We start from the raw sequence: 144,179 nt of genomic DNA, 5'->3' as shown, positions 1-144,179 counted from the left end.
ACACTATGGATTAAAGGCACATCAAAGCAAGGAGTGCAACACAACTCTGTCAGTTTCAGATAGGGAAAGTTCACTTTACTCATATGGCTCACCCCAGAGCTGCAAAATGCTTTTGTTTGAGTCTTCCTGCTGTACTTGGGACAGTCAGAAGGCATGTCCATAAAAGGATTTATCATGGTGAGTAACAAGGATCGAGACAGCAAATGTTAGCCATCATGTTAGCCTTTTTGGGAGCTTGACATGAACAGCTGTGGACTGTGCCTGTCCACATCAGGTCAGCCTGCAGGGGCCATTTCAGCACTGTGCTTGGGATCACATCTGAGTATCATCTGTTTTCTCTAGCGTAAGTAATGCAACACCCCAGCTCTTTTAACAATTATTCCAGTACTGGTTTCCTTACTTATCTCATTCCTGAAATACAAAGTTTGCCAGCCAGCTCTGAAACTAGAAACTTGTTTCTTCTGCACAGAAATTACACCAGGAACTAAAGGAACCAGGAACACTAAAGAACCTTTGTTACAACATTTAAATTAACAAAACCTGAAACTACAGGAAGACCTTCTCTAGAATCTGTTGGTATAACCAGTTCTACAAAGTGCTTTCACATGGACAAGGACTTCAGCATGAAAATGAAAACCCCCCTCTTTCTCCTCTCACAGCCTGGCTTCACTCTAAGCCACTGTCTCACCAAACAATGCAACACAATAATAAGCAGCAACAATTTCCCACATCTCTAGAAAGATGTGCTGCTCCTTGCAGTAGAAACATTGCCACAATCTATATTTGAACACATTTGAAATGCTTCACATAGTTAAAGTGTACCAGGATGAAAATATCGAGTCTGAGTCAGGATCAAAGGCTAATTCTTTGAGGTAAGTGGTACCACCCTCACAGGTTCTCTATATAACTGTTTCACAGTAATATATTGTTTGCTGGGAAAAAAAAATTCACTGGCCACCCTTGTGGTTTTCCAGTACAGCATTTAGGGTTTGTTTACATGAGCCTGTAGCTTCCCACCCAAACTTTTCAAATCACAGGTGGAAAAAGAACCTTTTTAAAGCCAGAGCTCAGAGATGCTACAGAGGCTGGCATGGCAAGGCTAGTGCCCCTACCTGGAACTCTAGCAGGAAAAGAGTTTGGAGAGCCTGCTCCAGCTCCTCCTTCCTCATCATCCTCCTCAAACTCCAAGTGTTCCTCTTCTCCAGGTGCTAAAATCTTCCTGTAAAACACAAGAAAGAAGAAATGAGACCAACACTCACTCATCACCCGGCTGTCAATTCACAAGCCAGCACATGAGCATGGACAATACTCTTTAATGTCATTTTATACTTCTTAACTTCTACCTCTACCTACAGACTTTGACAGAGATTGCAGGAGCTCAGACCAATAGAAAGCACAGAGCCTAAAGCCAGGAGATGACACTGGAAATTACAGAGAGATGTAGGGATGCACCAAGTACTGATTTCATCAAAAGTATGGTCTTGATTTTTAGTGGTACCTAGACAAACAGAGTTTGAAAGTTCTTTTATTAACCCATTTACACAAAGCAGTCTGGCAAGCAGATGGCTCTAGAAATGTTTCAGGTACACACCAGGCCCAGACTGTACTCCCTTTCAAGTACATATCTTTACATGAAGTGATGTGCAAGAAGTTCTCTCTTACCTGAGTGGGACAGGCTGAACATCAAAGGGGAACTCCTTATTGTAAGTGAGGATATTCTTTAAGACTGCAGAGAAGAGAAAAAATAAAAATCCATCTCATAAACCAGCATTAATTCTACTATTTTGCGCAGCTATGTCCATTCTGACAGCATCTTCACACACAAATAATAATAATAATAAAATTCTTAAAATAATAAGATCATACAAAAAACACCCCTCTTCTCAGATGTTTTAAACACCAGCACAACTATGACCAAAGTTATATCACTATAACATTCAGACAGGTGAACTGCAACTGCAGTACAAGATTACTACTAACACACCCACACAGACAGATAAGATAAATTTGGCAATAACCAAAATCTTAATGAGAAAAAGCTACAGCCCCTGGGGTGAGGGTAGCAATCTTTGGCGGCTATTGAGAGCAGGGTGGTGGCATTACTGGCACCAGCTCCAAACAGACTGAGATCACCTGAGCTGACACATGTGGGTGCACATTCAGGCAGCCACCATGGGAGACCAAGTGTGCTGCTAGCACAAAGGTTTGGTGAGATTTTCTACTTCTTCAGTCATGTGTTTTGGGGTTTTGTTTGGTGGTGGCGATGCCTTTGTTTGTGTTTTCTTTTTATCTGCCCTCATATATCTGGGCAGATTGCTAAAATTCAGGAGAGATAAAGTACAACATCTGGGCACCAAGCCCCAGAGACATCACCTATACTTTCAGAATTTCATGCAGAATGGCTTTGCTGTTTATATTGGAAATTTGCTCGCATTTTATTAATCCAAACTTTAGCTGCCATTTCCAAACATAACTACCAGTGAAAGAGAAACTTCCAAAGATATGTGAAAGAAATAAGCATTTCAACATGGCTAAAGGGCCTAAAAATTCACAAGAGGAAACCTGCAGGGAGAGGCACTCTCCCACCAGACAATGAATATCCCAGACTGGTAGGGGGAGCAGAGAGAAAAACCCCTGACACCCCTCAGAGAGCTTCACTTCACCATAAGCACTCTCAGAGCAGAGGAATTCTCCCCTTAAGACTTCTGAATGAAAACAAAACTCTTTTTAAACAACATTGAGATTACACAAATACCAAGAGGTAGCTAAATACCAGTTATGCTTAAATTCCATTGCCAGGCCCCTCTGAGCACACTACAACTCAGCCAGTGCAGGAGAGCTTCCCTGTCTGCCTTCACATTTCCATCATCCAGCCTGGGCTCCTGCATTAGCTTACTAGACACCATCTGAATGCTCTAAGAATAAATTATTCCTCTGGGAAACTATAAAGAAACCAAAAAGTCTTTCCAGTCTTTACTCACACTGATTTTTTTCTGATTTTTGTGCTACAACATGAGAGGTTAACCAGTGCCTGATCCCAGCCAGTCACAATACATAAATACAGAGAAAGATTTAAAGTGCATTCAGTCAGAGCTTTGATGAGAGACAAAACTGACACCATGTCTCTCTCTCCAAAGACTTCTGCTCTGAGTAACCAGTAATGCAGATCTCAACATGAATCTGAAGAATCACAGCCAATTCCTACCAGAAAAGCAGCTGATCAACAGCAGACAGTCATCTCCCAGTGCTGCTGAGGTTCAGGAAAAGAAGGCAATTTTTATTACTCTCAGAATTCCCCAGCTCTCAGAGATATACCTCATATCAGAAAGTGAAACTACCCCAGGAGGAAAACCTTAGTGAAGTGAGATCTCTTACAGATCATAGGCACATTAAACAGAAGAGACAGGCGTCACAGTAGCTCTCCTCCCACTTTCCAAAGGTTCACAAGTGCTAGACTCCTTTCTTCTACTAATCAGGTCCCCTTACAAGCAAAAAAGCCCTCCTCCTAATTCATTTCAGGCATCACTAGAGGGCCCAAAGAGCTCTACTGACACGAGCCCAGGCAAGAGGCAAACAGTTCTACAGCACCTAAAATCCTGCAGCTGCTGCCTGAGGCTGAGCACCCCTGTCCTGCCAGGAACAAATGTGGTGCTGAATATTCAGCATAGAAGCAGAGCCTCTTGCCTTTTGCTGCACAAAGCTGTGGCTCAAGTTTTTAAACAGCTTTCAATTCTTGTCTCACCACCAATGGCAAATAATTTTGCAAAGTAGTAACACAGCAATTTACGTGCTCCTTTAAAGATCAACAGGATAAGCAACAGGTCCACTGCACTCAGCCTGGTGAAATACTTATTCAAAGCCACAGAGAAAAAGCTAAGCAATAAAACTTGGAGGAAAAGGAAAATCCTCTTTGCATCTGCCAAAAGTATGAGCTTCAGTTGATTCAAATAAAAATACCAGATCACAGGAAAAAAAATTAGGTTACTATGAACAGGAATCTCCCTTGTAATGCTGTGTGAGACATCCAAGCTTTAAAAGGCTGGTTTGAACTTTTTTGGATCTCTGTTTCATTTTCAAAAACACAATTACCTCTGGGAAAAAAAAGCCCTTCCCCTCTGTAATGTTGCTGCTTGAGAATATGATTCCCAGAAAATTCTCCACAAGTGCAACTAATGGATTGCAACATCATGGCCTCCATCTGTGCTGCATTGCCAACAGAAATCTTTTTAAAATAGTGTTCTACAGGCTCTTGCACAGAAGTTGCCTTTTCTTTCATGACTTTGGACAGTCTCACTTTGATTTGCATAGAATCACAGAATCTCCCGAGTTGGAACGGACCCTCAAGGATCATCACAGTCCAGCTCATGGCTCTGCACAGAACACCCCAGGGATCACACCATGAGCCTGAAAGCATTGTCCCTTCTTGAACTCTGTCAGGTGGGTGCTGTGACCACTTCCCTGGGAATCCTCTTCCAGTGCCCAACCACCCTCTGGGTATAGCACCTTTTTCCTGATCTCCAACCTAAACCTCCCCTGACAACTTCAGGCATTCCCTCAGGTCCTGTCTCTGTCATCACAGAGCACAGATCAGTGCCTGCCCCTCATAAGGAAGTTTTAACAGCAGTCTCCTCCAGCCTGAACAGATGAAGTGACCTCAACCACTTCTCATAAGGTTAGCCCTCGAGGCCCTTCACCATCCTCACAGTCTGATTTTATCAGTAGTTGGCTCTTTCTTGAAAATTTTCAAAAGAAATTATCAACCTAAGCTAGAAAATCAGGACACATTAACTTGGTAAAGACTACTGTCCATTTAGGTTTTCTGTGACAGTGATTTTTTCTGATAGCCATACTTTTTTTTCTTTTAAATAAACAACATAAAATAATTCAGACACCATGCTCCCCAGTACAACCCAGTACCCACTTGTCTTATAATTATCACTCAGGCACAAGGGATGTCCCAGCCCATCCATTTGTACTGCGCATTCTAACACTGGTATAAGCTTCCACAAAGAAATCTATTTGAAATCCAGTGTGTTAACAATGACTTCACACAGTGCAGCCTCAAAAGAGCTATTTGTATGTATGGAACCACCTGTAGCATTATTCCAGCACAAACTATTCAGTGACAAATTCTATAAACAAACAGAAGTAGCCAACTGCTTCACTTTCCAATCTGCATGAAATGCAAGCTCAAATAGAAAAAGTCAGAACTCAACAGCACAAGATTAAGGGAAAAGAAAAAAGGAAATCTAAGGGTCCTGGTTGTTATAACAACACCAAAATCATTCTGACAGCTTCAGGCACAAAAGTAATTAAAACAAGCCAAATTGTGTGAATAGCTGTTTTTGCTCCACCCTAATGGAATGGCTTGACCTAACAAAGGAATCACTTATTTACATTGCCAGCCCAGATTTTTTTAGCTTTTTCTGGTGGGATGCAAAAGAAAAGTGACAACATGCAAACCAAAACACTTCACAGTGCATTTTATGAAATGGTTGGTATTGGCCTGATTAAGATTTATTCTATTCAAGACACACTTAAAAACCACAAAAACAAAGGCACAATTCAGAAAGAAAGAGGCCAGAACCATCCAAGACAGCAGCATTAGGAACATCAGTGTTCAATTGTTGTTGTAGAAGCACCTGTTCTCCTCCAAGGAAAATAACTCAGTGTATTTGAAAACTGATGGCCACACACTCTTTCTCAGTTTTAATATAGTTGCTTGTTGTATGAGGTATGGGCTGAGTGCACTTCACACTGCTGAGCAGTTTTTTTGACAGCAAAAAACCAATTCTGTGATGGAGGGCAAGATAAGCAACAGGACTGTTGCACCATAATTGAAATTTTGGACAAGATTCCTGTCTCTCTTCCATCACTCAGTCATTCACAGGGCATTTGCACAATGAAGTCTAAAATCCACAGTCATTCAATGATTACAATATTTTAAATACTTTGTAAACAGCGCGCAGCAAAATCTACAGAAAAATCCAAGTCAGAATTCAGAAGCCAGACGTGCAATATGTAGAGTGAGGAAGACCAAATATTCCAACACACAGTTAAATCCTTTCCTGAGTTATGGTCTCCACCCATAAGACCCAGCAGTTTTGTAACACACCTTCACTTTGCACTTTCAAGGAACAGTTTAAAAGCATTTGGACTCTATGTTGTGGTAGAGATATTAGGAAGCTTAGCTCAATGCTCCACCTCTTAACAAGCTCCCCTGTAGGATCCTGTGCAGAGAAGCTCAGCCTACTCATGAAGGGGAAACACTTGCCTGCCTATCATATTTATCTCCAACATGCTGCTTAATCTAACAATTGTGTCATAACCAAAATAAAACCAACTTCAATCAGCATGAAAGAAGCTCTTCCACATTTCCTGTTCCCTGAGAATTGCAGAAACATTAACATTCAGGATAATATTGCTTAGATGTGGCAGCTCTAATCATAAGGATGCTTTGAGGAAAAAGCAGCCACTGTTACAGGAAAGAAAATTAAGCAGATAAATAGATACTTCCTATATGAAAAAGCTATTTCTGGATTGACATACCAAGACCTGACCCAGATTCAGCTGGAAAAAAACATCACACAAAACTCTTCAAAGACTGACTCACATCCTCATTTTGACTCTCACCTTCGCTGGTCTGGTAGCATTACAGTGGGAGGTAATAGGTGATTGGCTACCATAAGCACAAGTGAAATACTTTCAGAAGAAAAAAATAAATTTCATGCTGCAAGAAGGAAGACCACAAAGTGGTGAAATACAGTTCAAATAAGAAATGCGCAGGTAAATTATACAATGTACTACTGATAGCTTAAAATACTATTTTGTGCAAAAATTAGCAGCGCCCAAATTGCTTATTTGAAAATGAAGATGAATCTATTACCTGAAACATTTGGGTTACTGTACTTTCAAATTACTCACATTACATTCCTTAATACACATCAGATTTTCTCTGTGTGGTAACAGACACTTGGAATAAGCACCTAAACCCAGCATCACTGTTGAACTGCAGTGTGGTTAGTCAGTATTCCTGCTGCTGTCATGTTTTCCCCTGTCATGATAAATGGCATTCAAAATACAAAGATACCACTTACTTGGTTCCAACTTCTTCAGATCCTCAAGCTTAAACTCATCCTGTGACTGGGTGGACTAGGACAGTACAAAGAAAGAGTCAGATCTTCATATGCACCTTCCTCATCTCAGAATAAGCATGCAAGGTGCTTTCTTTGCTCAAGCACACCAAATTACTACAAAGCTACATCCCCCCAAAAAATCCCCCCAAAAAAAGGCAGGCTCACAGGTGAGGCAGAGACTACATTACTTCTCACTTATTAAGAACAAACTTGTCCAATATTCCAAGCTCTAATGAAATATAAATATTTTTAAACTAACTAGTTGTAAATTCTTCCTTACTGCACACAGGAACATTCATATTCCAAGACACGTGTCCAACATTGTGACACTGGCAGAAATAACAGTTCACAGGACGAACTTGACAAAACTCAGCTAAGAACTCACTGAAAATAGAAGACGAATTCCAATCTTTCTTTTCTCCAGCTCTCATGATGGTTTCCTCCTCTGTCTGTGGCACACACATGTACAGTTCTCAGTAAACCTATCTGACTTATTAATTCAACAGAGAAGTTCCTAACTTTTTATTCTGAGGTAGCTCACCAACAGTTTGGTAAGATTAGTTTATTCTGAGACAAGTGGCAGAGCTGGCATAAAAAGAAGTGGAAATAAGAGGACTGACACTGGACATTCTCTTCTGATTGGATGGTCAGGTCTTACCTATTATGTCATTGCACCCTTGGCATCCCTTAAGATTGCCCATTGCTTTCAACATTTAAGGTCCAATTAGATTTTTTTTCTTGATTTTGTCCAAGAGTGAATAGGGACCTCCTGCAAGACGATGTATAGTATCCTTATCTGTGTAAGGATACTAAAGCAGCTACACCCTTAGTGTTAGGAGAGTGGGAAAAGGTAAGCACACTCACTGCTTTAACCTCTGCTAAGAAACCATAACCTCCCCAAGTGAAGTGGGCAAGAAGTTCTTGTACCCTTTCAAAAGGTTATAAAATCCTTGACTTACTGCTGGGGAATCAACAGCAAGTAAGGCTGTTCTTGCATAACATCACCTCTCCAGCCTGGCAGGTTATGACATGGCTGCAGCTTCTGCTGCTGCTCCCAGATGTGACCTGACCCACAAAGCTGTTCCATAGTGGAACATGCAGGCCCTCCTCAAAGTCACAGTGACTCCAAGCAAATGAAACATTCTTCAAACACCCCAGGTTAGATCAAAATAGAACGACAGGTAGAGGTAACCAAACAATTCTTCAAATTCTACACAGCCTCAAGACTAGTCAGCCCCCATCTCATGAGTCCAGCACACTGTATCCCAGCCTTTCAGACAATTGCAGGCAGCACCTTGTCCAGCAAAATGAAGTACTTGGCAGTGCTGCTGGGAGTAACTTGATGCAAAATTTGCCTGTCATCACTCTTTCTTGGCAAAGAGGTAATCCACTAACCCAGACTGATTTATCCCTTCCCCATCCATGGTCTTTTGGAAATTTCTCTCACTTGTTTTTGTTTTGGGGATAAGCATGTGCTGAGAAAAAATGATATCCATGCCCATGACACCTACTTTCAATCCAGAAAAAAAGCCCAAAGAGTAGTTTACAAATTATTGTTTTCCCACATTTTCCTAGAGCACTGCCAGTTTTCATGACAGATAAAAAGTAATTTTTATTCTACACACACATTCTTCTTTCTGGTCTATTATGATTTGTGAAGCAGCTGAATAAGTCTAAGGGTCATTCTGGTGATTTTTTTAACCTTACACACATGTTAGGAAGAGAAACTAAACAGTTGAGAAGTATGAAAATGAGGCAGAGAACCAAAGACACAAAATGTGGAGTTAAATTCCTGTACAAGCACCAACACATAAGTACTTGCAGCCTTTCTTAAGGCAGTCACCTGGGCCATTGACAACAGCCTGGAAATTCCAAGTGTTCACTCCATTTTCAGAAGTTTGGGTATTTCTGAAGACAGTAAACAAGTTTTAAAAAGCTCTACAGCTTTTATTTGCTCCTAAAGTATGAAGTCAGGAAAAAGAGCTATACCTGTAAAGCTGCACTCCTCAGTTCCAAGCATGTTGCAATTTTAGCTATGGTTTTCTGAAATGGAAAAAAAAAAATTTAGTACTAAAACTGTATTTGTCCAGATTGACACTTTTTAAGAATGTAAAAACAGTTGCCTTTTTTTTGCAAAGGTTTCAGGTCTATTGTTCAGTACCAGACCATTGAGCATCAGAAGCTTTTTTTATAGACAAGCAGGATTTACTGAAAGCACAATAGATGAAAGACATCTGCCACTTAACTCCCCTCCCACAGCCCAACAACACAGATGGGGGCTCACTCTGCCGAAACTGTAATAATGCTTACCACATCACAAACTGTTTATAAACTCAACTGCTCTCAGGTGATAGGAGACTGAAAATAAAAAAAAATCCAAGCCAAGCAGCCTATTACCTCCTGAGAACCTCAGTGGCTTGTGCTGATTTGCCCTTTTAGGAGCCAAGCCTACAGCTCCCAACCTCAGCAGACCAAGTCCACCCACATCAGACATTAGAGCTGCCCAGTATCTCAGCCCTAAAAAAAACACAGCCCACTCCTGTGGGTTTTGGTGGGAGACAAAGCCTAAAGGTGGATTATCTTTCTAACTCTCTATTTTTGTGATTTTAAGAGATTTAAACTGTGAGTGAATCATGGAATATATGTCTGAATTCAAACTTGTCAGCAATCTAAAATATCTGTGAGCAGAACTGTGAAGTAATTTCTCATTTTCATTTAAAACTGCAGAAGAGAGGGAAGGGCTTCAGAATAGCTCATTGCAAGGAGTCTTGCTTTGAAGACAGTTTTAAGCTTTTATGTCTCACAAAGTAAGATGCTCCAACAAGTCACATTTGTTTCTGTTACTACCAGTGGAAATGAGGAGTTAAGACTTCCGTTAGTGACATGAAGAGGACACAATTGTATTTTTCCTGACCATCACAAGTTTGTTCATTGACTAAAACCTTTTTGTGAAGAAAAACTCAGACAATGTGCAGTAATAAGTGCCAGATATAAACTCAAAATACTCTGTGAAATATTTATAGGGCAAGAAAACCAGCAACAATGAAGCTATAAAGAAAAGAGGTTTACTTTCAAATTAAATTTCCCCCCAGAAGGAAGATTAAAGTTGAAATACACACTTGTAACTCATTCTCTCCTTTTAAATCAGGCAGTATAAAAACAGCTTCTCCACAAGATGGATGCAAGGTGAGGAAAAGATTTCCAAGAGCACAATTCTAGCATCAAAGAACTTCAAGAGTATGGGCACCTGGCAATCTATGCAGTGACAGTCAAATCCAAAAGGAGGGTTATATTTTTTGGACTCCAAGAGGTTGGTAACAGCAGATAAAAACTACGCTTGTTTTCAAAGGTGCCTCCCCCATCACCTGTTCTGGCTCTCCTGCAAAGTGGTGTCACAAATCCTTCTCAACCTGCTCCTAGGCCCCCAGTAATTTCAACTAAGTGACTGCAGTTTCAGTTCACCTTAGGCTACACTGAAAGTTGAAAGAGTTCAGGAGCTGAATCGTAAGTAAGTCACACATCAATACCTCAAGTGCAGAGCCAACAGCTGGAGCGTGCAAAAGCCTCAGATATCTGATTTTCATCTGCCACCACAGACTCATCAAAGTTTTTGAAGCCATTTCTCCCCAGCTGGCATCTCCCCTTAACACTGTTACAACATGGCACTAGGCCAGACTTCATATCTTCGTAATTTTTTATTACTGTCCATTGTATGGCAGTCTTTCAAAAACTTTAGTTCTTCTGAGCACCTTCCCAAAAAGCAGTGAGTGATGCCTATTAACACAGGACACATTGTTCAGTCAACAAATTTCCTCCTCCCCAAAATAAATTCTGCTAATACAACAGAGAGCCATGACTGGATCTCCAGCAAAGCTTGAAAAAATACAGGTATTTGGAAATAGCACAGAGAGTCCTGAGTTTACTTTGAGACTTTCAGACCAACACTGCATATGTGGGCGTTGTGGATTTGTTTACATGTACTGCCAGGCTGGGTGGGAGGACACAAAGTAGTACTGCAGAAGCAGATTCTCAGTCCCTAGAATGAGAACACACTACAGCCATCTAATCAGCTGCAGTATAACAAAAGGAATTACTTTTTCTATTTGTGAACATCTGGAAAACTATTTCTGCAAAGGCAGATTCCTAAAGAGGAAGGTGTGAAAAAATGTGTAAAAGAAAGGAGTCCACAGGTTCCCAAGGGAAGGGAGGGGAATCTCTGAGGTTTGACTACAGCTCCAGCATTTGCTAAAGTCCAGCTGTTCCAATGGTTAGGGTGTTGACTGCTGAGCAAAGAACATGCCCATTCTGTGTGAGATCAAAATTCCTCTTCTTGCACAACAGAAAGAGGGCTATAAATTTGCAGGGTACCAGCACACAGACTCTATGCCCCACCACAGAACCAGAACATGTAAACAGATTTTTACCTGGCTCTGCCCCTCCTGGTCTCTCTTTAAGCCCACACCATAAAAGAGGTGTCAAAAGCACTGCTCAACCCCTGTCTCCTGTGTCAATTCACCAATAATTCAACAACTCCACTACTCCCTATCCTGCAGATTCATAACTGTGTGTTCTGAAAACCGCCCAAACTAGGAACCCCCTCACAGAACAAAGAGCAATACAAAATGTGTGTCCTCCGGCTCCTAGGAGCTGAAGGGCAAAAATGGCTCTAGAAACAGATTAAAGTAAGAGAGTTTGGGAGTCTTAAAATAGTAAAGAATAGGTTTTATATGGAATCTATTGAAATACGGCAAGCTCCCAGCAGGCATTATTCATAACTATTTTTTAAGGGACCACACCCAACCCAAAAGTTAAAAATGCAGCTAAATACTGCTATCATTTTCAGCTGCAACTATCCCTGCTGCAAAGGCTCCTCTTTGCAGCAGGGAAAACATTCTGCATCTCATTAGAAAGACTGAAGCCATAATTAACTTAGCTAGTTTAAAATAGTTTAGATTCTGTTTTACATAAACTTGTGATTAGAATGGGGAAAAGTAAGTTGATCTCATAGTCAAGGTTTCTTCAGAGGAATTGCATGAGTAAGGACTGTGCTAACTGTAATGCAGGCAAAGACGTTTGCACAAAGAGCCAGAGCAGAGCTTGGCTTTAACCAGAGTTTAGGCTGTTAGAAAACCAGCAGTTTAATGAATCATACTGAGACTGTTCAACAGTGCTCATATTTCAGCAAGTTATCATGCTTCAAAAGCAAGATTTTCTGATGAAAACTCTGATGAAAACTCAGCCTAGCACAAAAACAGTTACACAAGAAGCAACAACTGTAGTTGGAAGAGGGCTTTAAGGGTCACATTTATTGCACAGAGAACTGGGTGAGAGTAACTGTAGCTGGAGGCAAACTGAAAGACACAGCCAAACCTAACTGGAATAATTCCCATCACAAAACACAGTAGTTGCTCATGAATGAAGATGGGATTTTTAAAGAATGGAGGTAAAACAGTGAACAGCAGTATTCAAAATGTTAAGACTGAGGTAAATTCACCAGGAGCTGTAACTCTTCATATTCCACACATGCTGCCTCTCAGTGACAAAACTGTTGCACAGCCTCTTTGTAGCTGTTGAAGGGAGACTAAACACAATGATTTGCTGTTTACAGGATCTGCAGAGAAATTCTTCAATAAAATTCACAATCACTAATTAAGAGTTCAGCACTGTCAATTACTCAAGACAGAGAACGAAAAATACAGAATTATGTCCAGTAATAGTTGTAAGATGACAACCCATCACAATTTGAAAATACAGAAGTGAACAACAAACTCTGGGGTATGCTCTATCAAGGCAAGTAGCATATAGTGTTTCAAAACTGATTCTTTAGGAGCAAAAATGGGAGATATGACTATTTAAAAGCCCAAATTCTTATCATAAACAATACATGCATTAGAAGATAAATGATAACTGGCTCACAGTATGACCAGGAAAGAAACTGGTGGTATCTGTCAAGTGTTCTAAGATTAACAGATTGTACGATTACATTAGCAAGTAACACACCATCAATTTTCATGTGGCCATATCTGCACTGTAACACCTGTGATTCATGAAATAAACCCAAATGTGGTAAAAGTTCATACAGACAGACAGGGATGAGGATTTGAACATAGTCTTGGTCCTTTCCTTGCAGCTGTAAAGAATGTAGCATCCCCTTGCTACAGAGGAATCACTGCTGAAATCCACCTTCACCACAGGGTAGGTCAAGTATGAAACGACAGCCTCACAATTCTCAGCAGTACGTAGGGTCCTTTGGAAAACAGCTGACTGAAAATCTACAAAAAAACTGCAATGAGGGTAGATCAAGCAAGTGGAAATCATAATCACCTTCATGGCCTTTCAATCTACAAAATTCTGCACGTAGCCTTGGCCAGTGACATCAGATGAGCAAACCCAGAAGGCTACAGACTTACAGATTCTTCCACAGATAAACAAAAACAAAACAAAACAAACAAAACAAACAAACAAACAAAAAGTGGCCCTTGTGCAACATCCAAAGCCGCAGAAAGTCAAGATATTAGGGAAAGAGATTTAGAGGTTTTGGGAACCAGGAGGAAAGAGCATGCTGGTGGGTGAACTGTCAGGAGAATAGTTGAGCAAAAGTTATTGATTTGTAGCTGATTTTTAGAAGGACAGGGGAAAAGAAGATACATTTCTGTTTAATAAAACCACTTACAAACCCAGTATGCACCAAGCCCTCCAGCTACATGCCATATGAATGATAATAGTGGTGATAGTAATTAGTCATACTGACTAATGATATACTGGATGAGCTCCTGCAGAAATAGGGAACACAAGCACAGCAAGGAGCTTTTACATCAGAGATTCTGCTGTGCAGAGTTTTAAGTGCTTTTTTTAAGCACTAGCAAAATTCTACCTTTTTTTTTTTTTTTTGGTGACTAGCATTCCTCATGGTAGAGGAGATAAAGTGCTCTTTCAACAAAATGTTGGGGAATTGGTTTATGCATGTGGCTAATGAAACAGGCACTGCTATTTGATAAACAGACTCAAAGATTCAGTGCATCAGCAACATAATGATTGGCAAAAACCAGCAAGTGATAAAAATGCCATCCTCTTTTAGAAATTATTTCAGCTTTAGAAACGGCTATCACTCTGCTAGGACCACCACCCATTACTTTTTTCTTTTCAGAAGACTGTTGCCTTAAGACATGACAGCACCTGTGCATGAAACATCTGAGGTCAGTTATCTCCACTTTCTGAGCCCCCCAGGCCTTCCCTCATGGCTGACCTCATTCACTTCCACAATCTGGTCCAAGATCCTTTTCATAAGACTCAGGGAACATCTGGAGGCAAACCCTGTGTGGTTCTGGTTCCCATACTCACTGGAGATGATGTCTCCAGAAGTGAGATTAACAGCTTTGCCTTCATGAAGTAACTACATTTTCAAAAGTCTCCACAGAGAAGAAACACACAGTAAAGATTACTCTAGCTGAGAATGATGGAGAAAGCTACCAGCAAGGGAGGGAGAGCAGAAGCATTCAAGGAATAAACAGCTGTCCAACATTAACAAGGCTCTCATGGCTGCTTACAAATCAGGAAAAGTGGACCAAATTCTTCTCCAAAATTATGGCTCCGTTTAATGCAATCATGAGCTTTATCATCTTTGCAGAAGGTAAGCAGAACATGGAAGACCAGGTCTTTGCTTTTCATATTGGTACACATAGAGGAAACAGCTACAAATCTCTTTCAGAGTCTATGTAAAGGTGCATTTCTTTGAGTTTCTTTATACACATCAAGTTCATCTCAAATTTCTGTAGCCAGCACCTGTTTTCAGGACTTACATTCCTAAGCACAGCTCCCATTGCTCTTGCATCCTATTACCACTGGGGAGACTCTGAGCTAGCAAATGTCAATTTTCAGGTAACAGCATTGCTAAAACAAGTGATTTTATGACATGAAAATCTGGAAATACATGTCTCTAGTTTTTTATTCCTAAGAAAAACATGCCTTTATAGAAGACAAGGAAATTTAGTAGGGGCTCATATCTCTAAAGATTTTATTTTGCAGTAAATGCTTGAGTGCATGAGTCCACTTAAATCCCATTACAGAACTGAAGTAGTATGTTGCTGAGACAAGAATCAGCCTTTTCAACTGAGGGGAGAGAGGAAGGAGTAAAGTAATTTCAATATTTTGAAAGATTATAAACAAATAACATTCTAAGAGGCTGCTAGGGAGTATTCTGCCAGGACCCTTCCCTGTCAGGTGTTACATGTTAAGCTTTCATCCCCCTAACACCCCTCACTGTCTGTAGTTCAAGATGTTTTGTATTCAGAACTCATGACATAAATTGTGCTAATGTTGAATAAGCAAGTTATCAAACATAAATCAAAAAAAAAAAAGAAACACAGGCCAGAGAAACAGGCCAGCATGCCTGACATTCAAAAGCACAGCAGAGCATCCCTCACATCTAACAACAGCAACCATTTTAGCCACTCTGGGCTCTGTTGCTGTTTGTGTACATTGAGGAAGGAACAAAGGTCTCATAAGGCTCTGACCTGCAAGATAAAAAAACATAACACACATCAACATCTATGAGTCAAACTTCTTGTCTGAGCAAACAGCAGTACTCACCTTTTGATCTTCTGTGAATTCCGAGCTGTTGTGCTGAGACTGTGCCTCTTTCTGGAGGTGCCTGGCTAATCTGGATGGGGGAAAAGAAAATTGTAAAGGGGGAACACAACACAAACACACACACCCCAGCTCCAGAAAATGTGTCAGCCAAAAGGTTCACAGACTGCTGCTCCAAAGAGGTTCGGGTTGGTTTTGCTGTTGTGTTTTTCCTTTGTTTTTGTCTTTTGAAACAAAGATTTCTATAGCCATGGTAGTTCATACTTAAGAAAAAACTCCAGAAGGTGGACAAAGTATGCAACTACATTAGGCAGGAAAGACTAATGCATCATGAAAGAACAGGTAAGAGGGTCATTATAGCCAACAGCCCCTTTTACAAGCACTGACTTTTTTCCTCTCACAATCCCTTTCTTTTATAATAACAAACCACAGCCCCTGTGAAGACTCACTGTGGTGCAATCCCACATGCATTTCCCGGGAGAGGCTGAGGCAAGGGAGATGCCAGGGGGCTCAGGTGAGGGCACCCAGGCACATGCTGTCCCAGTACTGGAAGGCACAGGGCGGCTTGGCGCAGGCTGCCAGGGTGGATCCACTCACATTTGTGCCTGTCAGCATCACAGGCGGAGCACAAACCTCACGCCTTGTCATCAGCAAGGCAGGAATACCAAGGGGTTTGGAAAGTAACAGTAAGCAAACAGCTCGAGAGAGCGAAAAGAAGCTGGAGGAAAGCTATGGGAAGAGTACAATTTCTGTCCCAGGAGGAAGAAGAACATTAAACAGGCAAATCCTTTGGGCACTTGTTGCCATTCCCTGTAAATAATGTTTTTTACAAGCAGAGGGAGAGGGAGGACAGGGGTGGAGGGGAAACCCAGGGACATCACAATAGGCTTCTTCCTGGAACCTCACCATTTTGCACTGTGAAAGGGAGTCTGCTTCTCTCTACCACTGCTGTGGGTATTGGCACAGCTTTAGGAGGCGCTTATAAAATATATACACCAAGATACATCCAGCAAAAGAGATTGTTGTCAAAGCCACAGGAACAAAAATCAGAATTCAATTTCTTTACTTTTCCTCAAAATCAGCTCTCAAAAATGCCCATATTGATTGAGGCCACTGTAGCTTTTAACTCTCCAGGAAAAACACAACCAAATAGGATGAGGTAACTGCACAACTTGGTAGAATTGTCCCACTTCAAAAATGGGAGAAAGACTGGGGCTGAGAAAAGACAAAAAGCATAAACATACTTGAACACAAAAGTACACTCCTTGCCTACTGCCCTGCCCTATGATACACAGGACACAGAGAAAGAGCATTATAATGATTTAAGAAAACAGATTACCATAGCAGCAATATGCCACCCACAACAGGCAGCATCACAGCATTAACATTTCTGCAAGCATCACTAACACAACCTTCTTTCCATTTGTCACTAATACAAAAAATATCCACCCTAAGCCAAATAAATGCATCTGGCATTCCCCTTGAAGCTCGTTCAAAGTTAGATGAGACCAAGTTCCATTATGGGGATATTTAACAGGGAAGCCACTGCTGACAGCTCAAAGGACTCCTGCATGAATTTCCAAATGATTGAGGGCCAGTCTTTGTACCAAGTTTCTTGTACTTCTAGGGGCAACCTGAAGACCTGAACAGATAGAGACAGGAGGCACATAATTGTGCTTTTACATCAGCAGCCAGCAGGACTCATATTTTTCTCAAATCCAAGCTTTCTCAGCATCAGCAAGCTCTGTGTAAGCAGCTTCTCTCCAGGATGCTTGTGTGGATCAGCACAGAATGTGCTGATGTTCACAGCACCTGGACAAGAGCAGCACCACACCTGTTCATCCCGTCTCAGGGTGCCTTTGAGAAGGCAACACCATAAACGCATCCTGTAATGTCTCTCCACAACTACAGCTCAGTATCTTTTCCTGTGCTGCTTGTTTGCAACTTCTATCCTACAGCTTGATATTGTTATTATTTATTTACCTGCTATAGATACAGGATAAAGAAAATATACACACAGAAAAGGTTTTGCTCCTCCCTAGGAAATATCTCCCTGTAATCCCTTGATCTTCTCTCTCCTTTCTACTCACTCCTCAGACCACAGAGCTCATCTACTGACAAGTATTTAGTAAAAACTCACTGATAAGAGCAGCTTCCACCCAAGAGGAGCTTCCTTACAATGACACCACACTGCTCCCAGGTCAGAACAGAGCCAGGGTGTGGAGATCACCTCAGCTCTTGTCCAACACAAGCAACAGAGTGAGGAAGGCAACACTCCTATTCTCAAACTGGACTGCCGGCAAATGTCTAGTGACCTCACTTCTCAATGGACAGAGCTCAGAAGGAGAGCCCAAAGACTTTTCATTCCAAAGAAACATCATTATATGAAACTAACTGCTCAGACTGCTTAGACGGTTTAAAGAATTAGGATCGTACTGGACTCCTTGTAGACATCCACATAAGGGCAGTTAGTAAAAATATTTTACTTCTTGATGATTCTTTTTTTCTGCTGAGATACAGATCTGGAAGAGAACTTCTTTTCATCTCTCTGCCAAGGTTTGTAGAGTAACAGCCTGCCCTACTCTAAAAGCCATCAGCAAACTGCATATCACTAAACTTGCAGTGACAAGTAACACTTCATCCTTCCTGGTGAGTGAATGAAATTATGAGATTACAGCCTCTCCTGACCACCCGGTAAGTGGCCAGCAGACCAGTTTCTCTGAATGACAACTGAACTGGCAGCCGGCATCATTAGAACCCAACCTGACCCGCCCTGAAAGGTGCTAAAAGATCCCGCAGGGAGCATCTCTTCAGCTGACTTTCTCTTGGCAAACAAGTGTGAACCCTCTTGTCAACTTCCAGAAAATTCACCATAAGAAGCCTGGCCTGAAATACTGCAGCCACAAAGAAATAACTTTCATTGTCATGGCAAATGGAGTAGTAGGGAAGAACATCTGACTAAAGGTACCAGGTGTGTTTCCAAGGAGTCCATCATCAGTGCCCTGCAGCTGATACTCCTCTGCTGCCAAAGGATTCATGGATGGTGCGGTCACACCCTGTGCCAGCCAACTTGACTGGGGCTGCCAGGTTCCCCTCTCCCACCCTGGTACCCTCAGGGACAAAACACACAAGTATGTGCTGGACACCTTTTCATTCTGATGGGTTGTGTGGGGTTTTTTGGTTAAGGCTGATATTTAGGCAGCCCACTTGCCAGATTGCTCCACTGCCACAAGCATGGTGCCAGGGCAACAGGGCGATGGGATGGGGCATCCTGGTCCAATCGTGCATCGGGGGCTCCACCAACCAACCATTCCGGCAACCCACGCTCTCAAAATCACAACCTTGTTTGGGGTGAAAGGGACATTAAAGATCACCTTGTTCCATCCACTGCCATGGGCAGGGACACACCTTCCACCAAACCAGGTTGCTCCAAGCTCCACGGCGGCCGCTGCCACCCTCCCAAGAGAGCAGGACGGCCGGCTCCCGCCTCGCACCCCGGCCGGGCACCCCACCAAGGGACTCCTCGGCCCCTGGCCCTGCATTTTGGGGAAGGGCCGGAGCAGCCAGCGGGGCCCCATGGGCGAGGGGGCCGCGGCCGGGGCCCCGCGGGGCCCCCCTGCCGTGCCCTGCCCCGCCCCAGCCGGGGCCGCTCCCTCACCCCGGCGCCTCGTCCGGAACTCTGGGGCCATGCCGGGCCCGCACTCACATCTGGTATTCGTCGATCGCCTCCACGAGCTGCCCCCAGGAGTCGAAATCGGTACCCTTCCTGAAGCTGGCGTCCCAGCGCTGCAGGAGGCTGCGGGCCGCCTCCGACATAGCCCCAGCGCTAGGGCACCATGCTCACCCCGCGCCGGGGCATCCACCGCGCCAGACAGCCGCTCGGCACGGCACGGCACGGCACCGCCCGGCACGGCCCCGGGACACCCAAGCGCGGCGGCGGCGGCGGCGGCGGCGGCGGCGCCTACCGCCCGCCCGCCCGCACCGCCCAGCCAGGGAGGCGGTGCTGGCCGCACCCGCCCGCGCCATCGCTACCGAGGCGAGAGCGCCACTTCCGCCCCGGTACCTGTCATGGCGCCGATCACGTGCGCATGGGCGGGGCCCGGGCGGGGTCGCTCTGCTCCTCCCTCCGTTCCCGGCCGTGCCGCCACCGCAGGCCCGCCTCCAGGTAAGTCCCGGGACCCCCCCTGCAGCACCGCGGGCGGCTCTCGCCCCTCGGGAGGGCAGATGCTGTTGCTGGTGTGCCCGCTCCTGCCGGTGTTGATGACGTTCAGGGGTCCTTCCCGCGGGAGGACTGTGGGCCCCGGCCGTGCAGGCGGCCGCTGTCCCGAGGGGACGCCCTACAGCCGCGGGGCTGTTGTTGGCGGCGGCCCGGGGACTCCGGTGGGGAGGAGGGCGAGCGGCGGGGTCGATGCTATCGGCAGCGATGGGGCGGTGCCATCGCGTGACCCACCGCCGTGAGCGGTTGGGCCGGGCCGGGCCGGGCCGCGGTCCCGCGGCCTCGAGATCCTCTCAGGGACCGTTCCGGGCTGGGCCGCGACACCGCGGGGACAGCAGCGCTGCGCAGGTGGGTGGTCACGGCGCGACAGCCGCTGGCCTGACGGACAAGCCCCGAGAGGTGCCGGCGCGATGAACGAACCCCCTGCTCGGTGTGGGGGATCTGGGCAGTGCCGGGGAATCAGTGCTGGCAGATTTTTTTGGGTCTCTTTTGGTTTTGTTTGGTTTTTTCTCAGCAAAGCTGCAGAACGTTTTTACAGGGATGAACTGAAGGGATTCCAAAAGGACCACGGGATGATGGAGACCCTGGGGGGGCCTCTGGTCCAGCGGCCTACTCAGAGCAGAGACAGCTCCGAGGTCACATCAGGGGCTCGGGGCTTTGTCCCGTGAGGTCTGGAAAACCTTTGAAATTGAGAGTACACCACTTGCTTCTCAGTTTTCCTGTCTCATAGTGACCTTTTATCCAGTAGGGCCCTCCCATGTTCAGGATGTGTCCAGTATGTTTCATTACCCCGCACTGCTGTTGTAAAACTCACTGTGATGCTTGTGTTATATTTGTCTGCTGAAATTGAAGCAAAAGAAGAGAGAGACTCGGGTTTGTCTCTGCCCTCCCAACCTTCCAGGTCTGATACACCTGTGTAAATAGATCTATGTTTTCAGTCAGGGTTTGTGGTTAAATAGATTCACGTTTTCAATCAGGGTTTATGGTTGCAGGTTCATGTATACCAAAGGCTCCCAAATACAAGCTATTCACAGATGGACCAGATACAGTATAGTGCTCTCAGTGAATTGAGATTTAGCCTGGAAAGGAGGAAGGAGGCTCTGGGGTGACCTTATCACTCCCTACAACTCCCTGAAAGGAGGTGGTGGCAAGCTGGGGATCAGCCTCTACTTCCAGGTATCAAGTGATGGGATGAGAGGAAGTGGCCTCAGGCTGTGCCAAGGGAAATTCAGGTTTTGCATTAGGAAGGATTTCTTCACAGGAGAGGTTGTTAAACATTGGAATGGGCTGCCCAGGGAGGTGGTGGAGTCACCCACCTCCATCCCTGGAGGTGTTTAAGGAAAGGCTGGACATGTCACTCAGTGCCATGGTCTAGTTGACATGGTAGTGTTCTCACAAAGGTTGGGCTCAATAATCTCAGGGTCTTTCCAACCCAATTGATTCTGTGATTCTGAGATATTTCTCATGTAATTTACAGGTATGATCATCCTTATGCAGGAGGTAACAAATGTGGTGGTTTTTTTCCTAGCAATGTGTGTGCTCACATAGAGCAAAGTAGGTGGTAGCTTTTTGCCTAACTTAAAATAGTTGCCCCAGAAGTCATTTGTATTTCAAGAGAGTGCAATTCTCACACAAAGCACATGGATGATGAGCGCAAGGCATATGGAAGCTTGGCATTTCAAATGGGAAAAAAAACCAAATTAATTTCACATTAGTTATTTACATTTGGAATATCTTTTTGCGAGCAGAGGACCAGGACATGGGCAGCACCTCAGTTGTACCTGTTCCTGCAGCTGTTCTTTCCTTTCCCCTCCTTAGATTTGGCATAGACAACACTGCAGGAAGAAAATGACCCACTGGTTCCATCGCAATCCTCTGAAGGCTACAGCTCCCATTTCATTTAATTATTATGGGGTAACCACCACTCCAGCGGCAACGAAGGTTTGCAAGTAAGTGTACTTAGGACTGGCTTCACTCTGCCTCTTACAGTTTGCGGGACATCCTTAAAAGTAATGGTTGCTCTTCAGTTTTTGAGCTGAAGATGACTAGAGATGTGTAGGCAAGGAGACAGTAAGACACTGCTAATACTGAACATTTGCTTACAGAGAATGAATTCTGCAGTCTCTGAATGCACAGTGAGGCCAATTACAACAATGGAGAGGCAAAAGACTAAACACTTCATTGTCTTTCTGATGACTGTGCATTCCTCTGCAGAAGATTGCTTAATTTCCATAAGTGGATAGGGCCTGACTGTTCTGTTGTGGGTGGGAATGTAATGAAAAGGGACCTCAGCCTATTTTGCAGATCTATTCTTATCTCTTCATCTCATCATCCCATTCCAATGTTGAAGAATGTTCCTGCTTGTTGCTTCCCCTTCCTCTCTGTACACCCAACCTCTTGGTAGGTAAAGGCACAGTTATTTTAGTTAGTGTTAGAACAGTAGATTGAGTACTGTTTATCCACTGCTGCGTGTCCAGTCATATGTATCCAGAGGAGAAAGGAAGATTTTTCTGTATTAGTACGTTTTTAATAGGTTTTCTTAGGGTTTTTTTTTCCTTTTTTTTTTTTTTCTCTTTTCATTTAGTGACTTGCGGTTGTCTCGAACACAGCTATTGGAGCTGTTTACAGACTCAAGTTGTAATCCAGAAATTATGAAGAATGCAGCTGACTTGTACTTCTCACTCCTGCAAGGTAGGGAGATTTATTAGCAGTACTACTAATTCATCAAGAGAAGTATCAGTACAATTTTAATGACACTTCTCAGAATGTTAATTGTGCTGATCTCCTGTAAAGAAGCTTTGCACTTCTTAGGAAGGAGAGTATCTTCATGGGTTCTGTGCTTGATACCAGTGCTGGCTGCTCAGCAGGCCTTTTCTCCAAGTTTCAGTGTCCTTTGTGACCTGCATGCTGGCAGCCTTGCCCTCTTGCCTTTAACCTCATTCTGCTTCCTGTTGGAGGAGAAAACGTGTATTTGTCTTTTAGGTAGTGGTGAGTTGCTCCCTAAGTATAAATTGAGTCTATTAATTAGTTTATTTCATTTAGTATTCAGTGTAAACTGCTGGTTTGTCTAATACTAGACCATAGACTTGTTGCAAGTTTACCTTCTACTGCTGCTTATCTTAGGTGTGTGTATATATGTAGGTGCTCATTAGCATGGTATCTGCATTTTCAGTAGATGGCTCAGCTGTGCTGACACATTCCTTTGAAACCTTCCTTCTGCCAATATTTGGGTAGTTCTTTCTTGGCAGTCAGGTGCACGGCCAGATTTCTTAGGACTGAGTTGTCAGGAATCAGCTGATTCATGGAAAGTGGGATCTTTCAGTCTGTGGGAAGTAAACATTGGTTTAATGAGCTCCTGGGAGGATGTAGGCTAATGTCACATCCAACAGCCAAGATCTGGATACTTTCTTCAGGAAAATATCATGCTTGGCCGCTAAAATCTTCTGCATGTGAAAGGAATAAGTATTTTCTGATTTTATAAACATGTGACACACTGACAGGTATAGCTCCAGTAGCTGCTATGGCAAGCTCTTGACCTCTTAACGTCTGTAAGACCTGATCAGACCAAGGCTCCTCCTCAGCCTCACTAAAAAATTCCTGGGCCTGCTTATGCTAGGATTTGACCATCCCATAGCGTGAGCTTCATCCCACTAACTGCTGTTTTCTGGGCTACAGGACTTAAAGAACCAATCTCCTGTAGCCCTGGAGATAGGTGATGACTAAGTGAGCCCATACTTAGAAGCCCTTTTCCCTCTCCCTGTTGACCAGGCAGCTTTTCCTGGAGTTTTCTGGTTGCCGCAGAGACAGCCATTTGCTCACCTTGAACAACCTCAGCCATCCTGTACCTGGGCCAGTCCCACTCCCAACTTGTCACTGTATGGGACGTGCAGATATCTGCCAGCTTTTCCTTGAGCAGTCAAGATTCTCAAAATTGAGTTGGTAACATGCTGGGCAAGCGGTTTCCTGGAGTAGCCAGTTAGTTTTTTCCACATTTTGTTCTCAAGATTCTGAGGAATAAAAACCCCAGAAAGTGACATGGGGTTTTGAGGGGTTCAGCGAGAAACATTCCTTTATCTATATATATATCTATATTCATATTGATCAATCTCCTTCATTACTCATTTCTGTTTCCTACTTTGAGATTGCCTGTTTCATTATTCCATAGGTTTTATCCTTTCACTGGATGACTCTTCCCAAGAATGTAAATTGAGATATATTCAGAATTTCAAGTGGACAGACACATTACAAGGACAAGTCCCGAGGTGCGTGTGCTTTTCTGGGTGTGGGGTATGCAGCTGCTCTCTGCTGCTCTGTTACACACATGCACAGGCCTGAAGGGAAACAGAAATGCAGCAAAGTCTTGAACACAAAGTAGTTTCTAATAAGGTGTTGCTGTGTTTTTGGTAACTGCTGTACTGTGTTATGTGTTCTGAAGTGTGCCCAGTGGCCTTTATGTTAAACTGCGAGAATGCACAATAATGATAGAAGGATCCGTTGGGTCTCAGTTGATTTACAAACTGAACCTGCAGTTAGCTAGAGAAGTACGAAGAAGAGCCTTGAGGGTATTAGTGAACTGAGCATGGTAACAAAGGTCACTGCAGTTTAAAACTTAATTTGGCACTATTGCCTGACCAGGAACTTCTGTGTGTTTGGAGATTCCAGTGTTGCTAAAGATCTGACTTTGTTCTTCTCCTCTGAAGCTCCATGTACATGTCCTCTTGGTTCAAACAAATAAATCTTCTGTTTCCAGGAGGAATACAGATCTGTAACCTTCTGAATTATTCACTTGTCTTTTGCTATTGGAGGTAATTGTGTTGTATAATCATGTCTACAAATTTGTCAAGCTTTAGCTAGAAGTGCTTGACCTCCTCAAAGCTTTAATTCCCCATGGAAGAAAATCTGTTGTTTAGGACTTTATTTGAATTTTCTCACGGTCATGCACACTTTTTCTTGTGCCAACATTACTCTTCCCACTCCCACATCTTTCTTTTTAAAAGGTTTGCTAGTTCCTAAGCTAAACTGAGCTTGTGATTGCAAGTTCAGTCTTTTGAAAGACTGTTTTTAGCTTTTGAAATTTCCTGCTATTTGCACATGCTGTTTGTCTGCAGTTACATAAATAATTACAATAACATTAATTTGAGAGAGTTGTAACAGATTCTGACTTATTGACTTAGCAGTACAACTTTAAAGTGGACATTCCAGGGCAAGGCTTTCCACAAAATGTGCAATTGAAAACAAACAAACAAAAGAGATGGAAAAATGTTAGCCACACTCAAAGCTAAACAAATCTCAAGTTACAGTTTTAAAATAAAAGTTCCCAAAAGGGAAGGGTGGGCATCTGAATGTGCTAGATTCTAATTATGTGTTCTTAAAGGGAATAAGTAAAAAAATTGCCATCTCTCTTAGGCAGTTCAGCGAAGAAGGAGGTTCGGAATTGGAAATTGTTGACATCTTAAATGAAAAATGTTTTATGGAGAGAAGTGTTGACTTTTGCTACATGAACTGTCAGAGAGAGATGTGAGAAGAAAACTGAACGCATTAAGTTTTTTGGGGGTTTTTGTCTTTCTTTAGTGCCCAGCAGGATGCAGTGTTTGAACTGATTTCCATGGGATTCAATGTAGCTCTATGGTACACAAAATATGCATCAAGACTTGCTGGAAAAGAAGAGTAAGTGGTTTTCTTTTCTTAAGAATTCTGCTGCAGCAATACTTCACCAAAGATTTAGCAGGCTCTGGGGGTTGCCTGCTATAGGAAATGTCCAGCTCAGGCAGAGGAGTTCCAGGAGGCAGTTGATCTTTACACAAAAGCACTTCAATCCGTTCTTGCCTCTGTAAACCCAGTGCAGTAGTACTACATGACTGTGATACAGAGAAAGTGTCAGTTGTCAATAAACCCTTCATCAGTCCCCCTCTAAATGTCCAGGTAGAAAAGTGAGATTCTTAACATCAGAGCTCTGCTGAAGTTTAACCCTACAGACCTCTAAATCCTTGGCTTCTAACATTGAGGTTGCCTTTTACTTGAGAGTCATCACAGGATCTTACATTTCTTTTCTTTCAAGCAAGTTCTATATGATTATTTCATGATTGGACACTATAAGAAACTCCTTTACTCTGAGGGTAGCACAGCCATGGGACAGGTCACTTAGGAAATTAGTGGACTCTTGATTCTTGAAGGATTTAAGATTCATCTAGATAAAGCCATAACTGACCTGATCTGTTGTTGCCAAATGTGGTGCCCAAAGCAGGAGGTGGCACTAAACGACACTTAGAGTCCCTTTCTAACTATAATTTTACCAATTCGTTCTATTTTCTCAGTATAACAGAAGATGAAGCAAAAGATGTTCACCGCAGCCTGAAGATAGCAGCTGGGATTTTTAAACACCTGAAGGTAGAAGGACTTTCTTTGCTGTCTGTTCTTCGAGGTGTCTCCAAATACTTGACTTTTTGTCTTAGAGAGGCCTTTACTATACACACATACCTGAGAGCACCTGAATGATGCAGGAAACAGAAAGGTATTAATATGTTGTGGTATCACTCAATCCCTGCAACTCATTCCCAGTGGCACTGGAAGAGTGGTTTGTCTGCCCATATCATGTGCTACATGTGCTGTCATGTGCTGTCTTGGGACCTTCACTCAGTGTGTCCCATCCATTTAGGAATGAGGCACTTGTTTTGCACTGTTATTGGGCCTAAACTAATTCTGAGACTTGCGTATTTAGGAAAGCCACATTCCAAAATTGATTACACCTGTGGAAAAGGGAAGAGATTTAGAAGCTCGACTTATAGACTCCTACATCATACAGTGTCAAGCTGAAGCTCAAGAAGGTATCTTCAAATATACATTGGTTGGGTGTGGGAAATGACTCTTTGTGCGTCACTGCTGTCTCATGAATTCTGCTTGGCAGCAAGACCATGGGTTTTTTATTCTCCTGAAGTACTGTGGCATAGTGGGGCAGGTTGCTTTTAAAGAAAATTATGTTACAATTATAAAAGGAAAATGCCAAAAATCAGTCTGATATTAAAATTGTAATATAGAATATCTTACTTTGGAAGAACTTGAGTGTGGCATTACTCCTTTTTCCGGTTTCTTCCTTTCATGCAACCCTTTCACCGCCATGCTTGCCTAATAGACATTCCCAGTTCCTTTACTTTAAAATATGTGCAGCTTCTGTTTATTAGCTAATCTTAAGGCTAATATTCCTTCAGTTTTTCTATTAAATTGGAATCATTCTATCCAAGAAACAATCTATCTTTATTCTGCTGTTTGCTTGACTGCACAACATCTATTTTCTGTTCATGCAGGGGTTTTAAAACCCTAAATGCCTCTGCTGATTTGATGTGATGGGACATTTCAATTAAACTTAAACCATGGTGAACTATTTTTCAGTCACAATTGCTCGGGCTATTGAGCTGAAACACAATCCAGGCCTAATAGCTGCTCTTGCTTATGAAACAGCCAACTTCTACCAAAAAGCTGGTGAGTGTCTTGTTTTGTATCCTTAGTGATTTATATCCTTGATTTATGCTCTCTTGCCAGCAGATATATTTCACCTACCCATAAATTGCAATATTAATGCTGTTCTCGGTGGATATGGAGTGTGTATTTAGCTTCTATTTAGCACATTTTAGACTTCAGTTATCAGCATGTATTATGACAAGGCTTTTTGGTTTTATGGGAATCTTGTTTTGTCGCTGATGGTAGGAAACATTAGTGAAGGAAAACAGACTAGCAGCAGACAAATGGCCTGATGTCAGTGGAGTGTGTTCCAGCTGCCTTTGGGAAGCAGATCATGATGCAGAGCATGAAGAGTGGAGTGGGTTCATTATGTACCACCTTCCAGATGAGTAAGATGATCTCTGGGCTTACTGAGGCAAGTGGGAGGAGTGCAGAAATATGGGAGTCACTACTGGAACTTAAAACTAGGAACAAGCTTTGAAATGCTGCCTAAACTTAGCCATCCAGACTTAGTGGACAGCAGTTTCAGGGATTCTAGGGACAACTGCATGACAGCTGCATGTCTTTGGTGTTTTTCTCATGGTTTTTCTGTGCTTTTGCTGGAGGAATTTTTGTCCCTTGTTTCTGGATACTTTAGAGTTAGGGTCTAGTGCTAAGTTTAAGAATTCTGGTCTTTTAATGTGTTTGGGGTTTTTCTTTTTGGAATTGTCTTAAGAATAACTTTACATATGTGTTCACAGATCAAACATTATCCAGTTTGGATCCAGCCTATGCAGGTAAATGGAGGAAGTACTTAAACTTGAAGAGCTGTTTCTATATGGCCTACGTAAGTACTTTGGGTGGCAGCAGTGACAGCTTGTTGTCTGTCTGCCAAGGGCTGCATAGGGAATGGGGGCTAAGTATTGCCTTGGCTTTCTTTGCATACTGTGAAGAGGAATTGTGCAGTGTCAGTGACATTTGAACTGTTTTTGTGGAGCCAAATGAAATTGCAGCAGTGTGGATTTGTTGTTATCACAGATCTCTAATTGAAACCATTCAGGTTGAGCATAATGGTGCTCTCTGTTATCTACATTACAGTCTGATCCTAGGCACAGTTCAGAGTTGAGCATCTTTATGAAGGCCCTGAATGAAACGGCATCAAGTACCAAAAGGTACCATTCCAAGAGCTGTCCCTATTTGCCTGATGGATCTCCTAGCAAGTACTGCAGTGCCCTTGAGATCCTCAGCTGCTCAATTTGCTGTGTCTTGTAGCCTGCCACAGCCTGTAATCTGTCTTTTTTATACTGTACAAAAGGCCCAAGCTAAGCAGTCTTAGACATAATTATCTTTCTCGTAGGCTGAATCTGTAGCTAAAATCTGCTTGCCTTAGCAGGTTTGAGAGGTGAGGGAGGGTCAGAGTTGTGGTACTTCTCCGTTTTTTAAATTTGAGTGATTTCTACTACTGGGCAGTAGTAGATTTAGAAAGATTTGTACTGTGAGAACAGACACTAAAGGAAGGGGGGCAAGTTGGGCATTAGTTGATGAGTTGATGGGGTTGTTCCTTCACCTGTTATGTTTACTAGTTAAACTCAGCTCCTGATAATAGATAATAGGCAATTCAGTTCTCACTGGAACAGAATACCACCTTCAAGCACAGGTATGAAGGAATGGGACTTTTTGGGGGTGGAAAAGTTATTTGGACTATGACAAAATATCTTAGAACATCTCATCTCTTCTAGATTCAGTGATGTTTGTCACAGATGAATTTTTTGAGTGTTCAGGTAGTTTTAGTTTTAAGTCTTAGCTTTGTAAACTTGCCTGGGGTTCATTCTCTTTCTGTGCTGGGGCTTGATGCTGCACACTGCTACAGTGGGAGCTTCGACTGGCCTGTGTGCCAGTGCCTCAGGTCAAACAGCTTTGTGCAGCTCAGTTACTCTTGGCTAGAGCTGAGACAGCTCGGTTCATACCAAGTGTTCATGGTTCTGGTTCACAGTGTTCATGTTGAACTGCATTAATAGCTCAGTGAATGCTGCTTTGACTTGGAATCCCCAGCTGTCAACTACCTGCAGGGAATGACAGCTTTAAAGAGCTGCAGCTGCTGTAGGGAGCAGGAGGAGGGGATTGGTGCAGGAAGTGCCTAGGGATGTTGGTAATGATTTTGTCCTCTTCCATCAGGCATACTGTTACCATGGCCAGACTTTGCTGGCAAGTGATAAATGTGGGGAAGCAATAAGATCTCTGCAGGAATCAGAAAAATGTAAGTGTGGTTGAGACTGGAGTACTGAGTCTGATGATGCCATGCCTGTTCTGTTTGCTGTATTGTGTTAATTTGCTCTCCCGTAAAGATTTTATCAGTCACCTGTTGGAAATTCAGCACACCTTTGAAGAGAGACAGTGTATATTTTTTTTTATCTTACCAAATACTGTCTTTCATAACATTTCTGCAGAAAATTTTCATCTTCACTTCTTGGCCTGGCTTAAAGACTGGCTTTGAGCTGCCTGCAATATACAGTATAAAAACCAATGGTCATCCTGTTTTCTGGTCTGTATGTTAGAGTAGTACAGCCATTTCTGCTTTGGAGGTTAAATAGTAAATCTAGATCTTGCATGTTTATTTTTAAACAGATTTTCTATTCATTTGAAAGGTATATTCAGGCAGTAGTTCAAGGGCTTCTTCCCAGTCTTCTCTCTTCAAAGCTATTTGTACCCCACTGGCCTGCATTGCATAACTTTACTGCAATGTATAAAAATGCTCAAATCTTCCAAGTGGAAACTTTAATATTAGTTTTTAAAATAAATCAGAAATTTATTAAGAACAAACTAAGTTGGATTTCTGGGAGTAAAACAAATATTGTTCGGCTGTTCAGAGAAGAGTGCTTCTTCTCCCACTCCATATCAGTTATTGTTGTTTGGTTTGGGGCATCAGCTGTGTGTGGATGCCTTCATACCCTCTGTTTTTCCCTGCCATGTGGCACAGTTCTTGGGTTTATTGTTGCATTTTGCCCCACATATAAGAATGCTTTTCTGTATCTTCCCACCCAAAAAGCTATCTTCTTCTTTTCCTGTTCCTAGTCACTTGTTGAATGCAGTAAATCTTGGCTGTTTTTGAACTGGTTTGGTTTTGTTTCCAAGAAGAAAGAGGCCTGACTGGATTCTGGTGTCTTCTAAGACTGAAGCACTGTAGAGCAGAACCATGATTTAAGAAGGTCACATAAATAATTTTTATTTCCTTTTCTTTCTTGCAAAGTTTTTGCCAGGGCTGAAGCATTGTGCAAAGAATATGGAGAAACCAAAGGGCCTGGGACTACTGCCAAACCTTCTGGACATCTTTTCTTTAGGAAATTAGGAAGTTTGATTAAGAACACATTAGAAAAATGCCAGAGAGAGAATGGATTTATGTAAGTAATTCATGGTTGGTACAGCACTCTGCATGAAGTGCTATGTCATTTGCTTTTATTTCAGGATGGGATGGTAAATTTTACTCTCCAGTTGTTATATTACTTTAGGGCATGGCATGTAAGTTACAGATAAATTTGCAATTGTATAATTTTCTCTGGGAAGATTTGCAGTGGGTCAGTGCTGTCCCACTCTGTATCCTGTGCCAGTTCAGCAGGGGGGGCTGGACTGACATCTGGAGAGGCTGAGCAGTTTTCTTCCTTCATTCCTCAGCCACCTGGTCAGGAACTGCACAGGACAAAATCTGCAGAAGTTGCCATGTTGCTCTAATGCTCTCTTCCTGTCTCCTTGGATCTAGTAGGCAAAAGAGGACAGAGGGGGAAGTGGAGAAGACCAATAGGTGATTCTGCTTTGCAAGTAGGGAAGTCAAAACACGGTGCTGCTTTCAGTGAAGATCATGCTTAGGGTGCTAGGAGCTTTACCAGTCCAAGTATAGTTAATATTGTGAATAGGGCTTTCTGTTCATTAATGTCCTTCCAAAAAGGGAGATTTCAGCACATCCCTGTCCCTCTAGAACAAAACTTGGAAAGAGAAAGCAGGGACTGTTTTGGGAGAGCTCTGTGCAGCACAGGAAGTGTCGCAGAGTGTGTCAGTGTGTAAGCTCCTGCTGCCCTGCCAAGGGCGGAGGGACACCTGAGTCAGGCTTTGCCCTGTAGCCAGTCTTTGGCGGGCTGCTGTGTTACCATCATCCACTATGGCACATTAGGACTGTTTAGGAAAAGAACTGTCCTCTTCATCTTTGGAAAGTACTTTAAATCCTCATTTGTATTTTGAAAGGTTTTTTTGGACAAAAGATGCTCTTCTCATTGAAGCACTGGGAATAATGGTTATTAAGTAGGAGAAAGCCTGCCACATAATTAGGGAACAAACAACAATACTAGGAAGGAGTTGCTTTTGTTCTTGTGAGCCTTGCTGGCAGAATGCATGTTAGGCAGTGTCTTAATGAAATGGAAGAGAGCAGCAGTGCTTGCCACTGTGAAAACCCAGATTGTTTTGTTTAGAACTGCAAACAAGACTTGCAGAGATGGTGCACTGTATTTTAAATACATTTCTGTATTCTGTTCCAGCTATTTCCAGAAGGTGCCAGCAGAGGCTCCCCAGCTGGAATTGAAAGCAAACTATGGCTTAGTAGAGCCTGTTCCTTTTGAGTTTCCTGCTTTGAATGCACACTGGACTCCTGAAGCAGTTGCAGCATTTGATCTCACAAAGAGGCCAAAGGAGGATGCTGTAAGATAATCCCATGTGCTATTCTTTCCCTCTGTCTTTATTCTGTTTATCATACAGAGTTAGCTTGACTTGCATAACAATCCCCAGCTCAGTGTAGGAAGCAGACACAAGGCTACCACCTAAACTCATCCTTCTGTTGTGCCAAGGGCAAGTCAGTTAACCTCTGCCACACTGCCAGCATCTGGAACATCAGCTCATTTTTTACCAAGTCCTGTAACGTTACAGCGTGCTAGAGAAAGATTATTTTTTAGAAAAGGATTCATTTAAAGATGCTGAAACAGAGAAAAGTTGTCTTTTCCCTCTTGCTTGGGGCTTACTCAAAAGCCTTGAAAAAGAGGGGGGACTCTTAGATCATAACATGTAAAGTTAGCTGTGGATAAATACTGTGCAGACACAGTGGTTTGTACTTGTGGTATTTAGTTGGGTTTTTTTTTTTCTTCTTGTTTGCAGGCTAAACCAAAACCAGATGAAGAAGTAAAACCTCTGAAGGAACCAAATATAAAGCCTCAAAAAGACAGTGGATGCCAGATTTCTTAAATGCCATAAGTGCTTTGAATTTGCTTTGAAACTCTATTCATAGGACTCTGGGGCTTTCATTCTGATCTCCTTTTTTTGATTCTCCTCTTTTCATTTACAAGGCTAATTTAGTTTATCTTTGTTAATATGTGTCTATCTTGCTTTAGATTGTGGTGGATTTCTAGGAGGTTATTTATATCTGACTTGCTTTTGGTTTCAATGGGATATCATAGAATGAGTGGGCTTAAATGTTCCTATTGTGCCTCTAGGGAGTTGCTTTTTGTGGGTTTAGTTTTACCCACAAATAGCGAAGGAAGTATGATTGTAATGCTTGAGGGTTTTTCCATTACCTTGTATGCTGTATCATGTCCAATTCTGCAAACAGAAGTTTGCATGAACAGTTATATCTATTCAAGTTTTGTCATTCAGGCTTAGGACCCTATTGTGTTCGAATTCACCTAATTGTAGTGAGGGAAGAAAATCTGGGTTTGGTTTATAACAGTCCTATGATATTTCGCAGGACTTGCACAGAACTTGGGAAACCTCAAATTCTGCATAACAGGAGTACAATTTATGTTCTGAAACTATTAGTCTCTGTTCTTTCCTCTATAGATTAGGGTTTTTATATCAGAATTTGTAATAAGGTACCTTAGCTTTGTCTGTCCTTTAATCCAAATCCCTTAGTATCAAAGTGTATCTGAAAGTGATGCAGCAAGCAATATGGAAGTGCTTTAAAGGAAAGCATCCCTGTGTCGTTTGTTCAGAGTTTTTGAATCTTCAAAGCTTTGTTAAGTTTGAAGGCTGCAAACAGTTCTAACCCCCTACACTGGAATTCCTGAAGCTGTCATGCTAAGGTAATGGATTTGGAAGTAAGTTGCTGTATTTCCAGATGGGTGGTGTCTATAATAAGCTGTCAGGAAAACAGGAAGGAAAGACAAGCTGAAGAGCTGATAGCACAGCTGGGAAGCCAAGCTCTAGATTTTCTTTATGCCCTGTGTGTAAACAGTGCTGCTTCTCAGGTTTTACAGTATTGCTCTAAAATCAGCTCTTTCTGAAGAAAACTTGTGAGAAACCAAGCCCTGTCAAGGCTAAGAAAGAGTGGATTTTGTAGAACTTGCTGCTTCCATTTCTGCCTGCTGTGGAAAACGTGACAGCATTCTTTAGTGCTGAGCACTGCAAAACGCCCTTGACAACAAAGAACATCTTTCTGATTTGTTGCAAATGCATGCGTTGAAGTGAGAGCCTTGCAATCCCTGGGTACCAGTTGCTGCACTTCTCTTGGCCTGAGAAAGAAACTGAGTAGCCTGACAATGTTCACTCTTCCAGCAAACATGATGGCAGATGCACTTACCGTGATGTAAACTGTAAACACATTCCTCATTTGGTACTCTTTGTTCACCTTACACTGTGCTGTGATTCAGTGCTTCTAAAATCTTTAACGAGGCTTGGAGACACAGCTCAGAGAGTACGTGTGTAACTCCTTGAAGGCTTGTGAAACAAAAGCTGCCAAGGAGGTTAATAGGGAACTCAAGACTCTTCCTAAGATACTGGCCCAAATTACAAAATATGTTGATGCAAAAGGAAAAGAGACTTTTAATGCTGGATATTATGGGTTGATCAAATGCAGACCTCCTTGCTTCCCATGATGGATTTTTCTTTCTGTCAGTTCTGCACATAAAACTAAGTGTAAAGTGAGCTGAATTTCTTTGGAAGAAGTTTCTGTTCTGCAGGGGCCTAGAGGATAATGAGTATCAAGAAGAATACATACCTGAAATGGCTCCATTTCTTCTGGTGCTGCACAGGGACTTGGTGTATGTTTAATGAAGAGTTACTCAAATCTATTCCTAACTTGATCAGCTGATTCATTGCATTGTTAAAATACCAGCTTAGGTTTTGCCAGAGTAGAGTGTGGAGTTAGTTTTCTTACATAGATTTTAATTCTACAAATGTATTCCAGCTGTAGTCATCAACATTTGCTCAGCCTGCCCCCTTTAAGGATCAAGATACAATCACAATTTTTTTAGCTACTCATTGTTTTTCGGAATTCTGTGTCAATATATACACATCTCAACTGAATTAGTTTTCTTTCTGTGCAGACTAGATCCCATTTTCTCTCCTCCCCTCATTTTCCCTTCTATCTGCTACAAACTGTGGCACAGACTCACCCTCGTTTGCTAATGTACTTGTAGGTCCTGGGACTCATTTCCAATGCAGTTTTTACCCATGGGTGGGTTCCTGTAGAGTAATATCTTAAAATCAAATTAACAAATCATGACTAAATCATTCAAACATCTTGGAAGGAAAGATTATTTTATGGACTTGGAATTCTTTGGACACTTTCTCAAACTGAGCTGTTTGTCTGAATCAAATTCACTGTAAATAGTTTGGGGCATAACCAAGTGAATTGTGTCAGATGATGACATTACTTAAACCTAGCTGTATAACTTCTTGTGCCATAGCTGTTTCAGTAAATATGATGTAGTAGTTTAACAATAGAATAGTGGAACAAATTAATTAACATGTGTTGCTTTTCAAGACAAACTTTATTTACTTGTAGCTGAAATCCTGTGGCAAACATTGGATGGTTTTGCCAAAAAATAAGCTGGAAACTGTTAAGTTTGCAAAGGAGAGAGAGTTGTGAGGCAATGAGCAGCTTTCTCTTCTGGTTTTCTTGGGTAGTAGCAGGAATTACTATAAATAGGATATAGATTAACTGTCCAATATGCTTAAGAATATGAGTGAATGAACTGAGAGTTTCAGTGAATCTGGAAACCCAGCAGCCATGTTCCTTCTCTTATAGCTCCCTGTAGTAATATTTAAGAGTGAGGTTTTTTGAGTCGTGACTTTTTAATATTCTAATGCTGCAAGAGCCTGGTTTTGTGGCCTCTCTCTGGTTTTAGAGGCTCTCATGGCTAAGCCTGCAAATCTTGTTGGTGTAAATAATCTTTAAAAAGTTGTGCCCCATCTGAAGCAGGACAGAACTGCAGCTGAATAAAATATGGAGTGCTGGGCCCTCTGTTTTGTGTTTTAAGAAAAGCAGTGCTTGTCTTTAATCTACTGTAAAACCAAACCATTAAGCTCTTTGTAGGATTTCTATTTAAATACCTTCCTCCATGTATTTAAATACACTTCCTTCATGTTTCATGTTCCTGAGTTTTCAGTAGTTACTCTCTATCCAGCATATGACACATGTACAGCTGAGGGACTAAACCTGGCCCTTGGATGCTAATGTCTGCCTCTCTCTGGATTTGGTAGAGGAGTTTTGCCTGTCAGCCTAGGGATGGTGTTTGGTCACTTGGATGTTCAGCATGGAGCCGTGGTGTGTCTGTAACAATGATAGTCATTTGTACAGCAAGCAGGAAAATGGATCCCTGTGTCTGTGTAGAATAGAGACAACTTTGCACTTCAGAATTTTCTTGTCTTGCAAATTTAGTACAGTACAATATGCTTGTAAATACTCCTTCCTGTCATTTTGTTGCACTGATTTCAGTACTGTGCTATGGGTAAGGTTTTAATGGGAAACATTACTAAAATGTATTTTTAATTGTCTGTGTGTAAAACAAACTCCTATCTCTGCCTTTAGTATTGGGGAACATGAGAGGAGGCACTAGCTCATCTGTCTTCCATGGGAATTCCAAAAGGTGAAGACTTTCTGTCTGTTGGCTGCAGGGTGAAACATTTCATCCCACCCCTGTGTCTGGTATCTAAACTGAAGTTTCAGCATTAACATAAATCCTATTCATGCCTATGAATTATCTCTAAAAAGATTCTGTCTCTAAAGATCACTCTTAAATTACCATAGTAGCATAAGTTGCTTTTTTTTTTTCCTTTTTCTGTTTTTTCCCTGTCACTGGCCCAGCTGAGGGAGGAATAAAGCACAGTGAGTAAGACTGACATGGAAAAGCTCCTGCAGTGTGTACCTATCTCGAAGTTGTGAGTGCAGTGTAAAGGCCTTTCCACAGTGACCCTTGGCTTGTCTCAGACCTTTCCCTGCTGGTGATGCTCTCAAATTCAGCAAAGGTCCCATGGCAACCCAGGGTACACTTGATTAGCTTTTTATGTAGGAAGGCCTCCCTCCTTTGGTGTTGGTGCCTTCATGGCTTACAAGCGTCCAGAAGCCATCCTGTACTCTGAGTAATCCCACTTCAATGGAATCAGCTCTCAGATCACTGACCGAGCAGCCTTACTTTGTGAAGACAGTCACCATGCAATCTTAACCTTCATAGTTGTAAAATTTGTATATAGCCACGAATTTCAGAATACCATTTAAAATAAACCATCTTCAAATACCATGTTTTGTTTCATTATTTAAAATTTTACATACAGTAGCAAGAAAGAGGCTCTGTCTTGATTGCTACTTTTTGCAATTTAATGCAACTTTGTTATTATAGAGTGTTGTATCGTGCTTTTTGTTTTATCAGTGGGTCTATGGTTTGATTTGTGATTTAGTAGTTTTCCTTGGTGCTGGTCTCTCTTTTGTCTCCACCCTTTTCCCAGAAATGTCGTCAGCTAGTTCCTAGTTTCTATTTCTCCAAATTTTACCCATTTCCTAAAACTGTTTTTCTTCCTTGGAAGTTTATTGGTTCGTTACCATTATTCCCGCCTGGGTTTTTACTCCCAACTCTCCTGATTTGTTGGAAGTTGGGTCTGCCCCTGCCTTTCCCCTGAGATATAAGTCTTTGTTGGCCCCCTAGCTGGGGCCCAGGAAGAAAGAGGGGAAGAAACACCATCAAATAAAGTTTCCCTGGGACGCATGTGCGCTGCCTGTGTTTTATTCTGTGCCAAAACAACTGACAACTGGGATTCAAGGAGCTCCAGGGGGAAAACTGCCGCCCCTCACTCTCAACATCAGCTAGCCAGGGAAGAGAAGCGGCAATAGAGAATACTTAATCCTTGCTTAAAGAAAGACTTAAATAAGGAAGATCCATGAATTGGGTGCCTATGGAAGTAGTTGCTACAATGAAGCATGTTAAGTCCCGAGGCAGGAAGAGAAGAGATGGGCATTCCAAATTCTGGTTGAGAAAAAAATAAAGTAATTAGGCAGAATGTCTTATGGCTGTGCAAAATCCCAGTACTTGCCAAGGTCTGTGACATTGTGGGATTTTCTGTTATACTATGTCAAGGGGGTTCTTTGGGGGTAACTTCTCTGATATTCTGGATGAAGCCTCACTAGCACAGCAGGCTCAGTCTTCCCTGTCTGAACCAGACATGCATCTGCTGCTGTCTCCAGGAGTCCCATCTGTCTCTCAGAGCCATGGTGGTCTTTAATAATTTTGTTTCATGCTTCCAATCTTCCTGTCTGGCTTTCCCAAAGACAGACTCGTTTGCAATGTCCGTGTTGATGGCCCCTGGAATGTAAGGCTGCCCTTGCTTTGTTGAGTTGCTCTCAAATCTCAAGCTCAGGAACCTTGTCCTCTGTAACACCTGGACCCTCTCATCTGCTTGCCATGCTTCCCCAGTTTCTGCCAGCACTGCTTAGTCAATACCTTCTCCCCAAACATTGTCAAAACATGCGTAACAGCACCAACAGAGCCTTCTGGAATGGATCGACAATTCCCACAAGACCCTGCTGGAGTGATGGCCACCAAGGGGCAGCAGAGCTTGTGTTTTCATGCTGTTTTCCCACACAGCTGCCCAGCACAGTGTGCACCCAGGAACAGCACTGCAGCTTTAAAATGGAAAGAGGTGTCACAAGTTACACCTTCTACATCATTTCATGTGGAACATCTCTGTAATTACTGACAGGGGGGCATTCAGGAGCCCATGCATGCTCTGTGACCAGGAGAGCAGCTACCCCTTCATTGAGGACATTGCCAAGGCCATGGAGCAGGAGCACTGACAAACACAGATGATCTCTTGCCCTGTGTCCCAGCAGCTGCTCTGTCCCAGGGCCTGGTAGCCTCTCTAGGGCATCTGCCCTTTGGGAAGAAGATGCTGTGTACATCTCTGTGTGTGGAGGATCAGTAACAGGACATCACGCCATGATCAATATGATCAAGTGAAGCCAATTTATTACAAAAAGCAAGCTATATTTATACTGTTTTCTATTGTTCACGCCTCAAGCTTACATGATTGGTTAAATCCTTTTACGTATGCATTTTAATATTTCAGTTAATTTTACGTAGTCTTTCTTCAAGTGTCTTGCTGCAGTTTTCTTGTCTGCCTTTGCATCCTGAAATGTCTGCTTCTGAGTGTGTTCTTCTTTTGTGTCCTTCAAGGGCACAGTGGCCTTACTCAGTTTCTATGAAGGGTGGATTGTGCATATGTTGTACATGTCCATTGTCCTGCAAAAAACTCTCAACATCTGTGGGGTTTCTCCAGGGTCCTGGGCTGGGTTTCCGTGGCAAGGATTTGAAGTGGGAAGGTTGCAGGTGCAGCTTCTGTGAGCAGCAGCTGCCTTCATGTTGGCCAGAGCCCATTCCAGCCAGCCCCAAGATGGAGACACTGCTGGCCAAAGCTGTGTCCATCAGTTGCCTGCTCATGGCTGTGGGGAAGGGGCCATGAGGTAGACAGGGAGGCCTTAGGCAGCTGGAAATGTGAACCAAGGGCTTCTCTCCTCTGCACACTGCCCTGCCAGCATGCTCCAGTGGGCTGGGGGTGCACAGGAGGCTGTTGGGGGACACAGTGGGGCAACTGACCCCCAGTGACCAGAGGGATTTCCCACAGCATATGATGCCATGCTCAGGAGTCAAACCATGGGGATGGAGGTTGGCAGGGGCTCCCTTGGCTCAGAAACTGGCTGGGCATCAGTCTGTTGTTTTTCTTGGGTTTCAAGGTTTTTTTCTCCCTCTTCTTTGTGGTTGTTTTTTTGTTTGGTTGGTTTGGTTTTTGTTTGGTTTGGTTTAATTTAGTTAAACTGTTTTTATCTCAACCCACCAGTGTTTTTACCTTTCTGATTCTCTCCCCCAGGGCTAGGAAATGAGTGAGTGGCTGTGTGGTGCTCAGCTGCCAAGCAGGGATAAATCATGACAGTCCACTGTAAAACCATAACAGCAGTGCCCTGTGCAAACAACATCTGAATGATGGGACACAAGCAGCATCTGCAGATCAGGACTGCAGCAGGAAACAGGAGCTTTAGCTGTGGATGTCTAGAAAAATCACGAGTATGACAAGAAATCTCCACACAGGAAAACATCAGTATTAAAAATGGAGACAGTCACAAATACAGGAATTGTGATACTCACAAAGACCACCAAGTGAGTCTTCCCATAGCCACATTTAATGACACAGATGAGGTTGATGTGAACCTTTCATCTGGAGAGCTCAGTCACGAAGTTGTGAATCTGTAGAATAAAACATGGAACTTTGCCATTTTTGTCGTTTGGTTTGATAAACTGGCAAACAGGATACAGGTGATGTATCTCCAAGACTTGGTTCTTACCAAACTCAGTGTATAGCTGTTGCATACACTAACTAGTCTATCAAAACCTGCCACCCATGCTAGGATTATTTAAAGTGAATAATATATTAGCTGAATTGGGCCAGTCTGAGGAGATAAATTAATCAATTAAAAGAGGCTACAGGTTTTCTTTGCAAGGTGGTAGATCATATATTGCAAGCTGAATGGTACAGAACTGTGTTCACAGATTAACTTGTTTTTATGCTCAAAATTAAAGCTTTCTTGTTTTCATAGTTCACAGTTGGAGTCTGTATCTCTGGTTTGGGACAGTCTGAATTGCAACCACTTAATTCCTTAGGAAGTTAAAGTTTTTTCTTTCCTTTTTTAAAAAAATCTAATATGATTGATTAATTTACTTTAAGGATTGATTAACTGGAATGCAATCACTACTCAAGCAACAAAGCTGGCATATTGCCATTTTTTCTCCTTCTTTTAATACTTACTGGTGGTGTCTAAAGGGATTATCACCAGGATTTAAAACCCCTGATGATTTGTAAAATTAGCTATTTTCTTTTGTTCAAATGATACAAACTCTATCAATACAACTCAGACTACATTGCATAGTATCAGCCCATCAGCTTTTTCCAAAGGTTACATTTTTCTGTACCCACAAAGGAGCTTTTGCATGCCCAGATGCAGCCTTTTTGGATAAAAACAGCAGAAAACCATGGTTTTCACACAGGTAGACAGCAATCAGTGTGTGGTATGTTAGGTATGGTATGAAGTTGTCGGGACCCAGGACATTCCTCTGGCTGCCCTGTGTGATTTGAGACCCTGGCAAGGGGCTCAGAGACCTTGGCATGGAGTCAAAAACACCTGTGCCTTTGATTTTAGTCCATGGAAAAAATTACCAACTTTGTGTGAAGATTTACAAGCCACAAGAGTTTGAGTAGAATGATAGTTAATTTGTCACAGGGTGAAAAAGTAGAAATTTGGGGTTTTAGAATGGGGGTTCAAGAGGCAAGATGGAGGAATCTGGGCATGTCCTATCCTTCTTCTCCTTCTTGCCCTCTTCTGCTGTGATGGTGACACTTCTTGATTGGTTTAGAGTAGAGACAGACTGTCTAACATAGGTGATAGGTATTGGAAAATTATTGTAAATAAAGTACATGTAGTTCTTAGTATAAAAAGTTAACACCACCTGAAAGGCAGGCAGTGTGTGCCACAACCAGACCTGCAGGACAGATCTCAGCAGGTCAGAGAAAGAATGTAATAGGTAAGAAAAAAGAAACAACCTTGAAAAGCAGAACTGACGAATCTCAACTTCTTTGGTCATGGGGCTGGGAAAAAAAGAGACTTTCTAATACCTTGGGGGTCATCACAACCACGGAAACCTAAGATGAAGTTTGTGCAAACTTCACAGTTAGACCACTGTGGTAGAAAGCACTTGCAGAAAAATCAGAATAGGATGATTCTAATCAAGGGTGGACCAAGAAAGATCAAGTCATTCTTGCCAGGTTTGTTAAATTTGAGCCATGTATCACTAGGTTTAGTCAGCCTGATTAAGGACTTTCTTGCTCCTGTATTTCAAACCGCATAAACTTTTAAGTATTAACGAATTGACCAGAAAAAGAATCCACGTAAAGCTTAACATTGGATTACATGAATTCCTGTGAAAAGTACTGTAATACATGGTAGATCCTTAGGAATGTAAGAGGAAATTAATGAACAGAGAAAGGGGAAAATGTTGAACTCAAAGCCACACATTAAAATTCAAACCATTTGCTTTTGGCAACACAGCTTTAATAACCTCCATGCTGTAACTATTAATGGAAAAGCCTTTCTACTGGCAAGGCAGATACAAAATCTCCCTGCAGTTTCCACAATCTCTTCTGTCTCCTGCTGAAAGAAAAAATTTTGGTAAGAAAACACTTTCTGGAGAGAATTCCAGGTAAATATGACAGAGTTATTGAATGGCACGTCTGAAATGAGCCATCAAGAACTGCCACTGGGTTTCACCTCTTCCCCTCCATCAGCTCAGAGAACATCCTGACCAAGTGCGCATGGGCAGCACGGCCTGTGGAGGTAACCAAGGGCATCCACCTACTGCAGGAATTCTGAGACACAAATAATTGTGTGTCCCTATGTTCAGTTGTGGGGAGTTCTGATTTACAATTTACACAGACTTGGCTCTTTCTACCCAACGAATGCAATTTGCCTGTTTTTAATATCATGTGGGGATAACCACAACAGAAATAATAATCAAGTAAAAGATAGGGGGTTTAGGTGCTTTAAAAAACAAATAGAAATTGCATTTGTGACCGTGGAGATACTGATATTCCATAGGTACAGCAATAACCTTCAGACTGCTCCTCACTGCCACACAGAGTTGGGATGTATGTACAGGCAGGTTTCAAGGAAAAATAGTGCATAAGATTGAAACCTGCACTGGGCCTGCAGTTTTAAATGGTGCTATAGAAGGAAACCTTCCCTAGAATTTCATGTGTCCAGCTTTTCTTTTGGATAAGGTAAATAATGCATAGTTAGAGTACAGGAACAATTGATTTGCAAATTGTTAATAAATAAATACTAATAAAATGAGATAAATTTAACAGATTCTTGAATGCCAATGTAAAGTTTTGAACCCAGTGCTGGGTATGCAAAGAACTGCTGAGGGACCTGGCCTGAAAAAGCTCCCCCTGCATGTTGCAAAAAACAGTCTCAGCCATGACTGATTTTAATGCAAATGAGTTGATATAAATAAAGCAGATCTTTTCTCTTCCCTCACAATTTTATTTTACTCATTTACAGTTAGTCCAGAACTCAGACCTAGAAGAGCATGAAAAATTTACCACTGACTAAAAATAAAATTGTTTAAATGGAACATTTGATTCTTCCTGGCCTGATTACAGGAATACAAATAAGAAATTATTCCGTGGAAATCAATGTGTCTGTAGGAAAGTAATCTCAGTATAACCATGAAAATCTATCACCCTGTGAGATACAAGATTGCCATAAATAAATGTTGGTCTATTCCCCTCGTTTCCACTTTCCATGAACAACACTGGAATGTGAAGTTAAACTCGGTGTGTTCTAACCTGGCACTGCAAATAAGGTCTTCCTGGTGCTCCTGGACACTCTGCTGTCACAGGCACCTGCCCAAGTGTGTGTTGGGGGAGAGGGACACAAAGCCACAAGATTTCCCAGCAGGATGATGCCCAGGAAGAGGCAGGGGTGCCATTCCTCAGCAACAGCCATGGCAAAAAACTGGATGTGGTGTGGAGAGAAAGCTAATGAGGACAACCACACTGGCTGTGCAGAAAAGAGCATTTGAGGGTCCTTGGACATACTACAAAGCCATTCTCTCCAGGGTAAAAACAATCAACCAGCAGCTTTTATGACCTTATGCCAGGCAACCTCTTCTACATAAAACAGAAATTAGTTGAGCCTTAATGTGCATCTTTGCAATAGGTAATATCCCAAATTCAGCCTGATCCAAGAGTTAGGTGAAAATTTTTTGATGGGTCACTAACTTCATGACACTGTACAGCATTAACTTTGTCTAACCATAAAGGACCTTTGGGAATGTAGATTACACGAAACTTCCCAGAACCTTCTTCATCTCTAAACCTCTTTCCTGTCACCACTTCTCTGAAAGTCCCTAAAGTGTGTGGTTCTGTTGCAACACTCCTGGTTCTGTAAGTGGTGTTTGCTGTTGGGATAATGTAAGGTAACTCCAATTATCCTTTACTTATTCCTACCAGTAAGAAAACAACCTGCCCTGCTTTGTTATACTGCTAGACTGGTTACTGATAGCTGCAACAATGGTGCTGCATAGGACATTCAGCTGATCCAAGGTAAGTCCCAGGGCTTCTTGAGGAAACACCTCATGGATGATCAGCTGGGTGAAATTTTGTAACTAAGGATGCATGAAATCTGTGGTGGAGTTTTTCTACCAATAAAATTCTACACAAAATATGGGATTTTTTTTTTTTTTTAATGTGAAGGTAACAGATTATGGACTTTGTAATTTTAAATTCAGTTTTCATTACCTATCAATGAAGGGGTCCCAAAAGTTGCTGAAACTTGCAACTGTCTAAATCTGTATTTGATGTTCAAGTTAGCCAGTTTAACTTTAGAGAAGAATCACACATAGGCTCTTGCAATTTAGGTGCAACACAACTTCCCTGAAAGCCTGAAGTGTCAGCTTGTGCTAGTTTGTGTTTTAAAGTGAATGTCTGCTTTGGAAAAGTGATATCTGAAACTGGTAGTGTAGTTTTGCAAGTTTTAGGTGTGATACAACTGAATTTTAGAACAGGACCTCAGCTCTGGCAGCATATTCTGAGATCTTACCCTTGAGCTTGATTCTTGTCCATAAAATTCTATTCTTATTTCTCTTTAACAAGACTTAAATTTGAACCTTTGATACATAAACCTATTTAACAGCAGGTTTGCTTAGTGGACAGAGTAACTTGAGAAGAAAAGGCTAGCACAGGAGTTCAGACTCTTTAAACATGAGCCAGAGGTGATTGCAGCTCACCCTCCCTGCTCTTGCAGCTTCTTGCAGCTCTTTGCTGCTAAAGCAAAACTGATTCATTTGTAAAATGTAACAGCAGATTTGCTGATGGTGTTTCCACACTGTTGCTTTTCAAGATTTATTTTAACAATGTTTTGTGGCTTCTGATACTGCAAATGTGTTGTCGCTATTGACCACATAAGCTACAGCCACAAATCAGCCCAATGTGATGGAGTCTCATTGCAAGGTAAGTGGAAGCACTGGGACAATTATAAATTTTTAAGTATTCCTAATAGAAGACACCTACGTTAGTTGCCCTTTATTTCATAAATGTTTTACTGGTTTATCTTCAGGAACATGGAGATAGTGGAGAAAGCTCTGAGGGAAATGACATGGACTTTTTTGAGTAACAAAAGACACCTTGGGGTACAGAGTGTTTGTTGAAAATCAATAAAGAATACAATGTTTTTCTCACAACATGCTTTTGCAAATATGAATTTAGTTTCAGAATGTGACCCAAAAAGTGTCTCAACAACTAAACACTGTTGTTTTTCCAATATATCTCTGATTAAAGTAATTTAATAGGCTAGGAGTGAATTCTTACCCACTTGGGGCAAAAGACATCCCCTCCCTTTGCCCAGCCAGCAAGATTTGATGTGAAGTAGAGAAAAAACCACAGTCATGGAAAAGAAAGGGAGTTTTGTGAGGAAGAACATGACCTCAGTGGCATCTACTGCTTTATTTAAGCTAAAGGGATCGCTGGAGCTTGTCATCTGATTCCCATTAACTGAAGCTCTTATTTTCTGATGCATGGGTCTTGGAGCTGTCATTAGCTAATGACTTCTGAACACGGCAAACTTCCTGCTTGGGCCATTACAAAGGAATTCAATATCCTGATGTCCCTAAACCAGCCTGCAGAATCCTCTTTCGGTCTGGGCAAATGCTTTTTTTTTTTTTTTCTCATTCCACAAAGTAACCAAATGGAAACAAAAAGAACTTTGGCTGACTGGAAACATGTAAAATTTACCTATATTCAGCAAAGCAAGTAGTTTAACATTAAAAATAGTGATTTTCTTAATTCTTGCACTCCAGGTTCCATATTTTTGTTGCAGATTAAAGTGTTGGTCAGCATCCATAAAGAAGATAGATTTGCTTTATAGATCAACAAATCTAATAAAAGATGAATACTTCAGCAAAGGATTTTTCATAATATCATGGCTACATACTTTTATCCTAGTTGATATGCTGCTGCAGTAATCTCCTATGACATACTTAATATTGTCCCAAGCTACTCTTGGTTACACATTTTTTGTTTGCTGGTATGCCTGAAGAAAGTGAGGGGAACCACTGGATTGTGTAAAGTACTATACAAGACAAGTTTTCTGGACATGCTTTGAAGGGATATTTATATTATACTTTTGCCTGACATTTTCATGGTAGCTGAGAAAAAGCATGCCCAAAATCTGGGTTTACATGGGCCTGTGTGGTTTCAGCTAGCTAAACAGAATAAACAAAATTTTCCAGACGCTGGGCTGTCAGTTAAAAATGCAAATCAGTGTTAATACTGTTGCCTTCCCTACATTTTTCCTTTTCCCTCCTTCTTTTTTTTTTTTAAAAAAAAGTCTGAGTGTAATGGTTTACAGCATGGGGATATTTAGAAAGATAATATATCCTCCCAAAAGCTGTTCTCTCTCTCAACTAGGGAAAAGCAAGACAGAAATACAATCACTGAAAGCAGACGTTTCATTCATCCACATGCAAATTGCCACCATAAGCCATGCTTGAGTCTCAGGAAAGATTGGAAATTACACAACCTCCAAAGCAAAACTGGGAGCTCAGTGTTACAGTAAAAGACAAACAAGGGTGTTTCAAGGTTAAGAATTATTTCACTGCTGATGAGAATAATAACTAGCATCACTGTAAAGAAAGGCATGAAGAGATAAAATACATAAACCTGAAGTCAGATGATCTCTGGATAACCTTTAATATTTTGTCTCAAAAATCACCTTGTTCCTTTCTGTAGATGGATAGAAACACCTGTTACTCCAAGCCTTGCAAATTTACTTTGTAAATGAAATTGTGATTTGGCTCAGGTCTGGGGGCTACTCCTTTTCAGTAGAGCTGAAAATTAAGAAGGTGATAAATTATTTCAGTACTTTTTTAAAATGAGACCACTATTTTCCAAAGGAATCTAATTAATTACAGAGAACAGCACAGCCAAAAGTAAATAACTGATATATATACATAGGCTTGATTTGTCATTGCTATTGATTTTAATTTAATTAATGTACAAGTGTCAGAATTTAGTGTCTGTGTCAGAATTTAGTGCCATAAAAGAAAAACATGAATTATATATCGCTAGATTTATATAGAGAAATATTATATTAATATACCTTCTACCGGTGCCATCTATCAATTTCCAAAATGCATTAATTATAGCAAATCGATCTGATGAGGAGAAATTTGATTGATTACACCATCTCTTCCGAGCGGGCACTAGATGGCACTGAAAGATAGGAGCTGGGGTGTGGAAATTTCTTGATGTTAGTGCACTTCAGTGGAGGACCACTACATGAATGATATGAATGTAGTACATTCATACTACATGAATGATATCCTGTAATTTGTTCTGTGGGGGGAAAAAAGGAAGAAAGAAAAGAGTCATAGGAAATACAGAAGCTTTATTGTATGACTCAGTTGTTTCTTGAGTCTATGGAAGAAATTGGTACAATTAGAGGCGAAGTGGCAGAATGCCACTGGCAGGGCTGACAGCAAAGTCCTTTGCAGATGCGAGAAATGGAACTTTCCCTCTCTCTTGGTCATATTGCTTCACAGAAAAATCTCTTCCAGAATTCATATGCTCCCTCCCTGTCACCACAGTGCTCCTTGAGTGCAGTTTTAGTCCCAAACTTGACAGTGTTAAAAACATCAGCTTTCACATTTTATGCTCTGGTTCTGACCAAAGGCAAACCTTGGGTTAGTGGAGACACAGCAGTGGCTGTGTTCAGGAGTCCTTGGTCAGAACTGGAGATTACAAGCCAACAATAAAAACCACTCCAAATGAACCCCAGAATTATCAGGGAAGGAGGGGATTGGAGTCTGACTCAGGCTGCAGACTCCGGTTCTCAAACCATCAGCAGACCTGGGTGTTTCACATGCTTCAGAAGGGTTTTTGGAGAACTAATTACCCTCAGAACAGCATGAAAGTGAAACAGCTCATCATGTGCAAGGGATCACTGCAGATTACCCCGCATGTTACTATGGTTTTAAAAATTACAAAGACATACTTTTTATTCCAACTGCAAAAGAAAGCGCTCAAAGGTTAGGAAGCTCTGTAGTTGTATTTTGGCCCATTCTGTGCACTAAATAAGATAGATGCCTTTTGGGACGGAAAAGTATGCAACCATGTAATTAAAAAATTAGGCCTATGTACAAATTGGCACAGCTACGTCTGCAGCAAGCTTTTCCTAGGAATTCAGCACCAGGCTTATCCATATAGATAATGTTGTTTCCTCTGTGCAATTTCATGTGCAATATTGACATGTTTTTAGAGATGAAGGGTGGTCCAGCACATGGACTCTGATCTGTGTCACTGCCTAGGATGGAACTGCCTGGGGGCCAATGTGGCCCTTGCTGTGTAATCTCCCAAGACTAAAGGGGAATCCTTTCAACCCCAGACACGACTTTCCCACAGTTTCGATGTTACATTTTTAAAAGTGTGTCTATTAGGCTGTTGCTCTTTGGGGAGGTTTGGACACGCTCCGTCCATCGCAGCCACTACCCCAGGCGCCGGGCGGGCTGCGAGAGGCTGCGCGGGCTCTCACGCCACGCTCAAGATGGCGGCATGCGGTAGTCGGGCCGGGCGCCACGCACAAGATGGCGGCGACGGTCGCCCCGCCTTCCCCCGCCCCGCCGGCTGTGACTTCCGGAGAGAGCGGGAGAGGGCGTCCGTCCCATGGTAACTGCGTCTCGGTGAGGACGCTGCGGCCGCCTTTCGTTTCCTGCCGCCGCCGCCCGGCCCGCAACGACTGGCAGCCGCCAGGTCGCGAGGTGAGAGGAGCTCGCCGGGCAGTCTCTCCGCGCCGCCGAGGTACCGGGTCGGGCCGGCGGCGCTGGGGAGGGGGAGGAGGAGGAGGCGGAGGCGGCGGCCGCCCCCCCGTGCTCGTGTAGCGAGGGGGGAAGCCCCGGTCCGGGACAGCGGCGGCCCCGCCGCAGAGAGAGCCCTGCTGGGGGCGGCGGTGCCCTTGTGTCGGCTGAGCTGTACCTTAAAATATCTTGTAAAAATGGATTAATTATTCACCTTCACTTCTGAATCTTTTGTGTTTATTTTACTAGGACCCGGGGGGTTTTTTTGGTTTTTTTTTTTTTTTTTTTTTTTTTTCTTTATTTAAAAAGCGTTCGAACACCTGACTTTTTTCGTTCGTTACGGGCTGAGATGTGATCAGCCTTTCGTGTGCTCCTGCCCTTTGTTCAGATACACGGTGCTTGTAGTTGCCTGTTTTATTTGTTAGGAGCAGAGACTCCTTGAGAGCAGGTCTACAGGCAGTGGTTTCGAAAGGGAGCTCATTTCCCTTTGTCTTGGGAAATAAGGATACGGTAATTCCCGACTTCTGGTCGCACAACCGATGTTGTGATAAGGTTGCTCATTGCTTCCAGTGGCGGTGGAAAACACTGGAAGTGTTGGAGAGACCATTAGGGCAGAGTTCTGTCCAGGGAAGTGTGGGAGCCTCTTCAGTTTCTGGATTCAGTACGAGCAACCGGTTCCCATGTCTTCTGTGGAGCTGGCACCTGCATCCAGTGCAGGAGCTCTCGCTGTACCCTGCTTTGGGAATGGCTTAGTTCCTGCATCAGGTACAGCTCATCTGCTGGTTCTTCACATCCTCGTCCTAGGAGAGATTGAGAGGATACTAGAAGTTTAATGAAAAACTTTTCTGTGAGTAAGGCAATATGACACTCCATCTCTTTTTCTCAGCCTCTGGAGAAGATGGAAAAATAGATTTTTGCAGAGTTATTGATGGTTCAGCTTGTATGGATGTAAATGAGAACCAGCTCTTCAGGAGAGAGATGAAGAGCTGTAGTTACTCAGTGTGTTTGCAGCATATGTGTGATTTAAATGAACAAATGAACAAAATCTCTCTGATCAGACTTGCAAGTAGCTTGTTATAGAATATCTGGCTTGGATAAACCTGTGAAATAGTAACAAACACTTAGGACAAGGCATCTGGATTGTCTTTATAAAAGCACTTCTAAAAGTGCTCAGCTTCAAGAGTGTTGGCTGGTGGAACTACAGGCAAAAATAGGTGCCAGGAAGAAGATAGGATGAATTGAGACTGGAAGGAATAAGGGATTTATCAACTGGATAAAAGAATAAGAGCCTGAAGCAAGCAGCCTGTTGGGATGGGCGTGGAAGAGATCTAGGGTCAAACAGCCAAGGTGGGGCTAGGGAAAAGTGCATTAGAAAAATATAAATATTTCAAATGTTGGCATGACACTAAGACTGCCAGAGTTCAAGTGTTTGGACAATGCTCTCAGGCACATGGTGTGATTCTTGGGGCTGTCCCATGCAAGTGCTGGACTGGATGATTCTTGTGGTTCTGTTCCAACCCAGGAGATTCTGTGATTTGTAGTATCTTGTGGCAGATATTTAAGCTTGTAATGAAATCTTCACACTATATTAGAATGTATATAACATTTACAGATTGTATTTATTTTACATATATTTATGTTTTTCTTTGAATATAAAATAAATTACTTGTGCTTCTTCAGTTTTTTAGTAGCTCCCAGAAACTCTGACTAGTACTGGGGGGCTGCTGTGCTGATTGCTGAATATTTGTGTAAATTGAAACACAAATTAAAGAGGCAAACATCCAGGTGGGGGCTTTTTTTCCTAAGTAATTATCTTTAAACGTTAAAGTAAGGAAACAAAGCAGCCTTTGACACTCATGTTCTGCATCAGAATAGTGGTTGAACTTTTTTGTTGTAGTGTAGAATATTTTGGGGGTCATTAAATAGAAAGAAAAATCAGATTGCACAGGAAGGTTTGTTTCCTCCTTTAGAGTGAAGGGAGTGATATACTGTAGTAATATCATAGCCTAGTTGGAGGACACAGTTATTTTGAAATTAGAAGCTTAAATGTGTATGTTGGTTAGAAGCAGATGGATGTTGAATTGGGGACTTGACGCTAGAGTGGTGCCAAGTATGGAAGAGTGCCTTAGGATTTGAAGTCTTGTGCCATCACTCAGGAGGGTATTTTTTCCCCCTTTTGAGGGACGCAGTGTATATGTACGGAATAAAACTCAATGATTGGCTTTTCCCAATTGGCTTTTTTTTTGCCTGTTTTTGAACTCACTGTAGCAAAGTTAAGGTTGTTTGCAGGTTATATGAAGTGATAAATAAGGCCACAGCGATGTCTGTTTGCCTTCAAGGCACCTGGGAGAGGGCCGTGTCAATCGTTGGGCTTTCCTGTCTGTAGAGCCAAACCTTTGCTTCAATGGATTTGCCTTCTCCAGGGTAGGGGGAGACACGACTTGAGGATGAAGCTTTCTTAGCAGAGTCTCAATATTGCTGAGAACGGGGTTTTTTTCTCTTCACTTCAATTTTTTTTTCACTCCTTCTTTCCAAATGCACTACCATCACACATTCCTGGCTCTGTTGGAACATGCCATGTGAAGCTGTTTTTGACTGCTCAGAGAATTACTGTAGCGGGAACAAAGGACAGTGATTGGGGAGAAGTGGTCCCAAGGGGCCTTGAGAAGAAAGAGATGGAATTCAGATTAGTAGCCTCCAAAAAAATCTTGCCATAGGAGAGGTGAAAAGTAAAACTTCGGAAGAGCAAAGGTAAAAACAACATGTGAAAACACTTAGTTCTCAAAATGTTACCCTTTCCCACGAGGAGGCTTTTGGAATGGCTTTCACAGTAATGTTTTTCATATGTTGACCATAGATTTATTTGGGCAGTAAGCATGACTTTTTCTCTCAGCCTTTAACAGAGATGATTGATAGACTGGCTTTGATAGAGGGACAGAATTACTTTCAAACTTTGAAATGCATAATAAGCACCTCAGGTAGTTAATAAGCCTACATCTATCTCTCTTTAAAGTGATCAGTGGCATTAATTTGGTTTGGTAACCATGGCTATTTTCTTGTTCAGCAGCCATATGATATTTCTGAGTTTAGTGTGATTTCCCGTAGGTGGTTTTTACAGAGTCAGCTGGGCTTTGGTGTGAAGTGCAGCAAAAATTAAATACTATGGGAAGGTGTGAAAATGTTCTTATATTAAAAAAAAAAAAGATTGCTTTATATTTGGGGTAAGAGTAGATTGTAACCTCTAAGTCACACATTCATGGAGACTGTTACGTGAAAGCAGTACAAATTTGTAACTGCTGCTTGTTTGACATGGAAGTTTTTTAACGCAAATAATGATCAACAGATCAGTGTTCAGTTGTAAACAAAATACTTTTTAGCTTTTCTCTAAAAAGGAGACCCCTCTTTCAGTATCATACCCTTTTAATGGGTTTTCTTCTTGAGGTGTGATACTTTAATGCTGTTGTTAAATGTGTCATGACATTAACAGAACAGCCACAGGAAATTTCCATCTGAGTTCTGATTTTTTGAGGCTTGCAGTAATGAAAAAAGTGTGAATGTTATCTGTCACATGAGAAGTGGCTGAGGGAACTGGGGTTGTTTAGTCTGGAGAAAAGGAGGCCCAGGACCTTAGTTCTTTTTACAACCACCTGAAAGACGGTTGTTGACAGGTGGGAGTTGGTCCTTTCTCCCAGGTACCAAGTGATAGCACAAGAAGAAACAACCTCAGGTTGCTCCAGAGGAGGTTTCGATTGGATATTAGGAAAAATGTCTTCATTAAAAGGTGGGTCAAGCATTGAAACAGGCTGCCCAAGGAAGTGATGGAGTCCCCATCCCTAGAAGTGTTCAAAAAACATGCAGATGTGGTGCTTACAGATAGGATTTAGTGGTGGACTTGGCAGTGTTTGTTTAATGGTTGAACTTGATCTTAGAGGTCTTTTCCAACCATAATGATTCTAAGATGGGAAATCAAGATCTTCTGAGAAACTTTCTGGGCATCAGGGAGCATAGTCCAGCTGAGCTGGTGAAAGCTAGGATAACAGAGGAGTCTGGTTGGGAAGTTCAGAGCTGTTTCTTGAAGCAGTTTTATAAAGGTGAAAAATCCTGGGTTTTTTTTAAGCTGACCTTTACTCTATGCTTATAAATAACAGCTTAAATTTCTCTGTGGGAGATTCTCCAGCATGCAATATTAACATAAATAAATCTGTCTGGGAGAGTTGTGGGAAGGGGAACCAGTGTCAGATGGTGATCTTGCAAGGAGATCTGGAAGTGGAAGCATTCAAGTAAGTGGAGTGGGGCAAAGAAAAGCAGCAAAAGTGGTGTTGGGAAATGGAATGGGGCAAAGCCAGGGATCACAGAAGGCTAAAGGTTGCTGATAGTGTTGTAGATTAGTGCAGACCTTGCAAGCATAAAGTTTTCTCGTTAGTAAAGGTGGAATTGAGGAGAGACAGAGAAAGAAACTGTGTGGTATATAGGCAGGAAAGTGCCATTTAAAATTAAGTAGAAATACATCTGAAAGGCACTAGAGAAAGAATTGGTGATTGTAAGGTGTGTGTTCTTGGAGTGTGTGGAAGGAAATGACAATAGGGGCATGTGGCACGCATTCCTATGAGCGGGGAGAATCTCAGTGCTGAGGTGGGGAAGCAGAGGTCTTTGTGATATGGAGACAGCTTAACACTTGCAGCCCCAAATGAGAGAAGCTGTATGGTAACCTAGGGGCATGTTATGTCGCCATGATATTTTTATGAAAAATCCTTTTGCCAGGATTTTCTCCTGAGAAGCTGAGGAGCCTCAGGAAAGAAATGTAAACAACAACTATCTGCTGCTGTGGAATGCAACAGGTGCAGCTTCAGTTGGTCCATGTTGATTGTCTTCACTTGATGACCAATCACAGCCACCTGTGTCAAGGCTGTGAGCAGTCACAAGATTTTGTTATTCATTCCTTGATTTTTCTTTCTAGCCTTCTGGTGGATCTTTTCTCTCTATTCTTTTAATATAGTTTTAGTATAGCATTTTAATATAACATAATATAATATCATAATATAATAAATCAGCCTTCTGAAATATGGAGTCAAGATTCTCCTCTCTTCCCTCGTCCTGGCGCCCTCAAATATCACCATAATGTTAGTGTGCCATGCTGGGTGTTCTCAGTGATGCAGAGCCCAAAGCGTTGCTCACAGTATGCACAGCTTATAGAAGCTGTGAAAGAAACATTCTTTCTGCCCTCTGTGTTCTTTTTCCTCCCCCCATCTTTATCCTCTATGGGAGACAGGAAAAACTCGCTTTCTGCTGGGTTTGTACAGTCAACATATGACTGGAAATAACATCAACTTTCTGCATTCAAGTTTCTGAAGAAAGGTCTTGCTGTGTATCTTTATGTATAGCATTGTTTTTGTAGAAACAGACAAATACAGCATGATAAGAACATTCTTGTGCTGTCTATAGTACAACATAACTCTTGTGTTATGTAACACAAATTAATAAAAATGACTAATTAAGCCATAACTAATAGCAGATGGAAACTGTGGTTTAGTCTTGTGTAGTATCTCCTTCTTAATGAACTTCACATGCAGATGAAATGGGAGGGAGACAGGCTTTAATAACGGAAAATGTTTGCCTTGTCATCTGAAAACACTTATGCTCCTGGGTGAAGCTTGTCTGCTCAGCAGTACTCCTTTCTTGTGCAGAGCCAGAGTGTTTAGAAATTAAACTTGTTATTCCTGGATACTAGAGCTTTAATTCTTATCTTTCCTCTATATGTAACCAGGGTTGGTCAGGGGCTGTAAACAGCCTTGTTTTAGACTTCCTGGTATTTCCCTGTGCAATTGCCATCCTTGCATGTGAGAAGATGTGCCTGCTGGAGTTGAACCAGGGAGTCAATCTCAAAGGCACTAAGGTATATTGCCACAGCTAACAGTGGGCTTGTGCCTTGGTTTTTAAGAGTATCCTGTTTGCTGTTTACTGAGTGTTTGGAGAGAGTCTCAAGGAGAACTGTTTCAGGTTTCAAAGTTTTAAGTATGGCATCATCTTCCTGTGACTTGTACATGTCTGGTCAGTGAATATGCTTGAAAAATATTTTAGATCTAAAGTGACTGACTTAAGAAATTGTTTCTTTGAATACATCTCTCTTTAAGGCTTCTTTTCCAATACCTGACTTATTTGTAACAATTTTTGTTTTAACTTAGAGAAGATTCATTTGCCGATGAGCTGCCTTTTGTGAAGTGTTTGTGATTAAGTATTTATAGACAGGATGGAGCATTGGTAGTGAGAGTTGAGAAGATGTATTTTGTAAACACAAAATCCATTCTACCTGGAATGTGAGTGGAATGGTACAGCTCAGATTACACTTGTGCTTCGGGGTAGTGTTGGAATTAAAGCTGGGGGTTTTGGGGCTTGTTTGCTGGTTTTTTTGCAAAGCCTTTGTGGTCTTCTGAGTTTTGCACTTTCTTATTACTTTTTGTAAGATCTAGAGGGTGCTTAATACTTACGAGCTTGGACTGAAAGTGCTTTTAGACTCGATGCGAACTTAAAAGACTTCCTTAGGAATTTTCTCCCTATTGTGTTTACTGAAAGTAGTTGCTGTGCTCAGAAATACAGCTGATAGGATCCATTTCTAATGGTAAAAGTATTTAATATTGAAACACCCCTCTTGGACAGCAGTTCCTGAAGTTGCATCAAAACTGGGTGATGTGGAGATATCTTTGTGGGGGAGGAAGGAAGAGGGGATTTTGAGAACTAGGTAATTAGAGATTGCTGTGGTTATGATGTTTTGGGCTTAGAAAATTACAGAGTGCTATGCCATATCCTTTGAATATGCAAGTAAGTTAAAATATTTTCTTTAATACATATGCTGTTCTAAATAATTATATAAAGCTGAAGGGAATTTTTGCCTTTTGGAATAAACTTTACCCTAGTCTTAAACATATGTTCTCACTTATTGTTGACAGCTTCTTTAGTACTATAAAAAACTACAGTAGGTATTGCAAGAATTCAGTAACTTAATCTTAACCCTTTGAAGTTAAGTCCTGTGAAATATATGTCATGCTGATAGCTTTATAAAAACATAATGGAATTAAAACCAAAATCCATTATTAAAGCTAGAAGTAAGATCATTAATGTAGTTTAGAACTCACTTCTGTGGCAGTGAAGTCTAAGATCCTGAATGGTCCTGGACACTTTCTGGGCCTGAATTAGGCATCAGGTATTTTCAGTGACAGTGAAACTTTACAAACGTTGGGTACAAACAAAATTTGCTTTAAGGGTTTTGCGAATGTCATTGTGTAATAATGTTTATACACGAAGACAGCTGAAGAAAGTAGTTGTGGTTGACTGTGAGCTGTAACTGCGGGGTTTTTGCATTACTGCTTAGCTGTTGCATCAGCAAACTGCTTTTCTTTGCTGTCAAGCAAAGCCAGTTTGATTGGCTACAAAGTACTGAGTGCTTTGGCAACTTGTTCCGTGTTAAAAAATGGTAGAGATGGCATTAGTGGGAAAACAATTACTTGCTTTGTAAGTAGTGCAGTTGAGTTATGACTAAGTGCATTGATTTGCCTGGCCAACATAAACTCCAGACAAATTTCTTTTTTTTTTCATGGCCTTTCCATAAGAGGGTCACATGGTGGTTTGTTATTTCCCTGTACGTGGTTGAATTTTACAAACCAAACCGCTTTCTGGGGAAATTGAAAGGGGTTTTAATACTTTTTTTAATAGATTTTGATCACTGATGTGTGATGTTGAACGGATTGGGGATGGCTTGTCCCTCTCTTAGCTTTTGTTACTTTGTGAAGCTCTTTAACTTCTCCTCTTCTGTGGCTTTACTAATTGCATACACAATAAAGAAGTTACTGGCTTCCAAAAAGATAAGATTTTCTATTTTTGTTTTTACTATCTAGGCAGGAGAAATTGCATCTGTTTGCTTGTGGCAAACATGATTTTGTTTTTTCTTAAATTGGCATCTTATCCTCAAACCCCCAAAGGCAATTTGAATATGCTGTTTAGAGTTCTTAGCTGATTTTAGAACTTAGGATGCTAAATCTGTAGAACCTACAAGTTGAAGGCTTGTAACTTCTGTAAAAGTAACAAACAAAAAAGTTTACAAACTGTAAAACCCACAAACAGAAGCCATAATAACAGGACTACGAGACCCTGAGACAAATTCTTAATATTGAGTGCTCTCACTTATCTACTGTTCCTCTCATCATTGCCCTCTCTGGTTCAGGGAAGGCTTTGGTGGTCAGTGCCTTAGTGTAAAAGGTGTATTAGGTTAACATTTAGTCAGCTGATAATAATAGGTCTGAATGATAGCTCAACACAGTTGTACTACTTCACTCTTCGAGACATAACACCAGCCCTTCTGTCAGCCCTGTTAAGAAGGTGTTCTGTGGTATCTTGTTTGTCTTTTCTGGAAATTTGTGTTCATGTTTCTTATAAATGAAAAATGAAAAATAGCCAATTTTAATAAAAATATTAAAAAAATATTTATTTCGTGACCATAATACAGTCTCGACAGCCACCAACCAAATCGGACAGCGCACCACCCCCGGAAGGTGATGCGGTGAACGTTTTGATACACCTTTTATTCCCATGAATTACTACCCATATCTATAACAATGTTTGTGTTGTGAATTTTCCCTATTGTACTACAGCTTTGAGCAGAATGACTGAAGGGAGTAGAAGACAGAAATGCAGCAGGTGAAAAGTTTGAATAAAGTAAATATTTTGGTAGTTATTAATTGGAAGTGGTAATTACATGCCACATTGGATGTGGCATGTAATAAGCCATTGGCCAAAACAAGCACTTGTGGCTATTCCATGGAGAAGGGCAGATGCTTTGTTCCACTGCTTAAATTCTTCTTTTCTCAGAGTTACCTCTTTCCAGTGAATTCAGACATGTACAGACAGCTTCCTGAGAGGCTGTCTATAATTAACAATATCAAGTAGTTTTAGTTGTAGATGTGGCTGCTGTGTGCAGCAGCTGTGCTCCGGTGATGTGGTCATCCTTTGTCCTTGTAAGGTCCTGGCTTGAGGCTACACAGAATGAGCTCAAGGCATGGTGGGATGTGCACCAGCATGGCTGGTACAGCTCAACCAGGACAGGAGGCAAGAGACCTCAGTTAGCACCAAGGAGGTGTTTGGTGGTCTGTGAGATCATTTACATCTGCAATGTAAGACTTTGTTTTTCCAGTTTACCAAACTGGACTGTTGTTAACTTGAATGTGAAATGCTGCTGGGTATTTATAAATCAGGGTGCAGACAACTAATAGAAGACCTGAGTGGTGAAAATATTCTAAAAAATAAATTGGTTGCAACCTTTTTTTTGGAAAAGGTTTGAATGAACTTTCTTCCCAGGAAAACATTTAAAAATTTTAGACTGTATGTTTAGTGTACTTGTTTCAGATATATCTTTATTACTGGATAAGCTGTATTATACCTGACACCAAAAACAGAAGCACAGGAATTTTTCTTATATAAGGAAGATGATGAAGAGCACTTACAAAAGGGGTAATTTGGAAAGCAGGTGAAACTTAAAGGATAATTTGGTTCACCTGCTTCCTGGTCACAGAATGATTATCAGTTTCCATGTAGACAGATAACATTCTTTAACTGGGGAGACAAGCCAGGCCTGGCACCTATATCTAAATGGGTCAGGTAGAAAAGAAGCATGGGAGTTCTGGAGTACACTTGCAAAAACATTGCAACAAGTGTGAGCTATTGGATGAGTTTTTCAAGTAATAAGTACAAAAAACATTAAATAAACGTAAGAGTGGATTTTCTCAAATCAAAATTCACAACCAGTCAAATTTCCTTTTATGGCATGGTATTCAGTCTTTTTTGGGAGGAGCAAATGTGTTCTGAGTTTAGTTTGTTATTCTAATGGCTTTTTCTGTATTATAAGCAAGGATGTTTCTCTAAATACCACAAAGTTGGTGAAAAGCCTTAAATAGTTTCATGGATCACTGTCAGACCAGAGGATATGGAGACTGAATGCTCTCTGCAGGATTCTGTCACTAATTTTGACTTAAGTGAAACATTAAGGCTGTGCAGTATTAGCAGCAGATGATATCAACCTTGGAATTACTGTGTGTTGGAAAATGTGGATAGGGTTCAGAGAGACTTGAGGACAGAGAAGAAGCAGTCTGGGAGGGAGAAAACCATGCCTTTTGGATGAGGACAGGATTCAAGATCCTCTATTTATCATCTTTGTACAAGAAGACCGTGGAGGAGTATAATGAGTTTTGTGCAGAGTTCTGGGGATGATGCAATTGAGAAGCCAGACATGATTCTGTTAACACAGCTGCTGCAAATAGCTTGGATGTACTGTGACATGTATGCAGGATGAGTTTCTACAAAGCACATAATAGTCCTTCATGCCAGGCTTAAGCATTTCACGCTAGGAAAAGCATGATTACAAGACAGTATAGAGGAAAGTAAAGAATGAAGTCTTGAAAATGTAATTATTTTATTCCCAGAAAGATTGAGAAGTGTTTTCCTTACAGAAAGGAAGACTACAGAGGGAAGGAAGAGTTTTCTTCAGGTGAGGTGTAAACATGGTGAGCATTTTTCAGTTTAGTCTCTCTGACAACAGAACCACTGGTAACGTGCTTAAACTGCAACAGAGAGAGTGGAAATGGACACTAGAAAAGAACTGTAACCCATTGAAACAGATTGCTTGGAAAGACTGTGGTATTGCCATTTTTAGAGTGCCTCATAAGGCACAGATTAACTGTGTCTAGACCATATTTTTTCTCCCTCAGTCCTGAGAGGCAGGATTGGTTGATTTATTGAGCTGCTTTCTAACCATGAGAGTATTAGAAAATGCTAGAAGGGTTTCTAGAAAGCAGGGACATTCGAATTAAAAAGGTATCACAGTGGCTCATAGCACTGGGCCCATGTTAATCACCTTCTCATTTTGTGATAATAGGTCTTGCTGTCAAAATTGCGCCTCTGTACTCCCTCGTTTCCACTCCCTGTTCTTCAAAGAAAGTAATAGTGCATTGGGGGAGAGGGGGGAATATTTGTATAAATCTTCTGTCTCACTTCCGTTTCACATCTGTAAATATCTTCCAGTTGATACACTGAGTGTATACTGATGGCTACCAACTTCCAGAATCATCTTTCTTCCCTAACTGTATGTAAAATTGCTTTGGGGATGAGGGAGAAATTAGACTTTTTAAACCTCATGGTAAGTTTGATATCAGATTCTAAGATTTTCAACTGCTTAGTTCATTCCTCCGAGTCAGAATTAAGATATAAAATAAACCATTCTCTCATTAGCAGATAGCAGCCTTTATCTTGCATGCCTTTTTTTTCCAAATCTGGCAATTAAAATGCATGAATAAGAGGCAGTGTACTCTGATAGCAGGAACTGGGGCCTGGGAGACAGAACTGTCAGCATCTTAATCTTAGACTTGTTGAATTATGATTTGCTGAAGGGCATGTTTAATCCCTGGCCTTGTTTTCCACACACAGAATGTAACGCTGCAAGGATTAATTTTTGTCTGTAGCTGCAGAGTTAAAACTCTCAAACTTGTCTTCCCACGTTAAAAGTTAGTATGTAAGCCCAAGGTTTTTATTCATGAATTCCTAAGTTGTGTTTGAATTCTTCTGCTACAGTATCCTCAGGTTAAAGAACAATAATTTAAAATTCTGATAGGTTAAAAATATCTAACCTTGTGGTAATTTCCTTAGTTTTTAATATATGGAAAATAACTTTTTTTTTCTTCCTTTCCATTTTTGGTACCCTGCTATTGTTGAAGACAGCTCCTTTCTCAAAGACTTCAGATGTATGGTGTAGTTTTTTACTTAATTCATTATTTATAAGGATACAGAAAGATTGCAGAATTAAAATTTTACTGGAATCCCAGTCCTGTTATTTTCTAAGGAAGGAGGCTGCATTGGTATAAGCTGGTTTGTCTTGGAGCATTGATACAGCAATACAGCCAAAGGACTTTTTTTTTAATTTAAGTTCCTTTAGAGGCTGAGTGCAATGCTGTATGGTGTCATTCTGGTTCAACAGACTGGCAGTGTTGAAGAGTGAGAGGGTGTGTGGGGTCTTTAGGGCAATGAAATACCTTTTCCAAGGCTGGTAGCATCAGGTTGAAATCCCTGTGGGCTTCTTCCTGCAGGTGCTTGTTTTAAATTAGGTCTGCACAGACATTTAAATTTATTATTATGGTGTCACCCTATAGGGTTAATAGTTCTTTCAGTGAAATCTTTGTAAAAGAGCTGGCATCATTTTTTAAAAGGTTATTGTTGTATTCCATTTTGTTTAAATGGTATGCCCTGTCTCACCCCTCTGAAATGTATGGTATATTCTAAGCCTGTGGTCCTGCCCTGAACCATCCTGTATCTGTCATCTCATTGGCCCAATGTGATTCCGCGCCCACTTCAATTCCCCTCTTAAGCCTATAAAATCAGTCGGGCTCTTAGCCCTGGCTCTCTCTCAGCCTCTTCCCCTCCTCTTGCCCCTTCCCTCCCCTAGGCTCCCCCTCCTTCCCCTTTCCCCCCTTTTCCCTCAGGAGCCATGCTGTTCCCGGGGTTGGGACCCCAAATAAACCTTCATCTGATCAGCACCCTCAGAAGCCGTGTGGAGTCTGCTTGCCTGCCTGCTGCTGCCAGCCAGCTCACAGCTTAGGGGGCCCTCCAGCGACATCCCCGGGGTGCCCCACCTCAAAACGAACCGCAACAGGTTATGTTGAATTCTCATTTCCTCAGCAAGTTGCGTGGATATGTTAGGTTCTTAATGCTTTTTTACGGAGGAATGAGGTAGAGAAGGTTTATGGTAGCTATTTCCAAATGCATGTTCTGCTTTCAAGTGATGCAGTTCTCATTGGATCTAACCGGCCAGTGAATGTGAATTCTACTGTCTGCTTTGAGAATTAAGTTCACTTTGAAAAGAGTGAACAAGAGATGTTCATGTGTATATCCTTACTTTGCATTAGCTTGTCAGTTGTTCAGGTTGCTTTATTCCCTCTGCAGCAAAAAGACTCTGCTGATTTGTGTGCCCTGTGTTGTGTGTTGGAGTCCTGTCAGTCAGCATTGAAGTAGGGAGACAATGCACACACCTAGAACTAAGGAATTGCTGCTGCAAAATGTGCTGCATCTCGTGCACTTGCACAAAGCAGAGGTCCTAGACCTGCTGTGATTGGGAAAAGGGGATGGTGAATTTTTTCTGGCTAAGAACTGACATAACAAGGAAATCAGGCCATAAAACTCCTGCATGCATAGACGAAATGCCCATGAGAGAGCATTTGTATGTTGTATTACATAATACAACATTTGAAATATGTTTCTGGTCTGTTCTCTGCCTTTCAAGTCATCTGCTTTGCTCCTTTGTAGCTGCACACTTACTTTTCTCTCCTTCCAAAATAAAGCCCACAAAGATAAATATGTTTATGTAACCTCTCAAATCTTGATTCAGAAATACAAACTGATGACTTTGGAGCCCATGCAAATGACCTGCACAGCACTAGACTCTGCTGTCAAGTAACCACTAAAAAAATATGCAATTAAACCAGAAGTCAAACTTTAACTTGTTCCTTTCCCAGGTCACACAGGAAGAGATGTAGGCAGGCATGTTTGAAAGCTGAGGAAAACTGAACCCTGTGTCACAGTGAAGGTGTTACTAAGTGCTGCTCATGTCTCACTGTAAGCTGTGCAGCCCTTAAGGATGAGATAAACAACTGCTTCAGGATACTTGTTTCAATTTTGGGTCACATAGCCAAAAGAGTAGCAAAAAGTTAAGAGGCAACATAATGGAAAAGATTGAAAAGGTGAATATCCTGTTCTAGAAAGTAAAGGATGAGAGAGAAACACCTGTTAAAGAAGCAGCTGCTAAAAATGGATGACCACTCTTAGTGGAGAAAAAGAATTAGCAGCAGCTTTCTTGGTAAAATTGATCCTTGTTTACGTTCTGTGATGAATTTAGTTGTGAAAGTCCACAGCCACAATGACTCTGTTCCCTTCCACTTTGTAATCAAAGGTGGTTACTTGAGTGGGAGAGCATGCCTGGGCACGGTCAGTCTGTGCCAGTCAGTTCCCTGACTGATTCCACTGTCAACCTTTTAGAGTTACCTCACATGTAAAGTTTATTACAAGTATTTTGAGAAAAATGTGATAGTCTTATGCCTTGTGTGTTCCAAAACCTTGAAATGTATCTACAAAGAAGTGTCTTGTGTGTTTTTAAAAGTGCAAATGAAATACTCTCAGTGTGCTAATTTTAGTGCAGAAAGTCTGAATTTCCAGATGAAGGTGACAAGATGTTCTCTGGGTTTAGTATCTGTAGCAATAGCCAGAGGTGCCTTTGTGAAGTGACAGGTACAGAGATAGCTGTGTTTGAAATTGTTTGTGTTTCATAGAAGAGCTCTTTCATTGCTTTTATAGATGTAGTGCAAAATATCTTGAGTGGTTCCTGTAAGCTAAATACCAGCCCCATTGCACATCTGCATTTTCCATTCAGAATGAGCAATGTGGAGTCTGTACTTTCTGCACCTCTTTAGAGATACAGTTTCATTGGGTCCTTCCCTGTAGCCAAACATTCAGTCAGGAGTGTATGCCAGGGAGGGAACCCTTGCAGAGCAGTGAGACAAGCTGTAGTCTAGTTTTTTTCACAAGTTCAGCTTCTTTGGGAAGAAAGTGGGCATGGATCTGAAGACATATCCAGGACTAAATGAAGTTGTGAGAATCTTTACTGGAATTGCCAAGAAGTGGATTTCTAGCTTCACGTTGTGAAGCCTGATGTGGTACTGGCACCACGTGCTGCTCTAATATAGCCCATATCCCACAAATGTACAAACTTAACAGGATGCTAAAACATGACAGTGCTTGGGGATGAATGTCTTTTGCAGTCCATGCTTATTTCATTTTATTAGATGTTGTCTTAACAATACAAATCTGTCTCTTCTGCTGATAATCACCAGTGACCAAATGCTCTTGGGTTAGAATGCTTTTATGGCAGTTCAAGCCTAATTTCCAAGTAGATTTTTAGGTAAAAAGCCACTATGTTTTTGTTTTGTGTGTTGGGTTTTTTTTTTTTCCAATCATCCCATATGTTGATTTTGCTTACCTGGAGATTGTGCTGTACATAGAAAGGCCACTTGGCCCTAATGGTAGGGAAGAAAACCCAAAGTGCTGTGTACATCTGTTCGATTATCTCAGTTTTCATCAATCCTCGTGGTCTGACCCAACATCCAGCTTCCAAAGCTGCCACTACCAACCATCAAGATCCTAATATTCACAGAGTAATAATCTCTGTTAAATGCTTTGTGGTTGACCCTTACTTTGGTAACCTCTTACACTGTGATAAAATGCCCAGATGCAGAATGTTTGGATTAAAAAAAAGATACTTTAATTTTTTTTCTCTTATTCTAAAAGGGGTGACTGCTCCCACGAGTGTGTCAGTGTGAAGGAAGCTGAGCAGCCACCTGGTTCTTAAGCTCTCCTTGCTTCCATATTGCTCTTCTGTAACGGGTCATGTGATATGGGTTATGTTTTGAACTGAATTAGATGAGGCTTTAAAGTGAGAATGTTCAATATATGGCAAGTGTAAAGTTCTGTTTTGTAGTATTCACATGCCCTCTGAACAGAGAGAAGCTGTGAGACAAGCAGAGAAGGAAAAACATAATTCTTATCTCGTTTGCTGTACCAAAGTAGAATGCAATATGGAGATTGTTTACCTAAAGTGAGGATGTTTTGTTCCCTTGGCCTATGAAGGCCAAGAGTGTGTCTGTGTTGGGACTGTCTGCTGACAGTCACAGAACAGACAGGAGTTCAGAGAGTGCAGACAGTGCAGTTCTGTGCAGTTGTGAGCAAGAGTTGAGTGCAAGGCAGATTCAGTTTAGATGCAATGTATATAGTATAGAATAATAGAATAATTATTTAGCCTTCTGACAATGGAGTCAGATGCCTCTTTTTCTCTCCCCTTCATTGGGAGTTGCCTTTGATTTACAATACTGTTTTGCTGGAAAATATTTAGTATTTATCTATTTTTTCCTCAAGGTGTTTTCACATAAAAGATCCCCTGTCATGTGCAAGAATTGAAGCTTATTCTGTGAGCCATAAAAATCAATCTTAATATTCTGAATTAACAAGACTTAATTTTTCAGTATTGCTGTTTCTTTGTAATCTGCTTTTGGTGTAATTATTTCCCTTTGAGAGAGGAATGATTGTATATTACTGCTTAAAAGAGTCATATTTGAGAAGTTTGTCCCAAACCATAGGTTAGGTTTTAAAACTTAAAAGTTCCCTTTGTATGCAGCTGCGATGTGGGAGTCTCATGAGAGTTTGTGATTTGCACTTCTATGCTGCTTTGTGCAAACAGTACTTGATAGCAGGAATTTAGCTCCAACTGTGTTCTTACAGGAATTTGTTTTTCTTGATCTCAGGGGGTATTGCTTTTTTGATCCACATGCTCTTTATTAATCTTCTGTGCTGAATGCCTGAGAGAAATTGTGATAGGCAGGTATGGTCAGTTTAATAAATGAAGGCATTGTTGTGTCTATTTGAAACGTCACATGAGGACCTCTTCACTGGCTGGGGCTGTGACTGTACTGTAAGGCTGACAGGGTCCAAGAATATTCATGCGGAGAAATGTTATTTTTGAAGGTTCTTGAAGGGTGTGGTTGAATTCATGCTTCCCTTATCCATGTAAGAAAAATACCTATATAAACAGTATGCTGTGATTCTTTCTCAAAGTAGCAAAGAGCAGGTATGTGGATTTACAAAATAAAGGAATAAAAAATTATTCTCAGCTGTTTTTGCATTCTCATTTAAATAGCTGAACTATTTGATCTTGTTTCCTGTTGCTTTTAGTGATAATTTAGCTGAAACTTTGAGAAAAGATTCTTTGTTGTTGTGCTCTTGATGTGATGTCCATCATCTATAAAGTCATGACTAGGTCAGAGACCTAAGGCCTTAGAAGACTATTATGTTGCATTGGGTTTTTTATTTTAAAAACATAAGTGTATTAATTTTAAGTATTCATTTATTTGTCATATCATTCCTTTCTCTTCCTTTTGGGATTAACAGGAAAGCAATTATGAGCTTAGTACCAGCATTCTGTACTCTAATTTCTGGGGGAAAAAACCTCCTAAATGGAGAAATCAAGTGAATTACTGTAAGCATGTGATTTTTTTTGAAACTCTGAATTAGGCATATAAAAAGTCACTCTTTTCAATGTCTTGCTGTGCTAGAAAGAAGGATTTTTACACAGGGAGAGTTCTGCATACTTTTAAAAGCATTGCAAGAATGCCAGTGTTCATAAGTAAAATGCACTTTCAAATATAGTGGCAATGTACTTAAAGTGGGTGTTATCAAGTTTACTTACTTGCTCATCAATTATCTATAACCTTTACTTTCTTGCTATACATCACACATTTTGCAGAATAAAAAAAAAATTGATGATTTGAGATTCATTCATTTAAAATTTATTTTTGGATTAGCATTTGTGCACTTGGTGTCACTTCTTGAGCAGGCTTTTTGCTCTGTTTTCTATTTCTGGCTAAATAGGATGGATGTGCCTGTTAGGGATGTGTACTGGGAAGTCTTTGTTAGGGATTCCTTAGGTCTGTAAAACTCTGGAAGTGCACGGGCAGCCTGCTCACCCTGCTGGCCTAGAAGCAGTTGTTGTACAGAGGCACTGGCATTCCTGCAGACAGAAACTCTAACTTTTGAGTTATAATGGTGGTGAAGGAAGTCTGTGAAGTGCAAGTTAACATTACAGGAGTGTTGTATGTGTTATAATGACTCATAGTTAGCAAAAGACCGTGGCTTGCCTCAATCCTGCATAGCTGCTGTTACACTTTTATTTGTTTTCCCTGGTATTGTAGACTTTTTAGCAGCTGTCATTAATTGTGCAGTTGAACAGTGTGAGAGCTAGTTGGAAACAGGTGGTGCATGCTCCAAATATCTTGAGATACAAATGATGATCAATAGTGTTGTTACTGAAATGTAGATGTTTGTGCCAGCTTGTGTTGGTTTTGCTTCAGCAGACTTTTTGTATTCTTTGCTGTGGAGAAGTACATACAAAGCATTCAAACATGAATTTAGGTATAAAATGTTGCTGAAACATCAATTTATTTTATATTGCTAAGACTGTACAAAACCAGCATAGAATTTGCTGGCTTTATGGTAGAAGGTGTGGATTAAAGCAGCAGCAGAATGTCACGACTCTCAGCTGAAAGACAGCTTTGTATGGAGCATTTCATTTAGCATGCTGCAGTTCCCACCCTGAATATTCCGATGTCCAGTGAATGTGGCGTGTGTATAACTGGGAGATACACTTGCATAGCACAGTGATATCCTTCACAAACAGGCACTTTGGAAAGGCTCAAACTTCAGGCAGGATCTGGTATTTTGTACCTTATTTAATTTGCAATAGTCTATCCTGTAGCACAACATTAGTTTTGGATCTTAAATCTGTTTGCAAATTGAGCCTTGTAAAGTTGCAGCTAAAAGTGCATAGTTTTGAGTGTGCTGTAATTGAAGACTTTAGAGAAGAGGAAAATTGAGGCGATTAATTGGGCCTCCTTGATTGAATCTGTCTGTGGCTGAAAGTCTTATTAAACCTTTAAAAATATTATCCTGTATCTCTGTACAGTGTTGTACTGTACAATGTTGTGCTGTTCAGTCAAGTAAATGAGGGTTGATTCAGAGCTTTCTTTTAAGCAAAGTCCCTAGACCATTAAGCTGGTTAAAATAAATGTAGACATTTGGTTTTCATTAGTGCTGTACCTGAAACAAAAACATTTTAATGACTGATCCCAGGGTGTTTTGAAGTTTGTGGAACGTTGCTAGGAAGGTATTTAAACTGTAGTATCAGTTGCAAGTTGGCCATAAGCCAGGGTTTCAAAGCAAGATGTTGGGTTTCCAGAGTGTTACAAAACAGGAAAACTTTGAGAGGGGAGAAGTACTGGAAGGTAGTTACAATAAAATTTGCGCTGGTGAAAGGAAATTTTCTGCTAAAAGGAGACAGTGACAGTGTTCATGCTGTACTACAGTTTGCTGCTTTGTTAAAGAGATGTTTCAGTTATTGGAAAAGAAACATGATTTTGAGCTTTAATACTTACATTACAAAGAATTAACTTTGCCCAAGAAATAACATGCATTTTCAGGTGGGCTTTTGGTATCTTAAACTTACCCAAAATGAGATCCTGCTTCTAAGGGAAAGAACTTAATATATTACTTACAAGATCTAATTTAAAAAGTACTTTTTGGGAAAATATTTTGGTTGGTCTTGAAAAATGATGGCAGTGAAACTGGACAAACATTAGCATGTGGTCTTGGTCTTGGACAAATAAAATCATCTATAGCTTTGCATTTGTGGGAGAAGCTGGAGATGGTTAAAGTGCTGTAAGATGAAGATTGCTTGTTCTGTATCACTTTGTGGTCACGATAATGTCTCGGGCAAACCTGCAGAAGTTATTAGAATGTTCTGGGTGATCAGGGGTCAGTCCGGGAGGCAGGGACTGGATATCAAGAGCTTCATCGTGGCCACACTGCATTCTTGTGGGTACTGCTCGGCTTGGGTGCCAAAAGTACTGTTTACCAGATTAGTGTTAGGTTTTGGTGTTTCTGTTTTATTTTTTGTCCTCATGGTTGATTTGGGCCTAAGTAGCAATTAGAAAGAGTTCAGATTACTTCATTTAGAATATTAGAAATGGGAGCTATTTGAGCTAGGGAAAACCAGCACTTCTAGCAAAAAACTCCAGAACTTCTGAGATGGAATTACAGAACATTTCATCTGAACATGTTTGAATTTTGATGAGTTCTTTTGCATAGTTACAACCTTAGTGATTTATTTATAGTTGACAAAAACCAAGTGTTCCTACGAAAATCACTCTGTGTTAAGCAAGAAGGAGAGATCTGAGAGTTTCATCCCAGTTTTCCATTTGGTATGTTTATACTCCACTTTATATATTCACCTTCCAGGTATAGTGTATGTAGAGATTCTGCATATCATGAAGGTTTTATTTGAATGCCTGAAGTAAAGATTTTTACGAATGCCAAATAATGAATAGTTGCTATCCTTCTGGGATGGGTCAGAAAGGCAGTTTGCCTTTCCTCTTCTCCAATATTCTGTCTACAGGATATTTCTTTGGTGGTTTCACTGTTGGGATGTTCTAGCTGAATTGTCCCATCTCCTAAAGCTTGTGGAGAACATTGTGTATTTACACCTTCATGTTCTGCAAATAGAAATAAAGGAACATATGCAGATGAATGTTTATTTTGGTTCCTTTAGCTATAGGTTAGAAATATATTCACATTAAAGTTGGTTTTGCTAGGCCATGTAATAGTCATCTGACCACAAGATCATAATAGAGATAAAAAATTTTGCTGAAGATACCTTGCCTCAGCTGAAGATTTTGGTAGTACCAGTGTTGAGGACTCCCCATGTGTGGAGACATGAGGCCTGACTCCATTTCAGAAGGCTGATTTATTATATTATGATATTATATTATATTAAAATACTACATTAAAACTATACTAAAAGAACAGAGAGGAAAAGATCATCAGAAGGCTTGAAAGAACAAGAGTAGAATAGAATGCATAACAAAATCTTGTGACTGCTCACAGCCTCGGCACAGGTGGCTGTGATTGGTCATCAAGTGAAAACAATCCACAGGGACCAATGGAAGATGGACCTGTTGCACTCCACAGCAACAGATAGTTATTGTTTACATTCCTTTCCTGGGGCTCCTCAGCTTCCCAGGACAGGAGGGAAAAATCCTAGGAAAGGATTTTTCATAAAATATCATAACTACATACCAGTTTTGTGTTGTTCTACACCTGAAAAGGAACAATTTGTCATAATTCAGTTTAAGAAAGATAACTTCTTTTTGTGGTCATAAAATGCTAGAAGCTCATCTATAATTACACTGTTCTTTGAAACCAGTTTAGTCAGTTTTCCTTTTTTTTATACCTTCCCCCATTCTAACAGTCATTAGAGGTTCTAAAAAATATTACTTTCAAGTCTAATTTTAGAACTTAATTTCTTGAGAATATTTAGTTGAGATTTACTGCTGTTTGGTAGCACCACAGTCTTGGTGTACTGAAAGGAAATACTAACTTGGTGCTAGTACTAACATGAAGAGAATCATTTGATCTAGCCTAAGGCATTAAAAACCTTATTAGAAAGGGAAGAACTGTTCAGTACCATTTCACTGTACCATTTATTCACTACTTTTTTTTATATTGTGGTAGTTTTAGGAGAGATGAGATGGAGATGGCAGAAGACTGAATAACTGTGAGAAGGCAGGAAGAAGCGAAATCCTTGTTTGTACAAGGCCTGTCAGAGTGCTGGGTATGTATAGGAACAATGATGTTTTTTCAAAGTGTGGAGGAACAGAATAAGCAGGAGGAGAATGCACCATTATTAAGCTGCAGAAAAGGCAGGTTGAGGAAGAACATGGAATCTTACTGTCTCAGCGGGTGTGAAGTTATTTGAGCCAGAGGCATGAAAAGCTTAACACGTTAAACAGCAGATATTCACCTCTCTTCTAATAGTCCTTCTGTTGGCATTAATAGTATGAGCAGCTAAAAGTTCCTGACAACCATAAAAATTTGCAGTGCACTAAACTTTGCGGTGTTCCAAGGATAGCATCATGTGGCTGGGAATTTTAAAGGCTGATTGATTTCAAAGACATTAAGGTGCCAAATTTAGATTTTTGTTGAATGTTCCCTTGTCAGGAGCAGACAACTTGCTTTGCTTCTGTTCTGTTGTATTTCTCTCCACTTCTAGGCAACTGGGAGCAATATTCTTTCTAATGAGACTCCTGAGCATGAAGCTGCAGTAAGAGCAGCAATCTGCCTGTAATAAGGCTTTTCTCTCTTTCCTTCTTTGTTATTTCCATATGTCAAATGCCCAGTGGCTTCATGCAGCTGAATCTTGCTCAAAGCACGTCAATTATGGGGAAGAAAATGAACGTGCTGCGTGTAAACCCAGGAGCTGCAGGCAGCTAAGGGCGAAACAATGTAAGGTGGGAATATAAGTTGCAAGGTCACGAATGTGTGAGGCTCTTAAGTCTTTGAGACTATGAGGACAGAGTTTCTCCAGTTCTTATGAAGTTCTCTGTGTGGTTATTCTCCATATAACTTTCAGTAAGTACAACACACTCCTTTGCAAGGGAAATAACTTCTCTAAGTTCAGTGTCTTTTGATATGGATGGGCCTTTTTCCCCCTCTACGCCTGAGAGAGTCAGAATGACAGGAGTGTTGTTTTACTAGGGGGAATTAGGATGGAGGGTAGGTGGAAATTCTGTGATTGGGAACTGGTTTCTTGATGCTGATGGAGAAGAAAAGCAGGGACTTGGGGAAAGATGCTGCAGTACCGACAACAATGTTTACTTGGAGACAAGGACCTGAGGAATCAATCAAGACCAATGATGAAGAGGTCTTGGGTGGCAGTTGCATTAAAGGTAAATTTTTACAAATACAGTAATTGACTTTTAAATAAGAACATATCAAATGAGCCATTGTTATCTCTAAAGAACTGGAAACAGCAAAGTTGAATGTATGGGTTTTGAAAGTCAATTAAGTAACTGAGGATTCTTTTTACTGAATCTTTTTGTTATTTTCATTGTTCTGCTTGTAATTATCGTTATATTTGATTTGACTCTGTTAAAAAGCAGGTAAAACAAATTATTTAAAATATAGTGCAGATATAAGTGCAGCCTGCTGCAGAAGTGCAGACCTAATGTATGTGCTTGGGTGGGATGGAAGCTGGGCACAGACTGTGGAGGGTGGGGTCCTGCAGCAAGGGAGGGTGTGCCACTAAAATGACATCAATGCTTCACTTAAACATCGACCCTGACAGTGAAAGCAAAACAATTTCTCTGTGATTCATGGAATTGTTGACTTGGTGGGGTTTTTTCCTTTGGTTTACCTCATTGCTTGGGTAAGTAATGGAGGTGGCTGTAGGAATACTTACTTGAAATCTGGAATTAACCCTTTCATTTGATGAAAGAAGTACTTTGTCTGGGTGAAGATACTGGCATGGTTTCTCTGTAGAAGTGGAAAATTTATAAAGTTTTTAGGTGACAGAACTGGGAGTGAAAGTTGCAAATAAAACTTGCATGTGTATGCTTTTCTGTTCCCATGTTCACATTACCCATTCAACACCTCTAAAGGACCAGTGGCTGAAAATATTTACCTTCTACTTGTCCAAGCAGAACTATATAATAACACCTAAATATTAGAGAGATACTGTGTGTTCATGTAAGCCTTGACAGTTTTAGTTATTTAATTGCGAAGTAGTTATATGACAGGGAAAGCAGCATCCAGCATTAACTACTTCTACAAATTTATTTGCTTTGTAGAAATGCAAAAATTGCAGTTCTTTGTTTATAAGAGGCATAGTTTGTTTGTAGATCAGACAGTTTGGTTGCATGGTGCAGAATTGATGATGCAGAGATAGGAACTCTGCCATGTCTGAAACCTACCTTAAAAATGTCATAGACTCCAAAAGTGAAACATTATTCAAACAGTATTTTAAAAAAATCATAGTTATGGACTTGCAGCTTAAATAACTCCTAGGGAAAGCGTTCGCTATAGAGTTGTCCATTTTGTGGTAATCACACTTTTATCTGAAGAATCACATATTTTGTTGGTTTTGAGGCTTATAAAGTTCTTACTTTGTGGATTGATTCAGCACTTTTGATCACAGAAATGTAAATACCTACAATTGTTTACACTGCAGTGTGTAGTATTATAGCTGCTTTCCATGAGAGACATGATTTCATGAGCTGCAGAAAGCAGGAACGCCTTTTCTATTCCATAAACACATATGCTTCAGTATTGCTAATGGTTTCTCCTAACCTGATAAATATTGGAGAGAACTGTGTTATTTCGGTATTGATTTAAATGTCATTTCTCCTCCTAAAGGTGCCTGCCTGTCTAAAAACATTCAAATGAAAGTAACCTGTCTTTAAAATCATCAAGAAAAGAGACTTCTGACTCACTTTTCTCCAGCAAGGAGATTCTTAGTTCTTTTTCTTGTTGAGTGCTTACTTTCAGTGGCCCACTACTGCCACTGATGACTTTCAAGATTCCAGAGGCAAAATTTTAACATGATTGACCTGAGACATTATGCAGAGATTAGAGTTTCTTAAGCATTCTTGGTTCATGGAAAGTAGAGCAAATCAGCAGACTGTGAAATAGCAATCGGTCTGTCTTGAAGTTTTAAGCTAGGAGTGGGAGTGCTGGAATGACAGATTTCTGCCTCCTTCCTAACTTTTACTTTTTGAGACTTTGCACTGCACATTTTCAAAGAAAGGTCATGAGTAGGAGTACAGTCCCCTGCTATTCCTGAGTGCTCAGAGTCTTCTCGGAGAGTGAGTGGGGTGATAAACTGCTTTCCCTCTTTCCATTGCCTCATCCTTCCACCTCCTTGTTTTTCCAGTATAAGCCAGTGTTGCAGACACTACTTTTTTTCATTCACCTACAGTGACCTGATGGGCCAATTGCATGTTTTAATGGTTTGGTACAAAAAGCCTAATTCTTGTTAGTGCTGTGCTGTAAAATAAAAGTGTGCACTTTGTGTTTCTGCTTAGTTTAGCGATTACAGGAGGAAGTGGTGTTTGTGTTTGTATTTTCATTTCTCAGAGCTGGATGAGTATCTGTGCAGAGCTCATTTCAGGAGATGAAGAGGGAATGACAAACTACTTCACTACTTGCATCTACTTTCTATCCCATCCAGCTCTGCTGCAGTCCATAAGAACAGGTTGTGCCTAGGGAATGGAGCAGTTTCTCAGATGTATTTTAGCTCTGTGAGTTTAGTGGCAACAGCTGCTTCCATCTGTGTCCATGTGCAGGAAGAGATGTTCAACTGAACAGGCAACTTGCCTTTTTATTGTGGTGTGTATAATGCTCACATATGGTCTCAGTTTGCAAAGCTGCAGAATATGACAGATTTTTTTATAAAGCTCATTGAGCAAAATACGACTGTAAGAGTGTGTATGTTTATATTTTAAAAACAAACAAACAGCTTCAAAAAACCACCCTTTATCTCATAGTGGTAATTTGAAGCTATGACCTGTTTGATCATCTATCCAAATGAATTTCTGTTATAAAAGGAAGATACATTATTTTTTCTTTCTGTATGCCACCCTAAAAGTGAAATGCTGTTTTCTGTCAAGATCTCTAGAGAGGAAGCCAGGGCTTTTGGCCTGTATTCCCAGTTCTGGCAGTGTACCTAGACTCTATTTGCGACTGGCTGATATCATCACAGGCAAAGTTTCAGTTCATTGAGCCTTTGCACCTCAGTCCACAAAATATTTTTTTTATGCAAATATATGTTTGGGCATTGGGATATATAGGAACTGTGGATTTAGTTATTTAAAAAAACAAAAAAAACCAAAAAAAACCAAAAAAAAACAAAACACCAGTAAACTGAGAAGTACACATTCTATTTTAGGATAAAGACAAGTGAATTTTCACTTTTCCTTCTAAAAAAATCTGGATATTGTGTAGCACATAGAAGTCTTTTTTTGCTTAAACAGTGGATAGTTGCCCTCCTACTTGTGTTAGCTATTGTTTTGCAACATCAGCTAACTTGGAGCCCAGCAGCCAAGTCTTTCCTCAAATACTGTGATTAAACACTTCTTTTACTTGTGCTTGCAGACAGAGGGGAAAGAATGGTGTAATTCTGCACCAGACAGATTAATATACTGACAGTTTAGCTTTTGTGAAGAGGATCTATGACTTGGAAAGCTTCACACTTGTGAGTTCCAACAGGACAAGCTGAGGTGTAATGCTGCCTTCGGTCAGCAAGAGGGAAGACAAACTGGATCTTCAGTCCCCTGCAGTGTACACAGAAGGGTGAATAAGCATGGCATAACTAAAGTTTAAAAGAACTCTAATTATGTTAAAGTATTAAAGTTCTGGTGTTTCCAAAGAAGCTTTTGATACAGGTGTAAGTAATGTTAGCTGAAAAAATGAAAAGCAGACCTACTCAGATATTCTCTTAGTCTGTTCTTATGTTTTCTGTAGAGTACAGGTTGTTTTTTTTTTTTTTAATTCATGTTTTATTCAAATGTTGTTAGAAGTACTGGCTCCTTTTCTGCAGTACTGTGTGTTTCAGTGATCAGTATAGACATGTCCCACTTTGAAGTGGTTTATATCTAATTACTTTGTTGAAATTCCAAGCAGAGCTGCACTTAAAAATTTACACTGAGATTCCCTTGTGAGGCTGATCGGTTCAGACTGTTTACTTTCAATCCAGGTACAACTGCTGTTTCACTCTAAAAAAAATTTGATTTCTTAGAAAAATTATGTAGAAAGTGTGAAGTGAGTGGCAAGGTATTCTGATAATGAGAAACTTTGTTTGATCTTTCTCATAATTATCCTTTACAGAGATGTAATTTTCCTAAATGAGCACAAATACTTTGTACTAGTTTGTTTTCCACGTCAAATAAAGAATAGATAAACATGAGATCATATTCCTGATGTTAATCAGGTATTAAGAGTATTAGAAATCTGCCATCAGTTGCACACAAATATTTACCTTTTGATTGTTTCAATTACACAGATTTGATTACATTTTGGTTTTGAGTAAGGTACTTTATATTCATGTAGTAGGCAAGATCAGCAAGATACTTCAGCCAAGGAATTGCATTTCCTTGGAAGGCTAATTCATGTGGCTTTCCACACCCAGGACAAACTGCATTATAGAGGCCTTGACTGGAACATCCTTGGGAGTCTTCTGCCCCAGTGATAATCTATGAGGGATGCTGAAATAATATCAGGTCATTTTTGAAGGCAAGTCTGTCCCCTTCCCATCACTCCTGATGTTTCCACCAAGTAAAGCTTTTTACTATCAGTTCTGAAATCAAGTCATTTGCTCAGTTTGCATGAGCAGTCAAAAAGTTGTCTGATAACTTTTTTTTATGAATGCTGCCTGAAGCTGAGTATCAACTAGCATGCTAGGGATCTTCCTCTCCTACTTCTAGTATCTAAGCTTTATAGTTATTTTCTGAACCATTTCACATGCATATATGTAGTGCTTTGTTGTGGAGATTCTCAGTTCAGTTGAAGAGAATTCTCCCAGGCTTCAGGCCTGGGAAACTTAGAGGAGGAATGAAAACAATTATTATCTCTCTTTCTGTTCATGTTGTTTATTAATATGTATCTTCAGAGTGTGCTATTCATAGTTCGCTAATAGTGTGAAAGGTTTTTACTTTGACAGCAATCAGATTTCACTTTAGCAATCCTGGTTATAAAAGGACGCTACCTCTTAATAAAGGATCTCTCTCTTTCGCCTTCTGAATCACAGAGTCATTTTGTCTGTCCCTGACTCAACAGCGTCACTTTGGTATCTTTGTGGGTTCTCAATCCTTGTTTTCAGGTTAAGGCATTTAAAATTTTCTTTGTTTTTAATAGCTTTATAAATATTTAAATAGACACTTGTTGATAATTGTTTTATTGGTAATGTCTAAACTCAAATATGGAGTGTAGATGTCTGCTTTCACTATATTTTTTCAGACTTGAAAATTTTTGCTTGAAGATAGAATAGATGAAATAATAAATCCATATCAGTTACTTTGTGGAGAGAATGAGATTGTGATGATAATTCCTATTAATCTTATTGTCTAAAACTTGCGTCTTGGTCTAAAAGTTCCAAGATAACATAGTTCTGACAAGAAGTCATCATCCAGAAAATGCAGAAATTAGATTTTAATAGTGTCAGACAAACCAAAACAGGGTGTCACTGGTGAAGCAGTGCGAAAGGGGGAAAAAAAGTAATTGTTAACCTTTTTGACAGAAGGGTCTGCACGGTAAGTTTTAGGGAATTGTACAGATATTGGGCTGGTAGTCATTGGGCTCCCTGTGTAATGGCAGGATGAAACTTTGCCTATTGGCAAAACTTGGTTGGCTCAAAAAAATCTACAAAAAAAAGCATCAAAAAGCTGGTGGATATCCATAGCTACCAGTAGTTCCAAGACAGACACCTGTTTTTCATAGTGTAAAATTTTCTGTCTTTTTTCAAGATTGACAGATGAAGAAATTGATGTGGTTGTTGTTTTCAGATAGTGCAAATTATCCACACATCTTATCATTTTAAGTGACTTCTCCGAGACAGTGATTTTCTTCCATAATTTCCATGATTTGCAACCGTTTACTTGTCTGCATCCCTACTGCCATAGATGTCACCAGCCAGTGCACAGCTGTTCCATCTGTTGGGTGTTTCAGCTGACACTGTGCTGCTTGAACTTACAAAGCATCATCCATTCTTCTATCATCCAGACAGAAAAATATTTGTACCTAGCAGTTTCCAAAGTTAAAGGTAGCTGAAGGCCCAAGACAGGCAAGCTGCTGTTATCCACCTGTTCAAATGGCAAATTTGGTTCATGTTACTGCTGATGGAGAGAACAAGCTACAAGAAAAGGAGTGGGGCCAAGAGCTGCTGTTGAAATTGGATGGAAATCAGTGAGTCCAAGGCAGGACATGCAGCTCTCCAAGCTCATGGTGTAGCAGTACAGGGAAAGCAAGAGATATCCTTTGTTCCATCTTCTTTGGAGTTAAATGTGTAGCTAACTGGTAACTTGGCTTATCAAAATTTTGTGTGCCCATGCTTCGCTGGTCTGAGAGTTTATTAATAGGTTTGTTTCTCTTGTCTTCTTTTCCTCCCTGCTCCCTGGCCATGAGTTGTATGAGGAGAAGGGAGAATGTGCCCTGACCAAGGAATTTCTAAACATCATCTTCTGTCAAGAGTGGGCAAAAGTTCCTGCCAACACAAACAAGATGCAGAACTAGAATGCAGAATGTTGCATGTGACAGCAATCTTTGCAGCACATGGATGAAAATAGTGAATCAGCAGTGCCCAGAACAGTCTCATGGGATTTGTTAAAACTGCATGTCATGCAACAGGATTTATGACTTAAAATATCTCAGTGCATTAGGGCTGGTTCTGATGTGCAAAAAATATGCAGAGGTTTGCATGGTCAAGTGGTCAATAAGTTCTCCTTGTTAACCATTCTCAAGACAATGAAGTTTATGTACAGCAGTTGAGACACAACCTCATTCCATATTCTGATTTAATTTTCTGTTCTGGAAACTAAGAGCAATGTATTTGGATGGATGTCTGTGCTCCCTCTGCCTCGTGATGTGTTGAATTGTGCTGCTTATAACTTTTCAAGTAAAACAGATGTGACTGGCTAAAGACGCTTAATTTCTCTGCCTACTTGGAATCCATTTTGCATTGCCTGGAATTTAGGACAGGAAGTCAAATATTGCAAAACTTTGTTTTAAGCTGTGACAATCAATGCCCGATTATCTAAAATCTCCAATGAGTGTACTGATTGAACTAGGAAAATCCTTCCACAAATACTCATTTCTCTCAAATTGATAAAAAGCTAACTCAGACAGCCTGTGACAGGCTACTTTGGGGATTTTGGCCTCTTTTTTGACTTTAGGTAGGGAGGTAAGTTTTGGGGATTTTATTATTCCCTGAGGTTCCAACCTGGTGATGACATGCATTCAGTCTCTGCTCTTCTCTTATGTTACTCTTGCTCCCAGACAGGTTCACCCCCTTCAAGTCCTTTCATTTTCTTCTCAGAAAGTTTGTCTAAAAGGACAAAAGAAAGGATTTTCAGATGTGTAACTCTTCCAGATGTACTTCCAGCAATGCCAGGTGTTTGATCAAGCCCATCACATTAAGGACAAGTTGAAATCCTGCTTTGCCGCGAGTATTGTCATTTTTATTTGTTGGATCTGTACCTGTTCTTGTGGCTTATTCTTGTGGCTGTGAGCTGTCCTGTAGTGGCCGTACCAGTTTGGGTTGTTCTGCTGAGCTCCCATCCCCAATTCACAGTGAATGAATGAGCTTATGACTGGTAAGCTGTATTTTTGATATCCACCTTGATGTCTGTTTTGTGGGGAACTTCATTGAACCAGGTGCTCAGAATATGAGGTACTTGTCCACAAACAGTGGCTTGGGCCAAAATCCTTGAAGTACCTAAACATGGTGTAGTGAAAACATGCTAAAACAAGCTAAAATCTTACAATTCCTTCCTTGACAAGAATCTGTTTGAATCATATGCACCTTTAGCTCCGTTGATACTTGGGATTTTCTGTGTGTCAAAACAGTTCAATTCAACTTCCAACTTGCATTGTTCAGATTGTTTCTACCTGCCTGAGACCTATTACAGACTCCCAGATTTGTTGGGGTTGGGAGGGACCTCTGGAGATCAACAGTCCAACCTCCTGCCAAGGCAGGGTCACCTGGAGCAGGTGACACAGGAATGTATCTAGGTGGGGTTTGAATGTCTCCAGAGAGGGAGACTCCGTGACCTCCCTAGGCAGCTGTTCCAGTGCTATTGTTTAAAGAATATTTGAAGAAGGAACACTTTCTATGACACTTTAAGGCAATGTTCTATTTGATTATGTACTGAAAGATCAAGAGAATTTGCTTATATTGTCAGTAATAATATTGATACATAAGTTTTGACACTTATTTTTCCAGTGGTAATTGCACTAAATGCTTTAAAAAACTATTTCAGAATCACGTAGTGGAAAACTGCTGAAGACTTAGCTGTTTCTTTTTTTTTTTTTTTTTTTTTTTTTTTTTTTTTTTGGTAATTTTGCTGTTGGAAACACAAAACACGTAGGTGGCCAAATTGCATTTCAGCACGACCTGCTAGCAGGCAGGAGGATTTCTGCTTCAGTGCTGCAGTTCATTAAAGAGCTGCAAGCAGAAATGCTGAAAAAGTTTGCTGTGGGCATGTGACAGGAGATTTCAGATAACCTCAAGGCTGCCTTCCAAATGATCTTATTAATTCTGTGAGTAATCCCGGGAAAACGAGTAGGGTTTCTTTGACTTTTGCCCTCCAAGGTTGCAGTTTTTACAGCTCAGAGCAGCTATTAGTAACAATAGCTCTTGAGGTGCAATTTAAAAAGCCCTAGGAAGTGTGTTCCTGTTTTTCTCTCTGGTACGCTTACAACTGACACCTCATCTTCCTTTAGCCCCTAATTCAGTGTGCTGCTGCTCCTGGAAACCTGTTTGGAATGTTCTAATGAAGTTTTTCACTTGCCTGAAGTACATCAAATGTAACACATGAGCTGAATTTCCAGCAGAGACTTCAGTCTGTGTGCAGTCAGCTGCTTCTCAAAAGTCACACTCATGGCTGGGTATGGAAGGATGGGGTTGCTTTGTGCGGGTTCTGGGAAGCTCAGGTTTTTAATTCTGCTGTATTGGGAAGGTGCTGTTACAGTGGTCAGCTCACTTGTGTTCAAGGTTACTAATCCAGAACCAGAAAGTGACTTCTTTTTTGCTTTTAGTGAGGATCATCGATGGAGATTTAGATTATAGGACATATGGACCTAGAATGTCATGGTCTGCATTGATGATTGGAAGAAAGGGAAATAAGTGTTTTCATCTCTTCTTGTGAACATGTTCTCTTTTTTTATGTAGCTTGAGGTTCGATTTTTTTTCAGATTCCCTTATTTTCATTATCATTAAAATCTTCTATTGAAGAGTAACACAAAGGGCTGATTAAAATTGCTTTTTCTCCTTATGCAGCAGCTTTCAGTGTGTTATCGTCCCACCTAAAACTGGGCTACTTCTTTCTAGGTGCCTTTTCTTCTCCTGTTCCCCTTTGTCTTTGCTCTCCAGAGTTGACATTATACACTCTGCATTGCAGAGGGCAAGATTCCTGAGAATAGCACACTGCTTGGAAAGGATTGTATCTGTGGCCTGTTGTCTGGATGTTATTTATTATGTACACAGAACTGTTAACTCTCTCTCTAAATATTTCCCATTTTAAGACTGTTCTTCCTTTGCAAATTCATCTTGACTGCTCCTTAAAACTGGTTTTCCAGCTGATAATAGGACTCTCTTACCTTGCTAATTAGCATTAGCAATGTATTTATTTGCTGCATATCTATGTACCTTTAATGCTATTATAGTTTCCAGTTCAGCTAGCTGTCTTACCTCTCTGCTTTTAATTCAGTTTTGGGAAAAGCATACCTTTTAATTCAGATAAAAGGGAAAGGCAGAATAAAGAGTATTAAAAAGTTCAGTCCAATCCTCAGTAGTGTTCAACCTTTGGTTACTGCAGTTGGGAGACTATGAAAAGTTTAGCTTTTTTTTCAGCCTAAAATTTTCTCATAATTACTGGTTTTGAAGCCAGCAGCTGTGTTACTTAATGCATGAAACCCTAACTGTTCAGCTATGAGTTTTAAATGGGAGAGGTAAACAATTGTTTATTTTTTTATGACTTCTAAAGCAACTGTTATACCTATTAAAAAAAAACTAAAGAAAAATAATTGCTTACAATTTGTTAATATCCACTATTATTTCTAAAGTTCTATTTAAGGGTTTAAAGTTCCAGTACTGGTTTTTAATATTTGCTAAAGATAGGAGCTTCTATGATAAGTAACTATTGCTTGTTCAGTGGTCTTTTGAGAATTTAAAGTAGTTGCCTGGCTTGATCTGAAATTGGTGAAATGTAACTGTATTGTAACTTACCAGTTAAGTTAAAACCATTTAGAAAGGATTTTCTGAAGCATTTTGTTGAAGTCAGTCTGTAAAAACAAAGTCATTTTAGTGAAGACTTTGAATATTACAGTTTCTCCCTAGTCTCATGAACAAAACTTCAGATTTTGTTTTGCAGCTCTTTCCCTTAGGGGTTAAATAGCTTGGAAATAATCTTACCCTAAATTGGAGAGCTCAAGGAATGCTCATGAAGGAGCATTATGTTGACTGGCACTTGAGTGTTTTGTGAGATGCAAGTGCAGTACAGGTCACTGCAATGATTAAAAGGTGAAACTGGTTAATGGGGTCTGTGTAACCTGTGTGCCCACAGCAGCTCCTTGGTTATTTGTTCAAACTGTCCTGCACATCTAAACTGCTTCCAGTGATAAGTGGTGTTTATGCAGACTGGTATTCTACTCAGGGAGATTTCCTGCAGGACAGAGGCAGATTTCCTCTTCCCTATCTAGACTGCTGCTTCTAGAAATTATTCATCAAAGTTTCTGATTCCTCTGATTTAGAAGGCTTTGTAATTCGGGAAATTCAGGACCAGAAGAGATAAAAACAGAAGCAGGAGATGAGAAAGAAGCCAAGGTCCATGTAAAGCCAAGGTCCATGTAAAGTGAGGAATGGTGCAGTACCAGGAGTATAAGGAGAGATTGCTTTTGATAGACTGGTGGAACTGTGTGAATTGGGTTTGGCTCTAACAGTCATTCCTTTGAAATATTTTTTGTCCCGTTTTTTAAAAAATTATGACTTGGTTATTTTGCTGCTTTGGACTGAAAAGCGGATTGGGACAGCCTCTGATTTCTTCCCTTCTTTTTTGATTTGCCCATGTGTTCTTAGTCCAGTATTGAGAAACTGTAGCTCCCCACTGTGCAAAAACCACTTTTTTTTAAAGTTTCTTTATATTCCTCTGTCCGTTACTAATGCACTTGTATGGATTCTTAAGGAATTCTGTAATATTTGGAAATAATGATCTCATTAAGATTCTTATCCCCCAAGTTTTCAAAGTCCATAAGTGGGAAAATTCCAAATTTATCAGATGGAATAGACTAATGAAGGAATGTTTACTTTGATAACAAAAGAGGCTCAGTGCTCACAAAGATTTTCTGGAAGGATGTTCTTTAGTTAGAGTGCATAATTTGACCACTTCAAAATAAGGGATAATATAATATGTTGATACATTTATTCACAGCTTCAGCTAAAATGACACAAGCAATGGCTTTAGCAAGTTTTAAGTATTCTGTCTATCCTTAGCAACAGATTTCTGTTAAGTAGGAGGATATAATTCAGTGTGTGCTTACAAAAGTAAGAAAACTGCTTTTGTCTCAGATGACTCTGTTGTATCTTACATGCTTACATCTCCATTAGATTTACTCTAGCATGACTTTCTAGACTATGGGGTTGATTTAATAAATAAACAGTATGTGGAGCAATTCTCTTGTAGGTCACTTGCCTGAATGTGTGATGCCAGCAAAGACCAATCTGATTTCCCTCTTTGATACCAAGGACTCAGTTGCTCCTATGGAGACTCCAAAAGATTCAGTAGGCATAGAAATGTGTTTTTCTTTTTCATGTTGTTTATGCTTGCATTTTGTTAGTACTGCCTTTACATTTTTGATTAAGCTTTTACTGAATCCTTATCTGTAATGACAGTTTAACTTTTCAGAAGATAAATTGAAGTGACATATACAGAAAACTATTTTTTCAGTAGTGCTAAACATTTCCAGCTTTAGATGCAGTTTAATCACATCTACAATTTATGAAAAATGTACATCTGCAATTCTCTAAGGAATGTTTCCTAATACCTTTAATGATTATGATTGTACATAGGGAAGATATACATAATCCCTCTGTGTTAGAAAGACCCTTCAATTTAAATTTATTAAAGATTACTTTCCCCTGTCAGGAGCAAAGTGTCCCCTAAATCCAGTTCCCTCCCACAAAAGCGTGAGAATTTCTCCACTACTTGGGGTCTGTGCAAATCATCTGCACTACAAAAGAGCCCTGGCTTCTTCCATTTTAGGAATCTGGGAAGGGTAAATATTTAGAAGTGCTGGCATAACAATGGCAGAAGTAGAAGGAAATTAAAATTTGAGATCCAGTGCTGAGACACATTTGGCTTAAGCCTTGGGTGAAAAAAACACAAGCTTTTTGGTAAATTGGTGAAACGTTACAATTTTCAGCTTTGGAATACAGAATCAGCAGGAGTCTGTGTAGAATAAAACACACAGTTTTGAAACTGTGTCCTTTTTGTTCTTGTTTAGGTTTTTTGTTGGTTTTGGTTTGGTTTTTTGGTTTGTTTTTTTTTTGTCAGACTCCAGAGTGTGTTGTTTGGTCCCTTTCTGACAGGTTGCAGGAAGTAATATTTCACTGAGCAAATACTAGCACTGTTAAGGGAATGGGGCTCTTTATGGAAGACAACTGCTGGTATGAGAACTTCTTGAATATAAAGCTTAGGGGCTGTAGGTTGAATGAATATACAAAGTAAACTAACATTAAGACCATGGCATAGAAATTGATTTAATTATAGGAACTATGGTGTTTAGGTTGCAAAGTAGTTTGCCCTATAAAAGATTTTTTGTAGAATCTCTTAGAGAGTTTTCAGCATCTGTTGTTTTCAACAGCTGTTTGATACTGAGCAGAAAGATTCATCTGTTCTCTGCATAGCAAGAAAAATGTATTCTTGATAAATTCAGTTGAGCTGGAGTAACTCTTCGGATATTAAAGTTTTTCTGGTGTGTTTCAGTTGTCTTTGGGAGATTTTTGGCACCATGTTCAAATACCTAAACGTGTCCAAAGACTGAAGTCTGTTTCTGCCAGAATTTGCCGTGTGACTTATGAGCCTATATAAAGACCATTATAGTAACTTAGGCTGATACTTGGCTTGTCTTTATGCAAGACAACTCCAAATGATCCTTTAACTTAATTTTGAGCAATGCTGTATTTTTCAGAAAGAGACTATATAGAGTTGTCTGGATAAAGAGAACTGTACTTTTGGAAAGAACTTAAGTGTTTTGAAATTTGATTTATATTTTTCATCTAATTTAAAAGCTAAAACAAAAAATTGTGCATTCCATTGTAGAAGGAAATAGAGTTTAACCTCCACAGATAGGAGACTGCTTGCGTAGCTTTATCTGATGCCTCAGGGCTCTTAGCTCTCACTCAGCTTGCTTCAGGTTGTATGGGTCTTCAGAAAAGGCAGGTTTCCAGTTAGTTCTATTGGAAAGTTGTCAAGCTTTACCATCACTGTTGTGTTTTAATAATACTTTTTTCATGTCCCTTCCTATAATTTTGATTTTTACAGTTTCCAGATAATTCAGCACATCCCCTGACAGTTTGTTGAATTTTAGATCCCCTAATACCTGAAGGCTAGCAGAAGTTGCTCTGCAAGAGGTGCTAGACTCCTGAAATACAATATAAATTAATATTTGAAGATAGTTTAGAGACCACTCCAACACTTCAGTGCCTCGGTTTCCTTGCAAACTTTTTCAGCATTTTGGTTACCCTACTTAAATTAATACTGTTACCGCTAAGTTTCTTTAGCAGGATAACAAACACTTCAGTATTTAAATGCCTGTCCTTTCTTGGCTTATTCTTACTGAGAGTATTCTGCAAATTCTGAATTAAAGCAATTCAAAGAAATTCTTATTCCTGTGAGGTCATTTGCCCAACCTAGACACTGGAGAATGTGGTAATTTTTTTCAATTTAGACACCCAGTGCCAAGAGGAAGAGGAATAATACAGTCTTACTCTCTACCACAAAGATTCAGAGACTAGCACAGCACAGAGCATGTTTGCCTTCCTTGTTCAGAATCAGATATGTCCTATACAAAAGGTGACACTGAATCTTAGAGTTGATTAATCAAGCTCTTTTCCAGCCTTTTGCATCTTTATCTGTTATGGGTATGTTTAGTTGTTGCATGAGATATATTAGTTATTAAAACAAAAGCCCTTAAAATAGTAAGCAGAAAAAAGGAATTACAAAGAGAACTGAATTAATAGTAAACTGAATTTCAACGAATAAACTTGCACTCTATGGTAGGTTAGTCTCTTAATTTAAAATTAGTATCAGTCTTCTTCAGATTCAAGGTCTGTGGCAAATGTGGAATTTTGGTAGTAGTTCCATGGAACTCATCTGGAACTCAGGGTCGGTGGGATTCTATGATCTTTGCACAATAATGTTCCACTGGTAAAATAAATCATAACAGAGCATGTTTTACATCTATTTAAGGCTTGTGAGACTCTAAGAACTCTGTTAGGTTTCTGTTCAATAGTAACGAACAGGGCTCAGTTGTGACAGGTGACCCTCATTTGGTGTAAGATTTACCAGGACCATTTCATGGGTGTTCCATTTCTTCCCCAGTAATTCAGTTATAGCCCCATTTTACCTATCAGTTCTTTATGAACCAGCAGAATTCAAGGTGTTTATTTTACACTGTGTAAAGACAGACATTTCAAAATGGCTTTGGCTAGGTTGGAATGGCATTACTTCTGGGAGTTCTTGAAGTAACCTCTGACAAAGTAGATCAGAAGTTGGGAGGAACAGCAGGGATGACGGCTCTCATTGCTTATGGGAGGAGTGGAGAGCTTAGTGTAAGCAAATGTGACATCCAGTCCCTCTGTGGTCCTAGCAGCCAGGCAAACTGGTGTGCTGGGGAGCAGAGGTGTGCCCAGTGCTGCTCCTGCCAGCGCCCCAGTGTCCCAGCACCACGCCAGTGTCTGCACATGCCCTGCAAAGCTAGGATATAATTGCTGGGCAGCTGTGTGATAACTCTCAGAAAGGGAAGACTTGGATTTAATGCTGAAATGCAGCTGAAGGATTTCAAGCTGAGGTTTCTCACCAAGTAGTGGACTCTTCATTCCTCAGCTCTTTACTGGATTGGGATGAAGGGCATTCTTTGTACTCCTAGGTATCCAAAATTTACAGGACCAGAGCAACAGAGAGCACCAGTAAGAGGAACAGGACTTTATAATCTGGTGGTGAGGTCACTTCCTTGGAAGGGGGAAACACAGGCTGGACTTTGAGGACTCTCTATGTACTTTACATGAAACAGTGCACAGAGTTTATGAACTGTCTTGGAAGATTAAGCAGAACTAAGTGTAACCTGTAAAGTGGTGCACAGTTTCTGTCTAAGGCTCTTCATCAATAATTGAGAAATGGTGGTAATAAACATAGAATGAAAGTAAGGTTTTTGTACATGTGGTTTCTTTTTTTTTTTTTCAGATGCTTGACATTGCAAAATTGATTCATTTCATAATAGAATTTTATGTGGTGAAAGCTTTTTTTAATCCTATTTTAAGCTTCTGTATAATCTTACTTTAAATGTGCTAATCAAGCTATGGCTTGTGTACTTGCCAGAAAAATTATTCTTGATTTGTGTTATAGTTGAAAGAGAAATGAGCATATTTAAAATCAATAGAAATTCTGAATCCACATCTGTGGATATAAAATGTTGATGTAATAGTGGTGCATGTCAAAACTCTTCTATTTCTCAGTTTATAACTTCAAAGTGAAGAAATGAAAATGTATTGTACTACAGTGCATGACTGGATTAGGGTATTAAAGCAGGTTCTTTATTATGTTTATCTCTAATTTAGTTGGTTTCAAAAACTCAGTTGTTATTAGCTAAATTTACAGTGGCAGTTTTAGGTTTCTAGGAAGCTCCAGTGACCACTGTAAAGAGGTAATTTAGTGAACCTGTCACTAATAATTTCATTCTGCAGCTAATAGTAATGGGTTTAACCCAGAAATTATGAACTGGGCCCCCCTTCCCTGAAGGAAATATTTCTTTCCACCTTTAAATATAAGGAGGAGTGAGCATAGGAAATTTAACGGAACCTGTTATTTTATTTTTGTAATCATGAGGCTTTTGTGAAGTACTGTGCAGAATCAGTAATGTACAGCAGAGTTTTCCTTTAATTACCTCCTTCTAAAGGCTTCACTGCTGCCATTTTAATGGAATACAGCTTTATCTGCTGTCACTCACATGTTTACCTGGAAACTAGCTCCAGATGGCTGTGGAATCTTTGGGGTGCGTTCTGTGCACAAGAAGCCTGACTGCTCTCAGTCATGATCTGAAGAGCGTTGATGCTCTTGCTCACTGTTTACAGTGGCTGTGCAAGTAGCTCAGTACTGCAGCACTTGTGAGGAAAGTCATAGCAGATAATGATGTTTTTGAACTGTTGACTTTTTCTGAAAGAAAAAATGCAGTCATTCAACAAGGAACCTGGGAAAATGCCCATCAGTGCCTTTACCAATTGTACCTCACTATGTTTTAGTATTGAATTAGAATTCTAATCACTGACTTGTTTTCCATCTTGTCCTAGTGAAAGAAAGTCCTTTATGTAGGGAACTGGAATTTCAGCCCTTTCTTTCTGCTTTGTTATTTTGTGAGAATTCAAAACTAGTTCAGCAATAACATTTTGTACAGAAAAATCAGAGGCAGAGGTTGTGCATAATGCACAACCCTATGATTTTAATTTCTGCCTTTTAGTTATATTCTATATACTACATGCTTTTTCTTCAGCATTTTTAAAAAGTTTCTCTTTAGTCCTGTAAAGCCTATTGCTTTTGCAGTTTGTACTCTAATAAACACATTATATGCATGGGTTCTCATAAGTGAACCTAAATCATCAGTGCCACTGAACAAAAAGCATCGCCCCCATCTGGTTGTCCTTGCTTGCTGTAGCCACCATCCTTAAGCCAGCAAACAAGCTTGTGCAAGTATGTGGGGAGTTGAATTTAGAAAATTCATTGGTATTAAAACTAATCTCTGAAGAGGAAGTGTGTGGGTGAACATGATAAGCACATGTTTGCATGATAGGCACTTACCTCTTAAAATTGCCACCTAGCTCTGAAATTCTTTTTCCTCTGATCCTGGGCCAAGCATTCCAGGTTCCTTTCTCTCCCTTTTTCCCAGCCCCCTTCCCCATGATATGTGTGAGCAGTTTGCTCTCACCCCTGGTTTATAATGTGCCAGTAACCAAGGAGCTCAGGGTCATTCACCGTGCACAAAGTGTTGGTCCTGCCCGGCAACTGACACTCAGCTGTACTGGAAAGGTGGAAGGAACGCTGGCTGGTATTACAGTCTCTTCTAATGCCTAGCAGCAACTCTGTGTACCTTTGAGTACTGTGACCAGATCATGTGATAATTTTTTTTTGTCCACTGTGAGGAAAAACATGGATGTGTCATACAAGTATGAAGAACAAGTCATGCGAAATTCAGTGGGATGGTTCCCTCAAGGTTAGATCATTTTTGGCTTTGTTTCTAAAGCAAACTCTTTGAGAAAGATTTTTTTTTTTTTTTTTGCTAGTAGACTTATACTTGTTTTGGAAAGGGCATATACAAAGATTAATATATTTTGACAAATGAAGCAACCTTACTGAGGCTGGTCTCTTTTTTTTTAGTAGCTGGGCTACTTGAGTGAGTTCTTGCTGGGAAGGTCAGTACATTTTGCGTTCATTGCTCTTTAAAATGATATCTGCTGGTGACTGTTAAATCTGTAGACTAAACGAGGCTGTTCTGTGAAGTAAGATTTAAAATTATCAAAAGACTATTCAGGTTTTACTATCTGAACACTTGCTATAAAGGTTCAATGGATTGATAGTTAACAGGTTTCTCAAGTTCATTAAAATTGCCAGTGCCCATGCCCTGGAACAAGTACATGGTGCAATTGAGGGAGCTGGACGGGAGGGAATTGCAAAGGGACCAAATTTCTCTTGGAGCCATGGAATGGCTGTGCAGCTGCTGCTGCTTGAGGCTGCCAGGAATCTTCCACAGCTGCTGTTTCCTTATCTCCATGTCTGATATGGAGGTGCTTTGCTGGTGTTAACTTTGTACAGCTGTGGTACTGCTGGCATATGCCCAGGCACTCCTATTTGCCAGGATATAAAAAAAACCAACTGCATAGTTGTAGTCTCTAATGACCAATACTGACTAGTGTTCTCTCAATTCTCATAGCCTGGCTTCCTTTGCAGACTGCTATCAGTCTTGCTGCTTCAGAGTCCTGATCCTCAAATCCTGGGTATGGAAAGATACTATACTCCTAAATACATTTCAGCAGCTGATCCTCTTTAGATTCCTTAATTCTTGTGTGAAGAGCATTAACCTGATACTAGAGTTCATATAACCAGTAGAGAACCAAATCCTGTTCCAATGAAATCTCCTAGAAACTGAGCATGTGTAGCCTGTATAGTAATTTGATAAAATGCTAAAATCAGTATTGTCCAACTGAATTTCTACATGCATCACAGAATGTATAAGTAATCTAGTCAAAGTTCTCTTGAATTTCATCTTTAAGTAGGTATCCAGCTGTATTTATTGAATGTAAATCTCAAGAGGTACCCTTAAGCTTGAAAAGCACTCGAGTACCTCACCTTAGATATTTTGGTCAATACTGGGTCATCTTCTGCATAAAAGTCTGATCTCTTAAATGGACCTCATGCAGAGAAGCAATTTATCTGGGTTTGTATTACAACTGTAATGCAATATTTCTGTACCTTGTGCTTTTCTGAAGGATTTTTTTGAGTCAAGCATTGATCAGGAAGGTTTGCAATTGCAGTTTTGTACTGACAACACAAGTTTTGTACTGTACAGTCAGAACTGCATGGCTCCAGGGAACCTGTGCACAGTAGAAAATGCCAGATCAGTTTTTGGAGAAGACACACCTCACAAACCTTGGTCATAATACAAAAGGAATAGAGATAGCATAGAAAAATCCATAGGGGAATGTTACGGGTGTTTTGTAGTTTAGACTTGTCTCAAGGTTTTTCCCATAGAGTAGCAGGTGAAATGGAAGTGTATCAAACTTGGTGAAGAGTTTTGGAAATTATGTGGCTTGCATAATTGGCAATAACTGTATTTTAGTCGAAGTTGTGTGAAATCAGAGGCTTTTGCAAAAATCTGACATCTCCTTCTAAAGCCACAGAGGCTGAGGCTTTGAACAGTCAGGTTCTTGATTTATCTGAATATATCAGGAATTCCCATGCTCACGTCTGTTTGCTAAGAGACGGCCAGAAAAGATTGACTTCACATTGCAGGGGCTGTGTTTGGGTAAGCCTGTGGCAGGCAAGCAGCCTGGTGAGCAAACATTGAGGTTGTGCTCAAACACCATTTTCTCCTGCCTTGTCTGTCAGGCCTTCCTTAGTGTGTCAGTAAAGCTCACTTCAAATAAAAGGTCCTCTCTGGGCTCTAGCAATGCTTATTTGCTCCAAACACTTAGATCTCTCTTTTTTTCTGGGGAAAAAAAAAAAAAAAAATATTAGCTCTGGTGCTTATTCAACTTTCCTAATGAAGAAAGGTGAAGGTGTGATGTTGGTTGAGCACAAAGGGAGGGGGAGTCCTTTCAGGTATTGCTTGAAGGTTTAGGTAGCTAACTTTGAAAACCTTAAAAAATAAGAAAAAGGCTGCTAGGGATTTCCTCTCCTGTTAGTTTTACTAAGCCAAGGGAGCTAGGCTGCGCTGAAGGTTGAACATGCAATGTACAACCTTCAGAAAGGTACAAGAAATGTTTTAGAAATGTTTCAGAATTGCCAGTTACCCAGTTTACTCTTAAATTAATAGCAAGAACCTTCTGCTTAGCTCTGTAAGTGAATGAACAGCAAAATTAATGTGATATCTGCAACATAAAAGTTTATTTTGCACACAGCTGTTAATATTGTATAAGCATTATATGGCAATACTTACGCCGTTGTGTTAAATACGGATGTTACCTTTTTCGTTTCCCTAAATTAATTTCAAAACAGTTGTTCCTATCTTAAAAATAATTTATATCTTTTGAAAGAATCCCATACATTGCAAGACGTTGCTGTTTCCTGAACTAAGAATATGAATCTGAAAAAAGTGACATTTCCTTTGCTTCCCTAACTGAAATGGAAACAGTGATATTTGTGGTTTCTGCATTGTTGCTATATGAATTTCTCCAAATGATGGGAGAAATACAGTTCTTTGTTACTTCTTTGATTACAGACAAGTTAATGTGGTGGTTATTAAAACAGTATTAGTAAAATACATTTCTCCTGTCGTGGAAAAAAAATTACACTGCAATAGTCGTTTTCACTGCCATCAGGCTGGTGGTTGTAATTTAAGTGCTGGTGTTGTACAAGGGGTAGAATTACTGCTTTTATGTCACTTGTTTATTTTATGTTCAGATAAAGCATTCTGTTAGTTTTTCCCCCTGGTCAGTCTGGACTGTTTTACAAGTGACATTATACATGTGTGCACTTACATAAGATATATTTAAGTTTAGTTACTTCATAGTGGAAAAGGTACACCTGTGAGAAAGGAATGTGAATGAGAAAATATAACTGTGTGTAAACATGTTTATGCAGCTGCATTTTAATGTAACTTATTATTGGAGCTGTTTAGCGAATGAAACACTGTTTAGAGAATGAAACTTTTACAGCTGAAGACAAGCTATTAAAAGCTCCTTCAAAACATTGTAAGCTGTAGATAAATCAAACGTATATTCACTTCTGCTTCCAGATTTATTTGTTTTTTTAACAAGTTTTCTTCATATTAGTATCTGAAAACTATTTGAGATGCTAATAAAACTATCTTATAAACTTTCCATATTAAAGCTTTTTTGCAGAGTATTAAATCTAATGTTTTCTTCTGTTTTTCACAGTTAATACACAACTTTCAGGTTTTTTTAAGTAATGTACATAATTTCATCCAATGTGGAGAATTTTAAAACTTAATCGCTTTTCAAGGCTTTTTGTGTGATGTGGGACTTGAGTTACTGTGGAACCTCAAATATGCATTTCAGTACATGTGGTTTGGAAACATGGAAAATAAAAGGTTTATGTCTGTTAGATGTCCACCCAAAAAAAGTCATTAAATCTATATTAGTATTTCTGTTCTGCAAGTAGATAAAACAAGACAGTGTTATATGTCATAAAACTCAGCCTTTACATGTAAAATCTCAGAATCTCAATGAAAAAAAGTTAGGGAAATGCTGACAGTGACTTGTTACAGTTGGGAGAAGAGGCAAGGCTGTAAAACGTCATTATCATTCTTTGAGAACTTTTAAAAAAAATCAATAAAGGCCAAAAATCAATAAAGGAAGTAGGTTAGAATCAGGCTGTATTTGTTTGCAGAATCATACTGAACTAACTTTTTCATTACACTAGGGACTGAGAGGACATTGTTCTAGGCACTTCATGGACAAAGAAAGACCTTCTTCGCCCCCAGAAATTTATTTCTGTGCTTTGACTTCTAGTGTTATTTAAGCTGATGTGGCCTTAAATGCCCAGTTTCCAGCGTATTAAAAAGAATATGTTGGCATCTGTTTTTTTGAATGTAGTATGTGGAGTTTAAATTTTCCAAATCCAAGCCAGATGTCCTTTGCATATCTTAACCCCAAACAACCAAAACAAACAAACCAAAGCCCAAAAAACAACCACAAGGAATAGAGCATGAATAGTGAGCATGTCTGAACTTTTCCCCTGTCACTAGTGCTGCAGAAAGACTGCTTTGCAAGGTCTAAAGATTTCTCAGCCTGTAAACTCACTCAATTCTCAGCCTTTCTCCAGGTTGTCAATTATGAAAGATCTTGTGATAAAGTCTGGATGAGTGGAAGCTGGAGAAGGAGTCAATTTACTTCACATCCTCCATTGATCAATGTTTCATCTTTGTGGAGGCAGCAGACTGTAAGTAGAGGAGTCTGTAAGTGTACTTAAGGCTTCTGCCATAGGTATATGATGATATTGAATCAGTTTTGCTTATAGTATGACCTGTAATTATAAGAAGGTCTGTCTTCTACACTTCAAGGGGAAGAAAAAAGTGTATAGAAGAATACCAGTGTAAGAGGATGCAGATTTTAATACCTTGATTTTCAGTCACTGTGTTTTCTTCATCCTGTATCTCAAATAAATAAACCTACAGATTGATGTGTCAGATTTTCATTGCTGGCTACTTTTGTTTTTATATTTTGCAATATTTTCTTTCTTCTCTGGATGGGTAGCAGAGGTTGCAAATGAATTCCAATGTTCAGAGGCTTCCAAATGCCAATTTTGAGCGTTTCCAACTTCATTTCCTTATGGACACAAGCATTCTCTTTTCAGGTTCAGTTTATGCATAGGAGCAGAGAGCTCACTTTAGCATGGCTGCAGTCTCAGTCCTCTCTGTGTCTGTGCCTCATATTTCTGGACCCAAGAACACTTGGGAACACCGTATAGGCTCTTGGATCTCTCTACAGATTGTCAGGTGTGAAGATTAGTGGCAGTCTAGACCTTGTAATCTCTGATAGATCAAGCTGACTCAGCCCAATTAACTTCTCAGTGCAGTGCTGGTGTGTCCCAGGTGCTGCTAGAAGCTGGAAGTGTCTGGTCTGTGCCCTGTGTGCCTCTGAGTAATTAAAAGTAGGCACTGCTACGTTCGTATTACCTCAAGTGTTGCACAAAAATATACTTTAGTATGAAAAGTAGTAAATTAATGGTTGGTTCCTAACAACCAATATTTTTCCTGTTATGTTGTTTATTTTAAAAGGCATTTGGTAAATTGCCTACTGCAAGCACTGTGCTATGGCATCTAAAAGGCAACAGAGACTTTTGCATCCAAGAAAAAAAGACCCACCAGCCAGGAAATTCTGGAGGTGGATAGGAATTGTAATAAAAATTCAATGTAGCTGTAATAAAATATGTGCAGAGTACATTAGTGCCACATGCAGAACTCATTTTGTCATTTTAACCTCTGATTGGCTCTTTTATTCTGTATACCCTTATTCTCCCCAGTTCATTAGCAATTCATCAGAATTTCTACAGTACCTCTTGTGCCTTCTGTCTGGCTTTCAAAGATTTTGGAAGCCTCTGCACTTTTTTCCTGAGCACTTGCTGAGTCCTTCATCACCCATTTGTCCCCAGAACACCCAAGACTTCCACTGGCTCTCTTATTAACATGCAATGTTCAAAGTCTTTCAGCTTCTTCTGGAGCTCTCTTTGGAAGAGTGACACTGTGACAAGAAGAACCTGTGATTAATGTCATATTAAGCTCAAAGAAGCAGGTGAGGGCATCCAGGCAGGAAAGGGTACAAGGTATAGCTGCACCTCCTGTGGTGGAAGGGGGTGGCAGCTTAGTCACAGCCCTTGATCAGGGACAGACAGAGATCAGAGAAGTGGCTGGCACTCAGTGGCATTGCCCGATGTCTTCAGTTTAGGGGAGTCTATGAAAGGGTCATGGCCAAGTACTGCAGCTCTTTGTATCTTGTTTGAAGAGAAAAAACTTCATGCATTACAACACTCTGTCCTGCTTTGTAAATACAAGCTTCAGTTTTTTAGGTTCATTTTCTTGCACAGACTACAGCTCCTTTGAGTCTCTACCATGGTTATCTTCCTAATCTTTTTCTGAAGTATTGTATACATAAATCTGGAAATGTATTAGTCTTTTTACTACTATTTGATTTTATTCATGAAGTATACTGTGAAAAATGTTATTTTAAAATCTCAATTAAAGAAACACAACTTATGACAGAAAAATAGAGAAAGCATCTCTTACAATAACTAAGTTAAAGAGTTTTTCTTTGCCTGAACAATCAAACTACTTGTAAAATGCATTCGCAGATCCATATACCTATGGACAGAGTTTCCTGATGCTTTGAGGATCATCTTCAATTAAACCAAGGCTGAATTAGTAGTGCAGATATCCTCCAGATTCACTCCACAGATGCATTTCCAGGCAGTGAATAGCGCACTTTATAGGATAAACTCGTTTATCCTCTCAAGGCTTCCACAGATCAAATCTGACATTCCTGGTCTGCCTTGAATCACTCTAAGTTCTTCCGTCCTTTTTCACTGGACCTGCTTTCCATTTACTGTAGGGCTCAGTTGTATTTTTTAATCACTTGCAAATAAAGAAGTCAGCATTTGTCTGCTGTTGCTGGAGATGAATGGTGGGATAAGTAGCAACATTAGAAGTGATGCCGAAGGGGATGTTAAAGGGTAGATGATGGAAATATCCAAACCAGGAATATGTTGGGGGGACCCAGGGCAACCAAGGCTCTGCAGGGCGTAAGTGTAGCATGGGGAAAAGGTTTCTCAGCACTTAGTGCTGAGTTTGGTTTTCAGATACTGTAAGGACAATAATCTACTACAAGGCTGTAATTCAAATATATGATACACTATTTAAATCCCATTTGGACAAATACTTTTATTAAGTATATCTCTGAACATGCATTATACATTTGTTTTACTTTCACCCTTGGGAACAAAGTATCTGCATTAAATTTATGTGCTAAGAAACTAACACTATTTTCTGCAGTACATATAATCTTAAGAGTCTTAATAGACTGTAATCCTTTAGATTTTTATAGTCCTTTTCCTCCTAGATAAAAAAGCAGTTAGCAAATATGTGCCTCTTGTCATTTCTTTGAGGTAGTTAGCAAATACAAGGGACACAGTATCTGCAGTGAACTGATAAACAGTAGTATTTACACATTTCAGAAATACTTTTATTAGTAGATATTTTTTAAAAATACATGGAGCTGTGTGACTTTGGAAGAGTAACTTTGAGATTATTCTTTTGGTGCTTCCAGGCTATATTATGTGTTTCAGATATTCAGAAAGTGAATACTGTATTGCCATGCTACTTTCATTTTGAATTATGGTTGAGTTACCAGCTGTGTAGTAGTGCTGTTTTGCTGAATAAATAGATTTGAGCAAAATACATTTCTTACGTAAAATCTGTCCTAGATGATTAACGCTGAATGGTTCTACCTTGGATAGAAAGCAAGTTTTCTCTTAGAGACTCCATTAGTGTTAGAAAAATGATGTTCTAGATGGGATGCTGATGGTGTGGGGGGAGGTGGAGATGGCAGCTGATGCCAGTGAAATTTCCCAGTTTAAGCTCAGTGAGAAAGTGAAGGAAGACAGGTTTAACAAAAAAAAAAAAAGTTTCCCCTTAGAAGTGGGGAAGCAGCACAGTTTCTCACCACCTGTTAAAGACCAGATCCAAATAGCAGAAAGAGCTGCCTTGGGTAAAAACTTGTATCACAATTGGAATGCATAATTCTAAGGTCACACTAAGGGAAGTTGAGCTTCAGTGTTTCCTTTGGTTAAATCTTTTGCTTTACAAAGAGTAAAGGTGTTTATAGATGAGCAATTACTTTTGCTCCAACCAGTTCAACTTGACCCTGAAATCAGAGCTCCTGTATTTCAATAGAGAATAAGGAGAGCACTTCTAAAAGCCAGTCAGACGCCTGTGAATTGTGATCTACTTTGGATTTAGAGAGACTGATTCACAAGATCTGCCCCAGGAAGATGCCAGTTCTGAGGTTTATTATCTGAGATACCCAGAGTTGAGGAAAAACCAGGAGTCAGCTCCCAAAACACAAGGCTTGTGAGCATATGGGCTTTCATAGTTAATTTGAATGTAATATCCTAGTAAACCACAGACTGAGACCTGTTTGTAGCACTTCTTCTGGTAGGATTTTAAGCTCCTTATAAAACACCTCTGCTAAGTGAGCAAGTGCCATGTTCCCCATGTTAATACCTAGAACTGAGGTTTTAATTATCTCCAGACTTTGGTAAACTCTTATTTTTTCATTTTGAGTTGTGAACCATGAGATTTTCAGTTTTTCACAGTAATAGTCTATAAAAATTGTGTTTGTCTTTATAAAGTCTTATAAAGAATTGTTATCTGAGATGTATGTGGAGATGAACTGCAGGTCCTCAAATACTCCTCTATGGGTGAAGCTTTTTTAGGTACAAATACCGTAAAATCTGGTGGGGTAAAGGCCCTTAAATCCCAGTAGGTATTCTGTTGCTGGAGACCTGTTGGAGATTTGTAGCCACACACCAATATTTGGCCTGACAGCTAAAGGATAAAGTAAGAGCTTGGTGCTTGGTGGGGAAAAGCCCTTGCCAGGAGCTAATGAGGGCTGAAGTGAGTTTGAAATGCACTCCAAATGAGTCCCGGAGCTGTTTGCAGTCTCCCGCCTTCCTCGGCTCTTTCCCTTTGCAGCAGGCTGGTGCCAAGGCAGTGCCACTCGTGCTCTCCACGTGGAGAGGCTGGCGCGCAGCCCCGGCGGGCGCGGGCAAGTGAGGTGGCAGCGCTCGGCTCGGCCCCGCGCCCCGAACCCATTCCGAGGGGGCTGGGAGCGAGGGCGGGGAGCGACCCGGAGCTCCCGCGGCAGCAGCAGGAGCAGGGAGGAGCCGCCGGGCGCTGCCAGAGCTCGAACGTGTCGCGGGGAGGGGCGGCCCCGGCTCCCGGCGCTCCCCGCTCGGGGCCAGTGTTGGGGCAAGCGGAGCAGCGGCTCCGGCTGTGGAGAGAGCGGGCTCGGAGCCTGGGGATACCTGGATCGAGACCGGGCTGCCGCCTCCTTCCTGCCCATCTGTCCTGATTTGCGGCTGGTGAGTGGCGAGAGCTGCGTCCCGCTGGGTCGCTTCAGACCTGGCTGTGCCTTCAGAAAGCGCGGGGATGGAGATTAAATCTGTGTTGGTTACCCTGCAATGCTACTTTGTAATGTAAGTGGACTCCTGGGGTTGTGAGAGACTTTTCAGCTGGGTAGAAATGCAGGAGAGCTTAGCCCAGGACCCCGCTGAAGAGCCTGGTGAGAAAGCAAACCCGTCCCCGACTCGAGATCCGGTTCTCTTGGGGCAGATGCTCTGTGATAAAAGTGCTGTATGAGGTTTATCATTTGACCTTTAGATCACGGCTCAGCGAATGGGAGACTTTAAACCCACTCACGCTTGGGAAATGAAGCGGGGGGGGGGGGGGGGGCGGGAAACCAAACAGCTCCCATGTTTAGCTTTCAACGAAAATTATTGCTGGACTGATAGTGCAGAAGTGCTTTGCTGTGTTTTCTGTAGCCAAGTGCAAAAATGCTCTATGTTTTATCAATTAGGTGTGACTACCAGTGTGTACCTGCCTGATGTGCCCTGACGGTCTCACTGATTCTTTGCCTTCTTTATTGTACTTAGAGGGAGATTATATTGGTGCTTCCTATAGGAAGAGAAATGCTAATATTAGTAACAATTCTTTTTACTATGTTACTACGTTCAAACACAGTCTTTAAATTTGGACAGAAAACAAAAACTTGGATTCTAAGCAGGTGGCAGAGAGGTTTCTTAACCTCTTACATAACATTTATATAGCCAGGGTGATGGTAGGTATAGCTGGGGCTGTACCTCAAAGTGTTGCTTTTGTGCCCCTTTACAGCTGTAATAATTTCAATATTAGTCCCACATCATAATGAAGTAAAAACATGTAGAACTGTCAATGCAAATAACTCTTTTTACAGCCAGAAAGAGCCACATTTTAGTTTCTTCCATTCTGTGTAAGCAGGATTAGGGCTATTTTGGATCCGAATATTTGCAATTACAAAAACTTTAAAGTCTTTCATATGGTAATGGAAAGTCAGTAAGTTGTGTAAATAAGATTTAGTGCAATGACAGTGTGGCACTTGTAAGCAATGTTTGGAGTTTTTTAACAGCTTTCTGGGCTCTTAAACTCTGCTGAGGTATACACCTGCTTTCCAGAACTGTGCACATTTTTTCTTGGAGTAGTGTGGTTCCAATAATTTCTGATTGTAGCTGTATCTCATTCCAAAACTCAGAATATTTGAAGCTTTCTTGGACTTTAATACATTTTCTTCTATTTTCCCTACATAGATATGCTTTTTTTCCCCCTCTTAGAATTAAAACTTTAGAATCCTACAAAACTTCTGGAAGACAATTCAGAGCTCCTTGTTGTTGCTTCTGAAGCATCTGTAGTCTGATTATATCTATTGTAAATTTTGACTTTGACAAGACTTTGTAGTTAAAGCACTTCCATTGATTTCTATAGTTGAAGCCCTGCAAATGGTTTCTGGAAATGATCTGCTGTTGCTTTGTTCTTTATGCCAGAAGAAGTAACTTTAGCTTAAAAGCAAAGGAAAATCTGTTTCTGAGGGTCTGAAGAACCCTGGTTTTCCCATCCTTTGCAGTCTTTCCCAGCTCCCTCGCCCCATAGCTGTCGCTGGTGGGTTGGTTCTTGTGCCAGTTTGGCAACAGTGGTTGCCAGTGCCCATCTGTACATGAGCTGCGCTCCTGGCATGGTGACATCTGGAAACCCCCTGTCACAAGAATTGCGGTTCCCGAGCCAGCCTGTGACACAGGAAATGAACTCATGGAGTCTCAGGTTCGGGACAGGGCAGCTTCAAAGCCTTGCAAGCTGTGGAGAGGGATCGCAGGGACAGCGGTCTCTCAGAAACATTTGCAGGAGGAGAAATTTCCCCTCTACAAGCCTCTTCTGCTTCATAATTGTCTGCTAACTACTACCTCATGGAACAAGGACTTAGATTGCTGAAAATCTGCTTGTTAATAGGGTGACATTAGTTGAGAATATGGGTATTTATAGACGTGCAGAAAACACACTGACCATAATGGCATTTCTCAAAAATAGGAACTGTGTTGTACCAATTCACAAAGTGAAATGGCTGCATTAATAAATATACCAGGTAAATTTGCTCATTGATAAAATAAGAAATTGAGACTTCCTGAAGCTGAAATGCTTCTATTTAATGTACTTGAAATACCTGGGGGAAGAAAAGGAGAGCACAGGGATGACTTGTTCTGGGAAACGCCTGTATTTTGTACAGAGAAAGTTTTTCAGGGAAGAGGTAGGGGTTAACAGCTGAAATGAAAGAGAAAGAATTGAGGTATAGAGAGAAACCAAGCACCACATATGATGGCATTGGAGTAAGAGCTGGAGAATTTAAAAAATATCTAGCTGGGAGCCAAAATGGAGATCAACAACCATGAAACACTAAAAAGCAGTTTGACTTGCTAAAGACCATTGCAGTGATAGATAAATAGACATCTCCCATGAAACCCAGTATCGAACACCAGGCACCACCTGTTACTTCTCTGGGCACAGAGAAAAAGCAAAGATACAAAGAATTCTGGTAATGTGAAGGAGGAGCAAATCCTCCTTTAGAGTGGCTGTGCACTGACTGGCACAGCAGACGAAGGCTGGAGAGGATTTAACTGAGTTTACAGACTGTAAGACTATTGGCCACGTTGGAAAACTTCAGCGTCTTAAAAGACTGCAAGGCCATTATGGTATTTCATCTGGAAGGAACCTTACCAATTAGCACTGGGATTGCTAAATGTTGCTTATTTTAGAAATGCACTGCTTCTAGAATCCAGCTGGTTTAGATGAATTTTAACATGAAAAGACATTTTTGTTACTTTGGACATTGTGTTTGTCTCAGAACTATGATGCTTTGTAGCTGACAGGTCTGCGAAGTCTATAAAGCCTGGGCTGGTTCAGCTGGTTGAGTGGTGCAATGCAGTCAGCCGAAAAGCTGTAGATAACTTTGAAATGAAATTTGAATTTTTTCCTACCTTAAATGAAAAATCTAAAGTCTTAGAACAGTTTAGTTTTAACTTTGTGCAAGTTACAGATTTGGGGTACTTTTTTTTCTTATGTGGTTAAAACAACCCTCAACACTTGGCTGTTCTCTGTTGTCTTCTAAAAATCTATAAATTATCTGTACTAGGTTATACTAAATTTCCACTACGTCATTCTCTCCTGGATTTGCACTTCTGTCATTTGCAACTGAAGGCATTCTGAGTTCAGATGCGATTTGTTGAACAAATTTTTTTTTTTTAAGTCTAGTTGGGGCTTTTTGTTGGTTTTTTCCTTTTTCAGAAAATTAAATCAAGGAAAAATTCTTTCAGTTGCAGTCAAAGGAACATGTGAACTTAATGCTAGTTTTAAAAGAACATGCTAGCTGGGGAACACCAAATCCCACATAGTTTGTGTGGTACAGCATTACTTTATTTCCTGAAGGGCTTGCAATGCTTGTCTACTGGGTGAGCTGTGTTCACTGTTAGCTCTACAGATAACAGATGGATTATGTTATGTAGAAACTTACTGTTGCTGTTATGAAGGAACATTGCCGCTACAGACCGTGTTACATTCCTGATATGATGCTCTTCCAGGAGTTGTTTTGAACTGCATGGCTCAAGTCCTTTCTGAGCAGTTACTGATATCAAGAGTGCAGTAATTAAAGACAGTTCTGGTTTTCTTCTCTTAGCAGTCCAGCTGGCATAATTTCTACAGAGATTGATCACTTTTAAAATACCCTGTGTCCAGCTAGAGACGTGGGTTGTATTAAACATGTAGATTAACACTTTTTCTAATTGTATTTAATCTTCTATTAAGTAGGGCTGCCTGCGTTAGAACCTGTATTTTCTACCACCTCATTATTCAGGCTACCTGTCCACTGCTTCAAAGCTTTTAGGTGTAAATTTTTATAAGTCTGAAACCCCCACTCTACTGGAGAATGCCAGGTCCTAAAGCAGTCTGATGCGTGCAGCAAAAATAAACTTAAACATTGAAAGAATTCAGAATTCTCAAAGACTAAATTTTCAAAGATTCCTATTTTTAGATTTTTTTTTTCATGGTCAGTATGTTCTTAGATTTCCCATCCCTTGTCATATTAAAAATCTTACTGTGCTTTTACTTGTGACATCTTAATTGGCTTATTTATTCATCCTCTAAAGAAAAGACTCTCAGTTAACTATTTCATTGGGCCATTGTTACATCTCTCTAAGTTTCCAGTCACTGCAATTATGGTAGAGGAGACAAAATGCAATGGAGAGTTAAGAATATATTTTGGTGTGACAGCTGCAGGTGAAGTTTTGCTGTCAGTGGATTTACAGCCACTTCTGTAAAGAAAGACACAAATAAAGTACCATAGTAAAAAATTTTTAATCCCTCAAACATGAGTGAAACAAAACTCAGATGGCATTAGCCTGGTCAAATTCAATGACTCAAAATAGAAAAGTTACCAAACCAAATGAAAATGTACAGCCCAGCTCACATTCTAGAGAATTAGTTTGAGTCCCAGTTCTTCATAGCTGTGACTGAACAAAATATTTAATCAGATGGCTACCTTAGCATGCAAAGTACTCTTGCTTTAATGTGCCATTGAAAGAACTTAAATGCAAGCAGGTGCTTGCTTTGCCTTTCTAAAAGAGTCCATAAAAATGAACAGAACTCAAGAGTTCCTCAAAGTTTAAGAAAAAAGAATGAATTAGCTCTGTCTGTTAAAATTTTAGTGTTTGAAATGGTTCATGAATTGCTTGTTCAACAGGAGAACAAAGTCAGAATTATATGTTGTGGTACTGAGGATCTTCAAATTTAGTAGTTCTAAAACATTTCTGAACAAAAGGTACTCAGGTAGGTATTACATCTATGGAAAATAAAGTGTTTATCTTTGATTGTATTAAATGGAGGCTGCTGAGCTGTCTAGACAAAAGTTAAAATTGCCCTGTCAGTGTTCCGAAGGGCACAGCTGCTGCGGGCATGAGTTTGGGCATCTGTGCTTGGCACAGAGATGTATGGTTTCCTTCATGAAGTGGTTGAAAAAAGCTACTAAAAATTAATGTTGCAAGTGTCCTGGGTTTAAAGCAAAAGGATGTGTGTCTGTCTTCCTGAAATATCAGATATTTGCAGTCTCTCTGTCCCTTCTGTTCAGTTATTACTGTAGACAGTAACTTTGAGAAGTGTACAGCAGTTTCAAGCGATGGTATGGATGGATCCAACTAACTTAGAAACAAATGCAACAGTATCACTGTGCAGCCTATCTCTTATGTGAGTGAATGTAAAAATAAGCAGCCAGAAATTCCAAAAATGCTGCCAGACACCTGGAGAGGAGCTTTCTCTGCCTCAGGGTCCAGCTCTCACTGAGGTTTGATGTCATCTGCAGTGTGAGAGAAAACCAGACTGCTGATACATGGTGGAATTTCACATAACTAATATATCTCTTCAGACCAAACTGAAGTTTAGCCAGCCCCTTGAATTTGCTCTCTCTGCTCAGCAGAAAGTCCTCATTGGGCTTGACTTTCCTGGGCCAGGAGAGGGGGTACCCAGCAGGAATGTGTGGAATTGAAGGCTGGAAAAATTTGTTTGTCAAGCAGCACATTCTCCTGTTCTGAGTGGGTATCTAAATGAAAGTGATTTCCCAGGGCATCTGGCTCTGCACATGATCTAGAACAAATAGCAGAGGATTAATTTTCGTTTCAGAAGTGGAGGATTTAGCTCTGTCTCAGAGAGATGCTACGTGGAGGGCTGCCAGGAGGAGCTTTCCAGTCGGCAAATCACTTTACTCAGAATTAGCATTCAGGCAATTAAATAGCTCAACTGTCTGGGCAGGCTTAGCTCTCTGAATACTCAGCAAAGGTATCAGGGAAGAAAATGAATTAGAAGCTTCCTTGTTTATCTGCCTTAATCTATGTATGCTGTGTCTCTCTGCAAAGTTCAATGTTTGTAATGCAAGCTTTGCAATTTGGACTTGCAATGCTGTTAATTAAATTCGGTATTAAAAAGTCAAAGCAGTTGTAATTAATTCTGTAATTGATTCTGTTTTTTCAGCAAGTGTTGATTTATTATTCTAAGTAGCATATAATTAGTGTTTTTCATGCTCTTTTCCCTCCTCTCTCACCCACAGTCATGTAAATTGGATAGCAAACTCGTCTGAGTGTGGTGTTTGACCTTTCATGTTATTTATCAAAATAATGATCTCCAATTTACCTTTTTATCTTATTAAAACAAAGTTATAGTTAAGATAGGAAAAATTTGCTGCTGTAAGTGCCTCACACAAGTTTTGATCTTGAGCTGTAGTCACTTCTACAATGTTAATAGTTCTCATTTACCTACCTATTGCCTGAAAAACCTTAGGAGAAAATCTTTTAATATCCTTTATTTATGACACATTACATTATGCACTGCCTTTAGAGTACACGTCGCTGAGAAGCAAGAGCTTCTCAATCAGCAGTAATTCAATCCTGGGATTTTTTTTTTTTTTTGTCAACTTGGGAAAAACTTGTGGTGGTATTTGTGGTTGTATTTTTACTATTCATAACAGTTCATTTTGAGCTTCTGTTAAAGACCTAGTATACTGTGAAAAATGCCAGTCACTTGTTTTTAAAATTTTAGAAGTTTAATAGTAATAAAATGGTTATAAAAATAGTAATATAATTAGAGTAATAAAATTTGGACAATTGAGATTAGGACAATATGAGACAATAAAAACAAAGAGATACGGACATCCAGGTACATTTTTCTGGGCAACACAAGCCCGAAAAAGGACACCTGTTAACAGAGGATTAAGCCTTAAAAACAGTTGCCTGTTGCATATTCATACATCTCATACGTGATGCATAAATGATTTATTATTCTAAGTAGCATATAATTAGTGTTTTTCATGCTCTTTTCCCTCCTCTCTCACCCACAGTCATGTAAATTGGATAGCAAACTCGTCTGAGTGTGGTGTTTGACCTTTCATGTTATTTATCAAAATAATGATCTCCAATTTACCTTTTTATCTTATTAAAACAAAGTTATAGTTAAGATAGGAAAAATTTGCTGCTGTAAGTGCCTCACACAAGTTTTGATCTTGAGCTGTAGTCACTTCTACAATGTTAATAGTTCTCATTTACCTACCTATTGCCTGAAAAACCTTAGGAGAAAATCTTTTAATATCCTTTATTTATGACACATTACATTATGCACTGCCTTTAGAGTACACGTCGCTGAGAAGCAAGAGCTTCTCAATCAGCAGTAATTCAATCCTGGGATTTTTTTTTTTTTTTGTCAACTTGGGAAAAACTTGTGGTGGTATTTGTGGTTGTATTTTTACTATTCATAACAGTTCATTTTGAGCTTCTGTTAAAGACCTAGTATACTGTGAAAAATGCCAGTCACTTGTTTTTAAAATTTTAGAAGTTTAATAGTAATAAAATGGTTATAAAAATAGTAATATAATTAGAGTAATAAAATTTGGACAATTGAGATTAGGACAATATGAGACAATAAAAACAAAGAGATACGGACATCCAGGTACATTTTTCTGGGCAACACAAGCCCGAAAAAGGACACCTGTTAACAGAGGATTAAGCCTTAAAAACAGTTGCCTGTTGCATATTCATACATCTCATACGTGATGCATAAATTCCATTCAAACACAGGATTCTGTCTGGTCACTGTCAACTTCTTCCTCTTAATCCTCATGCCATCTTCCTGTCTGAGCGAGGTGGGAAGAAGTTAGTTTTCTGCTGATAAGGGAGCAATAAATTCCCTTTCTCTGAAAGATTTAGGTGTCCTGTGGCTTCTATCTGTTGCGAGTCCTTTCTTAAACAAATACCTTACATAGCATAGTTTCTATTTTAACATTATGTTATAACCTAAAATTATATTTAACACATACTTAAGAAAATTAATACAGCATAACTTTCTAACATAACACAATATTCATTTTAATACTTGTGAAAAGCCAATCATAAAATACACATTTTTCACATCTACTATTCAGAAAATTTGATATGTGTGCTGAAATGGCTTGATTTATTCAAATAAGGCATTTCAAAATTTCTTTTATAAACATGAATGCCTAGTTTTTAATAGAAATTGGAAAGGAAGTTACTGAAACCAGCACATTATTGGTTATTAAATAATCTCTATTATGTGGGTTCGTTTCCTGCAGGTTTTCAAAGCACACAGGTAAATTGCAGTGCAATGGATGGTGACATCGTTTATACCAAAATCTGTTTTTATAAATAGCGGCTGTATCTTGGTTTTGTGTACAATGATCTTGTTCTGTGCATGTCAGCCATTACTTGTTAGCTGTGACACAGACACTGACAAATCTCTATTCATTTGACTTATAACTTGGTGTAATCACTGCAAATCGACATAACTTCACTCTTAACATTTTGTTGAACAAATTTAAGTACTTTAAAACATTCCTGGCAATGTGTATGGCTCCTTTCCCTGTCTCCCTGTGTTGCAAAAGGTGAAGCTCAGAGCAGTTTTACTCATATTAATTTAAAGTTATTTTTGAGCATCTAAAAACACTGCAGCTCTCTAAACTGTTCTTTATTTGTTTCTTCAGGAACATCACGTGTCCACTGAGAACTTGGAGCATGGCTATGAGCAATGCCAGTGACTCCATGGTCCTGAGCAATGGCAGCATCTTGTCAAATGCTGCTGGCCCAGGGGTTGTTGCAGCAAATGATGGAGACATCATGGTCCAACAACTCCCGTCCAAGGAAACACCAAGAACAAAACCAAGTCCAAATGGCTGCCTGCAACTAAATGGTACAATCAAACCATCCTTTCTGCCTTCAGACAACCAAAGAACTCAGCAGATGTTGTCGCAATGCTGCCACCCTTGTCCATACCATCATTCTTTAAGTAGCCATAATAACAAGCAAGAATGTCATTCAGTGGTTGGCAGCTCAGCACCATCTCCTATGACCTCATGCTGCATGCAGCCACATACTGAGTACTCAGCCTCTATTTGCCAAAAACACACCCCTGTCTATCAGCCTGCCTGCTGTCTTCAGCCCTCCCTATCCTTCTGCCTTCACCATCAGTGGCCTGACCATTTCCAGCATCAGCCTGTGCAGCAACACATAGCCAGGATAAGGTAAGCAGGTTGCATTATTTCTTAGTTCTCAGGATGGATAATCTTTTTCTGAACTATTTTGTTTTCTTACAGAAGTAGAAGATCTGAAAGGAAGATGAACCAAATTTATTTCCCAGTGATTTTACAGATAAATTTTCGGTGCATCACCAAGTCATTATTTCCAGGAGAAACCAAGTCAGGAGATTTGTTTTGTTGGGCTCCATGGTTATTCCTGAAATGAAGTAGTTCTTTCTTGGAAAAAAAAAACAAAAACCACTGCTGGTTTTTTTTTTCTTGTTGGGGATTGTTTGGAAGCTCATTAGCTCTTTTAGAAGACTCAGGCTACACCAATATTGTGTAAAACAAACCACTATAGAGGTAGCTAAGAATACACTGAAAGATCTGGTATGTCTGCACAGTCCAATCAAAACACATATTTCCTTAAAAAGATGCATTGAAAAATATTTTCAACAATTCTGTTCTCAAATGTACAGGGTGTTTTTTCTTTGTCAGGTCAGCTGGTTCAGTGGGTTGCCCTCGTGTCTTTTCAGTGTAGGTTGTCTGCTAAACTTCAAAATTGTGCTTGGATTGAGAAATTTGGGATTGTTCCAGGTTTTAGTCCTTTCTGTTCTCTATTTCATAAGAACCTGCCTCTTTGTATTTGTTAGCTTTGGAGTTCCAGAGCTTCAGGGAGCAACAAACACAAGAAAAATCTTCTACAGCCTCCTGGTCCTGGGCAAAATCAGCCAATCTAAGAGGCAATTTCTAAAAAGCAAATTCCCATAGAAGGAAGACACTTTGAAGCTTTTAAGCAAGGTTACTATTTTTTGAGTTGCAGTTGGGCTAAAAGGGGTGGATTTTCATGGGAGCATTAAAAACTACCCTTCTCCCTGTTTTGTAACATCTGCACCCTTATTCAAGAACTTGGAGCTGTAAGTGTTTCTCAGTCAGCTACAATGATTTTGTCTTGATGAAATATATGAGCTAATTTTAAACTCCTAAAAATATCAGACTGGGAAAAACATGTAGTGTGGAAAAACTCAAAGTGAATAAAGCTTTTTATTCACTCAAAGTGAATAAAGCTTTTTTCTCCTAAGATAAAAGCAGATGAAAATAGGGATGATAATACAGAACGCAAATCAGCTTTCTCCTTAGTTATTCCACTTACAAATGGAAAAAATCTTAATTGTCAGAACTGCTTATAATCAGAGATGTATTTTCCACGCCATACTAGTTTAAATGTCAAGCAAAGACGTATAATTTTGTATGCAAAGGTATGCAGGAATTTGAACTATTGTAGGATGAGTCGTACTTTTCAAACTGTCAGAATGGTTGCACTGATTTCACTGTTTTTCTCCCTGTGCAGCAGGGTTGTTAAACTTCATCTATATTCCATAGTCATGAGGAAGGGAACAAATGCCATCCATAGTCTGGGTTTCTGGTTTTAGTCTAGAAATAAAAACAGTGAAAATTTCTTCTGGATATGATAAAATAATGTTTTCTGTCACACTTCACAGATACAAAAACTGTTTGAACTGCTCTGATTGGGCTCTTGAGCCAAGACACTGGTTTTTCATCTTCCTTGCCATACCATGCACTTCTACAAAAATGTACAGAAATTATTAATGATGATTTATGATAAATGGTTTTTCTTACTGCTAGCAGTCAAAACAAAGATGCAATCCAACCTTTAAAGCATCTGTACTTATTTAACCAGCTCTGTCTGTTAGCATACCCTGCATATCCCTATCAAATGATTACTGGACTGCTTCCATGCCTTTGCACTCTGTAAACTGCCCATGGCTGCATTAATGGACAGTGTATACTGATCTGACTGTCACTTAGCATGGAACCAAAGACTTCTTTTCTCTCTTCATACTCAGCAAGGTGTGTCTGAATATAATAGTCTGTCATTGTATTGTGAAGTTATCACCCAGAGAGGCCACTGTCAATGTAGACATGTTGGGAGATGGTAAAAACTGGGAGCAACTGGATGCAGCCTTGCAGGTGGATGGATGTGCACTGAGGAGGAAGCAAACTGCCTCATGTGTAGCTCCTTGGCAGTGCTAAAAATGAGAGGTGATAAATGTGTATTTATTTTTTATGTGCTCAGTCACTTCCTGTAAACAGAAGAGTAACACTTAGGTGTGTGATATTTCAATGTGATCGCTGTTCCACACTCTTAATTTTATTGCAGTTTGAGCTTATAATTTGCACAGCAGCTTCTTCTACAGGTATTTTTATTACAAGGTTCATTGGAAATCATCCAGCTTTAGGAAACGTGCATATTTTAACAGGGTTATTTAAAATGCAGGTTCTCATACAATACATTAGTTAAATTAAGTATGTAGTCAAAGTACACTTAATTTAGCTTCTTTCTTTTTTTAAAAAAATGCATTCAAATATTGTTATATTTTAAGAAGGGGGAAAAGTTTTGATTAGATAGAGGAGGGTGAACACTTCTTGCAGACTGTATCACCAATGCTTACAGCTCTGGGCAGGTAACCAGTTGTTTCAGCACAACAGGCTTTGTCAGGTTTTGAAGCCCAAGGCTTAACATTTGTCGGTGACCTAATATTAAAGGAATGTGGCTTTGGTATATCATTGCAGATTGGAGTGAGTAAAGACAGATTGAAATAATGCCACACTTGTCCTATCCTCTTAAAGCTGGCTGGATCTGGAATTTTATAGAGAGTTCAGCTTTGAAGTTTAACTAAATTACATGGAAACGTCATCTATTCACTGCATCTTGAGAGTATGGACAACTGTTAATTTTTTTTAGGTTGGTGAAAACATTCTGTAGCGTAAAAGAAAATATTTTTAGTGGTTGGTGTTTTGCAGCATGAATGTGGTAAAAAAAATTCTATTGTAAAAATAAGTAAAAGAGGTCAACATTTGGTTGTAATGATTTTTAGATGTTTTTCTGAGGTTGGAAGATCTTGAGTAAAGTTTCTTTTATTGTTTGGTGCACATATTTAAGAAGTAACTCATGTAAACATGTTCATACTTCTTTTTTTTTCAGTGGCCATAATATCTTGACCACACAAACACTCCCTGGAAAATTCTAGCCATCTCTCCATATCACAATGCAGTTGTCTGGGGGTTTGATTTTCTTTCTAACCATTTCTAAATTTACCTGTCTACGAGCATGGCACATGTAATTCTCTTCAGTACTGTTGGATGGGGTTTTTTTGTTCCCCTACCCTGCCTCTTTGGAGAGCTCATGCTGAAGTATCTGTTTTTGTTGGAATGCACTTACGTATCTCAAGAAACACGGGGGCTTAGACACCGTGGAAGGTATGTAGTTACTGCTGCTCCTTTGCTGCCACCTGCTTCTGTAGTCATCAGCAGCCTTCATCAGGGTGGGTAGAAATACCAAGAACCAACCAAGTAAGGCTGTGAAAAAAGCATGAAGATTGATCCATAATGACTGGAAGCACTGAGTTAGGAGTCCCTAGGGAAAAGTAAAAATGTGCAGCCCCATAGCATGCTTAGTGGGATGAAAGGAGGATAAAATAAATAGTGAACAGTTGCATAGTTCTCTAAGAGAACTAAATACTACCATTTTAAAAAAGCCAGAAAACTTTTACAGTGCTTCCTGGTATTTTTCAAAACCTCTTCTTTATATAGGAATGTATGCGTGTCAGTAGGAGTGGCAGAGGAAGGATGTGCAGAGATCATTTAAGAAATTGTCTCAGGAGTGAGGAAGGCATGGAATAACAGTGGTGGTATCTCTGGTCCCAAATTGGATTGCTTCCTTCAGATGTGTACGGGAAGTTTTTAGTGGGAGAATACCAGTTAAAAGCTACCTGTGTGCTTGTTAATCTTGATGTCAACTCTGCTGGAATCTCTCTGGTGATAAAATTTAGAAAGCTTAGGTCTGTGAACTGAGAGACAAAAGGTAGGGCAGAAGAGGTCAGGGAGCTGTGAAGAAACTGCTGATGCTGATGCTAAGGAAAATGCTCCAGACTACCAGTGTGTGCAGTGCTTGCACTTTCACAGTATCAAACCAAGAAATTCAAACAAGCACTCTTGGCTCAGGGTGAACCTGCTTTGTGTCACCCACTGTTATTTACTTTTTTAGACTATACTGTTGATGCTTTTGACTGAAGCAGACAGGTAAGGAAAACTGTTCTGAAAAGCATCTCAATTATCTGTGGTAAAAAACAAAACAGGCTGAAAGGGTGATCTCCCCATGATCATGCGATCATCTCAAGCTGGAACAGGAAAATAAAATCTGTTTAAAGCCCCACAGAATCCTTACTTTGGATAAAATTTAAGAATTGTTCCTCATCCCTCACCAGCCTACTTTGGAGGTTTTAGCTCCCAAAGCTTAGTTAGTTTAAATTGCTGGATTCAAAGCTTTTGCTTGTTAGACCAATTTTTATTCAAAGAAGGCAAAAGACAGCATCAGGAAACTGGTAAAGCATCCAGACTTATTGTACATCTTGCTTTTAGTTCGATTTAAACCTTCTTTTGAAGTGTTTTGGCATTGCAGATTTATGTGATGGTTCTGGGACTCTGGGTTCTGCTGTGTCTCAGTGTTCTGTGCCACACACTGTTCAAACAGCATGGCAGACATATGTGAATACTTGCACTTTATTTAATACTTTAAAACAAAGCTCTGTAGAAATGAAAAAGCTGTGAAGTGAGGATAGAACACTACAGCTGCCTCTTACCCATTTTAAATTTTTCCTTCTAGTAATTTGGCATAAAGATTAGAACCAGAAAAAAATAAAATCTTCTGTTTTTTCAAAAAGCAAGGGAATGTTTGTCAAATACCAATCTTAATAACGAGACTTTGTTATGAAACAGTTCCCTGCTTGATTCTAGGAAAAGGATAATTGTTATCTAGTACATTCTGCATGGCTTGCAGACCTGATTTTGCATGTACATATGTGTAAAATATTTTCAAATAGACTAATTTCAGCAACACAAGCTGTTCACAAAAATTTTTCCACTGAGCTTTTTTAACAACTTATCCTATATTGAAAGTTGTTGGCTTCTCCTTTATTTGATGCATTAAAAGATATTTTAGTTTTCACTTTTTATATGAATTGTATACTAATGTCTTTTGTACAAAATACATGTGCATATAATGATTTAAAAATTAATAAAGGAGCCTTTCTGCCTTCCCCTAAGAAGATTAAAAATAGAAATCTTTAAGAAGAAACCTTTGGGTCAGGTTTCTGGAAGTGGGATTTCTGAAATGTTTTATCAACCTTTAGCAACTAAAAAGCAAAAGCTGTGACCATCATTTCATTCAGTGTTCAGGGTGTTGCAAATCTTGTGGTTCAAGCTATAGATCAGCAGTTCCTGAAACAATACAAATTCTGGCTCTGTTCTCATTTAAGCCATTTATTCTATGCCAAAATAGGAGTTCTTATTATGAAGCATTAACAACCCAATGGCATACTTGGGATTTTGATATAGTTGAGAAAAAAGTAAAGGAATGTGAAGCCATCTCATGCATCCATCTGAGTCCAAATGTGGGATTCTCTGTTGAGCACATGTGGAAAAGCAGGTTTTCCCTGTGACCAAATGAACTGGGTTTTTTCTTTCTTTGAAATAATTTTTCATGTCAGTCTAATTTGAGCTGTGCTTCTTCATTTTCACACATTTTTATTTTCATCTTGCATGATCTCTGAGTGTGATACCTTATTTATTAATTCATTTACTCTTGCCATGATAAATACTGTGCATTGTTGGCTGTGCAAACAACTTGCTGCACTTTCTGGAACTGAAAGCAAAGAGCTGATACACAGAGACCAGAATACAAATAAAAATGCCATTTATAATTTGGTGGCTGTCCAAATTAAAAATAGCATGGCTAAGAAAGTAATTATGCACATTTAAAAAAAAGAAAAAAAAACAACCTGTCATTCTGGGCTGAGCAGGGGATTTTTGCAGGCTTTGTAATTGTACTAATTAAACATTAGTATTGGCCTAGACTTCAGGTTGTTTGGAATCAAGCAATTTTGCCATAGGAAGGTTGTACCTGGTGCTTTGGTCTGAGTGCAGCTGAGGACCAGCCTGGCTGTATTTTGCTGTGCATGTTCTGCTCCTTAGGGAATTCAGGTCCTGTGTGTGCTTGAAAATGAGTCCCGTGCCCCGTATCCCTCACCTTTCCCTGAACAACAGAGGAGCTCACTCATAACTAGCAATCTGATGGGCCTTTGAACTGCTGGCCTTAGAAGATGTAAAGCTGAGGGAAATAATTAAAAAACCATGGCTCCTTTCTTTTGTACTAAATTGACTAGAAAACCAGCATCAGCTGTGCTTGTTCTGGAAAAGGACTGATTGGTGTGGGGTTTGAGATGACTTATAAAACTGAGCATTTATGTACACTTAAAAATAACCCACAACATCCAAAATTATGTCAGTTTGTTGGAATATTTTGATGATGTATGGTTGTTTTCATGTACTTTTAATTTAGTAGGAGGTTGTAGTAAAGTTCAAATGTGAATAAGACAACACCAGACAACAAAGAACAACAGTCTAAACTATGCATGGCAAATGATCTGATTTTCATCACTCTTTAGAGATGGATTTTGAAAGATTTGCACATTCCTACATAAAAGTTTTGAGTCTTCCTTCTGATGGGGGAAAGTGCAGAATGATCAACATCATCTTTAGAAAGCTCTTTATGAGTTACCATCATTGTTTCTGTCTTTTAACTCCTTCTAAAATCACTTGTTCTTCCTCTCTGATAATTAAATGTTGTCTTCGTCTCCTAGTGAATAATAATTTATGTCCATGCTTTTAATTGGTCAGTGATGCTTGAACAGCAAAACAAAACAAAACCCCTAAATACAGTGCAAGAGGGAAATACAGAGGGTACCTGAGCAATTTGGCACTGATTTTGCTGCACAAAAATTGCAGTGAGATTCTACTGAATAAAGAAATCTCTTAAAACCTGGACTATCAATGCAAAATAGAAATGAAATGGTGTCACTGACAGATCAATGGAGGTAAGGGAAGTTACAGGTAGAAATCCTGCTGATATTTTAGAGAGCTTAGTCTCACTATTGGCAAATTAGGATGTGCTTTGGTTCTTTTCTAGTAAAATCACAAATAGATTTATGTACTGGACTGGAAAAGCTGATTTGCATCACTTCTGCCACTTCTCCCGTATTTTCTAGCATGTTAATAGGCTACTTTACCTCAAAATTCTTATGTTACTTTTTCAGTTTGTAGGATGTTTAGTTTGTTCTGTCAAATGGATGAACTTTTGCAAACATTTTGCTGAACAGCTTTGATTATGTTAAATCTGTTATAGTCTGTTCAATCCTAGAGCGCTTTTTTTGGGTTTTAGCTGCAATACTGGAAACCTTAAATGTTCAGGAAATATTTCCTTTTTTTTTTTTTTTGCTTACTTGTTGTTGAGCATACAAAACAAATTTCATGTCAGGAGATCCAGAAGATAATGTTGCCTTATATATGTACAAGTTTTCATTAGCACTACCAAAAGCTAAAGAGCCTTCTTTGTGCAATTACATATTAAATCCTTTAAAATATATTAATTGTATTGAATAGACATTTGTTTTGTATCACTTAAAAGTTACAGCATTCTAAATTACTAAATTCACAGATATTGGAACAGGAGTTCAACACTGAAGAGAAATATTTGACTAAATTTAGAACAAAGATCTGAAGTAACAGTATTTTCATTTGCTGCAAGAGATTAAATATGGGGAAAGGTAAAAACTGTTGTTTGTCCCCATGGTTAGATGAATAATCTGGAGAAATTGTAACTGCTTTTAATCTATCTTTAGAAAAGCTCTCTAGTCAAAGAAGGTTTTCTGAGAGCAAAACTGAACTCCCTAGTGACGTACAATCACGAAGTCTTACATCTGCACAGGAAGGAAGACTGAAGCATGTATCAGTTGAAGCATGATTTATGACACTCCAAGTCTCCCTACTCCAGAGCCAGACTTCCATGTGCTTATTGTCAGTTTTAATACCTATAGGAACATGTACTTCAGCCTGTGTGGAGAGATACCATCATAAAAATAGGCACTCTTGGACATTTTCATTCTCGGTGGTATCATGAGGTGGGGGTTTTCTTCTGGGTATGTTGTGATTCCTTGAGTCATGTTAATTTCCTGTCTATCAGAGAAATACAAAATGCGGCCATGACCTTGCAGTGCTCCATTCAACTCGGAAGTGTAATAAAAACAACTTTGAAATAAAATATTTCTAAGGAACGGACTTTTTGCCAGTAAAAATGTTGAAAACTACTCAAGTCATCATTTAAATCCCAGAACATATCTATTAATCTCACTGTAATTACCAAGAAAAGAGAAAAGACTAATGGTTTTAGACTTGTGAAAGATCTTGAAATAATATTAGTCTGCTCCAAATTAGCTGTTGGCTTGTTTTCAAATAATGATTCATGGTGGTATTTTACTAAGTTTTTTTGAAATTCTCCTTTAATAGATCAGACCTTTTGTTTAATTTGCCAGGCAGTGCTCTACATAGTCCTGCCTTCAGTGCTTCAAAAGTTTAAGGAATATATATATATATATATATATATATATATATATAGCTTCAGTTAAACCTTTTGAAGAAGTGTATATAAACTTTGCCATTTAAAGCAGGGAGAATCCAATTGAAGTATGCTTGATGGCAGTCTTCTTATTGACAGTTTTGGAGCACTGTTTAAAAGTGGCTACACTCATTGGAGAAAAGTTTAGGGAAACAAGAATACAAGAAAAGTGTTTGGAGAGTCTGTATGACTTGGCTCCTTCATATGCTCTCAGATTTTCCTACAGAGAAGATGATTTCATTCCTTTCAAGACAAGTAAACCAAGTAGATGCTATAAAGGAAAAGAGCCAGCTTTCCTAGTGACTGATAATACTTAGTTGTTGAAGATGAAAGAGGAAAGACATTAGAAGTCAGTATTGCAAAAAGGGGTTTCTAAGGAGCCTTAAATTGAAGACTTGGTCAGTAAATCCTGGGCTCATATGTGGATACTACCCCTAAGAAGCAGTGAGGAAGAGGAGAGGGGGGAAAAACCCAACAATCCCCCCAGCCTTGGAGATGATTATAATAGGATCATTTCAGTTTCAAATTACCTGTATGTTATAAATTTATAGAAGTTTTAATTTTAGCATAATGAGTTATACAAGGTTAGAATAAAATTGACCGTTTCAGTTGGGAGGGACCTGCAAGGATCACCTGACCCATTCAGGGCTAACCCTGTTAAAGCATCTTGTTAAGGGCATTGTCCAAATGCCTCTTGAGCACTGACAGGACTGGGACATCAGCACCTTCCTAAGAAGGTCTGGTCAGGTGTTTAACTACCTTCTAGATAAATAAATGTCCGGTCTAAATGTCCCCTGGCTCAGCTTTGAACCATTCCTGCCTGTTCCAGCACTGGATTCCAGAGAGAAGAGATCACCTCTCCACTTCCCTGCCTCAAGAAGCTGTAGAGAGCAATGAGGTCACTGCTCAGTTTCCTTTTCTCCAAATTAGACAAGTCCAAAGTCCTCAACTCATCTTCTTAGGACATTCCTCACAGTACTGTTAATAAACTTGCAAATGAAAATACACGCATTTAGTTTGTAAATAGATTGCAGTGAGCTTTTCCATCTCTGGTTCCTTGATTTCCCTTTTTACTCTGGCATGAGGCAGAGTTTTGTCCATGGAAGGTGTCAAAACTCCCTGTTACTCTTTCAGAGTAGGTTAATAAAGTTTAATATTGATTTCATAGCAGAAAGGGAGTGAGTGAAATGCTGGCTTAGTTAAGGATATATAGGGTTTGCCCCACTCCATGGGGTTTTATCCAGTGGGCATTCTGTAGGTCAGTAAAGCTTACACGTCTATGCTGAATTTAAATCAGTAAGAGCAAGAATCACTCATACAATGATTTTGTTGTTAACACCTTCCTTACAGTTGCTTTCCTCACAGAAAGGCAATCTTATTTACTCCTATTTGCTGTGAAAATAGAGCAGATGCTCCGTTGGAACTGAAGAGGTAGGTAAGAACAAACAAGAAAAGCAGATGGGAACTTTTATAAAGCTTGATGTCTCAACTGTAAAAATGTGAATTGACATCTGTAATACAGTTGCCAAATAGCATATTGATTTTTGATCTGCTAAGTTGCATTTTGCTTAATTTTAAGCAAAAGAACAGTCATGTGTTCAACATTAAGAAAATGTGCAAAAATTTTGCACATTTTAATGGGATGAAATAGCAGTTAGTTTCAGATAATTTCACCCTGATAATTTAGACATTAAAAATATTAAATCCTTTTGGATTATTCCATGATATTTTATGTGTGGGAAAAACCAGAAAAATTAGTTGCATTCTTCTTTGTTTTAATAAAACCTTAAAAAAGCAACTTAACAGAAAACAGAATTCTCTGTCTCCTCTACAACATCATTTTGCTGTGGGTTGTCCTGTTCCTTAGAGATGTACACAAGTAAACTAAGTGCAGACAAATACAATGAACGCTGCATGTTTAAAAAACATCTAGATAGAATTCATTACTAAAATAACGGAAAACTGCTTATCATAGCAAAAAATTAAATTGGGAAGCTTATAAAAACTTTTTTGGCAACTTAATCTGGATTTGTTGTCTGAGTGATTGTTAAAATGATAAAGCACATAGGTGTTACATCTGATATAACAGCAAAAGCTAATTTGATATTTAGGAACAATTTAAATTAGCCTCCACTTCCCTTAGCTCCTGTCTCCCAGGAACGAAACAGAGGAGAAGAACCCACATTGACAGTCTTGGATTTATCCAGTGCTGTTTGTTGTTTCCTTACACCTAAAAATAGGGCACAACAATCACAGGCAGTGCCTTTGTGCTGCCCCATGTCAGGCTGGTAGGCATTAATTTCAGCTTAAAGTCTAACTGGCTTGTTGTTCCTCCAAGGAAAACAGAGGAAAAGCCTTGCTATTTTCAAGTTTCAGTCTTTACATCTGCTCATGGTAAAATATAAATTAATTGCAGCTAAGTGAAGTGGCATAAATGAGAAACTGAGTGTTTAGCCAGGGCAATATCCAGAATTGTAATAGGAATTTTAGGAAGGTAATATTTGGATAAGTTAGTACAAAGATATGATTTGAAATGTGTTGATGCTTTTTAACTGACTCAAAAAAAGACCCCAATCAACATTACTGTCAGTGTAAGCAGGAATGTTCCTATTTAAAATCATATTAATATCTCTTTCAACCTCTTAGGTTATTGAGAGCTGCCTTTTTAACACTTTGAAATGGTGGGTGCTTCGCAACAGCTAGAAAACTCTTCAAAAACACAGCCTGTTTTCCTAATTTTCTATTTCATGGCTACGTTCTGCAGGGTTTCTTGTACTCACTAAAGAAGCAGCAAGCATTGATTCCTTGGGGTGTGAGGCCAAGGGGGTTGCTGACATTGATACCTTTCTCGCAACTGATGTTTGTGAAGAAAGCCTGAAAAATAATGCCTTGGACTATCTAGATACTTTTGTTGTCCTCTGGCACATTCAGTTTTGTATTTCCCTGAAATGCATTATATTAATGAAACACGCTGCATATGAAGTAAATCAGCCATGGTGTTAAGTCCCATGCTGTGGAACATGTTTTGAAATACTGCCTTGTGCTATGTGATGTCCAGGTGACATGAAGGTTATGAACTATATTTAATAATACATAGGATTTCCAAAAGCTTGTTTTCCAGTGTGATACTCAAAATTAGGACCAAACTCCCTTCTCTGATGTACCCTATTAACTTCCATGAGAAAACTCATTCGGTGCTGTAATCAAAAGGAGGCTTTGGCTTCCCTGGGAACCCAAAGTCAGGATGTTGCTATGTGGCACAGCATGTTCCCCTCCAGGAAGCTCAAGCATAGGTCATTATCTTTCTCAGATTGAAAAATATGTAAAGCAATCATATTTTTTATACCTGTGAACTGCTCCTATTCAAATAGGTTTGTTCACAAAGAAACAAATTATTTCTGCTACCTCACTGTTCAAAATGCCAGTAGAAACACTGAGGTTAAGTGCTTATTTAGGCTGGAAAGGTAAATAATTGGAGCTGTGGTAGTCCAGTCCAAAGCTGATCAATCTTCCTGATACTCAGTTATTTCCTAGAGTAAACTTGCTGGTATTTACAGCAGCTCTTTTTAAAGACACCATTCCTCCTTTTCAGCATGTTGCACAGAAGGATGCTGGGCATCCAAAATACATTTCATGCTGAGTAACATCTGGGGTGTTTAACCAATCTAATTATCTTTTCTTTATGTATTTCTTAATTGTGTGATGTTCAGACAAAACTTGCCACTAGGAAAGGACAGGATGAAGCAAATCATGTTGAACAGCAGCTGACACTTGCAGTAAATGGTGCTAGAACACAGCCTGTCCTTTTCTTCCTCTTTCCCTTTTCCCCTCTTGGTGCAGAGTGTTTATTAGATTTTATCAGTGACTGCAGTTCGTGCAGTAACTTGGTTGTGCTGGTCTTGTCACCAACAACTGTGATTGTCACTTTCTGCTTGTGAGAATTTTCTGACTTGTGAGAATTTTCTGACTTGTGAGAATTAACTACAAAGGTAATTTAATACACAGATCAACTTGGCTTTTGTCCAAACAAGAGTGGAATTCACCACTTCTTTCTCACAAAAACTGATGAGGACTCTTTTGTTCACACTTTTTTTTGGAGGCTGATGGTGTTATTTAAACTGGCTCAATGAAAGTATGATACTTCAAAAATTAGATACAGCAACATTAATTAAGTGGGAAAGATCTGGTTTTACCATGCATTTCTGTATTTTAGGGCATAACTAAAGAATTTTGGGGCATAGTTTTCAGGGATAACTTTTCCTATTGACCAATATAATAAAGTCATCACAACAGCTGCAAGGGATTGGTTACATTATTGGAATTTACCCGGGTGTACCCAGGTTTTTTCAATGCATGTGTTTCAAAACAAAAGAGTTTGGTAGCAGGTGTGACCTTTAGCCCTCCCTAACTTTGAAGAACTTCTCATCGTCATTTGTTCAGCACTGAATATATTTTGCAGGTGTAGGAAACAGAGGGAAATGTAGTTTGGTTTTGATGGGACCAGGGGAGGATGAGGAATGACTGTGTTGGTATTTTTACCCACTTTGTGTAAACCAAATTAGGCAAATTTAATTTTAAAGTAGCCCCCATGCAGAAGAAAACAATTTTATCTGCTAATATAAAACAGAATTGTCATAGAAGTCTTTATACAAGAGAGCATTGTTGTTGGGAGGCTCTTCTCGTGCCAAAGGGTTGCCTGATACTATTACTCACAGCAGAGCCTATTATGGCACAGACAAAAACAAGTGACAATATATATGAAAATTCAGATCTTTGCAAATGAAAGCTAGAAATGAATGTTTGAATCACCTTACTAATAGTAAGTATGTCTGCTTATATTTTTCTCTCATTAAACCCAGGAGTTTGTGCTGCAGTTTAAAAAATTGTTATTCCCAACACTGTGGCTTTGCCCCCTTTTCCATACAGTCGTTGAAGGCACATTCAGCATGTGCTCTGCCTTAGTGCAAGTTCATGAAAGGGACTGTCTGCTTAAGCATTTCTCTTCATCCAGAGTCCTGTTACTGTTCACTTCAGATTCAAGTTTAGTGAGTTCTGACTTCAGTACCTGGTTTCTGATCCTCCAGTCTGGGCTGAGTTGAGTAAAAGTTGGTTTTGTGGTTGAGGCTGTAGATCAGACAATGAGCAGTCCCCCAAGCCTGCCACAACTTCTTTTCAGCCTCAGGGAATTTACTGTTCAAAGTAGTTTCAGAACTCAGTTCTGATGGTTTTCTCTATATTCTGGCTGCTGGTGAGTCTGTTGTAGTGCTACCAGCAGCTTTTAGCATCAGTTGGAAACTGGGTATGTTCTGTACCTCTGGATGTCAGATTTGTGCACCTAGTCTGAAGGTTGGTGACACTTAATAAATTTAATCTTTTATGGCTGCATTCAACCGAGAATCTTTGTCTATACCTTTCCTTAATCCTTGAGTTACTCTGCAACTAGAGAATGGTGATTCTGCTTTCCTCCAGTTTTCTCATGGCTGAAAGGAGCAAATCTTACTATTGTGTAGTAGTAAACAACTTTTACTGTTTTGAAGAACAGCAAATTTCATTTCTATGTAGTGGATTAAGTTTTTCTGAAAATCTCTGAGGAGTCTGAACTGTTTTTCTGTGTGTGAAAGCATACAAATCTATGCTTTTGACAACCTCATTGTGATGTTACTAAGTGATCTAGTTTATGCAAGTTCCTGTTTCTTAATTCAGTGCTTTCCATACTTTTAAAAAGAACTAATATTAAATGTGTCCTTGGCGGTAAAACAAATCCATAACAACTGAAGCTGTTGTATGGTTACAGTTTCGGAGTGATTTTATGTCACATTCTTGAAATGACTTGCAGATTGTTTATGAAGGTTTTTTTTAAGCGAAACTTAGTGGATCTTACTGGTCCAGTAGCTAAGAAATTGAAATGTGCACTGAACAGTGTTAGATAAGAATAATTTTTACTTGGGTTTGCTACCTCTTTCTCAAAATAATATACTTTATATTAAATGTTTAAGAAGTAACAAAAACTTGGATATTTTGTAGAGGTATCCTATGTCATTCTACTTCCTGTATTATGGCAAGACAGAATTTATGGCCAAAATAATTTTTTGAAACGAAATTACAAAGGACAACTTTGAAGTTTTGTGAATTACAGTCAGAACATGGTGTTGTGGTTGTCTGTTTCCATCATATACAAACTTTGTCGTGATTTTCAATAGTATTAAATTTTTATCATGTTAGTTTATTTGGTCTCTTGTTGAAAACTGGAAAAGCCTCAGGAATAGTAATCTCAAAAATCAGCTGCATAAAATTCCACTTTTGAAAACCCAGCTGTCTCTAGCTGTAATTACTCTCTGAACTACCTGTTTGCAAAGACTCAATTGAATATGATTGTGGGCCTTTCAAAATAATTAATATCCTAAAATATCTGATTCTTATAATTTATTTTCTTACTCCTGTATGAGAATAATGAAACAAATTGGTGTGTGCATGCATATTTTATGCATTTTCAATTACTCTCTTTTTTCTCTTCTTTCAGGCCAGCCAGACCATTCAAGTTACCAAAAAGGTAAGGTTCAGTGCTGTCACAGCTGAGGTTTGTGGAATTATAAAGATGGTAGATGAGATGATGGCAAAACTGTTATTCCCCATACAAAGCAAGAATAAGGAATATTCAAAGAAAAAAAATAAACATTCAAATTAAATCAGACTTTAAAAGTATTTCTTTAGGCAGTGGGTAGTAAACTTCTGCAACTGCCATGGGAAACCAGGGTAGCAGATACTATCAGCAAGGTCAAACAACATTTAGAAGAATTGATCTGTAATGGGTCCCTAAATAAACTCTGAAATAAGGAGCCAGGGCCAAGTTCTTTAACATCCCTAAAAACACATCTGTGAATCCTAAGGAAGCAGGAAGGGGATTGAACATGCAGGATATCCAAACTCAGGCTCTATTTACAGACAGAAAAGCAGTCTCCTCATTAATACTAGGCTGGAATTTTAAAATCTTTGCAGATTTCAATGCTTCTTGTTTTCAACTATTTTAGGCATTTTTATAACAATCTGTGCCTGGATACTCCATGCTTCAGTACTTTTTTGGTTAAGGGTTGCTCTGAGAAGTGGCTTGGTTGTATCATCAATAGTGATAAACAAACCTGACAGACATTCTGAAAATTTTGTCATAGTAGTTTTTGATTCTTCCTAAACCCCCATGCAATCTAGAACACTGGGTTTGGATTGTATAGGCTCTGTAGCATGGCAGTGTCAGAGAAAATAACAGAGCATTGTATCTAAAACTATCAGTGCATCAGAATGGCAAGAAGAAACAATCTTAAGTGAAAAGACCTTAAAAACACGGTCCATCTTTAGGATTTGCTTTCAGTAAAGAGCAGGCCTGTTTATTAAGTGTCATATAATATGTAAATATTTTAGTTACAGAAATCTGTGTGTTGATATGTTTGGGTCACACAAATATCTATTGTTTATAGTGACCTTTTCACAATACAAAACCTATATATGGTACATTTCTGTCTCTGTACAAACCTGAGGAGTGGTTGAACCTGAGGACATCTGTATTTAGGAGCTCAATTGAAAAGTTTTTCACTAGCCACATATTATGCTTAAAATGGGAAAAGAACCTAAACATTCTCTTTTCTACCTTCTCCTTTCGAAGAAAACATTTAAGGTCTTGGATCACCTTTAGACAAATTGCTTTATAACAGTGGTGCTTTTAGTAGTGCTAAATATAGATTGAATTACTGTATCTCCTAAGTATTTTGAATTACTTAGAGCATGAATTTAAAAAAAAAAAAAACAAAAAAACAACCAACTAAAAACAAATAAATCTTTTTTAGGTGTGTGAAAAACATCAGGAAGAAATAAATTAATGAAAGTGACATTTTAATGGTACATAGCTAGCTAAAATTAGTTCCATTCTAACAGACTGAAGACATTGCAAAATGGCATAAAAAGTGGTATTTCGCTCAGTGTCAAACTTCCATGAGTTCATCATTCAGTGCTGGAATATTTTGGATGAAATAAAACCAAGAAGGTGTAAATGTGGCTGTATGTCTAGATCATTGCACAAACAAAAAAATAGTTTTAATTAGGCATCCAAAAGTGGGAGGTTTTATCCTGATTTAGAAAAGTACTAAAGAATGTGCTTAGCACTAAGGATATCCTTTCTGAATTCCACCGTGGAATTGATTTAAGCATTTTCCCCTTTTGAAAATTTTCAGGCATTTTCAGGCACGTGGTCGTTTATGCCCAATCTGTCAGGATGGTGGCTTCCTCCTCACAGAGAAAAAAAAAAAAACTAAACTCATGTTATAGGTTTTTAATGAATAAAAAATTTAAAAACATGCCATTTCTTTAGCCATGTACAGTGGGTTGGGGTCGAGGCTGGTTTTAGGCAACTTGGTTGGAGCTGGAGCCCTCAGCAGCATAAATAATGCTCAGACAGGTAAAATTAAAAATAGACTGGTCAGTCCTCTTGTCAGCCCAGGTCAGCTTTGCTTATCTTTATTTCAGTATGAGGTAAAAGAAACAAGAGAAATTTGCAGGTGTAAACAAGCACTTCACTGTTTTTTGTATGTGGCTCATTATCACATTAAACACTTAGGACAGAGGTTTTTTTACACCTGAAAGAATTTACCCGATTTAAGAGTGCTCAGCTGAGAATGGAACTGTAGAGACAACATGTCAAAATGGTAAATCTGGCACTAGTGATGAATAGGAAAATAAATCTTTTGGGTATAACTTCTATGACTTCAGAGCAAATATCTGTAATAGCTAGTCAGTCTAGCTTGGAGTTTAGAAAACATTTAGTCCTATATATAGGAAAATTCTATTAGGACATTTACTTCACTTCTACTTTGTACAATTGCTCGTTTGTCAAGCTGCCCCCTTTGTGATTGACTTTAATGAAAACTTTGACTTCAGATTGCTTTTCAAGCTTTTACTAATTAACCTATTGTGTGAGCATGTCAGAATTATTCCATGTTTACTTAACAGGAAATGGAGAAACACCCAGTGCTTTTTATTTCCTTGCTCCTCAAAGCTGTACTTAGACCCCTAGAAGTGCCTGTTTCCACATTCTGCAGAAAAACAGAAATAAGCTTGCTCATGCCATTGATTTTGCAGTCAGAACACTGGAAACCTGCTGCCGGAGTGGGGAGATGGACAATCACTCCCTTCTTAGCAGCAGGACAGAAAATTTCAGTCAAGCTGATAATTGTATTGTGATTAATTAGCAAGTTGCTCAAGTCTTTATTGTAAGAAAAATCATTTAGAAATTAAGATTTCTTGATTTCACTTATTTTCTGAACATTTCTCTTGAATTAACAAAAATAAAAATATTTTACAAAAATAATGAAAATTAGGTTTGCATTTAGCAATTCTTCCACTAATAAAATTTAGAATGAACTAGGTGTTAAAATCCAAGGATGGATGTTATGCTGTAAAACTAGACAGTTAATGTTGGTTAGTTTATATATCATGTTGCCAATCCCTTGCATCTTTGACCTATAACAGATTTCATGGATCATGAGTATGTAGGGTTTGAATATTTTTTAATGACTATTTTAAAAAGAGAGGAAGTGTTTTCTTTGGGTTCTGCTTTAAAACAGATATTTTTCTTTCTTGGATTTTTTTCTTTAAAAAGCTTAAGTTTAGAAAAGATCCCAAGTAGTGACCTTTTCTCTCACTAAATTTTTGACAAATCATCTTTTTCTAGTGGCTCGCAATCATGGATAAGCTTACATTTTTTGTCAAAATCCTGGGGGAAAAAATAGTCTGATCTGAAAAGCTCTTGAGTGAAGTATGGATTAGTTCTCTGTGCAGCTTTTGTTGCTGTAGCACCTCTCCCTGCTCCTCTCCCATAGCTATGCTGCGCTCATTGCCGACTGGCCCGTGGTGGTCCTGGGTATGTGCACTGTGCTCATAGTGGTGTGTGCACTCGTGGGAATATTAGTTCCAGATCTTCCAGATTTCTCTGATCCACTGCTGGTAAGTCAATATCTATCAGTTGTACTGTCAAATAAGTATTTTTTGTTTGCATGTTTTCCAGTGGAACCAGTAAACAGCAAATGCAAGTACAGCAATTGATAAAGTATTAAATCTAGACATTGGAGCAGCAAATGACAATACAAAGCTGCAGATGCCATCAAAGAATATTACCCACTAGTTTCCATTCCCTCTGCATTTTGCTAAGGTCATGTGTCCTTCTACGGAACTGCTTCATATTGAATAATGTAAATTCATCCCAGTTTTAGATGTACAGCACAGACCATACGTTCTAAATCAGGTTTCAAAGAATGAAGGCCAGGATCTGTAAAAGGAGAGGGGATTCTAAGTCCCTTCTGAGAATGAAGTGATAGCCATATTGAAAGGATAAAAGTAATTTTTATCAGATTCTATTAAATATTGCACTAGTTTTTTACTTTTCATGAATTGTCTTAAGCATAAGTAACTTTCAGGATTTTTTAATTGAAAATATGGAATTTAGTCATTATCCTCAAATAAAAATAAACTGTTCCTGTAAGTTATTGGTATTTATAGTATAGTATGTGTATCTGTACATATCCATATGTAATGGATATTTCCTGAAAACAGCCAAGTTGTTAAAATTGTTTCAAAGTCACTTTCAAAATTATTTAAATATTTGCCTTATTCTTAATTAAGACTGATAATTGAGATACAGAAGAGTACTTTATAGAATGCCCTTCCTCTGAAAACCAAGTGTTGAACATTGGATGGACTAAATCATCTCTTCTCAGGGAGAGCAGTAGGATGTGCAAGAATTCTTAATCCCTCGTCACTATCTACAATTGGTCATTATTTTGTCTGACTTGTCATGAAGCATTTTACCTCTAAAAGTAGATGCCTGAAGTAATTATGCTTCATAGTGAAAGCTATCCATCACTTCGATCCTGTTTCTGCTCTCCTGTTTGAGCTGAAGAATGAAAAGCATTAATGGAATTTTGTGCTTCTCTCTCCTTAGGGTTTTGAACCCAGAGGGACAGCCATAGGACAGAGATTGGTCACATGGAACAACATGGTGAAAAACACAGGGTACAAAGCAACACTTGCAAACTACCCTTTCAAATATGCAGATGAGCAAGCTAAAAGGTAAGGCTTTATAGTAAAAATGCATTTTGTTTTATTAGTGGTTTTGTTATGTATATCGTGCTTTCACCAGTACACTCTGAAGTTAATATATATATGCTGCCACTGTTTTCAATAAATACGGAATCTAATATTCTACAGTTCTTAAGGCCTTTCATACCAGGCTAGATATTACACATTGCAAACTTTTTAAAAAAATGTATAATTGTACTTTTCTCTACGGATATTTTCAGTACTGGACTCAATGTCCTTTCCTTTGAAGTCTCTTAATTTAAAGAAAAAATTAAATTACTGTTTCAGTTTTTGTATATCAAAATCACATTGGTAAAAATGTGTTTTCTCATATGTAAGAGCTGTTAAGCTATGTGACTTGTTTGGATGGTGCTTCTTTTAATAATTTCTTTGCTAAAGTGAAACCCTTTGTTCTGGTTTAGTCATCAAGATGACAGATGGTTAGATGATCACTATGAAAGAGAGAAGAGGCAAGCAGACTGGAACTTCCACAAGGATACCTTTTTCTGTGATATTCCAAGTAAGTGGATACAAGGAAAGCTAAAAACTTGTGACAGTTCAGAGTTTTCTGAACTCTTCTGTATATTGTATGCCATATTAGGAAGATATTTTTAACTTTATATATAAACAGAAGAAATACCTTCTTTCTCCATGCAGAAATCTTGGTAAAATTGGACTGAAATGTTTCCAAGTCGCTTTCAGAATGATTTAAAAATTTGCCTTATTGGTTCTATTCTATTGGCTCTTTTTCTGAATAAACTGTATTTACTTGAAGTGCTTCCTTTAAGTGTTTCCATTTCCTGTAAGGAATTTTATTAGTTCTTGGTAGTACTGAACATGGTAAAATCAGTGTTTTGTTTGTGGCTAGAGATGTAGTTCTTAATTCACACTTGGGAAGAAGTTGTGGTTTGTCCGTGCCATTAAGTTAATTCTAAAAAACCTAAATCAAAATAGTTTTTCTCTATATGTCCTACAGGATTCCACCAGTTATATCCTGTGCTGAATGTAGGGCTTTATTTACAGAAAAAAAAAAATAGACACAAAAAAACCCAACGAAGAAAACATCCCCCTTAAAGAAACAGAAATAAAAATAAAATGTCCCCACCTTAAAGCACTGTAGGCTATGAAGCTGACTAAGTCAAACTAGAGGACAAAAAAGACAAAGTCTTTTGACTTTTTACAGGGCACACTGCAGAACTTTGATAAGTTCTGTTCTGGCAGAGAGGTGTAAATCTTGCCTCTATTATTAGAAGGACCTGACCTCTTTTGTGGCTACTTCCACATGTGAAGACTGAGCACAAAAATGCAATTGTGAAATTATTTGTTCAGATTACTTGGTCTAAGAGAGCAATGACCAGGGAAAACCAGGGTGAAGAACAGATTTTTTTTTTTTTTTCAATTGCAGTATAGTCTTACATCTAAGTGAGAGGATGGGAGCAAGGTCATAATTTCTGTTCCTGTGAGCATAACCAAATTAGCATATAGTGAGTGAGGGAGAGGAAATGTACTTGGTACTCTGCTGAGCATTCTTGATGCAGAATTAACTCCTCTTATCTGGGCTGCTGTTCTGCACAGTCTCACTCTCCTCCTTTCCTCTGCTGTTTCTGCGTAGTCTCAGTTGTGACAGTCATGAAGGAATTGCATTTCTGTGGGAAAATTTGCCAGTCCATTATGTAAAAAAAAAACCAGTTGATGTCCTCTTGACCCACTTTTGTCATTCCTGGTATCTTTCTTTGTCTGCTCCAGGACCTCTAGATTTCAGTTCCCTTGATCCTAAAGCATGGTTTGAGATAATAAAGCACTGCCCCTGAATCTTTTCATTGCAGCCTTGTGGAAGGCAAAAATTCTGCAGCTTCACAGCAGTAGGGAAAATTCAGCCTTTTGGGTTTTTGGAATTTTTTAATTAGCATGATCCTGTTTCTTAACCCAGAGTACCATACTGTGTTAGGCAGTTCTACATATTTGTGTTTGTATATTTGTTTCCCTTGTGAGCTCTGCAGACAGATCTCACCGCCACTAAGTAATTATTTCCTTTCCCAAATCTGTCTTCTGATAAATGTGATTTAATTTGTAATTTAAGCTCCATGTGTCTAAACTGCAATTCTTGAAAATGGCCTCAAGGATATCACAACAATTCCCACTGCAGTCATTTGCTTCTAAAGCAAAAACATTCTTGTAGAAACAGCTTTATAATTATTATTTATATTCCCAAGTGACTTACTAAATCAGCCTTTGATTACTGTTATCAGTGTACTGCCATTATACAGTGCCAAGAATTTCATAGTTTGCTGATTAGATCTTTTGATTTTTGTTTGTCATATTTCAGAAGATAGTTTGCTTGAATAGAAGTCTGTAGAGCTTCTGAGTGATGTGTAATATTGAAGATACCATATTTACTATAAGCACCTTAAGGAAATGGAAACTTTCATGTGGAGTGAGTGTTACAGATAAACAGCTCATCTTGAAAAGGAGGTGAATTCCCATGACTCGACCAAGATTTCCTGTGTGTCATTTGATTGGTGGGATTTTGCCTCCGCTTTTGATACCAGGCCCACCCAAACAATCAGTGAAAACCCCCTTCTGTAATTTCAGGTGATCGCTATTCACGAGTGGTGTTTGCATCAACAGAAGGAGAGAATTTATGGAATTTGAATGCAATTAAGTCAATGTGCAATGTAGACAACTTGAGGGTAAGTCAACTTGGCATTTGTTTCACTTGCAAATACAGAGCATGCATTTGAAACTTTGTTTTGCTGCCCACTGCCATCCAGTAGCATATGAGAGGACTTTATGTGGTTCAACTCATGTCAAATGATCAGTCAGCATGTATGTTATAGATGGATAATGAGATGATTGGCTCTCGCAATTAAGGGATAACTATTGTGTGAATATTGAGAAAAGCTTTAGTAATGTATAGTTATGCTATTGTAGTTTAGATATCCTCTGTTCTCCCCATAGTCCCCATTTCCCCCCTGTATTGTTACCATCAGACAGCCAGGGTTGTCTAGGACAGGTAGAGAGGAGGCATGCACATGTGCCCCTTGCATAGGGCAGTTGGGAATGGAAAAGCTTGTTGCTTAGAGGGTGAGGCATGGCAACATTTCATCTCCAATCAACTTATAAGAAAACAGTCTCCATCGATAAATGGCAAAGAAGAGATGACTGACTTTAGGAGAGGCCAGGGCTGGCTGATGCAACCCCCAGGGGTATAAAAGACTGGGCATCCATCTTGAAGACGAACTGGCCACGTGGTATGCACGCGGGCAGTTCCCAGCACTGTAACTTTTTCCTTATGTAATCCTTTGTTGTATTTTTGTTAAGGTTTAATAAACCTTTTCAAATTTTCAAAGTGAGCAGTTGTTTCTCACATGTACATGCAGTTAAAAAACAACTTTCAATTCATAGATCAGGTTATATATTGGAGAATTTCTCTGAGTTTTCTACTAATAGCATCCAGAATTGGGTAGAACAGAGTTGCTTCAGGAAAGGACTATCTTAACTTTTACTGTGTGTTTCCTTATAGAGTATTCTATGGAGTTTTTTTCTTGGTTCCCAGCAAATAATTGATTTTTCTGACGTTTTCACCTCCAGGTGAACTAAATATAATCTCATAATATATGCAGTTTTCTCTGACACCCAGTGGATCACTCAAATTAATTTTGTTTTGTTACTTTAGAATAGGCTGTCAAATGGACAGCAAAGGAAGTTAGGTAAAATAGTTAGAAATACTAATTTTCATTTAAACTTTATCTATAAAATATAAGCTTGTCACTTGCTGGATTGAGCTCCTTTGAACTTCTGAGTAACCATGAACTTTTGATTCACATGCTGATGACTCTGCATGGAAATGAAGCAATATGTTTTTCATCTGTTAATGCTGAACAAATTATTTCAATTTTGCTCTTCTCCAAAACAAAAATAATCATAGACAACTTATTTAATATTTCTCATTTATTTAATGGGAAATATTTTCATTATTAGATTGATCATTGCCTATTAGACAACTGTATTTATTTAGCAAATTTCCAAACTGTTTTCTCTACAACAGCTGTCATTTGCTGGCTTAAAATGTTGAACTGTAGTGGAACATTGTATAATGAATCTCTCTTGGCAGTCTGCTGGCAGGCATTTTGTCCTGGTTGGCTCCCTTGTTGGAAGTGAGCTTTGTCCTCACATGCTTGTTAATGTTCCTTATTTCCCCATCAGAGATGATTTCACTGACAGGATGGCTCATGTGGTTTTATCCCTTTTCTCTTGCAATCAGAAGGAGTCAGGTGAGCAGAGTACAGGATCTAAAGCAGCCCAGCTCAGTTTTGAATGAGCTGAGCTAGGGAGTCATCACATCACCAGTTCAATCGGGAGATCCAGGGGAGAATAACCCTTAACAAGGGTAAAAATTGAGGCTGAGGGAGGAGATGCTAATCTGTGCATTTACTGTAGAGGTTCAGTCACACAGGCAGCTGATGCAGGTAAATCCCAGGTTGTGCAGATCGTTGCAAAGCAATGCAGTCTGAATTAAAAAACATCATTCCGTTTAACAGAAGATAGTTAATTACCTCGGAAGAGCATCTCTCTAATGATTGCATTACTACTGAGAATTTTTTCTTTTGTTCCTCCCCATCCTCTTACCTTGATAAAAATGTATTATATCAAATACAGCTATACCTTCTGAGGGAAGGATGAAACTACTTTACTACAACAAGGACCATAAAACCAGCTCTTCCTTTGAAATAAGAACACTTCAGAAAATGAAATGTTTGATGCATCATTTACATCCACAACTGTGTAGATATTTATAAAGAATATTGTTGTTAATAATGATCTTGCAGATCTTTCTTTGTAAATTACTTAGGAATAAAGTAATTTAACACCTCAGCTGAGCAGAACAACAGTGCATCATGGTAGCAGCATTGATTTTTAGCTAGTTAGTATGGAAAACTAATATAGTTCAGTTTTGGTATTTTTGCTGGTCTGTGCATATTATTTTATTTTAAAATACTTTTAATTTTAAAACATATTATTATAAAAATTAGATACTCAGGGCTCAGAAAGGGATTAAGGTTTTTTTCATAGTTTCTTTTTAAATGCTTGTTACTTACAAATAACATTTTTAATTATTTGAACACTTTCTGGCAATTTTTAAGTACTTCTAACACTTCCTAGAACTCACAAAGTGCTGTGCAATGTCCCACTTTTAAATGCTAAGTTCTGTTAGCAGCCAATCCCTAGGGAGGCAGAGGATGCTGACTTGCAGTGCAGCCATAACAAAAAATCTATGACTTTCGTGACCTTCTGGTCTTACAGACTCTTTTCTGGCTGTAGTTATTTTTGAGTATTTTGAGCTCATGCTTGTTTAGGGCCACAGTTCTGTTGAATTAAGTGGAAAAGCTTTCTGTATTCAAAGACAGGAAAACCAGGTGCTGCTTGCTGGAAATGCAAACCTTTGAATTTATGTATTTTTCTGATGATAAGCAGGATATCAGCACCAACTAGTATTTGCTTTAGTATGGAACTAACAGCATATCCTCTGTGTATGAATTGTATTCCCATTTGCTTGTAACTACTTTAACTATAGATTTTACTGACACTTAGGGGCTCTACCCTGCAGCTGTTCAGCATATGCAAGTCCTATAACCATCATGGAAACTTAATATACAAAATAGTTACAGGAGGTGTTCTAATTTTTTTTACTACTGGGATAAGAAGACCTTTTTTTTTTTCACCTCTTAATTGTAGAATGTTTTCACTATAAACTGTAAAATGACTGTATATTATGTCTTCAGACTGTTTCCCCAAAGCAGTGGATTTGTGATTCTCTGTCACTGCAGAGAACCATTTGGGCAGATCTGCCCACAGATGTGTGCAGGTTGCACACAGTTTTGTTTCCTTACTTGTTCCAAAATAAATTGAGGTGGTGCCAGTGACAGACCAGGTCTGGAAACACCAGAATGACCTTTCCAGTTCCTTTGGATCACCAACAAAGCCCAGTGCTACAATTTGTTAACATTTTATGTAGTATTTTAATGAGCTATCAGGAGCTAAGTTTTGTATTTTCCTTTCTCATTTCCAGCTACCAGCTCATGTTACTTTATCTTTGGCAGCAGTTACTTTACCAGTGAATGTTTATGGCCTGCAGCATGTGTAGAAGAACAGTGTATTAAACCTCATTGTCCCATCTTCAACCTGAATACATAGGGAAGACAATCAATCCTTTCCTCCCAGTTTGGCTATTATATCCTCATAGGACTAACCTGGAGATGTGCCATGAAAAACACAGATATGCTATTGCAGTGCTTCCTTTTATTTAGTAGATTGTTCAGTTTTTCCTGAGTTTGCATGTGTGAGTTTTTTTATCTGGAAACAATCAAATGTGAATTATCCTGGTCTTTTGGAATGCCAATTTGTTATTGTTCAGAAACTGGTTGACAAAATTTAGTCCATATTTAAGCTTTTATAACTGCTGAGAGAATTCCTAAGTGTATTTTTTGGTCTGCATTATGAAGTATTGGTAATAATAAGCCTGTGCAATTTTGCTGAAGAAAAAGAAGAAAGAAGAGGCTAAGTGGTTTCTTTCAGATCACTTAAATTTAAAGCATACATGGGCAACTGTTTCAGTGTGCACTCCTATAAAATCTGAAGCACATGGCTTTATTTATGTGACTATTAATATGTGTAATATTCTTTGTAACTTGATCAAAACATAATTTTTACATATATCTTAACTATTTGAAGGATTAATTCTACTTTGTCACGTATAACAGAAGTTCTGTTTTTGAAGACTTTTATTCCTCATGCTCTCTGAAGATTGAGTTTTCTCATCTTGAAAGAATTTCCCTGATTTAACCATGTTAGAGTTGCATTTCTGGTGTATAGTTACTTCCAGTTTGTGTAGAAGTGTCTTGAGGTGATTTAGCTAAGTCATGCTTTTACTGTCTTGAACTAAATCTGGACTATTCTGGAAGTGAAAGAAAAATATCCCCATAAGGGATTAAGACTCACTTGGTTGAGGAGCATCTTTAACCAGAATGTGCCGTGCACTGTGGGTGCAGTGTTCAGAGGCATGACCTGTTATTTTGAGGTCGCTCATGACAGTGGAATTACCTTGTGCTTTGGAAATCCTGCATCACTTAGGGACATGCAGTACCTGGGTGGCAGGCAGAGCTGTTTGGGTACAGTGCCTGCCAGCTGTGCAAGAGCTAAAAGAAATTAATAAAATCGGGATTGTAGAAGAGAGATCAGGTGATGGAAGTTATGGTAAAGCTGTCACATCCTTTCTGCCAGGATGGTAAGTCCTTGCCTCTACTAGAAACTTCAGGATATGATTCCAAGCAGAATGAAACTTCTCTGATGTATGGCTGATTGTTTATTCTCAGAAGTATATAATGAGATAATAAAAGAGAGTTACAGTCCTCAGACTGGAAAGAAACAAAATGCCTCAGTGGATCTTCAAATAATACTCTTAACACTTTTGCCACTTATGTGCCACTGTGACAAGTCTGTATACTGGCTGGTTTAGTCTGCTGCATGTAAGAGGATACTGCCAAAAGCAGTGTGTGTGGAAATAAGAATTTAATATGTTAATGCCAAATGTTAATGTAAACTGAATTTTCATAATTTAAAGTAATTTCTTGGGGTTTTTTTTTATGGGTTACTGAATGTTTCAGACTGTTACTTCAAATTGGATTTGTCTCCCTGTCTGTCTTTACATAGATCAGATCCCATTCCCAGTTTGGTGATCTCTGCCAGAGAGCCACTGCTGCTTCGTGCTGTCCCAGCTGGACACTGGGCAACTATATTGCTATTCTGAACAACAGGTCATCGTGTCAGAAGATTGTCGAACGGGATGTCTCTCACACCCTAAAGCTGCTTCGCACTTGTGCCAAATACTACTACAACGGGACCCTGGGGCCGGACTGCTGGGACATGAATGCCAAAAGGAAGGACCAACTCAAGTGTACAAACGTGCCTCGCAAATGTACCAAGTACAATGCTGTTTACCAGATCCTTCACTACCTAGTGGACAAGGATTTCCTAAGCCCAAAGACAGCTGACTATGTATTACCAGCTTTAAAATACAGCATGCTCTTCTCTCCCACCGAGAAAGGGGAAAGCATGATGAATATTTACCTAGATAACTTTGAGAACTGGAATGCTTCTGATGGTGTAACAACCGTCATGGGGATTGAGTTTGGAATAAAACATAGGTTGTTTCAAGATTATCTCTTGATGGATACTGTGTATCCTGCCATAGCCATTGTAATTGTTCTGTTAGTTATGTGTGTGTACACCAAATCCATATTTATCACACTGATGACTATGTTTGCAATAATTAGTTCCTTGATTATTTCTTATTTTCTCTATCGGGTAGTATTTAATTTTGAGTTCTTTCCCTTTATGAATCTCACAGCATTGATTATCCTTGTTGGGATTGGAGCAGATGATGCTTTTGTCTTATGTGATGTTTGGAACTACACAAAGTTTGATAAACCTCATGCTGGAACTTCTGAGACAGTGAGCATCACATTGCAACATGCTGCTCTTTCCATGTTTGTCACAAGTTTTACAACCGCTGCTGCCTTCTATGCTAATTATGTCAGCAATATCACAGCAATCCGGTGTTTTGGTGTTTATGCTGGCACTGCCATTCTGGTGAATTATGTTTTGATGGTTACATGGCTGCCTGCTGTAGTTGTATTACATGAACGGTATCTTCTCAATATTTTCAGTTGCTTTAAGAAACCTCAGCAGAGGTTATACAACAACAAAAACTGCTGGACAGTGTTGTGCCAAATATTCCACAAGACTATTTTTGCAGTCTCAGAAGCATCCAGGATATTCTTTGAGAAAGTTTTGCCGTGCATTGTTATCAAATTCCGGTATATTTGGCTTTTCTGGTTCCTTGCCTTAACAATTGGTGGAGCATATATCGTGTGTGTAAATCCAAAGATGAAACTGCCGTCATTGGAGCTCTCTGAGTTTCAGGTATTCAGGTCTTCTCACCCATTTGAACGATACGATGCAGAATACAAAAAACTTTTTATGTTTGAACGTGTCCACCACGGAGAAGAGCTCCACATGCCGATTACCATAATCTGGGGTGTCACACCTGAGGATAATGGTGACCCTTTAAACCCTAAAAGCAAAGGAGAGCTGCAGCTAGATACCAGTTTTAATATCGCTAGCCCAGCTTCGCAGGTTTGGATTTTACATTTCTGTCAAAAGTTAAGAAATCAAACCTTTTTTTATCAGGCAGAAGAACAAGACTTCACAAGCTGCTTCATTGAAACATTTAAGCAGTGGATGGAAAATCAAGACTGTGATGAGCCATCTCTTTACCCCTGCTGCAGCCACTGGAGCTTTCCATACAAACAAGAAGTTTTTGAATTATGTATCAAGAGAGCTATAATGGAGCTAGAAAGAAGCACAGGGTACCATTTAGATAGCAAAACCCCAGGGCCTCGCTTTGACCTTAATGACACCATCAGGGCAGTGGTGCTGGAGTTCCAAAGCACCTACCTCTTCACACTGGCTTATGAGAAAATGCATCAATTTTACAAAGAGGTAGACTCATGGATTTCAAGTGAGCTTAGTTCTGCTCCTGAAGGTCTTAGCAATGGTTGGTTTGTGAGTAACCTTGAATTTTATGATCTTCAGGACAGTCTTTCAGATGGTACTCTGATTGCCATGGGCCTTTCAGTTGCCGTTGCATTTAGCGTAATGCTTCTTACAACTTGGAACATAATCATAAGCCTTTATGCAATAGTTTCAATAGCTGGAACTATTTTTGTCACTGTAGGTTCTCTGGTTCTTCTTGGGTGGGAGCTGAATGTGTTGGAATCTGTCACAATCTCGGTGGCTGTTGGCTTGTCAGTGGACTTTGCTGTTCATTATGGAGTGGCTTATCGCTTGGCCCCTGACCCTGACCGAGAGGGAAAGGTAATTTTTTCTTTAAGCCGTATGGGTTCTGCTATTGCAATGGCTGCCTTGACTACATTTGTAGCTGGGGCAATGATGATGCCCTCGACAGTGTTGGCATACACTCAGCTTGGCACTTTCATGATGCTTATAATGTGCATTAGTTGGGCTTTTGCAACGTTCTTCTTCCAGTGTATGTGCCGATGCCTTGGGCCCCAGGGCACTTGTGGCCAGATCCCATTACCAAAAAAACTGCGGTGTAATGCCTTCTCTCAGGCCTTTTCAGGAGCCCAAGGGGGCAGAAGTCAAAACAAGTCACATCCTATTAGCAAGTACCAGCTGAACTCCAGAAGTCAAAAACCAGAAATGGAGCATGAGCACTATGAGCTTGAACCTCTGGCATCACAAACTGGATTCTGTAACCCTGTAGAGAAAGTGACATATGAAGAAACTCATACCTGCTCAGAGCTCTTCAGCAGCAAGCCCCAAAACTCATGTTTGCCTATGCATCCAGCCTATAATAGTGAAGTGAGTAAAGGCATCAAAAACATTGCTAATTCATCTGTGCTCCAGACCTCTATTGACCAACACACCATATGCCCAATTTTCTCTCATAACAGGCAGTGTAGCTGTCCTGAGGCATATAAGCAGGTGGCAGTGAATTGGAGTCCGCACTCATGTCAGCAGTCAAGTGACACCTTCTGTTACCAGTGTTCTCCCTCCCCAGGGACCGTGCAGATCCAAAGCTCTGTAGCTCCTATAAATGCTTTACAGCAAGCTGCTGAGGATTACATACATCCAGTCCCGCAAATCCTCCACTGCAGCTGCCTTCAAGGAAGGCTCAAAAGAACGATGACACAAAACTCTCTGCCTAAAAATTTTTTCCTCCAGTCTGTGCAACAGTTCCAGGCACATCAGAGAATAAACAGGACAGATACACATGCTCATCACAACCCAGAGGAAAATGTAAGAACTGTTCCAAAGGTGATGAGCTCCTCACAGTTTCTCTGCCGAAATGCAGCACCTCTAATAATGCGTTGCTCTGAATGTGAGAACAGTGTCTCAAATAACCAAAAGGGATTCTGTCAGCAGACAGACAAGTGTGATGAAAAGGGTGGTACAGAAGCAAACGGCGTAGAAAGCAAGAAAGCCTCTCTGTCAAAGCAGAAAAAGAAAGTTGAGAGCAAGATAGATCAGCGTTGTTTGCAGAATGACAGAGTTTTGAAGGCAGACCAAAACGATAAAAAACACCTGCTGACCAGGTCAGGGAGAGAGGCTCGCTCCAAGAGTTGCCATGAAAGTTCACACTGTTGTGGCAAGGCATTTGCAGTGAAGTGCAATTCTGTTGACTGTCAAATGCCAGACATCGAAGCCAATGTGCCTCCTATGTTAATGCGCCCGGAACTTTCCAATGGAAGTTTGTTAATAAAAACACTATAATAAACCTTTAATTTGGCAATCCTGCGTCTTTCTTTTAAAAGTAAGTTTAAAGCACTAGAAAGGAAAGTCCTGAATAAATACGAATTATAATTTGCCTTTTGGAATGAAAAATGTATTTTATAGAACAATAGCATTTATACATTTCATAAAGCCATTACATGTAGTAAAACCTGATGTTGTCCAGAATGTTTTTTGCTATAACTCATAAGGTGGATTATGCTTCATTTAGATTTTGTTCCAGGGCATTCGTGTTTGATTTCTCCTTATAAACCATCTCAAGAAATAAAGCATTACAAAGAAACTCTTTCCTGTTCTGAAGCCACAAGCATGGGCTTGTGAGATCAATAATGTTTGGGGCAGACTCAGATTGCCACATTTCCTGAGTACATAATTTACCTTTATTTGTCTGCTGCTTTGGCAGGCTTCTGCACACTTTGGAACAGCAGCAGAACTGTAACTGTGTTCTTTCAGGATTGCTTGACAGACCAGCTCTGCAGGATAGCCTGTTTGGGAAATATTTTTAACTATTCATCCTAACAAAATCTAAAGAAAAGCTCCTGGAGTCCCACACATTTGCACTGCCTGTGTTGCACTTCTGTATATGTAGTGCAGTAAAACATTTTCAACTGCCTTTCTGGCAATTACTGTATAGACTTCACCATTACATACCAGAGAATACAGGTGGAAACAATAGTCAGTGAACATTATTGACTTGTCAGTGATGACAACAAAAATACAGTTTATGCAGCTGACAGATGTATGTAAAATCAGGAGTTGTAAAATTGGACATGAAGTGCCTTGCAATACTGAACTTTTTCCCACAGAGTTAATCTGCTGTGGAGAAAGGCATAGTTAATGCACAGGCTCTAGACTCACTGCCAACAGTAAGTATCAGATTAAGTCAACTCAAAAGGCTCAGAAACATAAATTAAAATATTGTGTTCTGAGTGTTCTATCTGGAGAAGTTCCCAGATGAAGTTACAAATACTGAACTAAACCACATAACCAAGACGTTGGATTTCAGATGTTGTATCTCTGTAAGTACCGGGTTTAGTCACATGATAGCTGTGTGTAATCATGTGAATACTTGCTGGTGTTATCACTCCAGGAGGGTGGATTTGAGAGCTGGAACTGTGTAGCATGTCATTATTTCTGAGTATCTTAATGACAAATCTCTCTTCATTTCATCGCTTGGTTATGCTGATGATAGTTGGTTTATGAGACACAGAAGATAGATTTCATGGGCTGATGTGATATCAGGTACTTGGTGTGTAATGAATCAGTGGAGGAAAAGCCTGTCTAATTCTGTCCTAGTGTTCATGTTGGAGGCATGCAGAAGGTTCACAGCATGCAACAAACCACTTTGGTTTGGCTGGCAGTAGTGAAGTTAGTGCTTATATGTCCCAGTGACTGGAAGAGGTCGAAATCTACAGAAAAACCTAAATTAGTTTTACATGGTTTAAGAAGAGTATCATTCTTTCTTAGTTATAAAATAAAACTCAGTTTTATTTACCTTGGAACTTAGAGCCTGATTCTTTAGCTTGTAATGAGAGTTTTCTGTCCACTACAGACACCATTAATTGTAAGCTAATGCTTGCAGTGCTAGCAATCTAAAGAAATTGAAGGTAATAAGAAATAAACTGGATTGTTGCTGTGGTCCAGCTTTTTTCCTGCCCACCTCACCTGCTTGAGTGCAGTTTGTCAGACCTTGTCAAAGCAGCATATAGCCTGTCACATAGGTTTCATCCACAGCTTTGAGACATGGGCCTTTGGGGAGGTCCCCAGCCAATGTGTCTACAGAACAGAGAACTTTGTCAGCTGATGAGCTCAAAATGAGATTTTTCCCTAAGCCAGTTTTCCATCCTGCATTCTGGGTAAGGAAACCACCTTTGATTGCTTGTATTAATAACTGGTCTTGAAATGGTGATGTAAGTGATAGAGATTATTGCTGTGTTTCCATAATGATTTATATGTTCTTAAAGGGTGATACAGTGAGAAAAATGGGGCACATAAGGAGTTGTGGTGTAATGCAGTCTTAGGAAAGATTAAAATGAACTAATGTGCTTGGCTAGTGAGCACTAGGATCACTGCTGTATCTGCCTTTTCTTGTTGCAGTAGTATTAATCAAGTTATAATAAGCTGCTAAGCTCAGCTCCATGGAGCAGCCTCTGGGCTGACTGACAGAAGCTCACAGCCAATGGGAGCTTTCCTAGGATGCAGGCATTTTATTGGTTCAGAGTCTGGGGACACAGAAATAGACCAATGACCTGTCATGACCTGGGAGTTTGGAAAGGGATAAAAGGGTGCAAGACACAATAAATGATGCTGTTGTCTGATGATCAAAAGGGAGTTTGTCATGTGTTACATCTCAGACATGCGAACATCATACTGTAATATTTTGTGACTGCCATTTCTTCCCTGCAAACTGCTTTATCTTTTCCAAATCAGTTAGCTGGACAAGGAGAAATCACTGACTTAGATAAGTTTGATAGTTCTGAATGTAGCACCATGTGTGTGTGTGCTGCATCTGTGTCAATTCAGGTGTAGACTCTAAAACCCAAGCTAGTGCAACTCCTGGAGAGTGAAAGACAATAGGAGTTGGTTCCAGTGACAGATGAAGGTAGATGAGGGTATGCATTACTCTATCCCTAGAAAATCCAGGAGAGAAATAAATAAATGCTAATAATTAAGTTTTTACAGGCTACTGGGAGCGAGCAAGGATAGGTGGAATTCTGTTCCACTCCAGGAAATTTTAACAAGAACCATTACAGCCTGCTGAGATATCTCTCAAAAACCTTCCAGTGATGGCCAAGTCCCAAGGGAAACTGATTACCTTAAAATACTGGAATTTCCATTAACTAATTTGCTGTCACTGAGGTCCTGCCTTGCTTTGGGGTTGCATGGGGATGTGGATGTATGCACACCACACAGACTGGCTCTGTGAGGTGTTTCACCTGTAGGCTGCCCAGGTGGGCTGAGGGCCCTGCCACTGGCTCGTGCTTCCTCTGGGAAGTAACATGGTCCTGGATTTAGAAGATGCAGATATTTTCATGGATAATCCAATTGTTCTGCCAATGATGACACGTGTAGCTTGAGACATGACAGGTGAGCTTTCTGCCTTTACAAAGTCTAGGAAAAACTTGGCAGTAACTTGTACACGTTATAAGAGAATCTTTAAAGTGACATCTCTTTGATTTTTCAAGGAAGAAAAGAAACTCTATGTGAGAAGATGGTGGTCTCTTTGTGGCTCTTAAGTTGCTGGTATGCTTTCTTCAGGAATAAAGACTACAAGCCAGAATCTTCCTAAGAGTGGGGCTTGTACCTGAGACAAACTCACTCAAATTTGCTGGGGAAAAAATTATATTTAACATAATAGATACCTTAGTTATCTGTACTGTCCTTAGGATCTGTGTTTTTCAGGTCATCATCACATTTATAGTGTGGGTAATACATTGATCAGTTGTCCTGTGTTGACTATATGATGCTTTTATCCCCAGTCGTCTTGTTCTGTTTATACTGAATAATAAGTTTTACACCTTTAAGACTCTCTTCCAGAGAGTGAAGGGGTGAGGGAAGAAGTGCGCAGTTTGTTTTCAGACTGCACTCACTCCTCCACATTCCTGCTCCTGCACTGTGTTGTCTGTGAATAGACAGACAGCAGGACAGAGCTCTTTTCTGCTTTTAGTTTTAGCTAGCTGAAGCAAAGAGGTTCCCTAGACTGTGGTTTTTCTTTTTCTTAGACCTGTTCAAAACTGTTCTAGACTAAACACCCAAAAAAGCACCAGCAGCTCCACCTGTAGCCCATCGGGCCAGGCCTGGGCCGTGGCATTTCCAGCACTGGAGGGACTGATCAGAGACTGAGTGAGCTGAGCTGCAGCCCAGAAAAGAGACTGTTCTGAGTTCATCATCTCTTTTTGGAGCAACAAGAAGTTTTATTGTTTAATATTGTTTAGGCTCTATTGTTTAATAAACAAGTTTCTTTCCACTTTTCTCCAAGGAGATATCTTCTCCCGAACCGGTTGGGGGGAGTGGCCAATTAAATCTGCTTTTATAGAGGAGCCCCTTTGGAGGTTATCTCCCAAATTTGCCCTAAACCAAAACATCAGTTTAACAAAAAAGATTTTAAAAAAATTGCAGTAAGTTCTTTAAAATATTAAACCTGGCTCAATATATAATCACTGGAAATGCAGCTACCTCATACAAAGGACTGGGGGTGGGTAGGTAGCTGATAGAGTAACATAAAGGAGTTTTAAATTATTGTTTCATTGTTTGTGTTTTTAAAGAAAATTAAAATCCATCTTTTTACAATCACCCATAATCACTTTAATTTGATCTTTTTGAACTGATGTGGGAGAATTACTTTGCATTGCTTTGAATTAGGAATACCCTTCATATTGCCAGATGGACTCCTGGCAGTTAGTCCAAGAGAGCTCTAAAAATACAGCTTGACAAATGACAGAAATTTTAGCACTGTAAGAAATGTCAAATGTGATAAAAATTTAATATATTTTATTTATACAAAGAATGTTATACTACTTAATACAGGTAGCAAATGGGTGATTCAGGCCAGAATCACACTGACTTAATTGGATTGGACCTTAAATTTTTTCCACGTGGTGGCAAGGTGTATTAAATTTTACTTCTGCCAATAACATCTGAAGTGCTTCAACATGCAGCATTTGATTTATGATGGTGAACTGGGATACCATCCTACTAAGTGTTGCTTATTCCCACAGTGCAAAACAAGGCTTGCCTTTGCAATAAAAAGCTCAGCCTGGAAAAGTTATAGTTATAGAAGAAATGTGAGAGCTTCTCCAAGTTCCTAACAGATCTCTGCAGACTCATGAATTTGGATCCGGTGTGACCATTGCAGAGTTACCCTCACTTTAACTGTGTTATCCTTTGACTTTTTATTCACTCACTTTATCAGAAAAAGGTCTCTGAGGTCTGCAGAGCCTTTGACATGGATCATCCACAGCATAGAGAGGCTGCAGCTTTTAGATAGTACTGTCTGAATACTAAGTAATCTGAAACCAAGGACTCTTGACTTTGCTGTTTCCCTTTCCTTGGCTGCCTGTATTCCAAGAGTTTTTCCTAAGATTCCCACTTCAGAAAGTTGCTTGGAGTCAGGTGTTTCCTGGCGACATGTGATTTGGGGTATTTTGGTACATCTGAAATGTATTAAAGGTAATATGTCCAGCTTGGGTTTGGATTCCGTTACTTTAAGTTTTAGTCAATGTCACTTTACCTGCAAATGGATAGACATATTCCAGTGGAGCAGCTGCTTGTTAATTTTATTTAAATTCTATTAGTTAGAAATGTATGTTGAGTCTAGTTCCCAAGCTGTTAATTTAAAACTGATGCCCATCTGTCTTCTTAAAAGCAGCAGGATAGCACTTGCTCTCTTGCTGAGGGCTGGCCACAATTGGTGGCAGTGTTCAAAGTTGAACTCTTCCAGCAGCAAGTCTTTAGAGCAGATGAATGGCTTTGCTTTGAGGTCTAAACAAACTTTCTTAAACCCTTGTAAAGGCTTAACCAAAATTGTCGGTAGATTAATCTTAATGGCAATTCTAGAAACGTTTCTCTAGCTTAGGAAAGCAGATCATTCATGGCTGACTAGTTAGTAATGCTGGCTTTCTTAGAGTGCCCTGATCCTTGGCAAACAGTGTGACTAAAATGTACACTCAGTATTGGCAGATCCTTAAAAATTTGACCTAAGCCATGTCTTCTGAGTACAATAATATTTTTACAATATTATTCAGTAATTGGAAATGTCGTAGTTTAAATTGTAAGATTGATGAGGTACTGAAGGTTACTGAGTTTATGTGTATTTGAAGTCATTTTCAGGACAAGTGAAGGACAGGTCAGCTTGTCTGACGAGGTGACACTTCTGGTTGTCAACCCTCAGAGCGGGTCACCTGACATAACCTGGCTGTGGTGGCAGCATTCAGGAGCTGACAGAGGAGCAGCCAGGTACCTGCAGCATGGTGGGGAGCAGAGGGGCAGTAACTGCATCAGTCTCCTCTTCTGCTCCCTTGCTGGCAGAGTTCTCCACATGGTAATAAAAGCCCCTTCAGTGTGTTGTGTGCTGGAGCAATAATTCACCTCTTGTTTTAGTGGTATAAATCAGAGGTAAGTTAATTGGCGTTATTTGAGCTCTGTTAGTGTAAGTTAGTATTATCTTATATATAAGATACTTATATATAAGTATCACAACTGCTGAGTTATTAGCTCTCATAAAAATTCCAAAGTGTTTGGCTCAAAATCCACTTTTGAGGAGATATGTTTATGTGCAAATGCAGAACCCATCAAAGTTCTTACAGTCCAGGTAAAAATGAACAGAAATTGGCAACTGAAGGCATGTAAATCTCTGAAAAGATCTGACAGTGCAGAAAAGCAGGTTTAGCACTGCTTTGAGTGGAGAGATCTGTTGGAGCCATCCTGCAGTACAAAATTAGATACTCTCCTTCATTTTTTCTTACAAAAAATAGTCTGTTGCTATATCTTTTAATCTATATTTTTAAAACCTATGCTTTAAATATCTCGTTTATAATATATGATAGCATTGTCCCAAAATTTTCCAAGTGGCCTGATATGCCATGGCTGAACATCAAGTCTTTTCCCTAAAAAATGTTCTTTTCAATCTGATAGAACTTGAACTCATGACAGTCACATCAGCAAGGTTGTCCAAGTCTATTATTCAGCTTTTCCTCTATTCTCTGTTCTTAGTTAGGGTTCTGTCTCAACTGACCCTGAAATTTTGGGCCTTTCTTAGATGCCCTGAGAGCTT

The 144,179-nt window shown here is 39.6% G+C and overlaps 3 protein-coding genes across 6 annotated transcripts in view; 2 read left to right on the top strand and 1 right to left on the bottom strand.

Annotated features, from left to right (window-relative positions):
- AIDA (axin interactor, dorsalization associated) overlaps positions 1-19,717 on the bottom strand; it is a 29,291-nt gene extending 9,574 nt beyond the window's left edge. For both annotated transcript variants that reach the window (XM_041471790.1, XM_041471791.1), the window contains exons 1-6: positions 19,429-19,717; positions 15,726-15,795; positions 9,126-9,179; positions 7,098-7,152; positions 1,663-1,726; positions 1,113-1,219 (exon numbers count right to left, since the gene is read on the bottom strand). In XM_041471790.1, coding sequence (XP_041327724.1) covers positions 1,113-1,219; positions 1,663-1,726; positions 7,098-7,152; positions 9,126-9,179; positions 15,726-15,795; positions 19,429-19,538 — 460 coding nt within the window. In that variant the 5' untranslated portion in view covers positions 19,539-19,717. The remainder of the gene's footprint in view (positions 1-1,112; positions 1,220-1,662; positions 1,727-7,097; positions 7,153-9,125; positions 9,180-15,725; positions 15,796-19,428) is intronic.
- Positions 19,718-19,771: 54 nt separating this feature from the next.
- Positions 19,772-36,861, top strand: BROX (BRO1 domain and CAAX motif containing). 2 transcript variants are annotated; one of them, XM_041471782.1, is made up of 13 exons: positions 19,772-19,887; positions 21,757-21,887; positions 22,523-22,629; positions 24,104-24,200; positions 25,510-25,605; positions 26,253-26,325; positions 26,657-26,762; positions 27,325-27,414; positions 28,134-28,219; positions 29,548-29,629; positions 30,620-30,770; positions 31,896-32,055; positions 32,506-36,861. In XM_041471782.1, the coding sequence occupies exons 2-13, from the start codon at positions 21,787-21,789 to the stop codon at positions 32,590-32,592; spliced, it is 1,236 nt and encodes a 411-aa protein (XP_041327716.1). In that variant the 5' UTR covers positions 19,772-19,887; positions 21,757-21,786; the 3' UTR covers positions 32,593-36,861. The 2 variants fall into 2 exon arrangements, with proteins under 2 accessions (XP_041327716.1, XP_041327715.1); XM_041471781.1 differs by lacking the exon at positions 19,772-19,887 and adding an exon at positions 19,894-20,286.
- An 11,508-nt stretch (positions 36,862-48,369) lies between these two features.
- DISP1 (dispatched RND transporter family member 1) lies at positions 48,370-137,642 on the top strand. 2 transcript variants are annotated; one of them, XM_041471785.1, is made up of 8 exons: positions 48,370-48,476; positions 105,853-106,389; positions 121,437-121,466; positions 124,780-124,903; positions 125,898-126,025; positions 126,457-126,554; positions 128,627-128,724; positions 133,745-137,642. In XM_041471785.1, exons 2-8 carry the CDS (start codon positions 105,884-105,886, stop codon positions 137,387-137,389), a joined length of 4,629 nt encoding a protein of 1,542 aa, XP_041327719.1. In that variant the 5' UTR covers positions 48,370-48,476; positions 105,853-105,883; the 3' UTR covers positions 137,390-137,642. The 2 variants fall into 2 exon arrangements, with proteins under 2 accessions (XP_041327719.1, XP_041327720.1); XM_041471786.1 differs by lacking the exon at positions 48,370-48,476 and adding an exon at positions 97,263-97,321.
- Positions 137,643-144,179: the final 6,537 nt, after the last annotated feature.

The sequence above is a fragment of the Pyrgilauda ruficollis genome, unplaced genomic scaffold (genome assembly GCF_017590135.1).
Source record: "Pyrgilauda ruficollis isolate IOZ18807 unplaced genomic scaffold, ASM1759013v1 scaffold279, whole genome shotgun sequence".
Lineage (NCBI taxonomy): Eukaryota > Metazoa > Chordata > Aves > Passeriformes > Passeridae > Pyrgilauda > Pyrgilauda ruficollis.
Note: the sequence above shows the minus strand (reverse complement) of the source record. Positions and strands in the feature narration are given on the sequence as shown.

What these genes read in the sequence shown, in the direction of transcription:
- BROX (XM_041471781.1), top strand. Translation starts at nt 20,131, where the DNA reads ATGCTATCGGCAGCGATGGGGCGGTGCCATCGCGTGACCCACCGCCGT. An exon ending in TTACAAGGACAAGTCCCGAG is followed by an intron (nt 24,201 to 25,509) that starts GTGCGTGTGCTT and finishes GTCTTTCTTTAG; the next exon opens with TGCCCAGCAGGATGCAGTGT. An exon ending in AGACTTGCTGGAAAAGAAGA is followed by an intron (nt 25,606 to 26,252) that starts GTAAGTGGTTTT and finishes CTATTTTCTCAG; the next exon opens with TATAACAGAAGATGAAGCAA.
- DISP1 (XM_041471785.1), top strand. Translation starts at nt 105,884, where the DNA reads ATGGCTATGAGCAATGCCAGTGACTCCATGGTCCTGAGCAATGGCAGC. An exon ending in CAACACATAGCCAGGATAAG is followed by an intron (nt 106,390 to 121,436) that starts GTAAGCAGGTTG and finishes CTCTTCTTTCAG; the next exon opens with GCCAGCCAGACCATTCAAGT. An exon ending in GCAGATGAGCAAGCTAAAAG is followed by an intron (nt 126,026 to 126,456) that starts GTAAGGCTTTAT and finishes GTTCTGGTTTAG; the next exon opens with TCATCAAGATGACAGATGGT.